At 38.4% G+C, this 144179-nt stretch overlaps 6 protein-coding genes across 10 annotated transcripts; 2 read left to right on the forward strand and 4 right to left on the reverse strand.

Annotated features, from left to right (window-relative positions):
* The first annotated feature begins 15547 nt into the window (after window positions 1–15547).
* On the forward strand, window positions 15548–20106 carry slc35g2b (solute carrier family 35 member G2b). Of its 2 annotated transcripts, none has more exons than XM_087789913.1 (2): window positions 15548–15788; window positions 17817–20106. In XM_087789913.1, the coding sequence occupies exon 2, from the start codon at window positions 17842–17844 to the stop codon at window positions 19090–19092; it is 1251 nt and encodes a 416-aa protein (XP_087646039.1). In that variant the 5' UTR covers window positions 15548–15788; window positions 17817–17841; the 3' UTR covers window positions 19093–20106. The 2 variants fall into 2 exon arrangements, with proteins under 2 accessions (XP_087646039.1, XP_087646040.1); XM_087789914.1 differs by lacking the exon at window positions 15548–15788 and adding an exon at window positions 16252–16448.
* Window positions 20107–22483: 2377 nt separating this feature from the next.
* Window positions 22484–47987, forward strand: nck1b (NCK adaptor protein 1b). Of its 2 annotated transcripts, XM_087789915.1 has the most exons (5): window positions 22484–22625; window positions 32105–32159; window positions 32430–32670; window positions 42748–43502; window positions 44573–47987. In XM_087789915.1, the coding sequence occupies exons 3-5, from the start codon at window positions 32445–32447 to the stop codon at window positions 44771–44773; spliced, it is 1182 nt and encodes a 393-aa protein (XP_087646041.1). In that variant the 5' UTR covers window positions 22484–22625; window positions 32105–32159; window positions 32430–32444; the 3' UTR covers window positions 44774–47987. The 2 variants fall into 2 exon arrangements, with proteins under 2 accessions (XP_087646041.1, XP_087646042.1); XM_087789916.1 differs by lacking the exons at window positions 22484–22625; window positions 32105–32159; window positions 32430–32670 and adding an exon at window positions 33975–34134.
* A 992-nt stretch (window positions 47988–48979) lies between these two features.
* Window positions 48980–53268, reverse strand: bdh1 (3-hydroxybutyrate dehydrogenase 1). Its single transcript, XM_087788269.1, has 5 exons — window positions 52983–53268; window positions 52148–52258; window positions 51621–51762; window positions 51405–51557; window positions 48980–50039 (listed from the first exon to the last, which is right to left on the reverse strand). Exons 1-5 carry the CDS (start codon window positions 53193–53195, stop codon window positions 49585–49587), a joined length of 1074 nt encoding a protein of 357 aa, XP_087644395.1. The 5' UTR covers window positions 53196–53268; the 3' UTR covers window positions 48980–49584.
* A 1065-nt stretch (window positions 53269–54333) lies between these two features.
* On the reverse strand, window positions 54334–64326 carry gyg1b (glycogenin 1b). 2 transcript variants are annotated; one of them, XM_087789933.1, is made up of 8 exons: window positions 64191–64326; window positions 62134–62269; window positions 61888–62062; window positions 61650–61812; window positions 57329–57455; window positions 56056–56272; window positions 55524–55568; window positions 54334–54922 (listed from the first exon to the last, which is right to left on the reverse strand). In XM_087789933.1, exons 1-8 carry the CDS (start codon window positions 64195–64197, stop codon window positions 54758–54760), a joined length of 1035 nt encoding a protein of 344 aa, XP_087646059.1. In that variant the 5' UTR covers window positions 64198–64326; the 3' UTR covers window positions 54334–54757. The 2 variants fall into 2 exon arrangements, with proteins under 2 accessions (XP_087646059.1, XP_087646060.1); XM_087789934.1 differs by lacking the exon at window positions 55524–55568.
* Window positions 64327–66359: 2033 nt separating this feature from the next.
* Window positions 66360–71484, reverse strand: cpb1 (carboxypeptidase B1 (tissue)). The gene is made up of 11 exons (XM_087789930.1): window positions 71361–71484; window positions 71108–71183; window positions 70471–70595; window positions 70309–70402; window positions 70128–70229; window positions 69910–70014; window positions 69741–69851; window positions 69564–69654; window positions 68531–68733; window positions 67174–67258; window positions 66360–66728 (listed from the first exon to the last, which is right to left on the reverse strand). The coding sequence occupies exons 1-11, from the start codon at window positions 71423–71425 to the stop codon at window positions 66541–66543; spliced, it is 1245 nt and encodes a 414-aa protein (XP_087646056.1). The 5' UTR covers window positions 71426–71484; the 3' UTR covers window positions 66360–66540.
* Window positions 71485–72110: 626 nt separating this feature from the next.
* On the reverse strand, window positions 72111–84495 carry agtr1b (angiotensin II receptor, type 1b). 2 transcript variants are annotated; one of them, XM_087789919.1, is made up of 3 exons: window positions 84356–84495; window positions 81429–81669; window positions 72111–74548 (listed from the first exon to the last, which is right to left on the reverse strand). In XM_087789919.1, exon 3 carries the CDS (start codon window positions 74481–74483, stop codon window positions 73395–73397), a length of 1089 nt encoding a protein of 362 aa, XP_087646045.1. In that variant the 5' UTR covers window positions 74484–74548; window positions 81429–81669; window positions 84356–84495; the 3' UTR covers window positions 72111–73394. The 2 variants fall into 2 exon arrangements, with proteins under 2 accessions (XP_087646045.1, XP_087646046.1); XM_087789920.1 differs by lacking the exon at window positions 81429–81669 and having other exon boundaries at window positions 84356–84493.
* Between the last annotated feature and the right edge of the window lie 59684 nt (window positions 84496–144179).

Genomic DNA, 144179 nt, shown 5'->3' on the forward strand with positions numbered 1-144179 from the left:
CCACATGTTAAGTAAGATAAGGGGGAGGTGTGTGACGCAGGGATACGCTTGTATTATAAATCTCCACCTTTATTAGGAATATCGATTGAAGAACTCAGACAATAGTGCGACCATCAATATATACCTCTAACATCGCAGTGTCAGCTGTGTTTAATAGGAATTAGTGATAATTGTCCCTATCATTGATTTTCTTCTATAGTAGGTCTCAGGCGACACAGCCTTTTATCTCCATCTGCTACTCAGACCTTTACCTCCCCTTGTTGATTCAATAATAAAATGGCCGTGGTCTCTTTGGTTAGACACATCCACGGAGATGAGGATAAACCAGACCTGCACCTGGCTCCTATGTCTACATCCCCTCATGAACTCAGAGAAAACCAGCTTAAGGGCAGGGAATGAATGACGGAACAGGGAATCTATCCACTTTTTCTGACCTTTTTCTTTAGGTGCAGTTGCGTTCCTCACATCACTGCTTATTAGGAGAATGTTGGAAAATATCCATATGGTGATACGTATCGTGATATTCTTTTTCAGGATAATTTATCACATAGACAATAAAGTATCCTGTAAAAAAAACAGGGTTTTTTTTAATCATTTTTGGCTTCGAGATTGTATTTTATGTGTTACCATAGTTTTTAATGGTTTGAAGTTCAAAAATGCGTGTGTAAAATGAAATAATATAATATTTTACAATTAACATGAAAATATTCACGCCATGTTTGTTAATTTTCTTATTGCAATTAAACTTCCTCCAGCTAGATGGCAGCTAAATGCACATTGAAATCCTGTGAGATCCCAGCAATTGCTGAGGACAAGATGATACAGTCGACTCCAGGAGCTTATAAAGCTTATGTTTGGACATATTTTGGTTTCACTTGGGCATTGCTACAAATATATCTTTGTTCCTACAGTATAGATAACAATATTGTGATCTATCGTATTGCCAGATTCTCAGCCCTACTCTTTTTTTCTTTTTAACGTGATTCTCCAGAACAAAAATATTGTTTAGTTAATGAACCTGACTCGAAAAATGTGTGAACCGATTTCCAATTAGCTGCAGTTGTTTGTTTCCCATTAAAGGTTCGCTGATAACTGCCTTAATTGCTCGCCGTGAGCTTTTACCTTTGGGAAAGTGAGAGACTTTACAACGAATCGGGACTCGCTTGCAGGAATCAACAAATGAAATATTGGTATGCTGTAAAATGTTATTTGCTTATGGCTCCTTGGGTGATTCAGCCTCTGGTCTGTACTTTCTGTCTCGTGCAAATGTATTTTCTCACACAACACAGAAGCTTGTAAAATGCATGAGCTGCAGAACTAATAAATGATTACGGTGTTACTGGTCGGTGTTTCAGGGATGTGTGTGGCTGATGTTGTTCTTGTCTTTGTTTCATGTCCCCGCTGTGGGATCAATGAAGTCTAATCCCATCTAATCTAATCTAAACATCTGCTTTGCACCTTATTGTCTTTGTATTAAGTGTTACTGTCTGAAAAGTGTTTTCATTTGAAATAAACACTATATTTTATCTGAAGTTACATTCGTCTGTGAGCTAACTACCAATTTTCTTTTATATACATTTGTATCATTCATTTAAAAAATAGAGCATGTGTGGCTCTTTGTGGTAGGCCTTTTTTTACTTCTTTTTTTATTTATTATTTGTGAGTATTTACTACTTTTTAAGCTTTTAATGTGGCCCCTGAGGAAATGTAATTGCAGATCTTTATGAACCATCTTATTTAAGAGAAACCAGCCCAGAGCCCCTGCTGATTCAGCAAGTATTTTTCATGCACTTAACGATCCTTTTTTGCTGAATCATGCAATTTTATTATTGCTATCTGAAGGTCGGTAAGTGAGAATAACGAGCAATAACCAGTTTAATAACTACAATAAACTGGTGCAGAAACCCCTGCGTTAGAAAACACATTTTGCATTTCAAAAAGATATAACTCTACCGACTTCGTTTTCATTCTCAACTTGTTTGTATTCAGATATCACTCATCACGTCCTTCTATTGTGTGATTTCATGAACACGAACATGTGTTTAGAAAGGTCGTCATCACTCCTTACATCCAGCTACATCTGTAGCAGCTGTAGGGGAGGTAACAGGATAGACCAGGATTCAATAACGTTGCGCTCTGTTGTCTGTCTGCATGACTCATGCGTCATTTTGTCCTGATTTTCCATCAATCTCCCTCTTATATCTCCCTTTTATCCCCACACGTCAGCTCGGATATGTTCTGATCACATTAGGGCTGTTTTCACAAGCCGAGGCTGCAGACGTAAGAATGAGCTGAAAGTGGGACAAATGCAATCTTCAGAGGGATTTGTTTGTTAGTGAAGGCATCGTGACCTCATTACACACTCACAGCTCACCCCAGTGTGTGTGGCTACATCGCAGAAATACTTTTTCACATTTCGGGTTCCTCCGTGGTCTGACAGCTGCCAAGTTACATAAATAGGCCGGACCCGCAGAGAGAGGAGGAAACAGGGTGATAAGAGTAAGTGAGGATCTGTCTCAATAGCAGCAGGTGACTCTGATGACAGAGGTGTCACATCTACAACAGATCTGTGTCTCTGCCTGAAGCTACACATCTGTGTGTGTCGGCCTCACAACATCCTGTCCTCGGAGGACATGACAGACATGAAGCCTCTCAGGATACTCCCTGTTATAACTGATGGTTACACTTCTAACTAATCTGTCAGTTGAACAGTCGACCACATCTAACTTCACAGTAGAAACTATGGTGTGTGTACATCAGAATCAGCAATTATGAAACATGAAACAAACGTAATCTAGAACATAAATACAAGTACAATTGAGCTATTTACATAACTTATGTTCTTACATGTCAAACCCTATCGTCACCTCAGTTGCTGAAACCTCTACGACTGTGACTTCTACTGCTAGTACAATAAACATCTACCATTTCTACTATGATCTCGACAGCAGCAGCACCACTACACTACTGCAGTCGCTACATCCACTGCTACGGCTCCTACTTAAAGTAGTTGTTGTAGTAGCAGAGGAAGTAGAAGTACTACTAGTAGTAGGAGTATACTCTTAAAACTGCTGCGTTATTTCCATGTTGATTTTGGTGGGAGAAGATATGTAGACTAGTATTATGATTTAAGGACAATTAAGATGATGAGTTAAAACTAAACATTAGAGATTAGACGCAAGAGATTCACAGACACATTTCTGCTTCTCACTGAATGACTGGAGGCAGAAGACGTTGCACTGGATTAGTAACTCAGTAGTTCTAAGCCGACTCTCGCTTAGACAGTAATTAATGGTCATTACAGTCATTAAAGTCATAACACGACAACATGTATTTTCGTTTACGGTTTACGCCGTTTGATAAGTTATTATTCATTAAAAAAGTCACAACATAAACCACTTAAAGCCTGCTGGTCATGTTAATGCAACTGTCAAAACCTGAAACATTGCAATCACAGATTTTAAGAGCACAAGTTTTCCTGAACTTTCGTGATAATAAATGGGATCACTTTGGAGCAGCCGTCACTTCTGGGAGTTGATGACGTATGTTAAAAGGCATGTTTTGTTTTTGATCTGGTCTATCCAAAAGTATGACCACAGGTTTGTGATTTATTCAGTCTCTTTCCATTATTACTATTTTTTCCTTTTTTTCATTGAAAATGTAAATGTAAAATCAATACATTGTTTTAAGATTTGTCACTTGCATTAACATGACCTTTAAAATAATGTTTGAAACGGAACACTATACTTACAGGACATTGACATCAACATGGGTCGTTTTAACCAAGCTCAGCTGTGGACTTAACTAATAGATATCTGCGAAAAAAATATGTTTAAAGTCACAACTACTTTACTTGCAGCGAGATAGAGATAAAATACAGAACCTTCTCATAGAATATCAAACATGACTCTGAAGCAAGAACTGTTTCGGTCGAAATTTATTCTCAATCCTAAATTATTGAGTATCCGAGAGTTGAAAACCCTGAAAAACACAGTCTGGATAAATTACAACTCGTCTTCAATGAATAAAACAAAGGTTAGTGTTTTTACTTATGGCTTATCAGAGTACACCAGGTATGTGTTATTTGAGACATTCTCACACATTCAATTCCCAACACAAGATATGATTAATGTGTTCATTTGTGGTGTTTGAAAAAAACTGACAACACAGTCGTCCACCATCAATTAATGTCTATGACTCATAAACCAAGTTGAAAAGGTCCTAAGAGATGAACCTACTGTATATGATCTACAATATAATAGACGATTCTTTAACGTCACTATTGCTAAGACAATTCTCCACAGGAAACAGATGGAGTCAATGAAACAAACCAGCAGGAGCTACAGAACATTTCCTTAACTGCAGAATTTCACTGGAAAATGAGCTCAGCAAGCCTTTAACAATAAGTACGAGCAAGAAAACTCATTTTTATTTGAAACCATTTCAAATCATTTAGTACGGCAGCAGTGAAGGTCCATAAGACAAGATGATTTTTCTCCTAACTGCAATAATCTGACGTGACCGAGCGTCAATATGAGTCAACAAGAGTTTCTGATCAAAGCTGTTGAACACGATTATCATCAGTCTGACACTCCAGTCGTACAACCTTATGCTACTCGATGATTCTTTCCTGATCGGATTCAAGCACGTCTATTATAAAATGATTTATAGGAACAGAAGGCTCTGATTCAGGGCGTCTCTCTTCCTCGTCTTCAGTCGTATTTTAATCCTTTAATTACTCAGAAAGCCACAGATAAGCTCAGGAGTCGAGGGAGAGTCTGACTTATGACTCGAACCCACACAGGCACACAAAAGGGATGTTAACAATTTAAAGCACTTAATCTGTTCAATGTGATTTAAACATGATTGTTTGTTGAGGAAACGCGATATGATCATGTTTTGAAGATAACAAAGACTTTCACTGAGGGTGAATTGTTTCAGTTTTCACACAAGCTTTCTGTGGATATTTCATATTTAACTACACTTTTTTGCCATTTTGAATGTAATGCATAGGTTAACTCCCTGTCTCTCCTCCCCCTCTCCTTCTCTCTCCATCCCCCTGTCTCTCTTCAGCTTCTCAGCCGATCCAATCTGAGTCTGGTTCTGCTCAAGGTTTCTGCCTCTCATTTTTCTTCACTGAGACATGTTTTTCTCTCCCCTCATATAGTCTTATGTAAACTGTCTACGGATGCAATTATTATGATTTGACACTTTAGGTCAAACTGAATTGAATCAAATTGAACGAGACAATCTCATGAAACTGAAACTGATTTGTGGTGTCGTCGCTCAAGAGAAGGTGTGACACGGTCGCTTCAGTCCACATATACAGTAGTTGTTTTGCTCCTGTGCATTCTCTGCCTGTTTCATGTTTCCTTCGTGTGTTCTCTGTGTGTCGTCTCGCTCCATCTGTTCACACAAAGGAGTATCCATGGTTTTTTTTAGAGAGCCAATCCTGCGTCCGTCCATCTGGCTACACGCCAACGAAGATAATGGCCTCAGAGGGAGAGACCCCGTCAACCTGACCTACAGTATGTTCTCTGGATCGATGAGGTTCTCATCTGGCGCTGAAAACAATCAGGAGGAGCGGAATATGGCTTATCAGGAAGTGACAGTGATTTAGATTTTAATCACATTAATGCCTTTAAAGTCCTTCCTTCTGAGCCAATACATTTTTTACACTTCATATTTTAACTATGTTTTTCATCTTCAATTCAATTTTCTCAGCTCTCGACACGAAATGTTGCATTGATCAATATTAAGTATGGTGATGGTGAAATTGTGCGAGTGCCTCGCCATCTCGGTGCTGCATTATCTCTGTTATTTGCCACCTGGAATCAGTTTCTTGTCAAAAATCTTTCCTCCAACACAAAATCTCTTAGCAACACTATTCATGTCATGGCAACTGAAACAAAGGGGGTATTCAAATGTGTGTGTTGAGGAGGATTGAGCCCATTACCGGAGATAAGCACATCAGTAGGTTCATTTTAATAGTATATTTGTGTCTTGAATTGCAATGTTATGAAGGTGCATTGAGGTCTTAGTGACTGTGATAGATGCGAAGGTTTTTTATCGTAACTTCACATTTTGAAAGAAAACAAGGCAATACAATTTAGAAAGAAATAACTAAATGTAATTATTTTAAATCAAATATGAACCAAGTAATCGCTTGTCTTAACATTCATAACTATAACATTAGATATAAATGAAGTGATAAATAAATAATATTACAAAAAATCTGATGATTATTATTACTTTTTTAAGGAAAATATCAATTTATTTAAGTGTGTTAGTTCCTTTAGTGTAATATTAATAATAATGTCTACACATTAATGAGTTTATCAATAACAGCGCTCGCCCTGAAAATGAGTTTACAACTCCCGATCCATTAAACATTCGATTCTGGGCCACAGAGACATATTGATATTTCTGTTGGATTTGTTAATGTTACTGGTTGTTTTTTGTTTTTTTAAAGAAAAAAAGGGGGAACCCTGGTTTTCTTTCATTTCATCCACGAGCCTCTCTGCTGAACTGAAATCATAAAACAACCTGTCATTTAATTCCACATCCCCTCATCTGACGGAGCAGCTTCATCCAGTAAGACGTCACATAAAGATGAGTGGAAACATTTTAATCGAACATTTGCTCGGCGTCTCCCCCGCACCTCTCCGATGATATATCACGTACACTGTGACCTTTGTGGATGTTTTAATCTACTGGTGGATGACGTTGCTGTAATTACTGATCTCTGCTGAGCCACCGTTGAACTTAATGTTCATTCAACAATTTACAACATCTCTACGAGAGTAAAAAAGATACACAATAAGAATTTAAAGTTATTACTTTAAATTGCCGTGGATCTGCTTTAAATTCTCCTCCAATCTGTTTTGTTAGGCTGCAAGGACCGCACGGCTCCGTGCATGTATAAAAGACTATTAGTGTTCCATTTTCCACTCCATTAAATTTGAAGGAAGGAAAATGTTAATGACGCCACACTGAGTTATTATTGTCACACTTCAGACGGCTGTTATTGTGTTGATGTTTAAGTGAATTATTTTGTTTTCGTTCTCAACTCTTCTCCATGATTCCATGAAGAAAGGATGTAATGCTGAGTCAAACAAACGATTAACGATAATGAAAAAATAAAATAAATATTGATGCAAATGTTGAGCCGACTGACTTTTTTGTCCAACTGGGAAGAAAGCTTGGGGTGGACCCAGAACACATTTATAATCATCTTTACACCAACCCATCCCTAAACTAAGTGATTTCCTTTTATTGTCAATATTTAAATCATTCTATTGTTATTTTACCTCAAAAATTATTTGCACTAACTGCCCTTCCAGATTAGTCGGCAAAAAAGCCAAATTCTCATCAGTCATTGACGTACATTTTGTCCAAACATTACCCCAAACTTCAACTTCAATCTCACTGTAATTCATAGATTTTGACACAAAATCGATTGTCACTCATTATCATAAATCTTTTCTACGCTCCAGAGCATGAAGACGTCAGTTGTTTTCCTGTCACGTAAGATTATTCTGCCAGAACATTTTCAAGCTCCAGCTTACATTCATTTGCTGTCACTTGTCATCCCATCCTTGTCGACTCACATCCTCCGCTGCACTGACACATGTTAGGAAGTTGACTTGCTTCTCAGGATCTCTAGCCTGTCCGTCCTCTTTGGTTTTTCTACCATTTCTTTAAGGTTTACTGCTCTACTGTTTGATCAAAAGGGTCCCTAAGTTGGAACTATTAGCATATTAGTATGAATAAGTATCATATAATAAGTATAAAATTAAATTACTAAATATTAATTAAATTACTAATATAATTAGTATGAAATTATCTCATATCATCCACAAAGTGAACTCTAATGGAAAACATATTTAGAAGTGGATTTAAATAAAACTTTATTATGTAATGTAACTGTGTTACATCATTTTCAGATCAGCAAGTGCCGCGTGGCAGCTGTATGCCTCAATCACTCCTGTGAATGTACGAACTTGTTGTTGTTCCCGAAAAGATCATAATCTTTTAGAAAATATAAAGCAAGTTCCATATTGTCATCTGCGAGAGAAAAGCCTTGATGAAAGATAAACTTGTGTTTTTACAAATGTGCTGCTCTTATACAGTTCAACTGTGTTAATTCATTGTTGGGGTCCTTGTGTTATCGACCCAAGATTTAAAAGGCTAAGACACGTAAGACAAACAGAGGAGTTCCAGAAAATCTGGGAAAAGCCTGCACAAATAAGAATGTCTTAAGATGTTTCTTGAAGGAGAGAGAGGAAGATCGTTCCAAAGCTTAGGACCAACAGCCTGGAAGGATTTCTCTCCTCTGGTCCTGAACCGTGTTCAGGAACCATCAGTAGATTCTGATCCACAGACCTCAGAGCCCGAGCTGGGGTGTAAGGCTGTATCAGATCAGTGATGTAAGGAGGAGCCTGACCTTGAATAGCTCTGAAAGAGAGCCAGTGAAGAGTTTTAAGGATTGAAGAAATGTGAGTTCTTCTACTTGAGCGGGTTTTGTATCAACTGCAGGCGAGACAGCTCCTTCTTGTTTAGACAAAAATAAACTGTGCATCAGTTTAGTTTATATGACTGTTGCAATAGTCCAGACAAGAAGACACAAACACATGGATTACAAGCTCCAGATCATGTTGTGACATCATTTTCCTAAATTTAGAGATTTTTCTCAGTTGAAGGAAACAGTTTCTGGTCAGTTTTCTGCAGTGTTGAACAAGAGACATGTCTTTATCAAATACAACACCCAGGTCTCTCAGGCTCTGTTTGACAGACTGACCTAAGTCACCCAAGTACTGACTCAACGCTGGAGCTTTAGCATCAGGTGCAATAACCAGAGTTTCATTTTGGTCCACATTTTCTGGGGCTCTGAATTATTTTACCCAAATACCAATAAGATTTGTTTTCAGGCCTGCGGGTCACCTTGACGCAGAGATGATACATGGGTAAAAGAACAGCAGTTGTGCATTTTGCTTCAGCCCCAGAAGGAACATGTTTTTCAGGCCTCAACAGAAAAATATCCACACGGCTCTGATAAAGTTTAAAACCACGAGATTAGGGGTCAATTTTGTTTGTTTGTAGCGGAGTATAGACAAAGACTGAAAAGGTGGAACAGTCCCTGCAGAATTCCGATAATCGACAGCGGGTGGTTCCCCCATCTCACAATGGTTGTGACCCAAATAATTTAAAACAAAAAAGGTATACTGAAATAAGATTGTGCTTTCGACTAAAGAAGTCATTTGTCTCTGACACTTTCGCGACATCGTGGTCTCTGGATCAATGAAAGAACTTTTTTAAGTACACAATATCATTCTTTACTGAGTGTTGTAACACCCATACATGTATCCTTCTTTCAGTTAATCGTGGACTTACTGGAATAACTTAATACTTATGGAGGGTATTATTTCCAGTTTGTTTTATGGTCAGATCACTTATTTTTTTCAGTTTCTTTTATTATCAGCATGTAAACCAACTGATAAATCTAGGACTCCACCTTCCAGCTCATGTCATATCTCACCCCTGGCTCTGATATTTCTGCTGATGCGGCACTAATCCACATCATGCTCCATCACACCCCCACTGCTGAACAGCCAAGACTCTCAAACTGCTTCAATATCACTCACACATTAAGCTTGTTGTCCACCTTTGTGCTGTCGCCTCGTCCGTTCGGTGTCACATTACCTCTGTCATGTGTGTAAAAGTGTGTTCATGTGTGTAAGCATTTGTTCTTAAGCGTATCATAGCTGGGGTGCGACAGTGATTAATTTCTCTATATAAAGCAGTTACGAGGATGCTTTATGTTCAGAGGTGAACTGACCGCTTCAGATCATCCTTCCTGTAAATACATTGATCCTCGTGTAAATATAGACTTTCTAAGCTGATCACCAGCGAACATCCCAGTTTCAAGCCTTTTGTTTATTCTCCATAAACTCACGTTTTACAACAATAAACTAACAGTATGATGTTCTCTACAGATCTGTTTTTAAATGAGAGTAAAGTCCATTAACTCACAGTTTTACTGCTTGAATGCTCATATTCCTCAGACACCTCAAATTAATCTCACTTTCACTCCCAAATGTTTCTGTGATTCACCGTTCCCTGAAAACTGATGAGCTTCGCTGACACCTTCTCAGACCTCACACAAACGCTGAGATCCGGTTGAAAAATAGAGTTCACAGCTGCGACTGCTTCCTCTTTGAATTGGGGCTTCACTGATCTGGAGCTGATAACATCACACTTGTGGGAAGAATGTAGCGTTTACTCGCAGCTGTGAAAGCTGCAGTCAATCAAGTACTGACGTCCAGAACAAACCGTCTATTACCACGCAGACACCTCCAAGTGTGGAGCTGCACGACTTATCAGCGCAAACACAGGATAAGAATACAAATAGCTCATGAATAAAATGAACCTCAGAGACAACGCAAGTATTACACATCCTTGGGTATATACACCTCATAATCAAATACAGTACAGGACTCTAAAAATATTTCTAAAACCGTTTAAGTACGTTCGTTACATTTCCAGGTTTATAAATTGAACAATTTCTGTACAAAGACATACTTTAATTAGAATTCAAACTATGTTGTTATTTATGGAATTCCAGGAGTGCCATAATTCGGGAAAAAATGTAAAGATAATTTAGATAAAAAAAAGAAAAAAAAAGCGGTTATGTTTATTTTATTCTATTTCCATTTATATTTCTACATGTATTTCAATTGATCCTTATTAATTCCCACCTTTTCATAACCACATTTTTATTAATGTTACCTCCAGAAAAGTAATAATTTTTCCTCTGTGTAAATTCTTATTTTGTTCTGCCATTGCCTGTATTTTTTTTGCCAGGTACTCCAGTTTACTCCTACATTGGAATTGCATAGAAGTTAAATAATGATGGTTTCTGAGTCAGTGGTTTTCTGTCCGTGCAGACGAGGCCTTCTAAAGACAATTTTATATTAACTGGTATAAATATCCTTAAAAGAAATACAAGTCGATTTTCATTCTGTTTTATCTACAATCAGCCCTACTTGCGTTTAACGAATAGTCTTTGAATATTGACCAACTTCAAATAACTGTTCTGTATTCAATTTGGATCGCTGTTTGTCGCTGCTCTTTTTATGTGCTAACTCGGGAATTGAATAATGCTGACGGAGGCTTTTTGAGATGAAAGGGTGGTGAATTTGCAAAAACAACAAAGCACTGGCAAACTTTTACAATAAATACACTTGTATTTCACCTTATAATGAAGGATAACACATTTGTTCAAAAGTGGATTCACTATCTAAACATGAACTAAGCTTGAAAGTAAAAAAAATAATGCTTGTTTGAGCGCTAATGAGCAACTAACGATGTTTATCTTCTACCGGTGTTGTTGTTGACATGAAAAAAGACCCACTTATCAGGATTAGTTGGCTTCTTTTTCCTAGAACCTTGTGGTACATGCTAATTCCTGCCCTTACATACATTAAATGATCCCTTTTCTTACAGACAATGATCATTATATTGTCCTTTTATCTTCAGCCTGAGGCAGAAAAAGACATTTACCGCCACATCATGTGACTCAATCAATGACAACAGACGTGTCATTTGACCTTTCGAGTCAATTTTGAAATTCAATGACAAACTAGTTACTTTGAGAATTATTAGTAGGTTTCTAGTGGAGTTTCTTTTTTTTATGAATTTCAAGAAGTCAGGACCACATGGAAAAGGTTCTTATCAAAGTTGTCTAAATGAAAGACTATGCTTTATTAAACATTGAACTAAAATAGAAATAATAATTACCGTACCTCTCAGACCAGTACCTCTTCTCGGATGTTGAATATTAGTCATTACAAAGATAGATGATAAATATTAGCATTGATCAAACATTGTATCCTCTTAATCTCTTTTCACTTGTGTGTTTCTTGTCTGTCAACATTTATTTTATTTACTAATTTTATTCATTTAATCATGTTTTGTTTATAGTAATATTATAATTAACATTTTATATTTAAAAAAAAAGAAAAGATATGAAATTAAATGATCATATGATTCCCATCATTTATTTCATCCTTTTCTTCATCAGTTCATTTACGGTCCCTCACAAATATTCAAATATATACAAATATATGTATTTTGGGACCCTATAATAGATTTTAATTGGCCCAGAGTAGCTAGCAGCAAGAAGGTTAGCTTCATGCTTGGAGCGACCTGCTTCCTTATGTGTGGAGTTTGTATGTTCTCCTCCGTGCTACCCTGCTTTACTCTGGGCACTGCTGTCCTCGCGTAAAATCATTGTGGATTAATAGTCTATATATGTTTCTTAACCATTTCACATTATTTCCTCATTACATCTATATTTAAGTTACACAACTATGTCAGCACTTCAGGGTTGTCTCTGCTCTTGTGTGAAACAAAGCAATGATTTATTCTGTCATTCCTTTGTTTCCTCAGCACATTGCATATCGAACCCCTTTTGATGATGCACAATGCTGCCAAGACAAAAAAAAACAACCTTAATTCTCTCATGAATAAAACAAAACGTTGGCAGCGTAATCAATTTTATTTATAATAGTTTTGTTTTTTTATTCTAACAAACCTTAAAGAAATGAATCTACAACCTTTTATTGATCAGGTCTCTGAGTAACTAGGCAAGATTCAAGGAGTTGAGATGGTCTTTCACCTGCAAACAGATACTTGAAGTGATAGTTCACCCAAAATGTAAACGTTATTTTCTACTCACCTTCAAGTCGACTGAGGGTTGGGATTATTTTCATATTAATCTGTTCCTTTTTAGAGTTATAGCCAAAATTGTGTATTTATTTGAATGTAGCGGAACTCAGTTGTCGTCGTCTTCTTTTGCTTTCAAAGTGACAAACTTGAAAACATTTAACAAGTCAATGTTTTCTTTTTCGCTCATGTAGAGGCTTCAATAGAAGATAGCGTTACAGACGAGCACCATGGAGGTATTTGGATGTTGTTGAGTCTTTTTGGAAGAAGATAAAGAGGAAGACAACTGAGCTTCAGTCACTACTTTAAAATAAACATACATTTTTGCCTATTACTCTAAAAATGAACAGAATACTCAGAGTTAGTCGACATGAGGGTGAGTAGAAAAAGAGTGAAATTTACATTTTGGGTGAACGATCCCTTTAAGGGCTACAGTCTGTGGAAAGACAGAACTGTTACCCAAGTCTATGAAAGGTGACTAGCTGATGTTATCGATCAGACCAGGTTTTTATTTTTCTTCCAGGTTTGCTTCAGTGAGGTTGACACAGATACAAGAATCATGCACCTTAAAAGAAATCCACTAAATTTAAATTTCTATTTCACTCTAATAACGGTCAATTGCCTCTATTGAAAATCAGGACTCAGTGCTGGTGAAGGTTGAATGATAATTGTTCACTCGACTTGGTCTCATGAGCGTGATCGTCCATGTCTAATCGGTGATTAACATGATGGTGAGCTCTTGATTTGGACCATTTGTTGATGCTCGCATGATTTAGTCGAATCAGACAGGGTTAGTTTCAAGTTCCCATGTTTACCTTGTAAGATTATTTGCAGAGAGTGACTCTGTTTAGAAGCCTGTCCAAAAAATATCAATCAAAGGTGTGTGTATGTGTGCGGTGTGACTCTCCCAGCAGCCTCGGATCACATGCTTGCCTGACGTCCTCAGACTGGCACACACGGGTGCATCGCACAGATAAGGAAGCTACATTCACTGACATTATTAGCCTTATCCATGACTTTTAGAACCAGAAAATTTTATAGCCAATGTTGTAAACCCAACATAGGATTGTGGTGTGTTGTGTCAGTACAGAATAAAAGAATGAAATAAGATACACACATAATAAGAAATACATAAACAGAACCAAGCACCAATGTGGTGCCCAATATTTTTCAAGATTATAATTTTTTTTATTTAAGAATTAGCTTTTAAACTCCCAAATTGCATTGAACATTAAACTACAAAAAAAATGTATCCTTATTTGACCTCTTTGATTGTTTGTTGAATGAGTTTTTTGACTTCGACTACTTTACTATTCTTTGTTTTTTCAGTGACTTTCATTTTCCCTACACTTTTGAATGTACCATTTCCATTTATCTGCTTTTTAAAGTGTCAAACTTGCGATGCATGGGAAGTTTTCTCATCATTTGAGCATAGTTTTTTTTTTTACTTTCTAACTGAGTGAGAGCAACATGTCAGAAAGTTCAATACTTCAAAAAAAGGATTTATGGATCCAGATGATAATTTGGATTTTAATGATATGTCTTTGGTAGGCTTATTGTCAACATTTTCATAAAATGTAATTCTAATTTCTTTTTTTGATATTTTGCCATCAGAGAACACCAAAAGCTTGTGTTTTCTCCATTTTTGTAGCATGGATGCCGGCAATGTAAGGTGACACTAAAAACAAATCTACAATGATGTTTTTCTGTGTTAACCTAAATAAACCTTGCTTTTTTTAAATGCACCTCCACCATCTGTCTCTTGTATGAGGGTCACAGCTTCTGTTGCGAGCACTCAACTGTCCAAGGATCTATGAACAAGCAAATAATCTCATACAGATCTATACCCAGGAAGGAGGGAATAAAAGACACATCTTGTCAAAACCTCGCCAGTCCGTCCGCTTTTTTAGAAAATAAACGACTTAAACCAGCAGTCAAACTCAATCTAGTCATTTTAAATCGATTTGGTCAGTATTCCAGAACGTCACGTTTTTTTTAATGATTTTTGTCCATCCTTTTCATCCAGTGAATCACAGAAGCGCTGTTCTTTGTTCCGGCCATAAATAGCTCAATATAATTGTAGAAGTTATTGGTCATGATGTCATGAATCTCTGTCACTGCTTCTGTGTGCGATCAATACCAGCAGTCATGTCTCCGGGCGGCTCGTCGCACCACGATCCATAAATATTACAAAGTCAACTTAGTTCCCGCTGTTTGGCCAGAGGGCACCAACTCTGGAATCTAAATTTAGACTCTTCTCCTTCTTGAAGTGACTAAAAATGCACACCTTTCATCATCTTCCAGCAGGAGTATCAGGCTTCGGTTTCATTCACTTTCATCCAACAAAAAGGAGTCATAAAAATGCTGGATAATTTCTTTTTATACGGTTAGTTCCTGCCACAAAGAATGTCAATATCAATCGTGCGCTCTGAGCTCCTGCCAGTAGTGGTGTTGCAAGTGGGTCAATAAATCAGTAAGTCGTAAACTGCTTTTATGTTTTACCATAAAGACCAATGAGTGTTTATTCTTGCAAATAAATACAAGGATGTCAAGAAAACACAATGAAGATCATAATGTGGATATTTATATTTATTAGTTTTCTATTTAACCATTTCATTTTCACAAACATTATATTGTATTTAAAGATTTAAATGGTTACAAATGAGGTCGTAATGGATGATGATGGGGATGATGTCAGGTCGACGCACATCTATTCAGACTTCTGAGGGATGACGAGCGAGCGTATAGGTGGGGACGAGGGAGGAGGGTGAGGAGGAGGGAGGAGGGAGGGAGGAGTGGACCACTGCCTTGCATCTCTCTCCGGCTTTCCCCCGCTTCTGCCCCTTCATCCTCATCGAGCTCAGCAGCCGCTCCAGCTTCCTCGCCATCACCTTCCTCACCATCACTCTCACCAGTGGAGACCCTGCAGCCGTCGAGCGTTTCCCCGTCGCTGCAGGGGTGAGCATGGAGACATGGCAGTTGCTGAGAATCTTCCCAAATCTTCATTTATGACACTCATCTTGGATGTTGCGTCTATAAGGACTATTCAATAAAATTAAAAGGTAAGATTTTTTTTTCCTCCAAAAAAAAAATCACTGCTTTGCATTTGGAGATAATTATTTAAGATAATTTAAAACCTATTTGGATAAATACCTCAGGTGACAATGATATACTATATTTACTCTTTTTGCGCAAAATTCACTTTTTATTCTGAAAAATAAGCTGTATACCAATTCGTTAAAACACAGCAATATATTTCCTGGTTTAGCCATGTCACATTAGTAACGATCTGCATTTAAATTAAAAATGAAAAATTAACAAACTGCATGTTTAATGAGAGGAAAAGCGAATGTGAGGACTCCACCGCCTCCTCGTGGTTGACTGGTGCGATGCAGTGTAGATCAATAATACATAAACCCGAATCTTCTGAAAGAACCGGGGTGACCTAACACACACTACTTTTTTTAAATTTTATTATTAGATTATCTTATCTTTATTTTTATAAACCAACTATTCCATCTTACGCTTACAATTTATAGTTTCTTCATTTTCACATTTTCAAAGTGTCCCACATTCATGCATATTCCCCTCTGTGGTTTCCTGTTATGTAATTTCATCCCCATCAGACTGAATCAGCCTCAGAGTGTTTTCTTCTCGGCATGTATGAGCTTGCATGGGGTTGCCTATATATAGCAGCACACTGGGACACTTGGCATAAAAAGGTAAATGATGCTGGGTCTGCTTTATCACAGTGCATGCATGCATGAACATCTGCACGTTGTTATCTTTGTGGGCGGGGCTTGAATGCTCAGATGATGAAACGTTAAAACTGCAAACTGGATTCTTCATCAGCTGATGTTGCACTTCGAGTCAGAGTAGAACTGTCCTGGCCCTAATCCAGGTCAGTTATTTTAAATATGGAAAGAATCCCAAATTTAATATTTGTATTTTATTTTTTTATAAAACTGATGGTGTAGACCAAAATTAAGGTTCATTTATTTATTAAATAAATACAGAAGCACAATAATAATTTACCTATTCTGCGTTAGAATTTTAAAACATAAGATACACTTAGGTTGTTTACGTTTACTTGACAAACCTAAACAACAAACCGGGGCAATCTGCAGCTGGAACATGCAGCCATTTTACATTACTTACATGTCAAAGTTAAACTGTGAAGCTAAACATGAAAAATGCTAGTAGTTCTCTTGTAAATAATTAGCACCATTCCATACCAATTAAATTCTACATACATTTTGTTGACGTCTTCAAGCTGTATTTTCACTTTTGCTTTTCCCCCCCTTTCTTGTGTCTATGTTTACCTCGAGCCAGTCTTCAATGAAATAACTTTTTTTTTTAAGCCTAATACTCATTCTAAAACTGACCTTTTGTTAGGATGGTTTTTAACTTGTAATAAATAATATAACATAATAAAAAGCTTCCCTCTTTTACCAAGGTGTTAAAAATGTGGTCTATATAAAGAATTTTGTAATATAATGTATAAAAAGTGAAACAAAACATAAGCAAATAATGTGTTTAATACTGGCATTGCAGAATTAAAACTGTTGGTGTCTTTTCTCTATTGAATCATTTTAAGATGTTATCTTCCACATCGTATTAATAATGATTTTTCTACGTTCCTTCTTTCTTTTAACTTGACAGCCCTAAGAACGTTCACATTATGACCTGACCCTTTGATGATTTGATTGCCCACTCGTGCACAACAAAACCTTTTCTGGTGAAGCAAACCCAACAAAGAGACAAGATTTAAATACCACTGAGTCAAATAAGCATCTGCCAGCAAGCATATGGCACTTATTACTATAATTATTTTTTCTAAACGTGTCTAGACCTCCTTAGCTAAAACGGGATTCTTTGTCAGCATTGGTCAGTCACTATCAAATAGACAGCTCTTTCTCATGTCTGTAGATAGGAAGGGTTGGATGTTGTGGTCCAACCCTATGGATGAGGCAATAAAGAATGCTAACACCCTGTTGCACTTTCAACAAAATGAATCTCAGTCACTACTATTATTAGAGCCATTTTACCACCTTCCCTTTTAACCTGTCATTTCTCTGTTCATTTTACAGATCATTCTTTTTGACTCCTTGAAAAATGGATGTTGCCTCGTCCTCCCTGCAGTACGGATCCAAAAAGCGAGTCAAGATACATCCAAACACAGTAACTGTTAAGTACGCCACTCATTTCCCCCAGCCGGGTGACGAGGGCTACGATGACGCTCCTTCTTTCGAGGATTTTGGTGCCTTTGCAGAGGCTAACACGGGGAAGAGACTTGTCTCGGAAGGCAAAGGCGGAAGGACTTTTTTCGGAACTATGGAGACTCAGCCGAAGCAGCCGAGTGTGCCCAAAGACAAGGGAGTTGGGGGTCAGTTGGCGAGCTTTGGGGAGGCGAATGTACTGGCCTCGAGGGTGACATGGATGGCCTTGTTTGGGGCAGCAGCAGCTCATGGTTGCGTGGCACTAATAACAAGATTAGCAGCCGACCGCTCTAAAGTGCCCTCCCTCGAGCTCCTCTTTATTCGTTCAGTAATTCAAGTGCTCTCCATCTTGGTGGTATTCTACTACCATGAGGCGCCCTTTGGTCCTAAGGGCTACAGGCTGCGTCTCTTCTTCTATGGCGTCTGCAACGTCATTTCCATCACCTGCGCCTACACTTCCTTTGCCATAGTACCCCCGAGCAACGGCACCCTCATGTGGCGAGCATCTACGACTGTTTTCAGTGCGATCCTGGCTTTCCTGCTGCTGGACGAGAGGCTCGGGTATACAGATGTGGTCACGGTGGTGGGAAGCGTGTTCGGCCTGTGTCTGGTGATGGTTCCGAACGTGGCCGACGAGGAGAAGTCCAGGCTCAGCTTTTGGAAAGAAGCCTTTGGCTACACAATGACAGTAATGGCCGGTTTGACCGCCGCCCTTTCTATGATCATCTACCGAGCCATCAAGGAGCGTGTCAGCATGTGGACAGCACTCTTTACTTTCGGCTGGACAGGCACAGTTTGGGGAGCGTCCACCATGTTTATCATGCAGGAGCCAATCATTCCTTTGGATGGGGAAACCTGGGGTTATTTAATCGGGATCTGCATCTGCTCTACTGTAGCGTTCCTCGGAGTTTACTACGCTCTTAACAAGTTCCACCCAGCCTTAGTAAGTACCGTGCAGCACCTGGAGATCGTGGTGGCCATGATCCTCCAGCTCATCGTCCTGAGAATGATCCCCTCCGTCTATGACGTCATCGGTGGCCTGGTCATCATGGTCAGCGTCTTCACTCTGACTGGGGTCAAGCTGTATAGGGTGAGCCGGGCCATTCGACAAGATTACCAAGAAATACTAGACTCACCAATCAAATGAGCATCTGCCAGTCAATCTGTTCATAGGCGCCCTTACTGTTGGGTCGTCCATGACCCGAGCAACCACAGAGAATGCCACACAAGCACACGTCCAGGTCATGTTAAAAAAACAACATTTGAGACTCACACGGTGATGAGACAAGGGTAAACTCAGCGGGGAACTTCCAGCCTCTATAAATCATGCAATGGTAAGATTCGAAGCATCTAGATTATTTTAGAGTTTGTAAATCTCTACCATCAGTTACTCCAGATTTTAAAATGGCAATGATATAGATCAACATTTAGACTTTTTATCTGTACACTATAAGAAGTGTAGGTCTAATCTGATCTTGCTTCCAACTCAGTCTTGATTCTTTGTCACATTAATGGTCTTGACTACAACTACTGACATGTCAGCAACATAGCATTTAACACCAGTGAAATTGGTGGACCCCGAGTTCACCTGGAGGAAATACATTGAATCATGTAATGAGTGAAAGAGTTAACATGAAATTGACCACTGCAGGAGCATGATCTTTTTGGCTATATAGGAAGTCCCATGAGTTTACCTCTGCTTCGAGTGCACCACGAGGCATCGGTAAAGAACCCACTGGCAGAATCATACATCGGCGCCTATGTGTCTGTTTACATTGTGGCTTGGTTGTGCAATTTGAACAAATGTCTGGATCTTTAACGGATGGATTTTGTATTGTTGTGTTGTTGCGATGAGTGCCAGTTGTGTAACTAAAGTCTTGATATTTGTGAGTGGATCAAAAAAAAAATGTAAATGAAATGGCTGCACGGCCACTTCCGCTTCAATGTTCGAGTGTATCAAACACCAAAATGTCACACAAAAAAAATAATCATATGAAAACTTGTGAACTGTTTTTTTGCTCTGACTCTGGTCTTGTGAGTGGCAGTGTGTTTATTTATTTATTTTTGAAGCGACGAGGTGTGTCTGGTGCGCACTGTCACATTTGTCACATGTGTAAATGTCAGCAAAGAACTAATTTGAAAACATACACAATACAAATAAATAAAATAAAATACCTGTTTTTGTATCTTTTCGCAAGCTCACATTTCATCTCATGCTCTCTCAGCAGTGATCTAAAGAAAAGATCAATCACAGTCCAAAAAGTACATCCCAGTGAATAAAACTGACCTTGTGATTCATTTTTTTTAGGGTTGTTGTTTTAGAAATGACCATCACTTTTCGTTTGCCTGCTCAAAGAGATCAATTCCCACATTCATATTTTTCAGCAGCACTTATTTTCTCAGAGCACATGTTTAATGCTGACATGTCACGATTCCTCTGTCCATGTTCTTTTTAAACAAATACATATTATACAGCTATTTTTGTTTACAGGCCAGCCATCCTTGATATGCTTAACTGAATAATATCTCTATATCTATTCTGTTTATACAGCAACATATGCATGAGCAACACCCCACAGCATTGCCATGTTCCATTCGATTAAAGTCTCCAACAGTGAGAGGCCATCTTCTTGTGCTGCTCTAGATGATTCCCTCGAGTACATTGCCTGCTCCGTGTCAGGAAAAGCTGCTGAGAAGCCCATTTTCTAGGATTTCCCAGAGGCAAATAAACAGCGTCAGAGTGAAAGCACATTATGGTAATGCAGCATGGATGCAAGCGGACAGACATGTTCAATGGAATACCTTATTCCCCATCCGACCAGCAGGTGGCGATAAAGGCAATTCTGGGACAGAACCACGAGCTTTAGCTCAATGGTATAATCTAAAAAAATCTATTTATTCAATAAAATCTATATTTTTAATAACAAATAATAATATATAACGTTCCTTTTTTTAAATAATTCAAAAGTTATTTTCGCATTATTTCTACAGGTAGAAGCCACATCATTTATACTTGGCAGTAACATTTCCTCAGTAATTACATTTTAATATTTTATTAAGACTGCACTCGTTTGGGAAAATAATGTTTTTTTCGTTTTGTTTATTTATTAAATTAATCTAGTCACGCCCACTTCCCAGGAAATCCATGATTTATTCATTAATTTCTCAACTAACCTCTTTAGTCCGGTGTTTACAATGGGAAGCCAATGAATCATCCTTCTAAATGTATCACATTTCATGAAATATAACATTTTATTTAATGAAGAAATTAGGATGATCTATATATCTTGGCTGTACCTAATGGTGGCAGGGGAAAGAGAACACATGCTGCTTTGGCCAATCTGCTTGAGCAGGAAACACATTGCATCCTGCAGCAGACTGCTCGACCAACCAAATGACTCCCTTCACCACTGACATGTTTATGAAAGTATCTTCAATTCCCATAGGGAGCACAAATGGAATTTCATCTTGTGCTACTCTACATCTATTAGTGGCTATTTCAGCTGACTGGGCCTTTTACATTAATTACATTAGATAAACGGCCACTATGACATCATACTTTATATCATTTTCATAATTGTAAATTGAGTTTCAAGAGCATGAATTGTTATATAACATAATAAAGGATACGCAAAAAAACAGGAAAAAAAAAAACATTTTAGATTTCTTTTTAACATTTAATTTCAAACTATTTAAAACTGTGGGAGTCAACAATTAGGTGAATTCAAATTCCATTCTTTCTGGATACATATTTTGAATGAATATCATATAATACGTTTTTTACGAATATTAAATTAATTAATTATTTTCACTAGAAAATGCAAAAATGCCCTTGAGAAGAATGAAAAATAACTTTATAAATAACTAAAAAAAATGAGCTCTTTACACTACAGAAATATAAAAAAATAAAAAATGTTTGTAAATCTTAGATGAACAACGACTGGCCTAGCCTGCCTACAACCCCAAGTAGCTGGGATAGGCCCAAGCGCCACCAGACCATGACCCTGGAACTGGAATATGTGGTAGAAAATTAAAATGAATAATGGATGGAAAAATATTAATTATATTTGTTGCATTTGTGAGGAAGCTAACACAGTTAGTTTGGTAAAGTCAAAATGGATGCATTAAATAAACCGGTAAACAAAAAAAAAGATCTAATAAACTGAATTAAAACATTACTACTGTATACCAATGGGCATCCACGTCAGATAAGTTGCTATTAATCACGAGTAACATAAAACAATAGATCGAATGTAAAAAACATTCGGCAAAAAAACATATTATTATTCTATGTTATTACTCATTGTTTCCATTTTAGTGATTAGGGTGTTCCTTCGGCCAAAAAATGTCTAAAAAAAACACATGATGCATGCAAAACATCAGCAGCTGCAGTGCGGTGACGAGCATATCCAACAGCCAACCGTCAGCCTGTCTATATCTAGACAACCAATCAGAAGAGCGAAGGCGGGCCCTCTGGCCGCGCCGCTGAGCAATGACATGCTTTGATACAGAGATGGTATTCCAGCGGGGCACTGAGGCTCGCAGCTAGGCTAGCTCTTTGCTGTGGAAAAATAACTGTGGTCTGGACACGACTGTCTCCATCAAGCCACCGTTTCGGGGCGACATTATTTATTAAACGTACCATTAAGGAAACCCCGAGATTTGGTCCACAACACGCAGGTAAGACAGTCTTACGTCTGGGTATAAATCTGAGCCTCCGCTAACTAGCTGTTAGCTCTAGCAGGGACCATTAACACACTCAACCAGTTGTCGCCAACATGGCCAACACTCTGCTCCCGCAACTGCTGCCTCCGTGTCCCGAACCTTTTGGATCGGTCTGTGCGGGGTTCTCTTAGGAACCCCTGGGCTTGTTTCCTACACGTAGGTTAGTAGTCCAGGCTGTCAGGCATTCGTTGAAGATGCTTCAGTGTCTGCACTGCACCACGTTACTGATGCTTTTGTCTCACCTTGTAAATGTTCACTTAAAAAAGCGGATTTAGATGGTGGTTCCTGTGGTTGAATGGATGTGGATTAGGTTCGGGACGGAAAGTCCACTTGCATGTGGGGGAGCAGAGATTGGGGGTAAACCTGGTGATAGTAACGATCAACTCCCAATGGGATTATCAAAGAAACATAGTCTAGTTACAGTTAAATGTGAGTTAAATGCCAAAGATAAGTTGGTTTATCTTAAGTTTGATGTATTACAGTGTTATCCGACTGGTCTTGTAAATACAATTCCAGGGATACAAGTTTTCAGTTTCAGTTTGGATAAATATTAAGAAAGTTTTGGATTATTAAAACTGGTGAAATGCACTCATTTCTGGTCAACCTCCTTAATATTAGTTATACATAACTTGCTCATTTAAAATCAATGAATTGAATGAATGTTAAATCAGAAAAAAAATGCATAGAAAAGGCAAATAATAGCCCAGATGGAACAATCACTCCTTAAATTGTTTAAACATACAGTAATGGAAACATACTGCACACTTGTAATGTATATTTAACTAATGAAGTTAGCGTTGGAAGTGACAGATAATTTCAGTAAACATGGCTGGTCGGACTCGGCCAGGCGATCGGCATATCCATAAAATTAGTGTACAAATCTATGTCAAAGATATTTGGCAGACTCAGAGATATATTTATATTTGAAAATATGATGGGAATTTCAATGAATGTTTTACTCGCCTTATGTTTTGCGAGGGAGTTTTGTTGAGTGGAAACTTGGGAAATATTCTTTAGATTTCACGATCAAACGTGAAACGTGACCACTACCGATATCCCGGAAGACACAAATACACGTACTGTATATCTACATTGTTGTAAAAAGAAAATATATTTTAATATTTCATTTTAATTAATGGTATTTGGTGTAAGCAAATTGGGTCATTCGGGGCTCCTAAATTACCCTTTGAGCTACTGCTAGGATGCCGTAAATGTATTTGATCACCACTTATTGTATCCCATTTTTGAAATCTGTCACCAAGCTCTTTTTTTTAATGGTAAATGATACGTGGCTCTTACTTGTACACTTTAAACTAAGTAAAGCTAATGCAACCATTTTCAAACACAGTCACACACTGATGGGAGTAGGCTGCGACGCAGCATATCAGTTTAACCATCAGTAGAAATCAGTGTAAAGTGAAAATCAGGGACACAATGTCGTCTGGAAGATTTGATTGGACCCACAACTTTTCACGCCACAACCCAACCACCTTAATGGCGCCACCTTAACCCATGAAAATGCTTTAGTAATTGAAATGTTGAAATTTAAAAGAAGCCATTTCCTTGGATTCCTGACTGTTGTTGAATAACTTCCGACTCCTCAGGAGTCAAGTCCACTATTCAAATGACCGCCAGATGACCAGTTACAAATTCCCTTTCTGCTCGCTAAAGTTTTTCTTTGCCAACATGTTATTGACTTGGAGGGAGCTGGCCCCGGCGGTCCAAGGGCCACTTTAGCCTGTGCACACTGAGTGCAGTGGGTGTGAGGAGATGTCGGAGCTACAGTTCAAACATTACTCACCACCACAGTCGTCAAGAAGGGATGAATAACCACTTCATACGTGATTAAATTTAGGATGTGTATCGGTTTGAAGAGATTATAAGTGGCATGACACTGTATAAAGAATACACTCAAATTCAATAAAAACACTCAAATTTCAAATTCCGCAAATATTTAGATCAAGTTACAATTTTGTTTGTTTTAAGAAACAACATAGTTGTTGATTATCATGCTTTAAAAGAAAAATATAATATGCTAATCAAATTGAAGAACTTTGTGCCTGCTTTGAGAATGTAGTAAAGATGCTTTTCGGATAAACTTAAACCCCCTATCTTTACCTCTTTATTGTTTCTACTTGACACAAACAAAACTAAGCAAAATACCAAGCTTTAAGTAGCATATTGAAAGATAAGAACATGTTGATGCTGCTGGATTATTTGAGAAAATCTTTTTGGGAATCATATTTTTAATTATATAGTATAGTAATTATATTATTTTACAGTCGGCACAACATGAATCCATTACCATTCAAAGTTATTATCAAAAAGTGCTATAACATTTCCATGGGTAAAACAAGAACGACATAATGGCTGCCTTGGTTCAATATTTTATTGGTTATTACGTGTGTTAGCTTTTTCGTTATTTTATTCTGTACTGACGCCACAAAACAATCCTATTATGTGTTTACAACACTGGCAATACAAGATTTGGATAATCTATGTTCAAGAAGAAGAAATGATAACACAATGTTTGGACACTTAATTGTATGTTAATGCCTCCCTGACACAGTGGTTGTGTTTGCACCTTTACAACCAATCTCTTGGACAATTATCTTGTATTTTTGGTTAACCACTTTGAATTATATGTTTTTAACCATTTCTATTGTGATTTGCCTTTTGATTTATATAAAACTTTTGAAAATAGAACATGTTTTAACCTGTACATTTGCTGCAATAACTTTGATTTGAAACCCAGTTCACTTATACAAGTATATCTGTAACGTTTACAATAATGACAAAAGTTTGTCAATATTAGTCTCTAACACTTGTTACCTAATTTTTTTTTTAATAAAAAGGGTGTAAATCTATGGATTTATCCACTGCCAGACCAAATTCACAAAGTGCAAAAATCCATCCTACTCTCTGATCATGGGTTTGAAGGAAGTAGCATCCATTTCAAATGCTGCATTCCTATAGCTGTTTTCAGCATAACTAACTAAAATAATCCAGAGACGGATTCTTACGGCCCAAGCAAATTTGGTTTAAATGTTTTTTTTTTGGGTTATCTTAGTTTCATGACTAAATGAACATCCCTACAAAAACAATTGGAAGGACTATACCCCTCGATTTGGACATGACATAATATACAGAAATAGAAACTTTTGAGTTTCTAAATCACTCTTTTAGACTTACAAATTAAATCTTGATAATTTTGGCACATTTAATGTTAATGAATTCTATTCAAATTCCCCAAAGTTATTTCCCAGAGGAATCAATAAAGTTCTGTCTAATCTTAAACCCTAGCAGCAATGGCCTCTTTCTTACTATTTGCTCCAGCTTTACCCCCCGACATTTCCTAGCAACGTCCCCGGGAGCAAAATCTGTCCCTACAGCCTGAAGTTAAACACCATCTGGTAATTAAAACAAAAAGATTACCTAAAAAAAAAGAAAAGTGGCTAAACGTGTGAATTTCCCTGTATTGGTTATAACCTAAATAATTGTGATGCAACATTCGTTCCCCTTTTCAGTTGTGTATTTCTTCAGTCTATTTTCCTCTTTTTTTACCTGCTTTGGTTTACCAATTTCACAATATTTTATTTTACCTAACTGTAATAATTGTAATAGCTGTTACTTCCATAAAACACGACAGCTTTTGTGGTTGAAACTGGGCTTTTTTCTTCCTTAAATAAGACTCTTGGTCCATTAACTCATTTTGGGGTTTTCTATGGGCTAGTCCATAGAACAAAATAAGGATGTGAGAATATGAAATCAAAACTAAATGTGCTGAAAACTAGAATTCATTGTGGCATGTCAAGTCTAATAAATTAGATGTTTATTTATCTATTATTACTATGGTTTAGTGAATAAATATAATGAATAATTGCTCCAAATCAAGGCATACATGTGAAATCCCATAAAACTGAAAGTAAAACCATTCTAATCAAAAATCGTATTATTTAAGTTAATGACAAATAAACCCATTTCTATTTCATCTATGTTTACATATTTACACGTTAACTAGTCCAACATTAGATTTCTGATGTATTTGATAGTTAATGTTTCATTTTTAATCGTGTAGCTTTATATGAATGGAGTTCTAGCAAGTACATTTTTCTAAGTGAACACATTTGATCTCTGACTTTTCCATAGGACGTGGAATTCATCCTTCCCTCAACATACGGTTGCACACAAGTTTCAACTCGCGTGTCTGCCCGACTGCTGTCCCAAGTGGCTTATTTAGTCCTATTGTGACTGTACCCTAGGGCTCATATTAGTCAGGATGTTGCAGGCGAAGAGGAAGTCGGTGTATTCCTTTCACCCCTGACACTGGATGATTATCTTGTGGTTTACAAATGATCTGCTGTTTTGACGGCTACAAAAGCCTTGTTTCAACTATTTTGGACCCTATCCATTTTTTTTGATGTACTTTATTACTTCTTTTTAAGGATCTGTGCAAAGCGTAAAAAAGGATAAACGTTCACTGTCTACTATTACAAATGATCTAAATCCTGTTGCTTTGTAAAGTTGGATTAGTCATGGGGAAATCCCCTCCAGACTTCAGAGGGATGTGTTAACCTGATTTAAGATAAATTAAGTTGCTGCCTTCATCGAAGCAATCATTCATGTCATCACGACCCCAACACAGTCACTTTCACTCTTATGAGTTGATGTTTAAAAGATATCTCAACATTATCGTCCTTCATTGTTACCTCGAACACTTGTTTGCTTGTGTTGGTTGGATTGAAGTTGTTTATGTTGTTATTAGGGATAGACAAATGTTGATGGTGTTCTGTAGTTTTACCTGATTTTGGAAGGTTCTGAACCAAAGGTTTCATTATTCGCTTGTTCAGTTTATGCCGTCTTTGCAAAATATAATGATAGGGTCAACTTTTACACGAAGCAAAAGCATTTTTAGATTATATTTTAAGTATCGCTTTTGCTCAGTTTTTTCTGTTCAAGCAAGCTCAGTCTTCTGCATTATTTAGCTGTCTTGGGTATTTTAGAAATCTATTATAGAGATAGTGATACTATTCATGATGCAACAGGTGGGAAACATGCAGAATGTCCTCTCTCGGTAATTTTACAAAAGAAAGATTAGCTTGGCGAGCAAATCGTTTTATTTTTCAGAACTTTTAATCTCCAAAAAATATATTCTGTGTCAGGAAGCCGGTGTTCTTTTTTTTTCAGTGGTATGGTGATGAATCCATCTACTGCACACGCATAAACTCTCACACACACACACAGCTGGCCAAAGCTCTATGTTGATGATGACACCACTAGTGGTGAATAAAGATGACCGAGCAGGCAATACGAGTTCGTAAAAGGGTATGATATCCAGATCATTTTCTCACAGAAAGCATAGAGCATGATGCTTGCCTGAAGGAATTTTTCAAATTCGTGCTTGTTGATCCATGTTATGAGAGTAAATCTCTGGAAATTCTCAAAGGCCATTAGCCTGGTTCTATTTTAGGTTGTTGTAAACGGCCGGCAGTGATCCTGAGGGGTGAATAACCAACTGCCTTCACACATTTATGGTTGCAATGTGTTTCGACTTTGATTTGCACCAAACGATATACAGTCTGGGGTAGTGTCAACAAAAATGAGACAAATCCAAATAAATTCCCAGCCAAGACGTGTTAGGTTCCATATAAATAAAACGAATATTGTTGAAAGAAATCATGCAAGTACAAAAAACACATGTTGTAGACGTGGAAAGAAAAAATAATGTTTATTATTATTGCACTTTAATGTGTACAGTGACAGTTTTAGAATAATTGCATAATACGGTTATGTTTTGTTTTTTCCAGTAACGTAGTTTTTTAATAAGAAAATCCAATATCGCAGAAATCGGCAAAATAAATCAATATTGTATGTCAAATGAACTGCATATGATATTCACTGCGGTATAAACCATTGTACTGCAGCTATGCTAAAGTCAACCAAGTCGGTGGTGAATATCAATGATGTGAACTGTTATTTGAACTCATCTGAACCAAACTGTTGGTCCTGCTCTGTCAGATTGCATCACTTTCCCATCATCGGGTCACCCTGGGGTCCAAACTTCCTGTCTCACAGCTGGTCTGCCAATGCTCCCATGACCTTACTGCTGTATAGTTTTGAGTGGATCTAGTACAGCTGTGGTGAGTTGTGATGTGTTGTGTGTTAGCTTCTGCAACTCATGTAAACAAGAGTCAAAAATGGCTCCCGTTGTCAACATCCTTTTTTGACCTGCTTTTCTGTTAATTTTGAGGTTTTGGTGGAGTAGGAGGAAGTATTGCAGTGCCACAGCTGCTGAGTGAGCACTGAGTATACAAGGTACATTCCAGAAGACAGCAGAGCCCTATGATTTTAGCTGGCTGTCACAGGGATTAGGTTACTGTCTGACTCCGTGAGCTCATAGTGTAGCTGCGTGAATGCCTCGGCAATCCTGGTAAGCACAAGTTGCCCTTTTACTTCCACAGCAAATAGGATGTGGGGTCTGTTGCTGGTTTTGACAGCTTACCTGGCCTAAGCAGTATCATGTTGTTATGATGCCAGTTAAGCTCAACATTTAAAATGTTTTTCAGCAACCTTGACATAGGCAGGATCACACTGGACCACTAGGTGTCCTTTGTACAGTATTGTTACTGTTTAATAGTGACTAGGAAAGTGTGGAAAGGAACTTGTCTCAATTACAAAACTGCGCTGTGTAGTTGTGGGTTTTTATCTATTACAATGCTACTGACACCCTTTTATAGATTGTGGTTAGAGCCCTAACTGCAGATATGTTTGCACTCAAGTGAACATGAGAGTTTTGTTGATAAGTTAGTGTTCTCTTCTAGGCCACTACTTCAAGGTTGAACATGACATAGTTTTGAAGCTCATTATGCAGGGATGCCTCACTATCATAGTTTCCTACAGGGACCATAAGAGCCATCACAGGGCTGTTCTAAAACATTTTCTATTAACCGTCTTCAACTGTCGAAACAATTGACTGTCTTGTAAAGAAACAATGTCACCAATGCCAGTCATATCAGATTGTCAAAGGTACCCTGTAAAAAATGAATTGATAACCGAGGATTAAAGCTCCGATTTTTTTATTTTTTTTTATACATAAATAAATAAATATCAATCACTTAATGTGTTAATCTGTTAAATTGGCCTTTGGTGAAGGGTGAACCCGGGACACCTCTATGTGGAGTTGTGTATGCTCGCCAGTGCCTGAGAAGAAAAGTTCCCTCCAGGACTCTATAAACATACATGGAGGTAAATTGGTGCCTCTTAACTGTCTGTAGGTAGGACGGTACATTAGTGGTTGTCTGTTTATATATAGCATTACCATTGCTTGTTAGGTTGGCATACAGAGTACAACACTACACTAAGCTGTGATATCTGGATATGCTCGTAAATTTTCTCTCCAGGATCCTTTTGGAAAATAATCTCAGTATTTTTTTAATTCACATAGAGCTGCAGCCGTCGGATACTTTATTGTTGAGTATTCTATAGAAAAGTTTGTTGATTAATCAGAGGATATTTTTCCCATAGGACAAAATACATTTCACTTAATGAATGACCATCCAGATACAAAATAATCAAAAAGGAAAATACTCTTTAACTAAACTATGTTTATTATTATGTTGAAGCATTTTGATTCTTGAAAAAAGATTGAGGTGTTATAGGGATTTAAAGTATGAAGCAGAAAACTAGTCAATACATGACAAACAATTCAAATAAAATGAGGAAGAAGTTTTTTTGTCCTATCAAATAATAAGATCACATTATTTTGTCCTCTTATAAAACCTGTAATCTCTTAAACCTAAAAGTGAGATTTGTATATTAAGTAATTACTTACCTACTTACGATACATTGAAAAAGCCTGAAAAAGCATTCCAATAAGAGCCAGAAGATTTATGTTGAAAAGGCGTGTGTATATATATTGGCTAACTCAATATTCATAATACTCTCAGTGAAATATTTCCACCACATCTAGCCACTTGGTCATTATTAAATTATTTTGTAGGTTCAATACACAATGAAGCATTTTATTTGTGGCTTCAAGTGATGTTGAGAAGAAGAAAATACATATTTACCTTGTTCCAATTTAGTTTAATTATAAAATATGTAACTTAAAATGTTCATCATTTGCACAAACCTGCAACTCTACGTATGCAAATATTAACGGTAGGTAGAAATGTGTTTGTCACTTTTGTAAAAACAATTGTGGGACCACTTTGCGTTCATGTGTTTGGAGTTTTACTGTGACCAGCACTCCTGGCTCAGTTTGCAGCAATGAGATTACTTTACAGCATCTGTTGCCCAACTTTTTAGATCCTCTCTCATATCTGCACTGTCATTAATGTGCACTTAGTGCTTCGCAACCCTAGACGTAGAAGTGCATGCGTGGGGGTGGACGGGCTGCTAAGGATGGGATCTTGGGACGTGATAATGCACTGTGTGTTGCGTTGATTGGGAAAAGAGGTAATGGGTGTATATACAAAGAAATGTATACCGATGATGGTTATACTACTTGAAAAAAGCATTTCCTAGATTTGTTTTCTAGTCATTGTCAATCTATTCCAAATCCTGCCACCAGATGTCCTCTATTTGCATGAAGAGACCTTTTGCAATTTATTGATTCTGCTCCTCATGGTGATTAGTTTGAGAATTGGTTTTTGTCCCTCTGCTGTTTTTGTTTGCTTAAGATCAGGTTTTGGTTCTAGTGAAGGGCAGTTGAGGCCGAAACCTAGACCCCCCCCCCCCTCAAGTGATTTCGATCAATGAGGTCAGTGTCTGGTCTGTTCACTTGGTCAAGGAGGTGAAAGGTAAAACTCCCATGACATCAGACCATACATCGACTTTGGTCACACTTCACTCGTCGAGTGTGAATCCAAACATCTGCTCCATTGAAACCAGCATGCCCATTAGCTGCATCTGTCATAAGACCACTTTTTCAATGTGCTTATTGTTGGGAGTTTTCATAGTGAGACCACACAGCTGCCTTTACAAAACTGAACTTGTGATGAGTGTTTCGGTTATCTATCTTAAAATTAGATAAGGTTCCCGTCTGTGCTGACTTCATTTAATTTAGACCAAATCTGTTTAAAAAAAAAAGTTTGTAATATATTTAGTGTGGCTTAAACTCATGATAATGTTCCACTTAGAGTTGTAGTAATATAGGACATGTGGGATAAGGTTTCAATTTTGCATGCACTTTTCTCGTAATAAAACAATAATCCAAAGTAAGAGGCCTCTAGTCCTTTGAAGACTCCATGGACGTAAGTAATGAGTATTTATAGAGCGCTTTTCTAGACCAGGGTCACAAAGCGCTTAAACAATCAAAACAATACCCAATAAAATAAAACCTAAGATGAAAACAAACATGTCTCAGGTTTACAATTTAACACAATTTATATTTAAGTTATTTATAAATGACATGTATCCTTTTCTGATTCCAGACCATCAGAGGTGATTGTTGGGGTTCTTGACGTTTCCAGCTTTGATGCAGTACAGGTACATTTTCTTCTAAAGTTTTTTAACCTGATTGTGTCACCAGCAGTGAGCACATGATGCAAATGAAGGCAGCGGAAGAGACAAAATTAGAACTGTGTCAGATATGATGCATGTTGGTTACAAAAAATATTATCGTAATGTGTGTTTGATCCTGAAACAACTCATTGATTTAGAATCATTCCTGTTAACACGTGTTTATAGAAAATGTATGCAAACATGTTTTTGTTGATGCATTAAAAACTTTCATTGCTCTTTATTTTTCTCTTTCAGTTCAACCTTTTCAAGATGACGGAAGAGGTGATTGTCATTGCCAAGTTTGACTACATGGCCCAGCAGGATCAGGAGCTGGACATCAAGAAAAACGAACGCCTCTGGCTCCTTGATGACTCAAAGTCTTGGTGGAGGGTTCGAAATGCCACCAACAAAACGGGCTTTGTGCCATCGAACTATGTGGAGCGGAAAAACAGTGCAAGGAAAGCATCTATTGTCAAGAACCTCAAAGACACACTTGGTAAGAAATGTATATTCTAACATACATACATTCATCCAATTGATATCCAATCATTAGGCGTTTTTACACTTTTTAAAATCCCATTCTTCAGCTCAATTCTGTAGGTAATAAGATATGAACTTCAATATTAAAGTCATGCAGTTGTAATCTCACCTGACACATTTTGAAGTCATGTCTCTTTGAACATATCTTTGTTTGTTGGTTAATGTTTAAATCTCAAATCTTTTCCAACGGGTCCCTTCCATGAAAAAGTTGTGGACTTGGTGGCTTCACAGTCTGGAGAGGATCTGAGGTTTTTCTGAGGTCTGTTAACCAGAAGCATGTCTCCACTTTAACTTCAACACAAAGTGCAAATTATCTTTTGGATGGCCACGCCTTCCTGCTGGCTCCATATGGTCCTTTATATCTTCTAGAAATCCTGGTTACATTTTCAAACGTTATGATGTCAATGTTTTTTCTATTCAAAAAGTGGCCGAATGAGTACGGTGGAGGATTACTTTTCATTTATATTATGCGTTTGTAAAAAAACACATTCAAAGATATTAAATGACTAAAAGAAATCCTATAGCTGTGCACGCCCAAGTGTTGGTGCGAGTTATTTTCACGCTTTGTGCAACATCCACTCATGAAGTATTCTTTGGGGGGGAAGTCTCCCTAATGCCTCGCCCACATTTCAGTCATTTGGGAACCCAATAAAAACACTAATAAAAAACACAAGCTGAAACGTATTAAGGCATCGTTACTTACTAAGAGGTCATGGCGAGCCTGTAAGTACTCCACCTTTTGTGAACTTTATTACGGTCCATTAATGAACTTGAGGCGTAATGACGTTGTGCATTTGTGGATGTGGAGGGGACGGCAGCTGATGACCACACTCTTAGAATGCAATGTGGGAGCAGAGACCCCTGAAGCACGCCAGTTGCTGGGCGTGGAGTTGTGTCATCTTCTGAAGGAATGGTGATCGTAAGGATTCATCTGTCCTGGGATATTGTTAAGTTTTCTGTTTATATAAAAACTGCCTGTGACCCTGTACACCAGTTGAACATAGCAGCCTATACACGTCAATAAACTATAGTCGGAAAGAATATAGATTTTAGATTAAACAAAAAAAAAATGCTGAAGTTGCTTTTTCAGATTCTTTACATCTCGTTTCTTTGAGCTTCTCTGTCCTTCATTCTCTTTCTAAGCCTCCCCCTCCCATTGCCTCCTTCTTTCCCTCTCCATGGGGCCTCTGTACTTCCAGAACTAGAGGCCTCACTCTTCCCCTCTCCTATTGGCTGATCCAGGCCACATGGTTGAAGGAGTGGGCTGCCCTCCTCTGCTATCTGCCCAGTTCTCTGAGTGAGTTCACATGGAATAACTCGACAGCCGCGGTGGGACGAGGACAGGGGCTGGGAAGAATACACTTAGAGAGAGTCGGCAAGCCCAAAATGGACATGGCTAATCTATTCAAACATTTCTTCCGTAAGTTTTCAATTTATTTTACATTTTTGGCTGGAAATCCTGAGGCTGGAGCGGTTCTTTCATTCTCTTGCTTCAGTTGTGGCATTGTCTGTTTTCCGGGGAGGCTGTTGAAGCCACATTGAGATCAGTCCGGGCTTGAGTTCTGCGCTCACATGTAGTCGAGAGGCTGTCGCGACAGCTTTTGAGGCAGCGTCTGCAAGCTTTTGGGTGGATGTGCCTTTGAAAAGCCTTCTGCTGAGCTGAAGCCTGTAATTGCCTCAGCAATCCTTCTTCTCTTTCTTTTAAACACACACACTTACTCTTCCCGCCCCATTTCAGAGTCGGTGGACGGAAGCTTAAATATTGTTGATCATTTTCCTCTATCCAACTTTATTCCACTGACTAGCTCTCTGGTGTGTGTGTGTGTGTGTAGATAATCCACCTTTAGTCATATGTTTTCAGGAAATTGATTGAGTTCAAGGCCTTGTTATGTAAATGTTTCAAACTGAAGTCTGCTTTCTTATGAACCTCCCTCGGGGCGAGCGAGCTCTGTCTGGGAGGTTCCCCCCACACCTCCCGGCAATCATGCGCTACAGTTGAAGGGATGTGGGGTGCTCGTGTAAAACACTGTATTCATTGTGTAAAGAGGACGAAAGGGTCCGTGTCAACTGATGGACGCCGGCTCCCATCTCCAGTACCTCTCAGGGTTATCAGAAGAATGTCTTTGTCCGGGCTGCTCCGTGGACTTCCCTGTCACACTGACACTCTTTTCACAAAGGCCTGGACGTTGCACCCTTTTTGTCATCTTCACCTCGTATCTGTGAGGTTGTATAATTATGCAGTTAGAACCGTAAAAGCATAGATAAGCTAACAAACCCTGCCGCCTGTAAAAAGAGAGCTGTTAGTCTCTTCTTTCTACTCCCTCTGTTTTCCTCTTCTCAGCGTCCCCAGTGAGCGGAAACTCTAATTTGAGCCACATTTCTCCCTTTGCATTGGAATAGAACAGGAAATAGGAAGTTGAATCATTGTGCAAGTTCTGTCTGTAGGATTTGCTCTCAGTCTCATAATGCCTTTGTTCCCATTGTTCCCCTCCAACTAAAAATCCAATAAGTTTCACTTAGAAGTTGACAAACACATTTCAGTGAATAGTTTTCTTTTCTGCTACAAGTTGTTGTTAAGTAGCCATTGCTCAACCATACAAGCCTCCATCAGGCCTCCAGGAAGTGAGACCAGGTCAGCGTTAAAGAGTAACCATTGTCAGCATGTTATTAGACTAAACCAGCTGAAACCTGTGATCTTGTTCACACAGTGTGTGCTTCAAATAGCAATTATAGTGCCCATGTTTTTAAGTTGGCCGTTTATTTACTCTTTATGTTGATAATGGCATAAAATCACCATTTTAAATTTAGTTTCTGACCATTTTTTTCACACAGTAGGACTCTGGCATTGTTGGAAACGCACTGTGTTATTGTTATAACATTTTCTTTTTACACACAGAAGTCTGTCTTTTTGACAAAGTCTTCTCTTGCTCTGCTTGTTTGCAACTGACAAGACTCCAGAGTAAAACTGTAACAAAAGTGCTACAGCTCTGCTCTGGCAGATGGTGCCATGAATATATACATGATGATCTAGATTTAGTTGGCTGAATGCTCAAAAATGAGATGACAATAATTCACCATGGTTTGTATCTCAAATGGATCCAGAAGAGGTCATTGATACATGTTTTTTTATTAAGCTCTTTAGCTGGTTGACGGCTTTAACATTGGTCGCGTTCCTGGATGTTTTTAGAGGATTTTTGGGTGTTTATTTTTAATCAAATCTTCAGGCGGTCACATCACTTGGGACTAAGTTTATCCTTTACAGTAAAAGCAGCCGAATGGAGCTCTTCTGTCAGACTTGTCAGCTGCCTGCTTTGATGTCCCAAAATGGTGAAGTTGAAAGAGCTTTGCTTTGTTTCCTGTGCAGCAATCATTCCGTCGTCTCGGCAGTATGATTGAAGCTGTCGCTCTACGAGGGCAGGCCACACATCCCCACAGAAGAATATGCCAAGTCACGTTCGTCATTATAGTCGGCGTCTAATCGAGACCCACAATCTGTGCACATATAATCCTGAGAATCTTTGGAATGTCAACTAAGAAATTCTCATTAATACGCCAGTGATCAACCTCAATAATCCGTCATCTTCCTCTGCTGTAAGTGCAAGAATGATGATTTGATTTGGTCAGTACTGCACTGCATGCTCCTGCAGCCCGGTGATGCTGCGTCAGACAAGCTGACGCGGGGTGTTGTTGTCCACAGAGGAAGAACGCAGGAATGGAGGGAAGCCGAAGGGTCGAGAGGGCTGAGGCAGACAATGCCCAGAGTTACAAAACAAAAGCAGTTCCCGGTCTGTCTCTGCGAGCAGAACAATCTTGCCCCCCTCCTGCGAGCGCACCTCGTCTATAAACAGAAAGTGAAGTTTTGTACGTCTCAAAGGTATCAGGTCTTTGTAATTGTCCACAATGATTTAGTGAGCTTTGACGCAACACCGTTTCCTTCCTCTGCATCCTACCTGCAGGAAATGCACAGGAAAAAGCATCTGACTCTGAAAGAGAGAAGTTTCCACAGCTCACTACTTCCTCATTCCTGATTGGTCAATCTATTCCTGTTTGTTAAAGGATTTTAGGATGCTAAGCACATCTATACATGCTCATGCTAACTTCACTTTGTTAGTATATGATAAGGTTCAAAGGAAGGATTGTCTTTGGCAAATGACAGTATAATAATGATTATAATGTTAAAAGCTCGTTCTGTCTTTGAGTTGATGACAGATGTCTTGCAGTGTCTTACATCTGTTCACGCTTTTTCTGCAAGAGGACCAGTGATGTCATACCCAGAGTTATCTCATCCAGGAATTTAAAATAGAAAGCACCAAAATAGATTGTAAAAAAAAAAAAAAAAAACGGACAAGAAAGATTATTTCATGTGGCAGTTTATTTTTGTTGATTCTTCATTTGACTATCCTGTATAAAAAGGCATTTATAATGTGTAAAGATAAAATTTATATCAAAGATTGCAGACTAAATGGGCATGGCTGGTACACAGACTCTGAAGGTATTATTGGGAAAAAAGTTACTCATTTTTTTCTCATTTCTATTTTCTTCCTGGGAAATGATTGCACTTGCGAAGACGTATAGATTTGTATATGTATATAACATATAATGTCATTTTGCATCACACTATTCTGGTTTTATTGTTTATTCAGTGGCTACGCAAGTGTTGAAGATTCTGTTGGTCACTGGTTATGAGTATATTATTTAAATAACTAGGGTATTTTCCTCAAGTTGTACATTTACCTGTGCTGGTCTTGCTATGAAGACAATGGTTGTTGTTTAAAGCTTCACTCCACTACCCTCTAGCTTTCTTTTTCTGGTGTGAAAGTTCAGTGAGATAAGAGAGGCTGATAAAATGTCAAAGAAAGCGAGGGCTACTCTTCTTCACAGCTTATCAGGTGAACTGTGTGTTTATCCTGTATCAAAATGAAAGATGAGCCTCTGTTGAATAACAAACATTCATCCACGTATCTACAAGAACATGAAACCTTCTATCAGTGGAGCAAGATAAACACTTATTGAGGCTTAAACTGTAACTAAACTTTATGACGAGTCTCGGCTCAAACGATGCCGTCAGATCAGTGGGAGAGAAAAACGTAGCACAGCATCCACGCCTGACTTCCATTGTCCCCTTAAGAGCAAACACGACCCTCATATCAGTGAACGGTGACTTCAGACTCGAGAGGCGTTCTGCATTCCTGCAACTTCAAACTGGAGCAGTAAACGGTCAAGATCGCAGGCCGATGATGCCAACAGAAACACATCATCTGCAAAAGCAGTGACTCATTGCCGTTCACTCCTCCCTGTGACTGCACCTAAAGTCCTGTTCCATCTTGTTCCTTCAAATCTTTCATCTTTTTTCTCACCATTTTCCAGAGCTAAATATACTATCTCTTTTGGAAGATGATCTTCAGATGTTATTTTGAACGTATTTTTATTATATAACATTTATTAATCAGTGAGTGAGTGTCTCCACTTTCATATAAAGGTCTTATTTATTCAAGGATGACCCTTAACCTATGTTTGCACCCAACGAGGTCACTTTTAAGTGCACTGAAGACACATCCTGAGGCGTCCACCTGCACCAACATGTCCACTTTTGTCTCCGTACACCTCCCTGCTTCTACTTGAACAAGTCATTCTGGCCCGTTGGTTGTGTCGCCTGCATTTCAACATGTATCTATCCCAATGCATATTTAAAACCGCTTTGCTGGTCGAAAAAAATCTAATTTAGTTTGCTGCATCACTTGTTTGAGATGCAGGAGAGATCAAAATGCAGAGTTCAGCAGAAAAGTTCAACTGGTAGAAGCTGATGATTCATGGGTTTTGAGGAAAAGTTCATTTCTGTGGAACAGATAAAAAGCAGAAGTTTTCACAGCAGGGGAGAAGATTACAACAGAAACATTTTTCTCAAGTTTGGTAAATTGGTAATTGGTTAATGCGAGATCAAATAAGCCAGAAATGATACTTAACTATTGCCTCATCGGTCTAATAATAAGCAAACGTTTATTTACTGGTTACTTTTCGTCACTTCTCTTTTGAAAAATCCTCTTTTTGGTAGTAACACAATCATCTTTTAAATCCTTGACAGTAATGATGTTGACAGAAAGAAAAACAAATTCAAACAAGGGTGAAATTAGAAGCAGGTTCCCGCTCTGACCGATGTGTCGATACAGTAAAAAGTGACGCATCTTGGATAACAGGAGACGCAGCAACACCTTACTTTACACTCGGTCATCATCTCTTAACAGCCAGTCTGCGATCTGTAGTTACAGTGGTGCGACTAATGACAGGTTTGACCGGGAAGCAATTTGACCTTACCATGAAATTTGTCTCGTCTCAAGTCGTGACACCTTTTCGGGACAATCAATCAGGGTGGTAGCAGATAGAAGTGGGTGTGCGGTGGCGCATTAGTCACGTTCCATTACCAGGGCAACATGCACTGTCCACCCTGCTGACTCCAACCTGCCGTCACATATCATTTCATCAACCTGACTGTGGATTATGCAAGGGACGGTTTTGAAAATGTAATCAGTTTTGTATGGGCCGGCCGTCAGACAGTCTAGTTTCACACACGTTCATTATGTGTTTCTGCTTATGTGGGTTCAACTCCTGGTATAAACAACATCTCAAAATGGTTACAAATGCTAGTGATAGGGTCTCATCTCCAGTTGAAAAGTAAAAAATAAAAAAACATTTTAACATCTTACACAGATTACTTTTGATTCCTTTCACAGTTCACAGATCAAAAACACACCTTCAGGGTAATTGCTAGTATTGCCCAGAGTCCACATTCTCTTACATCGATTCAGTGTCTTGTTTAGATCATCTTTTTACTTAAATAGCGCTTTTCTTTTTGTTGATCTGATAATAATACTGGCCTATCCCACACATACATAAGTTAGAATAGATGGAGGTGTCAACTTTTACCCTTTTTTATGTGTCGACATTCAGAAAAACTTCAAATCCCATTGGATTCAAGCCGTTCTAGTATTAATTTGATTATTTTCATTTATAGTTCAGCCCTAGTCTACAAGAAAAAATGTTTTTTCTGATAGTGATTATTTTCCTAAATAATGTTACAACAATTCAATATGCAATTATTTTTTCAATTTCCCCTTTTTTTATGCATTTTTTCTCTAATACGATAAATAATTCACTTTATAGTAAAATGTATTGTATCTTTGGGATTGTTAAGATAAAGTTATTAAGCCATTATTAAGATAAGGGCAAATTAAACATACATTTAAATAAAGGAAGAAGGTTAATTTAGTTACTTTAAATACAGTTGCAAACAGACGAGTACTATAAAAACACCTACAAAAACGTGTGATGTAAACATTTATATTTATTAGTCAATAATAAATCACACAAACTTCTGTGCAGAGTAAAGAAAAGTGCAAACACTGGTCACTCATTCTGCCTTTTTCTTACTGCACATTTTTGCACAGTTTCTCTTGTTACTCCATTATATTTAAGTGCATCTCCTGTCATACACATTCATAAATTGTAATATACACAATTTGAATTGTTTGGTTGTACAAGGTCACAAACTTTTGAATAGCACACACATGCAAACACGCCAGCAGCACATTTTCATCATCATATTACATGATTGTTCATGTGTTGTCAAATCTAACTAACGTGTTGAATCGAGTTGCAGTCGTACAAAGAGTTTGGTTATGAGCCGTGATACTACATGTTGTTGAGACACTGGTAGCATTTTATCCACACAGTTGTCGTATATCGTTCTTCTTTAGCTTCTGTAGACGTCAGTGATCAACGGGTTAAAGCATTTTTACGTCTCTCTCGATTGTTCTTTCCAGCCGTGCTCGGAGCTGCTTGTAAAATCACAACCTTTGTGATATTATAATCACTTTTTTTATTATATTGCAAATGTAATTAATATTTCAGCCCAATCGTAGACACATTTAAAATGGGTAAATTAACACTATTATAACAAACAAATCATTTTTACTGTATTTAACGTTTGAAGGCCTCATTCCTACTCACTGAAAGTAAAATCTGTTGTAAAAAAAAAATCGATCTTTAAGAAATACATACAATGGAAAACTGAACAAATAATAATTAAAAAAACAACTTATAAAGTCAATCAATCAATTATATACTTGTTTTTTCATTTTTAACTGTGATTCAAATACCATTTAACTTTTGATCTTAAAAAAAAATGTATCCAAGAAAATCACATATATGACCAGTAACTTGTTGGAACCATTGTTGGAGTTCCGTTCTGTATGCTCTTTGTTCCGTGCAAGAACACCCGGCTTCCAAGTGGAAATACTTGTCCAGCACCACAATGACCACAGGCTGCCTCGCTCGCCCCTTAAACCTCCATCTGTCATTGAAAAAAGGGTTGCTAATCCTGTTTCTTGGATGGTCAAAGGTGAAGAACAGTTCAGAAATTACATCTTTTATCGGCATTTGTGCAGCTGGCTAATTGTCAGTCGCACCCCTTAACCTGCACTGGAAAAGTGGCACTTTGCTGAAACACTTTAGTAAATGAGCAGATTTAAACGCAAGCGACTCGTGGAGGTACGAAGGCAGGTTCAGTCATCATGCGATAAGATCATTTGGCTTTATTTTCTGCTAACTTTACAGCCATTTAGCTTCATATGATATCCATTCTTGTTCTCAGTGAATTGAAAAAAAGGTCTTTTTCTGCAGGCCTCGACCATTTTTTTTTTGTTTCCTGAGCACCCAGGTCTAATCCTCAAGAATGCATTTGGATTTGAGCGTGTATGCAGAGGCTGGGGGTGAGAGGGTGGTGACGACTGTAATGTGGAGGGGGAGATTCACTCCCTCTGAAGGGACACAGTACCACGGGCTAGTAATCCAAACTTAACCTTCCGAAGGCAACTTGATTTGAAACTTAATCAGGCTAAGTAACAGTGAAGGTAATTATCAGAGAAGCACAGGTGGTGCATGTCCCTTTAAATCACTCCGATTACTGGAACGTGTGAGCACTTTAAATCAATGACTTCTATTCCACAGATTACACTGTAGTTTCTGGTCACCATGATGAAAAGTTAAGTTAGCAAAATCAATAGCTATTTGTTTTCTTGTCATGTTCATTGTTGCTGAGGACTGTTTAAAGGCCTGCTGGTGATTTTGGTTGAATATTTTTGATTGTGTACTACTCCAGCTGAATTAATTTTTCGTTTCAAAACTTGAAACTTACCGCAATTTAAATAAGAAAAATGAAAATGACTTAAGATTGACGAGGTGGAGATAGTTGACAACTATAAGTACCTCAGTGTGTGGCTGGACAGTAAACTGGTCCTGCAACACAGACCATGTATATAAGAAGGTTCAGAGTAGACTGTACTTTCTGAGGAGGCTTCGATCATTTAACATCTGCGAGAAGCTCCTCTGCATGTTCTACCAGTCTGTGGTGGCCAGTGTCATGTTCTATGCTGTGGTGTGTTGGGGTGGAAATGTGTCCAAGAGGAGTGTCAACAGGTTGGACAGGTTGGTCAGAAAGGCTCTGTGGTTGGAATGAAGGTGGACTCACTGGTGACAGTTGCTGAGAGGAGATCCCTCGACAAACTACTGTCCATCATGGACGATGACAGTCATCCTCTCAACACTGTCATCAGTGAGCAGAGAAGAAGATGGAGTGAACGAATGCTCCTCCTATGATGCAACACTTATAGACTCAAGGACTCATTAATTCCTCGGGCTATTAAATTGTACAATTCTGAGTTCGGGGGCAGGAGTGGAGTGAATGTATCTTAACATTCTATTCTATGTTAATCTTTGTATCCTTTTTCTTTGATCTATGTTCTTTATCTTAAGACTTAGATTGTATCATCTTGTTCTTTATTTCTCTTGTTCCCTTATTTTTATTTTTATGAATTATTGCTGTATTGCTGTGTCTAATTGGCAAAAAACAATTTCCAGAAGGAGACCTCCTGAGAGATCCATAAAGTTCTACCTACCTAACCTAAGATTGTATTGATGTACTCCTTGTTTTCCTCATTTTCGTTTGATTTCAACACGTCAACATGTCTCCGTCTTTCAGGAATCGGGAAGGTGAAGAGTCGGAAGGGCGGCTTGAGAGACACGGCGTCAAACTCGGACACGGACATGTACGCGGACAATGGCGAGCGCCTCTACGACCTGAACGTCCCGGCGCTGGTCAAGTTCAGCTACGCGGCGGAGCGCGAGGACGAGCTGTCGCTGGTGAAAGGAACCCGCGTGATCGTGATGGAGAAGTGCAGCGACGGCTGGTGGCGCGGCAGCTACAGCGGGCGCTCCGGCTGGTTCCCGTCCAACTACGTGACGGAGGACCTGGACGGGACGGCAGGGGCCGGCGGAATCGGCGGGTTCGGAGACACGCCGGGATCTTTGACGGAGAAGCTGGCGGCGGTGGTGAACAGCACTACGAATGGGAACCGGGTGCTGCACACGGTCCAGGCGCTCTACCCTTTCAGCTCCGTCAACGACGAGGAGCTGAACTTTGAGCGGGGGGAGGTCATGGAGGTGGTGGAGAAGCCGGAGAACGACCCCGAGTGGTGGAAGTGCCGTAAAGCGGATGGACAAATTGGCCTGGTGCCTAAGAACTACGTCAGTGTGCTGGACTCGACCTCCAACAACCCCACAGCCGGGCCCGCCGGGCCACCCACGCCCGACTGCGACTACATCTCGCCGTCGGTCACCGGTCGCTTCGCGGGGAAGGAGTGGTACTACGGCAAGGTGACGCGCCACCAGGCGGAGGTGGCGCTGAACCAGAGAGGCACGGAGGGAGACTTCCTCATACGAGATAGCGAGTCATCGGTGAGTGAACTTGACATCACTAACCCGCTCTCACATTGTGTGAGGTTTCAATGTTTCATAGCTCAGAGCGGACGATCTTTTCTCAGCCATCTCGAGTCATAACCATTACAGTACCTTGTGGTTTAGATACTCACTTCCTGTTTCTATGCACAACGAACTGTGGACTGTTCTGTGATGACTCATTTTTAATTGTAAGATAATCAAATCAATATGAAAGGGACAGCTTTCCAGCTACTAGGTTCAACATCTTAACATCTTTTTTATAGATGCATTTATAATTGGGTGCATAAGATTAGTGGAAATATATTTTAGAGGCGTTCTTTATCCTGTACACTTACTTTCTGACGATATGTCTCTCAAACAAATACAGATTTCAGTTGTGAATAGGCTTGTCTTTTGTCATCCAGTAGTCTTTAATCTCTTGGATTTAGATGCCGTCGCCACAACTGAAAAGGTTTTGTTACTTTCAGAACATCTTCTTGTAGCCAGTCTTTAAAATCTGTTTAATTGGCGGGAAATGCCTTCTCTGTCAACAAATCACATTCCTTATGTAATCGTCCGCTGAAGAGAGGAAATCGTGTGGTGTGATGAAGGCGTGGGGCACTGTGTGGGAATAATTTAATTATTATTTATTTTAATTAGTCAACATTTCATAGCGTCAAATGCTAACTTAAATGGTAGAATCAGATAGTTTACCAGAGCAGTGCATTATGTCCGACGCAATTAAGCTTTGAGGTAGAAACCTGTGGAATCCTGAACTAACGATGAATAAGAGATATTCTTGGAATACTTCTTTGCATCTTTAAATAGGCTGAAAACGTTAACGGCAACATAAGGCGTCAACACTAGCTATGGACATGTCTGGCTGCCCTCACAAAACTGGCCCTGTGGTGTCAAACCAAATTCTTCATGGTCACGATCCGTCCACAAAAAAGTGCAGGAGAATTCTAAATCAACTATTCTGGCTCTTTTTTTTGGGATGTAAGAGCTCGAGCTTCTGAGTCATCCTCCAACTACCATTGTAAAAAAAATTCGAGCACTTTGACCAACTCCATTTTCTGTGTTCACAGCCTAACGACTTCTCCATCTCGCTGAAGGCCCAGAGCAAGAACAAGCATTTCAAAGTTCAGCTTAAGGAGAACCTTTACTGCATCGGACAACGCAAGTTTAACTCCATGGAGGAGCTAGTGGAACACTACAAAAAGGCTCCCATCTTCACCAGCGAGCAGGGAGACAAACTGTACCTGGTCAAGGCTCTGGCCGCCTCCTGATCCCGCTCTTAACACTCACCAGATTGCATCCATATATAAATATATATAAATATCTATAAATACAGCAGAACGTACAGTCGAGTTCAAAGCCTGAGGACTTCACCTGGACTCAAATGCCCAAATGTGTGAGCATTCCAAGAGGAGCGACGGAAACAAAGGACTCCTGAGACTGTGGACCTCTTGGTCACTTATTTAAAACCATTCACGCCATTTATTTCCACCTTTTTCTGTTAGCATTTAGATTTTTTTTTTCTGTCCTTCATGATATCTAATCTTTTTACATTTCTTCTTTTTTTAATGTGACCTTTTTTTCTAATCTAATGTGTGGCTTTTTTCACATGTTGGCAAGAATGTTTTTACATTTTCAACTCGATGTTTTCAACAGACACGCTAATCTGTGACCTCTGCTAATCCTGAATAAACATTTGAGTGACCAAAACATATTTATTGATTCTATCAGGCGGCCGAGATGTCGCCCGGTGCTTGTGAGGATTCTTCCAACTCTTTTAGCTTGTCGGCCATATTGCTGTATCAACCTGACCTGGGAATGTTCGGGCAGTGCTTGAACGTCCATGGACTGAGAGCGCGAATGAACGCGTCAATGCTGTCCGCGTGGAGCGGAATACTTGGATCGATCTTAATCCTCGGAGGTCGTGTGACGGGTCAAAGGAGTATCTGGATACTTGAGTGTAAACGGCGCCTGACGGTCGAATCGTGTTGGCTGTTTTTTTGGAAGAAAGAACATGAAAGCTGCTGTAATAGAAGCAGGACTCGAGTCAATGCCTCTGCCATGTTTGTGACCCCGGTGGGACAAAAGTCATTTCAGTAAATATCAAGCAAAATTAAAATCGTGCAGTAGAACAAGTGTTCAATCCTGTTTGCTAAGTGTTTAAAATGCTATAGTTGGTTCACAGTACTAATTGAAATGAGGCAATATCTGGAATATACCTCCAATTCATGACCACAAGGAATATTGTATTGCCAGGATGAATCCATTTGAAGACGAATGTTATATCATACGTTTCTTAAATGAGCCTTAAAGAATCTAAAGCAGGTCATTTTCTATTTAGAAATAATTTAAATTAATTTAAAGTAGTGCCAATTGATATTGCAGAAATAGAATTTCTGCTACTTAGTGGCAACAGCAGGTATGTTTTGATGCTCATTTGTTACCTGAAGTAAACAAAACATTTTCCTAAAGTACATGCATGAATATTTAGTTGTGTTAGCAGGTCACGCATCTAAAGCTATTACCACACATTGACATGATTTCTTCATATAGACATTACGGAAAAGCTAAAGTGACTTCACAGACATGGCAGAGGCTCATGTGTCCATCTTGGGTTTCAGAAAAGCCTAGTTGATCCACTTGCAGAAGAAGAGTCGTTGGTGTATTCTTGCTTATCTTTTGAGGTCATTTGACCAGTAAAAAATGGCTGAAGCGTGACAGCTGATGCGTTGCCTAAGAGAGAGTATCTCTCCGGAAGGAGGCGAAGGCGAGGAAAGGAGGAGGTCAACATTTTGTTCTCTGCAGCGTTTGAAAGGGAAGTGTGGGCTCGCTTTGATGATGTCACGTCTCCTGGTTCGATGAAGGGTCATGACTGTCTTTTTGCCTCTCATTACGAAATTGCACTCTGGACCTGTTGCTGTGTAGAATTTGCATGTCCATTTTGTGCTTTCGCTTTCACTCTGGTTTCCTCCCATTTCCCAAAAAAAAGAGCACGAAGATTGGTCAAAGACTTTGAATGTGAGTTTAGGAGAGGGATTATTGAAACGGACCGAAACACATAGAGGTGTTGCTTTAGGACCTGAACTACATGCGTCTGTACAACCTTGGATGCAGCAGACGAAGAAGGCGTTGACAATGTGCTGGACGAGCTGGAGAAGTTTCTCCGTGTATCATTAGAATCCTCTCCTAGTCGTGTGCTTATCGATGGATTAATGCATGGAAAGTAAGGTTTGGGTCGGCGACTCGTGGCAGCGCCTGGAGTGGCGTTGGCAGGCCGCCACTCTCGCCGAGGGAGATGATGATGATGATGATGATGAGGATGATTACTACAATCGCTCGTGATGAGTTCTCCAGCTGTGGCCAGTTGAAGCAGATCATGAGAGGGAGGTAAAGAGAAGGACTTCTTCGGAGGGTAAATGGAAAAACAGGCCCTAAAAACAAAAGGATGAAGGGAGGGGACTTGGGAGGATGTGATGGTCTTGAATATCACTTCCAGTCATTTTTGGGCGGTGAAATGGATGGACGCCAACTCTGATACTGCAGCTGGAGGGATTCAACGGCTTCCACGAGGAACTTGGCTTTCAGTTTAACCTTCAAAAAAAACTGGGGTGGATCACAAGTTGCACTTTTAGCTGACCACACATGCTGAACAAAATCTGATTGTATTCTGTGGGTTTTGAAATTGACCAACTTTGTGAGTGACCCGTCTGTTTTTTTTTTCCTCCTGAACTTCCAGTTAAAGTGATAAAAAGGCCAACGCATCATGCCCCAGTTGAGAGGATTTTGGGAGATTATAATGTGCCTTCACAGCTTTCAGTCAACCAAAGGTTTAGTCCGCTTTTTTTTTTTTTTATCCTGATCTTCCCACCGTTTTGGTAAAGCTTTGCATGTCGGTGGAGTGTGATTAGTGAGCGAAGAAGTGTCCTCATTCTCGGCTGAACCGTCTATTTTTGTCATGTGTGAAGCCCAGAGTTGATAATGTGTGCTTTGTATCAAGTGACCTTACATAGTGCTATGTAAGAACCAGTGAACGGTCGTGTAAGAGATAAAAAAAATCCTACATCTGTAATTTATGACAGCATATTAACTTTAGCAGTTTGGCCGTTTAAATATGTAAAAAGTTTGACCACTGAGTACAGGACTATACAGTGAAATCTGCGTGTATTATCAAGAAATATTTTAGTTTTAAAGGTCAAAAGAATAGACTAGAATATTTCTTGATGATACGTAGAATGAAACAACGTGTTCTTTTTGGTGCTTTTGTGCTGCTTAATTCCATTTCTCTGGTGTCTTGCCAACTTTCTGTTTCCTGTTCGAGAAGTCAGCGGCTCCATGTTATGGAATGATAAAGGCAGTGCTGTGAAATTTTAAATGTCATGCTCTTAATACTGTTTCTATGGAGGGTGGGAGGCTTGTCGTCAGCAGGTGTAATATTTTAGAAGAGTTTATTAGAGTGTTGAAAAGTCATAATAAACACCATGAAATTGAACCTGTGAGTTGTTTTTTCATGACTTCTTGGAAGAGGAAACGACACCATCAGTTGCACCATCACAGTTGTCGAATGAGATTTTTTTTTTTTTTTTTTTAGAATCCCTTATTAGACCCGCGAGGGGAAATTCGGTAGTGCTTTTGACAGCCATCCACACATACTGATGGGAGTAGGCTGCACACCTGTGCCAAGTCTACCATCAGGAGCAATCAGGGTAAAGTGTCTTGCTCAGGGACACAACGACACAAGCTTGTCTGGAGCTGGGATTGAACCTGCAACCTTTTGGACTGCAGGCAACCACTCTACCATCTGAGCTATGACGCCTTCAAACAAATCAATACATTCAAATAAACTAACCTAAAAAGAGGCACAAAGAAGGGAAATTCAGAGAAAAGGGTCAAGTTAGCAGCAGAAAAACAGTTATTTTATCTACTTCCTTTGTCAGTAAATGTTTTCTTTGATGAGATGAGATTGAAATATTGTAAAAACAGCAACTTTACTTGCTGAATATGGAATCTGATGTATTCCAACATGTAAACACAAAAGTTAGTAATTTCTTTTTTTTTAAAGGATTTCAATAACGACTGAATTGGTACATTTCAACTTTATCGCATAATCAATTGGTGTTTTTAAATGTACAACAAAGCATCCTGCCCACAAGAGCTCACTTTATTTAAAGAAAAAAAAGGAATTAAATATTAATGTAGTTGACTCAAAAAACAATTTTATTCTCGCAAGAAAATAGGCTTAGTTTCATAAATACAAATTAAAAACCATCTAATAAAAAATTCATTGAGTTTTGTATGCAAAACCTTCGTTTTCAGGTAAATTCAGGTACCATTTTTGTGAATTATAAAACGGAAAGGTTGCACATGTGAAGGAGAGAACCTCTTCCTACTGATCACCGTTTGTGGGCTGATGATACAGAAGCGCCCCCTGGTGGCCACTTACACTAGACACAGTTATCGCACAGAGACATTTGATTTCATCACGTTTTATTTGAAAGACTCTGACGCTGATAATAACAAGTTAAAAATATAGCAGTGCTCTGTTGATTTACATGAGTTCTGTACAACAAAGTGAGTTTGTGCTCAACGAATGGAGAGGATAGATGGGAAAACTCTCGTCCTTCAAACATCTTCTTAGGTCAAATACCAGTAAAAAAAACGGTATCAAAGTCACACATGTGACACGTGTTCAACTGCCAGGAAGCTCAACATGAGGTTTAATCTTGTGGAAATTCTAAACCGTGAAGAGACACTGTTACACCTGACGCTCACCTGGAAGTGTGTGTGAAGAGGGTGTGTGACCACTGAGGCATCAAATGACCTTATTTCACACAGACGTGCATCTTTAGGTAGAACTGTTGCATGAAAGATCTCATAGTCTCCGTCACTTTCAGGTGTCAATCATCTTTGCATTCTGCTTAAACATGTTGAGTCTCAGGAGGTGTTTGACTTCCTGTGATGGGAAAACTGTATCGTTGTTCTTATCAGCTACAGCGTGAGAGAAAACAATCATTAAGGTAAAGGTTGATTTCAAGTGTTAAGGACAACAAAGTGTAAATGTACACTTCAATTTCAGCAGTTTTTTCTACGAGTAGAAGAAGTCGCTGACGGCAGCGGGGAGGTGAGAGGTCACCTGCAGGCGGAGCCAGCAGTGCGGCTCACAGGGGGTGTACCTGGTGTAGGGGTGTCTGGAGACCAGCGCGTCGCTGACGTCGTCCAGAACGGATGCCACGCCGCTCTGTCTGCTGCCGCCGCCCTGAGAACGCATCGCAGCCATCTGCTGCTCCAGGTGCGCCGTCCCATAGTCCTCCTTCACGCCGGCGGGGGCGTCGCTCCACAGTCTGCTGGTCGTGCTGGTCAAGGTGTCCCGGCTCACGGTGAAGTATCCCGGCTCCACCAGGGACACTCGAACCCCCCAGAGCTTCATCTCGTGGCGAAGGCAGTCGGAGAACGCTTGGACGCCATATTTAGAGACGCAGTAAGACGACCGCATGGCGTTTCCCATCCTGCCGTACACGCTGGCGAGGTTCACCACCCGACCTGCAGTCGTCATAGAAACAAGATTCAACAACTTTCTTTCCAGGAACTCATGAGCTTTATATAAACCACAACTACATGAATGTTTTAAATGATTGAATAGTTAGAATTCCACATTTATCAGGTTGAAATGTTGAGTTCTACAATTAATATGTTGTATTTATTTTCTAAGCATTGAATTTTTTTATTTTTTATAATTACACTCAATAACAGACATCTTACTGTAATGCTTATTGTATGGGTGCACTGCAGATTAATAGTGTTGTTAATATCAGTATTTTATGTCTAAGTCATCAATTCCCTTAGCAAAAACAAGTATATTCAGGAAATGAGAGGTATACTTATTTAATACTAAAATTTGACTTCGTCACATGATCTTCTATGTGAATTAAACAATATTGAATTTACAAAATGTATGTTGTTATTATTGGAATTAGAGTATATACTGTATATTTATATATAAAAAAGAAAATATTTGAATTTCTCAATTCAAATAAATCAAAAACATATCATAAGTAAGTAATTTTTATTTGTATAGCGCTTTTCCAGACCAGGGTCACAAAGCGCTTAAACAATCAAAACAATATTCAATAAAGTATATACTTTAAAGGTCAAGATAACACTGATAACACAACAGGAGTTCCAGAAAATCAAGGAAAAGCCTGAACAAATAGAAACGATAGAAAAGATGTTTCTTGAATTATCAACCTTTCAATATAAAACGATTGTATTTAATTATTTAAAAGGAAATAATTCAATGTTTATAAAAAAAATACATTCATATACTTAACTTAACAACATAAGAAATCATAAAAAATGTCAACATTTGAAATATTAAATTCAACCATTCAATATTCTGATGCCGCTGTTAAACTTATATAGTTGATTATTTAAGAAGAAATTGAAGTTCACAGTTTTACATTTAAACAAATTAAAACAGAAAGCTGTTTAGGAGCTGAATGACTTAATGAACTACATTCTTGTTTTCCATCAACATTATAGATATACAGGTCACGCACTTGTTGTGTTTCTGTGTTTAGAATAACATGAATATGAGGATAAGTGAGAGGCTGCTTTAGCGTCTACGGCAAACATTCCTTGCATAAATCCATGTGATAAGTATTTGGTGAACTACTTACTGGAAACAATGAATGCAATGCTGATAATCCTTCAGCAGCTTAACTAATAGTAGCCATTTATTTCAGTTTTAAACCATTTATTGACCTATTTGAACATCGTTATGATTCAGTTATGCACTAGTTTATGTCTCAGAGTGACTATGGTGCAGTCCTAGAAGGATCTCTACATGGTGACTCCTGCACTAGCAGCACAACTCTTGGTAGAACCCAGATCAGCTGAGATACAAACCTTTTGCCCTGCGGATGAGGGGCAAAACAGCGTTGGTGACCCTGATGGTCCCCCAAAGGTTGACCTCTGACACTTGCTTGTAGGAGTCCATGGAGGTGAACTCCACCTCTCCGAATGTTGACAGGGAGGCGTTATTTACGACCGCCCACAGCCCTGTAGATGTCAGCAAGAACATTCAATGTTTTCTTTTTATTAAGTGATCACTGTGTCGCTCACCTCTCTCGGAGTCGTCCAGGTTGTCCCGGATATATTCCACCGCCCGGTCTACCTGCTGCTGGCTGCAGACATCCAGCTGCACAACCTTCATCCGATCTGAACACAAGTCCTCCAGCTTCTTAGCCCCTTCACCTTCCTGGTCCTGCATCACATTTATACATGCTTTCATTTAAGGCAGTGGAGCTTTTCGTCAGGGGCCACATTATGTACAGTGACTGCTGCTAGGGGCCATCACGCAAGAATAAAGGAGAGAAAATATTATTCGAAAACAAAAATAAAATGAAATACATATGAATAAAATCTAATATGAAAGCACTATTCCCCCCCAAAAAATGTTATAATCGCCTAAAGGACATTAGAAAAACAGAGGAAAAATAAACGTTAAACTTGTAAACATATTTTTCAATACAAATTAAAATAGTTGATTTCTACATGATCTTGCCCTAAATAAGGGCCACATAAAGACAGTCAATGCAGGGTTTATTGATGACATTTCCAGTGTAATGAAAGCAAATGTGTTTGTGCACCTTTGACAGGCATCCCGCGAAGACTTTGAATCCAACTTTGTGCATGTGTTTGGCCAGTTCGTGACCATATCCCCGGTCACAACCTGTGATCAACACAGCTTTGCCTCTGACCTGCAGGTGAATAGAAATACTGTAAGTATTTGTAGTGTACTAAAAGTATACCAATTTGAGATTTCTTCAGACTAAATTGGACCATACTAAGTTTACAGGAATACACTTTCAAGTATACTCATCTCTATACGACCAGAGACCTTGGTATACACTCAGAGCCTATGGTTAAGTTTACAGAAGAGTACTCAGGCATAGATACACCTCTACTATGTATCATGGATGCAAACAGGCAAGCTTGTGTTTCCTGGGCTCTGACACAGCACGTCATCTATAAATTATGTCATTTGTACGAACAATATTTTTTTGACTAAACGGTGATGGGTGACAGAAAACAAACTTTGGTATTATTGTTAAATACACACATTTAAGTAACGCCTATAATACTTTGCACAATTGAATTCTGGATCACCAGCAAACAGCTTCCCAAATCAAAAAGTAGAATACTGTACCTGAAGTCCATTTCATCAAGTAGACTTCTTTACTTATACAGGTATAAGTATACATCAGTGTACTAAGTATAGAATTTGAAAATTAAACTTCAAGTATACAACTTACATTTAAGTATAAAATAAGTACACTCTTATAACACCTTTAAATACTTCTTTTTGCTAAGGAAATGAATAACTCAGACATCAAATACTGATACTAACACTTCTTTCCAGTAACATCTGCAGTGCGCCTTTACAACAAGCATTACACTAGGATAACGGTCGACGTCCATCACCTGCACTTGTCCTCTTGGAAGCCGCGGCGTCGAGACGTACAACACAAACACTAAATACAGGACAACTATACACTCCGTCACACTTGTTTCCGGCAACCCCAGCACCCTCATCCCAGCGTTCAGGAGAGCGGGGAGCCCGAACCCCAACACCGCTGTCATGAACACGGAAGACGACACCAGGAGTGCGACTCGGAACCGAGACGGCGGAGCCATCTTGATGGAGTGTTTACTTTCCAGGGGAGAAGCGGGCGGACGTTCACGACACGCCCCCACTTCTACAGCATCACCCCCAGAATTAAAGGTACGGAAACTCTTTTTATTTACAAGTCTTAACAGCACATGTTGGTTTAATGTTTAATGGTTTTGTGAAAACACAACTGGATCTGTTTTAGCTGAGCTGAGCTAAACTTCAGTTTCCATTTAGGATTATTAGATGAAAGTCAAAACAAGAACCGTACACTCGAAATTTAAATCAAAATCTATATATTTACACCTTTCATTCAAAGTATCCTTTTCCTAAATAATTTGAAACGAAGCGGATGTGCAAAGAGGATAAACATTTCACACCTATAGTGACGCTCGTGGAAACAGGAAGTAGAAAAAATAAAGGTCCGGATGTATTTTTTTGGTAGAAACTAATTATGCGTATTTCAAATAATAAAGAATCTGTTTTTAAAACTTTGATTTCATCTGTGATCCTTAAACCACATCTGGAAGCATCCAACTGAAAGCAAAGTATTTGATAAGACGTAATGATTTTAGGCATAAATCTTCCACTTCCATTTATTAATGTATTTACTACATTTGATCAGTGAGATTTGCATCTTAATACCTTGGTAGACAAAAAAATTAAAAATAGTCACTCATTTAAATAAGCTATTGACATACACAAATGTTGTTTAAATGTAGCAGTAACACAAGAAACAATACTCTAAAATAATATTTACAATTTTCCTGAACAGTTGTGATTGTAAAGCAAAACCAACGGAAGTGTAAATATTAGATTGATTTAAATATGTATTTAATATGTATCCAGAATTTACTCAGCTTTAAAAAAGTATATATCATATTACCCTTAATCTTTATATACAATACACTTTTTAGATGAATGGATTTCCCTTTGGAAAATAATCCATTGGAAATTAAGATTCTTACAATTTAGTTGTTCGGTTTTTAATCTGTAGGTATACTATAACCTGTTGGGGATAATCTTTTGTATTCCATATTATGATTTCCAGATACAAGTCTGACTACTTGTGTGAAAATTGAAACAAATATATTCTTAAAAATAATTAGAAAAAGGACAGCCATGTATTTAGACATCTCCAACAGAAAGTGTGAAATGATTCAGTTAATATGCCAAATCGTGTCTTTATTATTCAGATGTAAAATTCTGGGATACAGCAAAGTGTGATAAATCCACCCAACAACCCAACAACACAAGCCAGGAAAGATGAGGGAGGACAGTGTTGGTAAAGGCACGGCTATGACTGACCAAATTAAATGGCCTGTAAAAGCTTGTTCATTAGGTTCTGCTTCCTCAAACACAAAAATACATACATATCCAAGAATAAAAAACTCTTAGAACATATTATTTTTTTCAACTACTTGTCAACAGTGTTTCCGGAGTAAACTGAAGGTCGTGCGGGTGTGGCTCCACTCATCTCTACGTGAGAAGGAAAGAAAAGGTATGTGACCAAATGTCACCATGAACACTGTTGGGGTCAGTCCATTGAACTCAAAGTGCCTTCTTTAAACGCCACGCCATCTCTTATTCATTTGAGGAAATTATCGAGCTTCTGCTGGATGTTGTCGAACGAGTCTCTTCCCATGTAGTCGGCCTGACCCTGTTCCCACTTCTGCTTCCGTTCCACAGAGGACAACGCGTCTTCTGTTGAGGCTTCAGCCTGAGGTCGTGCTTGTGTAGAGATGTTTTCCTTCTGAGTGAAATGAGAACAAGAAAATAGTGTACAGGCGTCAAACAGTTATGCATGTTTAATACATGGTTTACACGTGGAATTAGACGGATCCATTGTAAAATAACTTTACTCCATATCCAGTTAGTTTTTGTTTTTCTTACTCAAAACATGCAAGAATTATTTTCAGCTCTGGCTTCTCTGTTAAGATTTACTGTCATGAATGTTCTACATTTATCAATGAGTTCTGAGTTCATTTACAGTTATTATTATTAAGTAGTTCCTATTTTTCTTCCACTGCAGCAACAAGAAAACACTTGCGTTGATTGAGTAACGTGCCATGCACACAAATGAACACTAGGGTGCGACATTGTTACGTTTCTCGTTTGGTTTTGGAAGTTGAAACGCTGAGAACAGACTTGGATCATTAGAAAGTTGTTATTGCTCTGCAGTCACGACCATAGGATTTTTCTTCAATTAAAGACAGGAATCAGACTTAAAAGGGTGAGTTGAACTGAAATAAATTTGTCACTAACATTTCAACTTCTCAAAAAGCATGAAGTGATTCAGCAAATGCAAGATGCAGTGGATGAAATCATGATAACAAAAACACTCCTTCTCATACCTGTGTACCTGTACCTGTGTCTGTTACCATGTCACTGTACTGGAACTTTTAACACAATCAAATAAGTAGACATTAGAACAATAGCAGACATATATATAGTACAGTCACCACCACGATTAAGGACCGGAGTTAAATTCTTGTTTTATGAATAGTGGATTAATGTATGGTTGATGAACTTTCATGGTTGATGGTCTTTGCATCTGACATACAAAAATGGAGCCCCTTACTCGGCTGCAAAATATCATATTACAAGCCGCCATTGAGAGAGGGGCATACGTTTAAGACCCCTGCTCTCGAGGAATGCTAAGAACATTTAAAGCAACTATGTTGATAAATGGCTGTAAGATTAGGAAGGGTGATAGTAAGATTAGAAGTTTTACAACACAACCCGAAAACTGACAATACTTCATGGCTGTGCCATTGATGTACGCCCGTTTATCCTAAATAGAAACTGGTTGGTGAGAGTAAGAACTGCTCACTATTTAAGTCACTTTACTATAAGATTGAGTTTATAGACATGTAGAATATTCACCTCAACACAGCCGGATTGGAAGGGCTGGTCTCCGTACTGCTCCTGCAGCTTTGGCACTATGTTGCTGGAGTACAGTTTCCACCATTCCACCAAGAATTTGAGATGTGCAGTTGATTCTGGCGCACCCCGAGATATTTGCTTGGTTTTTGGGTCGTAGGTGTAGTTCCATGGTTTTGTCTGTCCAAGGAAGTGGACGATCTTTGCGTCATGGCCGTATCTGAAAGGATAGGTGAGGGTAGGGTCAGACTATCCTTTTGTGTTTCCACTGGATTGTATGCCATAGACAGCAGATTGTTTTCTAGTTTCTCCTGTTCTGTGACTGCATGGTAGACCTTGAACCAGGTACATTTCTTGGACCATGTGAAAGTAAAATCCTGTACAAAATCAAAGGGAAACTGACTATTTAAAATCTGCACAGTCTTACTTAAACTCTGGAACTTATTTGACCAATTTAACCATATTTTCACCCCACATTACAACATCTTCTAGATGTTTATTGGAGACTCCAATTGGTCAAAAGCGAACTTTGGTTATACTAGCACTTTGCCCTGCTGGTGTCCAATAAAGATGGAATAGACTACAGTCCCATTAGGTAAAAGGAATGAGTAATAAAAAATAAAGATATAAATTTGAATTTTACTGCAAATACATGGCCTTATTTAAAAACAAGAACATTTAAAGTAAAAGTCGCTTTTTCAAACTTTGAATTTACCTTCAAGTTTGTTGATTAATCAATTAAGTCTCAGTGTTGTTGCTGAAAATGACTAACATTTACAATTTAAGTGGGGCTAGAACTCACTTTCCCTTACACATATGTTTCATTGTCACCAACGGAATGTCACAATAGATCAGCACGACTGAATATTTTTAGAATCATTCTGGTGGTAATGATTTTGGTTCCAATATTATTGGGGACATCCAGGAAATGACAGATTTCACTTGTTCATTTTGAGTAAATGCTTGTCCTGGAGATTTGTTTTTGTGCAATGACGGTAGGGCAGAGGGGGAATCCACCTTCACAATCGCTCTTTGGAAAACATGAATGCTCTTCTAAATACATGCTTCTATTTTGGGATGTGCAATCAGCTGTTGGGGCAGCTCAGGCTAGAAATCCTACCCAGACCTGTTGCCTGCTGGCTAATGCTCCTCAAGAGCCGCAAGAATCTTGCCGCTGGCCTCGCTGCGTAACCTGGTGTCATGTCAGCGCGTGACTGCACATTCATGCGTGTATCTGGTTACACCCCGACGCTGTGCGTCACACTGGTAGACTCACTTCAAGAACGCTGGCATGTAGGTGTAGATGGCCACACTGCTGAGGTTGTAGGTGAAGGGCAGACGTCTGGATATGTCCGATGTCGCCCAGTTACTAAAGAAACCATTCAGGACTCCCTGGTCTCCACCTATTAGAGGGCAAAGTTATTTAAAGAGGAGGTACGCTACATATCAGACATCGGCGCTAATTTATGCATGATAGCTCACTAGAGGGAGCAAGTGAACACATTTATCAACACCTTAGAATGGCAGTGTTGAAGTAGAAACAGTCACTATATCACTTCATTTATAATAAAAGACGTTTTTGTATCCCCTTATTTCAACAGTCGGAGGCTGTTGAATACACATGTCTGACACATGCAAGACTGCTGACAAGTGACAGCATAGGATCAGTTTTCTGGAGGTCCAGAGGTGAAGCAATGGTGCGAAAATAACATTTGTATATTGTGTGTTTATAGCCTACGCAAGTCTTTCTCTTTATATCATGACAGAAGCAACAGCAGAAAGAAAAATCTCTATGTGACTGTTGTATTGTTTTCATACATTTAGCAAATTATGAGTAAATAAGTCAACTCAGACAAGGGAAAAGAAGTAGGATAAAAACAAGAAATGTATCCATCTCCAGTTAGAAGGTCATATACTATCATCTATATTGTCATTAAATTAAAGTTGGGTTTTACTCAGAACACCAAAAAAAAAAAGAAGCAAAGCTAAAAAAGATATTAAAAAACAAACAAAACAACACAAGATTTGATAAATTTGTGTAGACATATTTTGTTTGTATATATGACTTATGTGCATTGCGTGACTCACTCAAGGACTTCAATATGTAACCAGTGGAATTTGTAGCTAGGACTTTTCCTACATGCAGGTAGGTTTGATTCAAACCAGTTCTTCTCCAAATAGTTAGATGTCTTTACGATATGTCTAAGATGTTAGCTAGTCTCTTTGTCATCATCCAGGAATACCTCGATAGTAGGTCACCAGAGGGGCAAACCCCCTTGTCAGGACCGTCTCTGTTTTCACGCCCCTCATGATCACCGACTTGGTATTTGTTATCAGGGAACATGTTAACAACTGACACTGGCTCACGTTAAATCAACAATAACAACTGTGATTTACATGTCAATCAACAATACATTCAAACGTGTTTCAGACAGATTGGATTAAACAATATAACCTGGACAGTTTACTTTGATGGGATGACGCAAAGTTTATCTTACTTTCCTAATCTGACTTGACTGCAGGCTGTAGTGGACTCTATAAAAGGAGTGTTTTGGCCACATCGTTTCTATACTTCCTAAGTAAGAGCACTGCGACTTGAACACAGCAGAAATGCCAAAAGGTCAAAGCAACTTCAACTCGCGGCCCAGTGCACATGAAAAAAGCGTGTGTGCTATAAATAATTCCGATGGCCAGCAGGAATAGAAACTCCATAGTCTCTTTCGAAATATTACTTCATAGTTGAAACAGGAACCCAAGTTGCTTTAAATTCGACTGCGGTGCATGTATCCGAACTGGAAAGCCTTTGTCATGGCCCTGTTGGCACAAGCAAAGCATTTCCCGACAATTTTCAGCAGCCACGTCGGTTCTTAAAAGAGTTGGCATCCATGAGAAAAACTAATTGGTGTTTGTGCCGATGGGGTTTCTTTTCTTGTGTCGCACAACAGTGTCTGTACTGTTAGGAAGGTTCAGCGCTGCTGACAAGGACAAGGCATGCTACTGCTAGAGCTTGTCGTTTATTTCAAATTTGTTTTCAGTTGTCCATGACTATTATAATACCTTGTCAAACACATTTTTAGACTCCCTGCTAATGGCTGTTTTGTGGAGAAGACGGAAAATAATGGTTCATTTAGAAATTATTGAACTCAAGGTCCACTAGTAGTTTTTGTGGCAAATTGTTGTTTCAATTTTTAGGACTTTATGACAAATGGGGATTGTATTTGCTTCTTGGAAACAGACAAACATTTCATTACTAGTTTCATGAAGCTCCTGAGAAAGACCCTCAATCGTTATTGATCATCATTGCAGCATTGAACCACATTTCAGAGAATATTCTGAATAATTTAAGTGCATTTAATAAGGATACTAAAGAAATAGTTACTAGAGCTGTATTATTTGTAAAACTCTTTAGAAGTGGAAATAATAATACAATTAAATTACTGCTCAAAATCCAAAATCTTACTCACAGCAGTTTTGTGCAAATGGAACTTGGGATGAGTGGTGATGAGCACTAGGCATTAAATCATTTCTCTTAATTTAGCTGATGGTTCTTGTCAAAAAATGAATTCTGACAGTTGTCCAATAAGGCTGTCGGATGTGTTTCAACCTGACTTCGGCACAACACAAATGATGGACACAACTCTAATGACTAAGAAACTCTAAGAAATTCCACAAAGTAACTCGGACAAGACACACCTGTGAAAGTCTGCAAAGAAGTAATTAGAAAAAAGGCGACTACTTTTAAGAAACTAGGCTATTATCCATTGACCCATTAGTCTTTTAAAACATAATTTGATTATCCAAACAAACCCAGTGGCTCTTATAGAAACAGCTTACGACACTTTCATTCGTGCAGGCTTTTCCTTAATTTTCTGAGACTCTGTTATCTTGACCTTTTAAGTATTTATTTTATTGTTTTTTTTTTATTTATTGTTTAAGCGCTTTGTGACCCTGGTCTTATAAAGTACTCTATAAATACTAAGTACTTAATTTCATTTTGCTAATGTGGCCATTGGGACTGTTTAAGAGTTGGAGCAAGTTCTCATTTGTAGTAAAAGTTGTGCAGAACCTTTGAGGAACCCATCAAATCCAACTCATTACTTGTACCCCGAATAAGATATCTATAAGTTATCTCCGAAATGGTACTAATCTCACAGATAAGAGAGACTGAAAGACTGTTGTGACATCAATTCACATACAGTACGCCCAAGGAAGATCACTTTTAGAATTTCAACTAGACTCAAATGGATCCCCCGCCCCACCCTAGTTTCCCCGCTGAATTACAGACAAGGGTTAGACAGTCTGTGAGAAGAGTCTTGTTCGAAGGCAGCACAGTCCATAAAGACCTTAGTAAGAACGAAAGATAGACAAGCTCCATTTGGCATGTTACCAACAAGTCAATGTTTGTACAGCCAGAAATATTGGAGACCGCGCTGACCTCAACCTTTACTTGGGTTGTGGTGAACTGCTCACCCCATAATGTGTTATGTGTTCTCCTCTTAAACTTCTTATATCCATTTGAATCTAGTGACTAATAATAGAAGGATATCGATGGAAAGTTGTTTCATAAAATTATGATTTCTATTCTTCTTGTACTTTACTTGGATGTTGAAAAAGCTATAGTAGTAGTTATGAGTATAAACTTGTTTAAACATTAATTAAGTCAAGTAGGAATCAGTCGACTTCTGGTGAACAGACAAGAATATCTACTTCTTACCATCAAGTGTAGTTTAATTAAACATCTACCATAAAAGCAGTCGCAGCAAAATAAATAAAAAGAATACAACTTTTAACAGCATACAATAGAAATCTGTTTTTAAGATTCTTATGGCTAAAATATCCTGATTTAACAAATGCAAATCTTTTTGTTTTACAACTGCAAAACCAATGCAAGATAAATTGATTTAAAATGTTAAAATTTTTTGCTGTAAACTAGGATGAGTTACCCCAGGGATTCAAGAGTAAATTAAAAAATAATGTGTCTCAAGGCCTTATTTAAAACCATGCTGTGTGTTTAACATTTTCAATCACGTCCTCCTCAAACCTTTCCCCTTTTACAAAGTCATGAAACATAACAGCAGTTAAAACAAGCTAAATCAGTGCTAACTTACCACACAGTTTATTGATTTAATTACCAATATATTCCTCAAAGGTTGAACACAAGTGAAAAATAAGTAATACTAGAACAGCATTGACATGTGATGCCACCTAACGGACTTGAAAAAACAGTTTTGATAATTCATTATCTTCATTTAAACTTGTTGAGAGATGTTTTATGTGGCCTGCTGGATGATTGGAGATTAAAGTATGATAAGTGTTCATGGTGACTTGTGACCTACGAAAATGCCAGGTATTATGGTAAGATAAGGAATGGAGATGATCAATGTCAACAATTATACAGAGACTTCAAATGACAGTAAAAATGAGGTTGAAGGGAAGGAATTTGATGGAATTAGAAACTGTTTACTGAAGGTTTGGTAAACATAAAACGTTTTCAGTCCCTGACCAAGAGTGCTTAAAATATTTTGGGCGTTTGAGTGATTGAGTTTGAAAGTGCTTTCTATAAAAGCAGCAGTGAAGTAGTTTCTCTCTGAACTCACCATCAAAGCTGCCTTGTTCTGTACTGAACTGCAGCAATTTTTCATAGGTCTCCTCTGAGGGATGGAAAACAAACACACCGGAGTTGAAGCAGTCGGGCCAGCCAGGATCTGGAGCTGCTGATAGTTCTTCTCTGTCAAAGAGCTCATCTACATTTGACACCACCTTGGAAAGAAATCAGGCTTTACTTCAGTGCATATTAAAGTCTGAACTCCGATCAAACCACTTTTTTTGGCTCACCAATGTGTCCGCGTCCAAGAAAACACACTTGGAATAATGCGTCAGCGTCCAGCAGTGCAGTTTGGTGAAGGTGACCCCCAATTCTGGTCTCTTCATCATAGCCAGGTGAGCAGTGTCGCCACTGTCCAGCACGTCCACCAGCTTCACCTCATCGTAGATCTGCTGCAGCACTAACCTGTGGAATCACACGCACATCTTGACCCACACGCAATAAACACACAGAAAGCTAGAGCCTCGTGTTCTTACCGGAACTTCTCCGACACGTGTGGACCAATGAGAACCACCAATTTCCTGGTCGTGTGGTGGCTTCTCAAGGATTCACCCAATACCAGGGCCCCCTTCGCATAACTGTCATTGGTGGCGAGCGTGACAAAAGCCTCATCTGGCCAGCAATGAAACAAAACCACATGTCATCGGAGTCGTGAGCTGTCAGACATAAGGTGCGACGGTAGATCATAGATGTCATCGCGATTAACCATCCACCGATTTAGGAGTTTATTATGGTCTGTTGGACACATGGCTCGCTCTCAGCTGTCAAGACACACCTGTCGATTTTAAGGATTGAGATTTTTCGCATTATTATCGTCACGATATGCAACCGCAAGTCTCACGTTTGACAAAACTGGTTCGTTCACCTCCGACTAAAGAACCCAAACAACCTGCCTGGTCAGGAATGCTCACCAGTTGCTCATCTCCATCGGGAGATTAAGGAGATTGATGTTGGTCTTGGTTGAGATAATGCTTCCTACAGGGTGGTGAAAGGTGCACACACGGTTCTCCAGAACAGCCTTTGCACCCTTTGCCCCCATTCCTTCTGGGAAGAGGCTGTGGAGCATCCAGAGCTGTGGTCCTGCTCTCTAGACAAATACTGTATTGCTTGTATAGTTAATCGCATTGTTTATGAATATTCTACCTTCACTTTTACTATCATTATAATTATTTCCAATGTTTGTTTGTTTTCATCTTCACTTTTAAGTCTTCACTGAGCCTTGGACACAGATCCATTCCCAGAGAATGGAAGGGCAATAACAAAATATCTCTGGCGAGCCTTAAAAATACGACATTCTTTCGTTTCCTGGGTTTGACCTGCGACTTCCTTCTGGTGCAAAAAACATTTCTGATGAATCTCAACCTGCTACTTTTGATGCAGAGGAGCAGTTGTGACACACCAAGCTTTTTCTTCACCATATGAGAGGACTCTCCGCACTAACCAATGTGTTGACCTCATGCTCCATCCTTCCCTCACTTATGAACAAAACTAAAAGTGCAATGTTTCTTATGAGCCAAGTTAAGTAGGTTGGCCAAGTGTTTGTCACACTGATGTTGTTTGCCATGTTTCCAAAGCTGCTCTCGTCATGTTTGTCAGCGCACTGTGGTGGCAAAGTTTGGCAGTTTATTTATTTTATTTTACCAGCCTATTTAAGGAACTGTGAATAAACAAGTGAGTTCTGTTCCACATACACTTTACAGCAGGTAGGAAAGTGTGTCACCAGCCAACAAACAACAACTTGCCTGTGAAAAGTCAGTAAAACGATAAATAAACAATAGAAACATTTATTCTACTACCGGAAAGTGTTGGCAGAACACAGTTTATGTTCAGATTTTGCCACATACCTTCCAGACTTTTGAAAAAAAAACAATCCAGCAGGCCAGGAAAAGTTTTAAGCATTTTAGTGACACCCCCATTTTCTATTGGTGTTTTGCTGCTGGAGGTTTTGTTCATGTAACATGAGAGTAAAGTGGACACATGTTTACATGCTCATGTTAAAGTTCAAATACACATATGTAAAGAACACATGCAGTTTTGGTGAAGATGTTCCAAATAAATGGCAGAAACTACAATTGAATGACAAAATATGTAATAATATGTTTTGTTTCATCATGAACAAACCATGCAAATGCAATTTATACTTTAAGTTGATCATGGTTAATCCAACTGAACAAATATGGTTTTGCTTTTAAGAAATAGAACAGTCAGCATAAGTGAATCCAAATGAGTTAGTGTGATAGCTTTTACTTTTTTCAACGCTGATAAATACATCTTAAATAAATAAAACGAGCGTGAACATCACTCCTGTCCTGTTGGTTTCAGGCCAGAACAGTCGTATTTAAATCCCACTCGAACCCCCCGGTTGTGTAACATCAAACTCCACTCTCAGTCCTCTATACCACGACAGGAATCCTCGTGGGTTCTCGTGGATTAAAATCACGCTGAACTTCACCGACACTTAGCATGTATGTAGCTGCTTTGCGGCTGCGCAGTAGCGACGACCCGTCGAAGGGTAAAAAGAGACGTTTCTTACCCGCCATGACGACGATGATGATGATGATGATGATGAAGAAGAAGGTGACGGTGGTTCAGGAAGAAGTCGAGCCGACGAGCCGTGACTCGGTGGACGAGTGTGGCGGAGAAGGGCTGGCTAAATATACAGACGTGGATTTATAGAAGCGTGACAGCAGGGCGAGGTCACGTGACCGTTCACACACCCACCTGCCCCGCACTAGTTCACAGAGTTCACGCACTTTTCAGACCCTCCACTCATCCAAAGTCTACTGATATTTACTCAGACTGTATATAATGTGCATCTAGAGGAAGAATACATTGATTGAATTAATCGGAGGTGACCTTCCGGTCCGTCACTTCTAGTCATTAAAGTCCTGTCAATCATAGATGATGAAGATGGACAGATAGATACAGCTTTATTGATGCTCGAAACAAGTGACGACCATGATGACGTCCTGTTAACATGGTGGTCGTTGTTTCCCTCTGGTGGTAGAACGTGAAACTGATCAAACAATCCGCATGAGGTGGATTTTGGATTTGAACTTTTTTTTCTCCCAAATACAATCAAAATTGTTGATTTATGGTTGTCTTTATTTGACGGCTGTACACCAGTATTTATGTTCCAACTCATATATTCATCTTTCTGAAAGGTGATTAAAAAAAACTTTAAAACGGAGACTATAAATATACATAGTACAAATGCGTTTTAGCAGATATATGGCAATTAATTATGTACAAAAGAAACAAAAGCATTGCAAATATTAACAATGCCAATAAGATATGTAAACAGCTTTCATAAAACCGAAAACACAGACATAAATATACACTTTTTCTAAATATGATCTAAATATTCACTCAAAATATTTCGAGGGGTAAGAAATATTCACTGAAAGGACAAAGTAAAAAACGGAAAAGGTCCTAAACAAATAACTTCGGTGTATTGTGTAGGACGTTTTTATTTGTTCAGGCTTTTCCTTGATTTTCTGGAACTCCTGTTGAGTTATCAATTTTATCTTTATCTTTAAAGTATATACTTTAATGAGTATTATTTAGATTGTTTAAGCGCTTTGTGACCCTGGTCTGGAAAAGCGCTATACAAATAAAAATTACTTACTTACTTACAAACATTCTTTTAAGCTTTCTCTCCCAGAATTCTTTTTAAGTGTTCTACACAGATCATCATGGGGGTCACAAGAATATAGTCAAAGGGCTTGTTTACCTCAGCCTGACCCCTGTGAGACATCACATGAAAAGTCTTGAAAATAGCTGAAGGATTTATCAATGATTTTTTTTTTAAATGTTGCACTTCACTTTGAGTAATGTTTTCACTTTGTTTACTGGACTTCGGCAGATACTTGGCAGTGTGTTAATGTCACCACGGAGAGTTCTGTGCTCTTCATGTCATTCCCAGCCTTGGCTGCTGGATCACTGCCATCCAGCAAGAAGCATTTCCAGGGTTCAAGTAGGAAGCTCCAGTCAACTTATTTCACATTTTTGTTTTTACTCCTGTAGTCATCATCAGAATATGAATCAGTTTTTCATGTGTTAATAATTATTAACCACTATATCTCCTTTTAAAATTATATTTAGTTTATATTTTGACATTTTTGTATATCAGATTTGCTAAAATAGAATATAATATACAACATCACTGAATTTATTTCAATTGCTTATTTTTTCATTCACTTGTGTTAATATAATTTTTTAGAAAGATGCTCTGGTCTTATTTGACAAGCTTAGTGACAAACTCACACCTAAAAAGTGAGCACAGTCCAGTGTACAGTTTGGTACACACACATTTTATTTATATTTTTTCAATCTTAAATATCCTCGATTGCACGTACTGTCGGTTATTTTGGTAGCCTTAAGATAAATGCACATGATCAGATGATCTCCTTGGCAGAGGAAACAATCCGACACATCAGAGAATGTTTGTGTTTAAAGTTAAAGAGGATGTAAAGTTGCTTGAATAAACTCTGCATTTCAAACTGAATATAAATATATAACTGAATTCAATTTAATTGCTGGATCTTTTGCCCAAAAATGCAGTTTTTACATCATTGCCGATTCCCGTGGTGATGATCTGTAAAGCATCATTTTTCAACACATGATATATGGTTGTTCTATAGTGCAAATGACAAAGCTGCACTAGACATCATCTCTGCACATACAACATTGATTCGCCACCTAGAGATGGATCATTGATTTTATTGTTTGCACTCATCTTGACATTCTGTCAAGCACAGCAAGGAAACATGGCGGGAGGTGGCCGTAACCATGGTTACTGGCAGGAGATGGCTGAGAGGTTGGCAGGGCCGGGGGCTGGTACGGAGGAACTCGGTTGGTGGGGGTCCTGGCAGTTGGGCTCTCTAATAGAGGTTGTTCTGCACGTACTTGGCGATGTACTTGACGGCCAGCATGGTCTCCTCGCATGTGGGCTTGATCTGAGACGCGGGCAGCAGGAAGCCGTAACGGCCAGTGTCACGCAGCTCAAAGGTGTAGGAATACTTCACTCCCAGGTCGTAGGCCCAGTCATCCGAGCCCCCGGCAGCAGGGTCTGACGGCACGTAACAAGAGAGGGAATAATTCAGAGAGGAAGGAGGGTGATGACCAGCATTCTGAATATATTTTCAAAGAGTGCTCGAGGTGCAGAAAACCCTTTGATTGCTAGAGATTTCATGTCTCTGGCATCATTAGCCTTTGTAGCTTTGAATCTCTTAACAAGGGTGACTGTCAGTTCAACAGCTCCTCTTCTCATTTGGGTGTTTCTGTTCATCTGAAGATCTTCATTAAAACGTTTATTTTAGTTAACGTTAATTTTTTTTTCTCTCAATGTATGTATCCATCTGTATTTTAAAGCCCAAACTTTCTATTTGTGAAGCTACATAAACAAGTTTCTTTAAGCTTTCTTTGTGAACATTCTTCTTTTTGTAATTCCCTGTTAGCGTTCAAAGATTGTATCAACTTCTGTGCAAAACTGAATTTATCTTTATGGTTCTTACAGATGGTGGTTGCTCCAGGTCCACTGGTGTAGCGGGTTCCGTACAGACTACGCAGAGCAGCAGAGGCTCCCTCAGCGACCTTCATCTACAATACAAAGAATAAATAACAGAGGTGAACAAGGTGAACAGAAAAACACATTTGATTTGTTTGTACTTTATGTGGTATTTAGATCCAAAAAAGCAAAACATGGAAAGCTATTTACCACAAATAAATACAAAAGTAATAAATTAATCATTTGAAACAATGAATAGAGCAAGTGAAAAAAAAATGCTACAAAAACAACATTACAAATTGCTAAATCTACTTCTTTAACTCCTTCATGTAACAGTGATCTTATGACCAAATATTTTGCAACTAAAAATGTAAATATTTAACAAAAAAGTGACTTCTGAATTCCATATTATTAGGGACATGCACGCACAGGTGCACTAGTTTGTGTTGCTTATGCCAACTGATCTTTTGTATTTATTTGAAAATATAAACATCGATCTACCGCTATTTTGTTATTTGCTCTCTTGCTGACACAGCAGTTGAGTATGTTGAGTCAAATCAAACACGTGAGTGCTGGTTTGCTGCCATAATACACCACCTGATCATGTTATTAACACCACTCTGTTGATATCAGAATCTGAGTGAAAACACGTTCATTCTAAAAGGAAATATAAAAAGACAGAGAGAAGTGCCCCTGTAGACAAGTTATGACAAGACAGCCCGAGTTCTTTTGTTCTGCTCAAAGTGTCAGAAGACAGATTTAATTGTAAGTGAGGAGTCAGAAATGCGTGATCCGCCTCAGCGCGAGTGTGAAAGATGGAGCTCGGGTGTGAGTGTTAACCGCAGCACCCTCGGACGCCCTGGTGAGAAGTCAAAGAGCCATGAGAATGAGGCAGACGGGTGGGGAGTAAATGATTCTGCAGCAGTTAAGTGTGGCCTTTAGATAACAGTCATTTTGGGACGAGGCTGACTTCTCACTTAGGAACTTGAGAGCACATACGTTTTTTGTCATATTTCACGTCGTCATTATTTTCTCATATACTTCTAAAATGATCCGCAATCTCGTGTTTGATCTTCAAATGATCAAAGTCGTCTCTGATGTAGAATCCCATTACCTCGCAATGTTGTGACAGATGCAGATTGATGCCACTACTCAGAGGCACCAGCACCCGGGTTAAAAGTTGAGACTTCAAATCCATCTTTCTCTACACGGATCTGCCGCTACTGGAATTACACGCGTCTTTATGAATAAAAAAAACAAAAAAACATCCCTAAATGTTCACTCTTCCTATCACACTTTGACAGGCTCTTCCCTGACATGTTCCTGCGCCAGAGTAGCTGCATCGGTCCAGGAAGTCTACTGACCAGTTCGCTGTGGTGCTCGGCCAGCTGGTAGGTGTAGGAGTAAGGGAAGAGCAGCAGTTGGGAGTAGGAATGGATGGTGAGGTAGGCCTTGATGGTGGACTTGTTCTTGCGGATGAAATCGGCCACGTTCTTGACCTCGATCTCGGACTCGGGGGAGTATCCACAGAAGGTGTCGCTGCAGGGGTTGCTGGAGGCGCCCATGCCTGGAAAAAGGAAGATGAAGTCTCTTATGGAAAGTGAAGTGAGAGAGAAACATGGTTGGAGATGTGTTCTTTCAGTGGACATAATGTGACATAATAATGATAACGTTGTTAAAAGGCCTTTTAAAATCTTCAGAAATCATTTTTATATATTTCTAAAATATCCTCATATCAAGTGTAATCTTTGAGAAATGACTACCTTGCTAAATCTTCAAAGGAACTAAATAAACCTTATCTTTTGCATTAAAAATAACCATTTAAAACTTGTCAATAGATCGCATTTATTTTTTAAACTTAGTTTTCATCAGATAGTTCTGAGAGAATTTTTATGTTCTCCCTGTGCTTGCTACTCTGGGAATTCTGGTTCCTCCTAGGGCTACAGTCGCCTGGGACCCTGATAATTAAAAAAAACATAGAAACTTAAAGAAAAAATAAATAAATCTTAATTAAAATCTTTAAATAGTACTGTAAAGCTTTTCCGTTACACATGTCTATCCTCTAATAAAGACCTGGGCCTTATGTGACCTGTGTTTACATATATATATATTTTTTTATACATTTTCTGAATCCATGACTATTTTAATTCAAATATCTTTGGTGTAGGACTTTCTCTCATGTCCACCATAATACCCCTCCTACAAATACTTTACCAACATATTAACCAAATAAAAAAATCTCTAAAAACATTTAATTTGAAGGATATCACATTTTGAATCATCAATATATAGCTTATTAAAAAGATGTCACCAGTTTGAATGTAGGCTGCTGTTCCTCTGCACTCCTGCCTCTCCTGTCGTGCCACATTAAGATATAATCCATATGGTAACACTTACTGCACCAGCCGGCGTTCCAGTTCCTGTTGGGATCAGCTCCAATGCAGCTGGATCCAGATCTCCTGGAACGAGTTTTCCTCCACATCCTGTTCTGTAGTCCCCGAGTGGACAAGACAAACATGTCAAAGAAAACAAACGCAAGATTAACAGCCAGGGGAACGTCGGTGAGTTACTCACGCTCTTGTGGGTGTAGTCGTAGCCGTCGATGTTGAAGACGGGCAGAACGTAGACGTCCATCTGGTCGAGCAGGCTGGTCATGTCGGCGTTGGAGCCGTAGGTGGCCAGAGCCTGGACAAGTTTGTAGGTTGATGAGTGAAGAGCAGATCTAGATGATGGAGGTCCTCACCTCCTTGACGAACCACTGGCAGAAGGCAGGAGAGATCCATTCTCTGGCGTGGATACCACAGTCCATGAAGATGGCAGGCTTGGTAGAGCTAGACTTCTTTCCAAGCTTTGGTGCACAGATAGTATTTGTTTTAGTAAAAAAAACGTCATGCACTTTTCTCAGGTTATTGTCTTCTAATATTTACATGTAGTCTGTTCATTGTTTAAGACATGCCTCACCTTCAGAAGAGTCATGGTGCGACCCTCGTAGGTGTTTCCGATTGTCTGCTTGCTGATCAGATTGGGGTTGGAGGTGGCGATAGAGTTGATCCAGGACTGGACCTGAAGTGCAAGGGAGTGTTAATAAAAAGAGAAAAGAAAAAAGAGAAAGATGGATCATTGGCATGATTTGGACTCTTACTTTGTCCATGCTGTTGTAGTTGGTGTAGCTGTGAGACCTGGGTGTAGGCCCGGACTCCTGGTCAATAGAGTTCTGAAGATCCTCAATCAGGACCCTGGTCATGAGCATCACACACTCCTGAGTCATCTTCATCATCATCTCTGAGACACACTCTCGACTCACTCATGCTCCATGTCACTCTGCTGCAGGATGGTGTTGACAATGTCCAGGTACATGCCAGAGACATGGATGTCCACATCAATGTCGATAGTCACCATCTCAACACTCTCGGGCCTCCAGAAGTCAACCTGCAGGGGGCGCCACAGACCCACGTTTGAGCATCGAACACACGGACTGGTTCAGACGGTTTACATTTTAACATCTAGTCTAGATCTTAAAGATTACACTTGATAGATATAGAGTCCTTTTTTAATTGACTGATTTACTTAGATTAGATTTATGCTACTACTACTGATTTGTCTTCACCGATCAAGGACGAATAAAAAAAGCACTTCTAATTTGCTGCCAAGTAATGATTTGAAATTGCTCAGCTGGACAAATATCTTTCACAGAAATGTATTAATACAAAATTACGATGATTACGTTTACAAAATAAAGATAATACTTAACACATGCAAAAATATTTTAACTAAAATAATTAAAAATGTAAAATAAAGATTGTTGATTCAAAGTAAAATTGTAACTTTTTTGAATCAATTTTATTATCTGAAAGGTAAATGAAATTGTGTTAAAGGTCAATAATATGTGCAATAAAACATAAATAATCCAGTCACAAGTTTCTGGATTAATAAATTTATACCTCGATGCTTTTAGCCAGCTCCTTGATGATGGTCACATGTTCATCGAGCACAGGCTTGAGACGGAAGACTTTCTCGCTTAAAAAGGTGAAAATTGAAATTGTTTAATGACTTTTTGGTTGTTTTACCCCATTTCTGGCATGTGCGTCAAGGCGAAACAGCAGTTATGCGATTAAGAATGAGTACATCATCAAAATGTCCTTTAGTTAGACATCATTATGTGTGTTAAAAGTATTGATCAAAACCAAACTTTACCCCTCAAAGCGAGTGACGTCAGCCAAGGCAACAGCCACCAATCCCAAAAGCAGAAGAACCTTCATGTTGGCAGTGAAATCGCTCTCAACTTAGCACCACACTTATAACCCCTGATCCACCACCATTGTCCAATCACAGTCTGTCAGAGTCGTATCAAAATCAGCCCCCCCAATCCCCCCCAAAAAAGGAAAAAAAAGGTCACATCAGGTGTTTTCACGTGATGAAGTACATGTCAATAATTGATACCTCAGCAAACACATGTGAATCTTGGCCTTGGCGTTTTAGTCATGTGTGGAAAATGAGATAAGTAAATGATTTCCATACAAATTGAATACATTCTGAAATCAATCTGAAATAGAATTCTCTCTCCATCTCTTGACAACGCAGATATTAGGATACTTTTTTTTTTACATGTGGAAAGCCCTGTTGTTACAGCCGTCCATTCCATTTAATCAGAACCAAGTTGCTCTGAAATATTTTTTTAACTAGCCTCAATGAATTGTTTTTCTTTTTGCTTAATTAAAGATAATCCTCAGATGAAAAGCATAAACTACACAGACAAGGTCTAAAATGCTTGTGATGCTGATCAGTAAATAGCTTTCAAAGTTTGACTACAATTAAAAATAGAAAAAGCTATGACCTTGAGATACACCTGAGAATTGGAGAACTAGTGGCAGCTGACAAAAAAGATATAAAAACCAGAAGGTAAAAGAAGCAAGAATGATAACAATAAAAATCCCAGACTTTGTATTTTCAAACATTTAATTCATAATATGGTATATTCACAATCTGAACACTGAAACGTAAAAAATAAAATAAAAACAAAAAATATACATCATCATGTTTAAATACAGGTGTCACCGAAAATAGAGAGTCTCCAATGGAGTGTTGCACGACTTAACATAGCTTTCCTTCCAAATTCATTTCACAAACATATTTTGGTGTCACAGGACTTGACAATATCATACAGCGTGAGATAATGTTTATGGCCAAAACAAATGCACACCGCTTTGTTTCCAGTTGTTTCAATGCTATAAGCAAGGGAGGCCTGATATATGTATTTCTCACTGGCTTTGTCGTCTTTGCTGTGCATTTGTTCACTGTTCCAAATGATGAAAGAGCTGCTGAGCACATAAAATGGTCAACACTGGACGATATATTGCTGCGTTATGTCCTAAAGGCACATTTGCAACGAAATCCTGCAGCGCATGCACACTGTACATCAATTACAGGACAGGCCAAGATTATTTAGGTTCCTCACGATGTTTGAGAGACACACACATTTACAATCTTGGCCGATAAAAATTGGTTGCTATAAATGCGGCACACAAGCATGCAAGGTACAAGGTGTAACAGTACACACAAATTTACCTTTACATAGACAATAAGGCTTGGTCATATGTTTGACTCACAACCACTTTTCTGTTGCATCCATAGTTATGTGGATTGTATTGACTTTGTCATCATCAACGTGTTTACTCTCACTAGCACAATGGTTTGAATCTAAATATGTGTAGTACTAATGCTTACATCAGAAATCGCCCTTAAAAAACATAGACAGAGATTGGCTTCTTAGAACAAATTGATAACTCAAGTAGGGTTAATAGTTGAGGGATAAATGGTATAGATGGTCCACCAGTTCTTGCCATATTATTAAGTTTTAAAATAGCATACTTAACCTGTCCTTCAACAACACTTGTGTAGATCAGTGGTCACCAACATTTTTTTTACCAAGGGCACTGAGTGATCCGAAGGTCTATCTCCAAGTATGATACTCTTTTCTTAAGGATTAAAGGTAGCTTTCCAAAATAAATCTGATAGGAAACATAAACTCATGCTTTATAAGACGGTAAATTCAAAACCATTCATCCTCGGATCTGGTCAGTGGGTACTATGTTGGTGACGCCTGGTGTAGAGGTATACAACAGTATATGGCATGAGAAATACATCTGCATGATTCAGTGCTTGTTAGTTCAGTTGGGGTTTTTAAATAACTATCTCCCTCTTTGGACCCTTAACCATGCGTCAATATTTTCACTTGACTTCAGAAGAGTTTTTGATTTTGGTCGTCAGACTGAAAGCCTCTGAGGCATGGAACGAAAGGGCGCTCATCTTGGAGCTGATGCTTGGGTGAGGCCCCGGGGCGCCGCTCGGTGAGCAGCGCAACAAGCGCAGGAGGTTTCTGCGGAAGTTGCGTCCTACGAAGCCGTATATGATTGGGTTGACGCAGCTGTTGAAGTAGGCGATGCAGATGGTGAAGGGCATGGCCGTGTCGATGATCTCCAGGATGGCACAGTTCACAACCAGTGTCAGCTGTGTCAAAAGCTGCATGAAGTGGAACACCTGATGGGGCACCCAGCACAGGAAGAAGGCCAGAACGGCTGCCGCAAGCATTCGCAACACCTCGTCGTCTCTTGACCGGGAGCTTTTCTGGATATGTCTTGCCCCCACAAGTGCCCGACCAATCAGGCAGTAACAGGTGATGATTATGATGAACGGAACCAAGAAACCCAGAAGGCTTTTCATCAAACTCAGAGCCAGAAGGAGCTCCTTCAACCTGGCACCTTGATTGGTTGGGTGCAGGATGCCACAGACGGTTTTGTTTGAGTTCTCGATGTTGTGGACGTCCCGGGTGAGTGCCGTTGGCACACTTAGGACAAATGCAAAAAGCCAAATGACCACACAGGTAATGCGTGCGTACGCAACCGTGCGGAATCGCCGGGACTGCATTGGGTGAACAATTGCCAGGTAGCGGTCAATGCTGAGCGCCGTGAGGAAGAAAATGCTGGTGTAGAGGTTAAATATGATCAACCCTGCGCTTGCCTTGCACAAGAATCCACCAAATGGCCAATAATAACCTGTGGCTGTGAAAGTGGCCCACATGGGCAGCGTTATAAGGAAGGTAAGGTCAGACACGGCCAGGTTGAGGACAAAGATGTTAGCCACAGTCTTAAGCTTCATGTAACAGTAGATAACTGCAACCACCATACTGTTTCCAACAATGCCGATGATGAAATTACAGCCGTAGACGATCGGCACCAGGGTGAAGATGAATTCATGGTTCCCGGACATTCCGCAGGCCAGTTTGATTCCATCCCCTGCCACTGTCGTTCCATTCTGCATCTTGCCTTTCAACTGTCGGATCCTGGTTCCTTCTGGACCCTGACAGCAGGATGCCTTAGTGAGACCTGTAAAGGAAACAAACACAGGAAAAACAAATGTCAGTCTTTGAGAAGCGCTGTCATTAGATCGGCATGGTCCATAAACGCTAATCCACACAAGGGGCCATGAAAGTGTTCGCCCTACACCAGCTCATTAAAGACCTACATTAAAGCCATCCTAATGCTCTCTGTTATTTCAGTAAAATAAGATCCTCTTGAAAAACAGATGTTCGATGTTATTCAATATTCCAAAAATGCTCTTCTCAAATCATTATCCGGCGTTTTGCATTCTGCACTCTTCTATAAACGAAGCCCTGGTTAATGGAAACAGTAAAACAGTACAGTGCTGATGTCGGGTCCATCTGGGTGGACTGTAAGTACCCGGAAGGAGAACATTTATGCCAGAGCTGTTACGACCTGCGTGAATGAACATTGCAGTAAAAAGTGCAATGTTTGGTAATGATGCCATTAAACACTGAGGTAGGAGAGAGAGCGGGTTGAAGCTCCAGTCACTGTAGAAGACATGTCACGTTCGGAGCCCGTGGTGTGCAGATACATCGTACTCAGCATGAGAACTTCTAATCAGCACACACCTAAACAAACAGGACAGCAGGGATCCCTCGGAAACTTTGCTCTGTGAGAAAATCAAACCTGCGTGCTGCGGAAAAATTGCTCCAGGCAACTTTCCTTTGTTTATTTGTATGCGAGATGTGAAATGGAATTAAAAAAAGGACTAATTCTCCCTCTCCATTAAATTGTCTGTTTCGTGGCTTTGAAGCCATCAATGTGTGCGATCGCTGAAAGCCGAAATAACTCATCTCCACAGTTCATGGCAATATAGATGGCAATTTGGCTTTTATAGTAGAAACGCTGAAACTTTTAAGCAATTACATGTAGAACTAGCAAATACTGTTGTTATCAAGTTGAGTGATGTTTCAATCTTTAATGGAGAACGTGACTGGTCGATGAGGGGAAGCTGTTCTCTAGCAGCAACACTAGATGGCGCTGTAAAATGCAACTTGTGTATGCAAACACATCAGTAGCCTTTAATGAACAAAGTTTAAAAACGTTCCTTAAAGTCCCTGATTAAAGGTCTGTGTTGTTCATTTTCAATGGGTTCTTCTTACAAAGTATATCTATTTAAGATGACACTGATGATGACATATATTTTATTTACGTTATTACCAATTTGGTTAACAATAGTAATGTATTTTCTTTTTGCATGTGAACATTTGATTACTATTTTATTCCGTGTATTTCTACAGATGGAAATCATTTACTTGCTGAATTTCTCTTTATTACCTGGCTGGCATAAAGTATGTTTAAAGGGCAAATGATATGTTGATTTAAGTGTCTCTTAAATGGATTTTGTACCTCTATTATACTCATCGGTCTGTGTCTGTTTGTACAAAACTATAGTTTTATTGAAATATTTACTCAACAAAATGTGCTTAAGCCCCGCCCACTGAAAAAGCTTTGTTTACCATAACACCAACTCTGCTGGGATTTGTTAAGCATCAGGTTTGTCACTGCATATCATCAATACCGGAAGTCTCCACCTCCAAGGGACTTGTTTTACAAACAAAGCGGGCAGGATTACAGCTGGCTGGATGAGGAGTGAAACTCGTTATTACATCTTTGTAAGATTTCTCTAAGGAGATCAATAAAGTATAGTGATTGATTGATTGATAATGGAACCGGTCCTTGTAACCTCTTCGCTAACATTTCAGATGGGGAGAACTTTATAAAGTTATAACTTCAATAACAAAACATGATCATGATGAGAGATTAACTGCATCTTTGAGAAGACTTCAACATTTGAAACATGTGAGTGAGTCAGGAGAGTTGGGTTTTCACATTAGTTGCCCTTCAAGCCAGAGAAGTACCATGAGGTTTATGGTTAGTGAGGCACTAACTACTGTAGAGTATCATTTTCAAATGAATTCATATAAACCAAAATTATTCAAATGACGAGTGGTTATTTTATCAACACACCAAAGAATATGTCAAAAGGGTAGGTCAGTACGTGAAGATAATACATTTAGTTGGATTTTGCTATTCTACAATTCATGGAACACAACGCTGGTTTTATTAAACATTCTGAGCTTCTCTATTAGTAACAGTAGGACAGTATAATTGAAGTAAGTAAGTAAGTAAGTAATATTTATTTATATAGCGCTTTTCGAGACCAGGGTCACAAAGCGCTTAAACAATCAAAACAATACTCAAAAAAGTACATACTTTAAAGATCAAGATAATACTGAGAACAACACAGGAGTTCGAGAAATTCAAGGAAAAGCCTGAACAAATAGAAACGTCTTAAGATGTTTCTTAAAGGAGTCAGTAGACTCCATCAAGCGCAAAGAGAGAGGAAGATCGTTCCAAAGCTTAGGAGCAACAGCCTGAAAAGATTTCTCTCCTCTGGTCCTGAGCCGTGTGCGAGGAACCATAAGTAGATTCTGATCCACAGACCTCAGAGCCCGAGCTGGGGTGTAAGGCTGGATCAGATCAGTGATGTAAGGAGGAGCCTGACCATGAATAGATCTGAAAGTAAGAACCAGAATTTTAAAGTTGATCCTGAAAGAAACTGGAAGCCAGTGAAGAGTTTTAAGGACCGGAGAGATGTGAGTTCTTCTACTTGAGCGGGTCAGAATTCTCGCTGCAGAGTTCTGAATCAACTGCAGGCGAGACACATCCTTCTTGTTAAGACATGAAAACAAACTGTTGCAATAGTCCAGACAAGATGTTCCGACAACATTTTCCTAAGTTTAGAGATTTTTCTCAGTTGAAGGAAACAGTTTCTGGTCAGTTTTCTGCAATGTCGAACAAGAGACATGTCTTTATCAAATACAACACCCAGGTTTCTCAGGCTCAGTTTGACAGACTGACCTAAGTCACACAAGTACTGACTCAACCCTGGAATCTTATCATCAGGAGCAATCACCAGTGTTTCAGTTTTGTCCACATTTAGCTGTAGAGTGTTTTCACTCAGCCATTGTTTGATTTCTAGCAAACAATTGACTAAGCTGTTCAGCCTCTGGGGCTCAGTTGGATCAAAAGAGCAGTAGAGCTGGATGTCATCAGCAAAAATGTGATAAGAAACATCTGGAAATCTCTGAATGATTTTACCGAGGGGAATCAAGTACAGCAAAAACAATAAAGGACCCAGAACAGAACCTTGAGGGACTCCACACAACAGATCTGCCGATTCAGACCTCATTCTGAAAGAAGCACCGTCTCTTACTTATGGTGCCAACAGCATTGCATGGAATACCCATGATTCAGCACGATTCTTGGTCTAAGTAATGGACTCCAAGGTAACTGCAGTATAGAGTCGAAACAAAAATAGAGCTTTAAAATTAGATCTTTATTAAAATATTCAGTGTTTTTCAAAAGCTTTTAATTCTGATTCTTTATGAGCAAATCAGCAGCATCCTCACATGTTGCCTGGACACATTCCGTTGAGGTGAAAGTCACATGCGTCGTCAGACCAGGAAGTAACAGAAAATGATCTGATTGACAGCTATATATTGCTTTTTTTTTTTACTTGTCATGACGACAGGTGAGGTCTGCCCGAACTGCACTTCCCTGAAGCCTAGACCGTATTTAATCGTAAAGCAAAGGCTCTCTTTTTCCACAAAGAATTAGAGCAAACATTCGTGGTCTAAGGCAACAAACCCTATCGACTGCAGCTGTAGGAAATATTTGAGCGAGGAAGCCATGTGGTTGCCAATCTCAACAGTTGATTAAATATCTTGGAGGGTAAGCCTACCATCCCACACATCATCTCCTAGATTATGTGTACTTTTTCTCCAATAATGTTTCTTTTTACTGTAAACTTTGATGATGAGGGTTTGGATTTCAGCGATTTTATGCGGATGATAAACTGATGTATTTGATGCCCACAAATGGAAATAGTGGAGCAATTATCAAATTGCTTGGAATTTGGATCAGTACTTTTCCACGGAGTACACGTGTGTATTGTGTTAGCATGCGCCGATCATTATGACCACCTGTATATGAAAGTGTGTCCATCATAAAAGGTGCGGATACTGTTAAGTAGGTGATTTGGGGATGCAAGTGTCCAGCAGGCTTCTGTTTGGAGCGAGATGGCACATTGCTGAATGACAGCCATAAACCCCTGGGTGACCATACACAGGAAGGTAAACACCTACTTCACAAGGTCAATGAGCAAGCTGCATCCTTCTTGGCTCTGTAGACAATGGACCGCGAGGGCAGCAGAGACTGATAGAATCAAGGGGCAGGGGAAGTTAAGGGGCATTTCTTGCAGATGGCCCCAGAGGGACATTAAAACACAGCAGAAGCATTTAACTAATAACCAATTCTATGCCATGTCGGACAGAATACTTCTCTCTAAGATCATGGGAATTTCTTTAAAAGGCTAAATGTTAAGCTAGAAGCCCTGGGCAAATCTCATTGGACTTAAAACAACAACAAAAATGGGTCCATATCAACAGAGGTATTTCAGGCAGCCAGTGGTCTGTTTGACCACTCTGCTGCTCAGTTTCAAGCACCACCATCCCTCAGACAGAGACAACATAATGTTGGCTTGATGGAGTTAATGATTTATACTGAGCCGTCACCATGTTTAGTTCATCTCACCATTAACACACGGTCTCTGCTTTCATGTCTTCAACATTTGATTGCAAATCACTTCCTTGATTTTCTAGCAAGGATATTGACTTTTTAGTAGATTTTTTTTGTGAGACAAGTTTGTTGAAAGTTCTGAAAAAATGTTTGAATTAAAGAGAAGTTTTCACTGAATGTAGTCCAGACATTTACACTCAACACATTCCCCACTAATCACTGTACATACAATGTGCTCCACAAAATATATCTACGATTATTGTCCACAATTAAAACCACTGTGCAAATATGTACTGTAAACTTAAAGCAGCAACATACAAGTTTGAAAACTTTGTTTCGGTCCTCCCCCCAGTGTCAGAAGAGTGGTAATGCAATGTTGAGAACCTTACTTGCCATATTAGCGCATATGCATTTAATAACAAAATGATAGACAGGCTTGAGTCTATTTTTCGTTTCGCTAACTTCAAAAAGCCTCAGTATTTATGAAAAAACTGTCTCTGACCCACTGCTGTTAAGTGGTTTGGTGTGACGACACCCAGAGGCTCTCCAGTCTTCGGGCATAGTCGGGTAGTAAAGAGCATTGTTCAGTTAATAGCTTAAGATTGTTCAAAATTCAACCAATAATAACATAAAATACAGTACCTTTTTCAAGTTTAAATTGAGTTAAAAACTTAATTCATGTTTCTTGACAATGTTTTTCTTTTGAAACCTCAGCAGTTATTTCCTTCTTGAGTATAAGTGTACCTTTATTCAACTGACCAATAAGTATAGATTCTTCACTGTACCTCTAATACATGGATAAGCTCCAGTTGCCAGAATCAAAGGAAATCCTTACCAGCTAATTTATTTTAATTTACTCATTCTGCTTCTTTTTTTTTTACTTTGACTCAAACAAAACTATTCAGTTTAGGTAATGACTAATGTCTAACTGAAGTTAGTGTGAGTCTCTATAAATCAGATCAAAAGATACTTTCTGATCATGATTATTAATTAATGACAGATAGATAAAGAGAAGACTACAAGTTTGACCAGGGTCACACAATATCTTCCAATTATAATACATTTAAGGACTGATTTAGGGAACAAACCACATTTTCTAAGAGAACATTTGAAAACTAATCCTTCATTTACCTGACAATTCACTATAAGGTCAACTAAAACATTATGTGAATAAATATGTTTAATTATTAAACATTTCTATACAAATTCTCCTTCTTTCCTGAAACATGATTGAATGTAGTAGACGCAGTAATACAAGCTCTTATGTGTGTGTTGAAGTTGGATTAATTTGTGTTGATACCGACTAAGTCACACAAACTTCTTTGCTTCCATGAGTGGCCATGAACTGGAAGAAGATCTGACCTCTGAGCACAGGTAATTGAAACATGAGCGTAAGAGACCGTGTCTGCTTTTTTTCTGTTTACAAAACTGCACTTCCCCGTCATTCGTTCACTTCAGCGACAGAAACTCAGCCTGGAAAGTGTCCTTTCGATCTCCAGGCCTTTGAATCATGAGTAGGTTGACCAAAGAGCATTTAGTTTCAATAAATAAAGCTTTAGACATGACAAAAAACAAGATCCAAAACCGCAAGCAATACTTAGTATTATACAAATACAATTAAGTTGAATTAAGTCTGATATTTTGCTATAAATATCATGTCTTTCACTCGTTGATATGTTTTGAAGTTGCTTTTTGTTCTGGTGATGAATCATTAGACAATTCTTTAAGTTTAAAGACAATATTATTCTATTAATTAATCAATACAACAAAGTTATAGTGGGGAGGAAATAACTGATGAAATGAATACAAATGTTCTTGCTTAAAAATGATTAAAATGATTATAATTGTATTTCACTTAGACCTTTGTTAAGACACAACTGCTGCCTTCGTTCCTCGAGAGACAGCGATAGACAGTGAAGCAAACTCCTTCACAACTCCTGTGAGTTCACAATTCTGGGTTGACCTTTGCTTTCTGACGTGTTTGCCGCACTCTCTGCCTCTTTATTTTCAGCTGTAAGTTGACAGATACAGCACAACCAAAAACTAATGCTTGCATTGATTTTGTCATTTAAATTGTACATACATTAGCGACTCAAACAGTTAACTCCCATTTACTGTTAATACAAATATTCTTTAGCATTAGTGTGTGGCTGGTTACAGTGTGTGTCAATGTACAACAAAAGCAAAAAGCATGAGGTGTAAAAACCTGTGAAAAAGTCTGTTAGAGCATGTCATGGTTTCAAGTCAACTTTGTAATAGGAGTTATTGAGCTACCCCGAGTGGTAATGTGAGATCTTACCTGTGGCGTTGAAGCTGGAGGCGACTGATGCTTTCAGGACCAGTAGAGATTGAAACGACCACAAAGTGCCAGTTGCTGCTTCTGATTTAACTTGTAGAGCGAGACGAGCAGGAACACTCTATGACACCCCCCTACTCTCTCTCTCTCCCTCTTCCGCTCGCCCTCTCACACATGGCCAAGATGAATGAATTTTATTGGTGTTAGAGCCCGTCAGCCACGTATTGTCCTGGACCATCTCTCTCTGGAGACACACAAACAATCTTACACAATAGCACCTCTCCTCCCCTTTTTCCTCCCCTCATCATTTTCCTTTCATTTTAAGTCTTTAACCTTTAATGTAAGACTTTAAACTTAATTCACAACCTTTAACTAAACTACCTATTTTCTGTCATCTAACACAAATCCACACGAAACATGTCATTCATTTAACAGGATTTTATTTTTAGAAATTGTAAAAATTGCTTTATGGTCAATAGAAAAGTATAAACAATAAATCATGATATATCAGGTGAGAGGGACAGGGGAAGAGAGAGAGGGTGTATCAGAGCGAGCTGTGAGAAGTATAATTGACAAAAAATAAAACTTGTTTTCTGTGTTTGTTCCCTAAATACGCCTTTGTAAAATTATTTTGTAAATAGAATTGCAAGTTACACATTTAAAATATTTCATTAATGTACATTTTTATAAATGCCTTTTCTTTAGATTGTGTTTTTGTAGTTTTGGAAAAACATATTACACATGTTATTGTAGTTTTACTTTACTTTGAATGTCTAATAGAGTATAATTTTGTTCATATTTTGAATCAGGAAAATCAATTGGTTTATATGGCAATTATATTAAGATGTACTTACTTGTCTGGATATTATGCTCATATCACTACCTTGATTTTCTGGAACTCCTGTTGTGTTCTCAGTTTTATCTTGACCTTTAAAGTATATACTTTATTGAATATTGTTTTGATTGTTTAACACTTTGTGACCCTGGTCTGGAAAAGCGCTATATAAATAAAAATTACTTACTAACTTAAGCAGTTATTGTGTAACCCTACCCACATATTATCTAATTTACCGTCAAAGTCAATATTTATATTTGTGCTATAAAGGCAGCAAGGAAACTAAATTAACTAAATTAACTTGAAAGAGTTTTGAGTGTTACATCTTGAACCTACTAAAGATAACTAGATAATACTACTACTACTAATATTACTAAAACACAATATATGTTTCTGTATAGCCTTTCTAAATAGCCTTTGAAATTTAATTAAAATGCAAAATGGATGAATAAGTGGCTCAGAATTATGATTTACTATTTTCCTCTATTTGAACTATCTCCTGACTGGATTGATTTGATTATCAACATTTTAAGTCCTTCTTAAGCGAAGACACGTGTATGTCGTCATAGAGTCGGGGCTCTCTTTTCTTCGACCACGACTCTTCATCAGCTAATACTCGTCTCTCATCCTCGTCCTCTGGTCAGCACGATAGGAATGACCAGACTGTGATTGTGATTAGAGCTGTCATCACACTGTATTAATAGCTTGTCCTTGACTCAGATCTGGGTGTATTGGTGTACTCTGCGTGGGGCTCAATGCTGGCTTTCCTTTCAATTGTATAGCTTCCTGAGGGTACTCCCTCTCTTCCCGTCCGATTCAGTTTTCAATCATCTGTCAATTGTTTTCTTGACTGATTGTTTGTACGTCATTGAAGAGCTTTTTCTTGGAAATTATGAAATGTTGACCCTGTAGGATACAGAACTCCCACTTCTGGAGTAGCTGTTTGTAAACAGACCTGTTGCTGTGGCTTTGAAGAAACAAAAATATCCAGTACTTTTCATCACCCTGAAGGTTGTGTTAGAGCCACCATGGATGGATGGATGGATGGATTGATGGATGAATGGATGATTTTCCATGTATAAAAAAGGTAGAGATTCAACTTTCCCATGTCGTGTGTTATATTACATGGGAATTGTTATGTGTGTGGAAATACAGAAAAACAGCTTTTAAAATGATGAACTCATGTCTGTTCCCTGTTGTATTGCAGTCACGCATTTAATCCCCATGTAATGGCAGTCGTATATCTATATCAAACTGGGACATGGAGTGGTTTAAGATTGTGCAAATCTGTCTTTAAAACTGAGGACTCGGGGGACCTGTTTAAGATGAAGAAAGCTTCTCCATTAGTATTTTTTATGAGGGATTCCAGCGGCCACACATTTTTGAAATATTATTTTTATGTTCGCAGAAATATCTGTTTCAACATCTGGAATGCGGTTTATTGTGTATTTAGCATGAAAAATAGTGAAGAAGAGAGTGAAACACAAACAAGACATTGAATATTATTATCTTTTTGTTTTTTATAATTTTAAAATGTTATAGCCCAGAGTATTGTTGCACAACAATTTATCTACATTTTTTGAAGTTTGTGTCAACATTATTGGTCCAATTACATTGAACTCAATGGAGATTCAGGTGGGAGTATTGTTCCGGAACTTTCTTGCACAACACAGTAGAAAACGTAAGAGAAAGTCAGCCAAGCTTGTGCTGATCGGTAGTTTTGCCATATGTTTGTATAGAGACTATAATGTGCTGCCACTTGAAATGGTCACCTTACTGTCTTTTACTCTGTTTTAAATGTCACACACGATTTTAACATTTACAATACATGGAACGTTCCCCACCTCACTGGCTTCATGTATGTCCGAGAAAAATGTGTTAATAGGCTCAGCTTGACCTAGTGTTTGGTGATCCGACTGTCAGACTTATTGACACAATGCTCCCAATTCTCACCGTTGTAATTGGTCTGAAAGGGGTTTCTATTTATAACCTCCTCAAACATTCATCACATGCAGCCTGTTGCTAAAGATATTTATCCTTATTCTCATCTTTCAGGAAGCCTTGACAGTTGTTAAGAAGTAGGTCTCATACTCACCTCTGCGCCGCGGTCCCAAGCCTCTATTGCAACTGTCAACCAGATGGATAGTGACAGATGAGGCGGCGTTGCTGTCATCTCGTAAATCCCCCCAGTTTCAGTGTCCGTCGTGCTGAAAGTGAAGAGAGCCATCGCCCGCGTTTAGGCCAAATGAGGAAAGAAAGGAAAAACAAACACTCAGGTCTAAGTGGAGGTCCTGTTTGGTGGCTTTTCTGCACTCATGGGTGACCATGTCATTTGAGTGATCACTTTTACCAGTCTCACTTTGGCTGAGAGATTCCTCACTGGCCAGACTAGGTCAAATGGCAACAAGTACAAAGACTGAGAATGCATTCACTAGATACTGAGGATACTCTGGTATCATAACATGATTGATAAACAGTTTATAAAGGAATTCAATATAATTATTTATATATAACTTGGACGTTTTATTAAATAACATGCTTTATTTTATTTTTAATTATTAAAAAAATGCTCATATTTTACTGCCATTCAAACTTGCCACTAGAAGTCCACTTATCCACGACGAATGAAGTCATCTGAGAATGGTAACATGATCAATTTACACACCAAACAATGATCGAGAGCAAAAGCAAATTCTAACATGTTTTCTAACTTGTTTGACCTTAAGGAAGACTTCTTATGGAGGATCTGAGCTTGAATTGCAGCAACAGAAACATTTACACCTCTGCCTTATCATCGTCAGGCCTGATTATGTCTTAAATTACTGTGACTGATAAGACAGCTCCATTAGGAGATCGCTATCTTGTTTTGTATCCTGTGCTGGTGGCGGCAAGCGTGAGGTATCAAATTGTCTAAAGCAATAATCCATAGCAGACTCCTGATAGCACTCGCGAAGTGAGTGGCAAATGATGTATCAAGGCTTAGTGTCTCGAACTTGGACAAAACAAATGGGCCCAGTGGAGGCAGGCATAGTATTACAGCACTGCTTCACACTCAAACAGAAAACAGATGTGAGAAGTTAAATAATGAGAGTCGAGAAGATCTTGGGGGGTGATGAAATCTACTTTTTTTTTTACATTGGAGGTTGAATTGCTCTCTGGTTGTGATTGTTTGTACACGCATTCATCATTCGCTGAAGAAGGACTCCATATTTCTTCCTGAAAGAACAAATGAGGTTGACTTGAGGAATGTGTGATGTGCAGTGTTCAGGAATTTCACAGAACATCGGTGTATGTTATATGAGAAACTCAGTGTGTGTGATCAATGACAAATGAGACAGGAAACGACTTTAGTGTGAGGATGAGCTGGTGGAGAATAGGATCATATAAGACTATGGAAATAGAATTAAAAAATACATTTTTAAACGCACAAATGTGGTTGTAGAGGCTCAATACTATCAAAAATCACTGGCACCTGTTGAGTCAGATGGGGCCAGGATGAGGACAAGATGTTTTCTGGATCGCTCACATCCCAGAGGTGTGATAGTGACTAATGTTCACAGCGATCAGATCGGATCAAAAAGATTAGGAGGTCTGCTTCACTTGAATGAATTATTGACTGAGGTAATCAAGCACAGATCACAGCGGACCGTCGACGATAACAACTGCTTAACAATGAATAAAAAGACAAACACCTGCCGAAGACACACAATACTGTGAGAACTGATGCTTACCGTAACCTGCCAATGGATCACTTACTGACAAGAAGGTCATCCAATTTCAAGGGAAAAGCAAAAACAAACTGATCAGGCCAAGAGTGTTGGACTACCTCTGTGGAAGTGATGCAATGGACAATAAAATCTGTTCTCCATTTCATGCTAATCATACACGGAACATTTCGAGACATTGACGTTTCTGGAGTCTTCTATTGGGTCAACAATGTTGCTCAAATGGATTTTGGTCTAGAGTTTATTTTTAAATAAATAGCTCTTGTGTTTGTGTATGTGAAAATGGTGAAGTCAATGTAGTGGAACTATTGTTGGCCAAATCTTGAGCTAATAATGCTGTTTATAGAGAATGAGCTTAACCACTCTACTGTCCAAAGCCCCTTAGTTATGCACATTTTTATGTCAACACTGCATTTATGAGTAAACCTAAGTATTTGATATCAATTGTAATGATCACAGTTTATGACTAGGGATGGGTAAGGATACTTAGTACCATAACAGCACCAGACTGGCAACCAGACTGGAAAACAATATGGATTTTGGTGCTTTATTTCAGAGTGTCATCTCGATTTGGTGTCATTTAAAAATATCATCATGTTTACTTCTATTATTGTTTATTATTTTTGGGAACGAAAGAACAAGTCAAGATCCTCTTCCTGGATAATAACCTTATTAATCCTATCTTTAGATCAAGATCCACCCAGTTAGAGGTTGTGCTGCAATATCTTTAGATTCATTAAGAATGTTTTTTCATGGCGTTCATGTAAGACTCTTACTTTGCTGTGGACCTTGATGCTATCGTAGATCTCCACCATGTATTGTAAGAATGTGCTTTGCTGTTGCAATTGAGAATTTCTGACTCACCCAAGAAAAAAATAATTTTAACAATAGTAAAACAGTAAGAACAATAATTAATTTCCTGCTGACCATTTCCAGCTAAGTTCACACATATACAGTATCTAGATGTAAAGTAATAAACGGTTGTAGTTCAATTGAATGTTTTTTCTTTTTTGTTCCAAATTAACTTATTATATATCGATTTTACATCAGATGTTTTTTGCCAATTTAAGTGGTGGTTCAGAAAAAAGTAATTTTATTTTCACCTGATATGTAATTAAGTAAGTAATGAGTATTTATAGAGCCGATTCAAGACCAGGGACACAAAGCGCTTAAACAATCAAAAAATACCCAATAAAATAAATACTTAAAAGGTCAATACAACACAGAGACAATATGTATTGTCGTGAAAACTGCAGGTCATACAGTATATCCATAAAATGAAAACTTATATTTACAAAAATTATCTGTTTCACTGTAAGTAAATAATAATTATATAACACTATGGATACTGTTGTACTAATACATTAACTACCAACAACTATAATTATTGAGGCTTATTTCTTGTTGTTACTTAATCTTTTATATTTTTGCTTCTGTTTTTGTTCTCGATTGTTCGTTTTGTCTTTTTTTTTCTAGCTCCAAAATGTCACTGGTGCTCCATCAGCCCAGAGTAATTCACCTTTGACAGAGCATCCATGGACATGTCAGCTCTGAATTCCCTTCTGAGTGAAGTTTATTATTACTGCTCCTCACCCCCTGTAGAGCTGAACTTACTGAAAGGTTGACGGAAGTGACAAGGTCAGAATTGTTCACAGCAAAAAGATCATGTCCGTCTGAACAATATCTGCGTTCAGTTCATGATCACGTTTCTTGAAGAATCAGTCGGTAAAAAAACGACTGTGATTGTGACAACTAAATAATTTGCTTGTTTTATCTCAAGATATTTAATCAGGCTCACACACAGTTTAAAAAAAAATCCGAATAATTTTCCCTTTTTAAGCCTCAGCCTCTGACGGATACAAATACTGCCTGCTTTATGTTCCTAACTCCATGTAATTTTAGATCCTCTTTTGCAGAGTTGTCTTATGCAACACATTCCGAACCGACACACTGAATCAATCGGACGAAAAAGGGCTTTCATGTTGTACCTTTAAATAATAAACATCTGGTTTGTTTAAACGTTTGAAATTATTATTTGTGACATTCATTCAAACTGAATTAATCTTTATTTTCGCCTTTACACTAGTTCTTCTGTAAAGTTGTCCAAATATGAGCATTTTGAGGGAAGTATATTTTTGCATTAGGTAAGCAGGTACTCTGGTTTCCTCATGTAGTATATAAACATTAATGTGAGTTCATTTGGGATTCTAAAAGTACATTTCAAGACTTTTCAAAACATTACCTCAGTAAGAGAACCTTTTGTTGGGAAACTGTTTTTTTAGCCATTAAATTAGCTGAAGTGGGACAAAGAAAAAAGACAAAGGAAGTGAAAAAATGAGATCATTGCATTAGAAAACAATGAGCTTTACATGAGGCCAGTGACCTCACTGATTGGGTACGAGCAAACAGTTCTGGAAATAGTCTTTGTTGGTATTTATACTTTATAGTCACACTTCCTTTTGTCACCACAATGACTTTCTTTCTAACTTATTTTTGTAATTCTTCCTGTGACGTGGATCTGACACAGTGTGTGCTCAGGAAGAGGACATGCAGTTGCTTAAAAAAACAACAGTGCTGATCTGAATTATTTTTCACTGCCTTGTTCAGTGAAACCAAGGGAAAATAATGTGCTAATTGTTCTTTGTCGCACGTATCAAGTGGATGGATGTGTGGCTGATAGTAGTGTTGGGTCTTTTGAGAACCTTTTCTGTAATTAGTGTTATCTTAGTCTCGAATAATGATGGTTTTAATCTTAATCTGTCTTTCCCAGTCTTCTGCCATCATAGTGTTCTCAAATGAATCCAATTCAATTTTAATTCAATTGTCAAATAATAACAGAGTAAACCCAAGACACATTACTGTTTAAATACCACTATATAACAGAAAAGAATACAGGACAATCCCAATGAGCAACAGGGGCCAGGTACATTTGAACAGGCAGAAACCTTGACCAGAATCAGACTCAATGTAAACAGCCTTATTCTGTGACAGCCTGAGAGAGTGAAAAGAGTTAGAGGGACAAAAAAAAGAAGTAGAGGGGGAAGGAGAGAAGAGAGAACGGTGTAGAGCAGGGGAAACAGGATTTAGACAGGTCAACTGAGAGGATTCTGAAACAGGTAGCACTTTAATGGCAAGTTGAAGGACATCCTTGATCTAGCTTCAGAGTTCAGTTCTGAGGAGAGGAAATTAAGTTTTCAATTTATAACCTCTATGCTAGTACAAGATATAAGGTATGGTAGAAACAGTGAGTCTATGTACATACTGACAGGGGCCAATTGATTCTAGCATGGAATTGAATGTAGTGGCAAGTGATCATTGACCATATCCACATGGATGATAAAGTCACCAACAATTATCATTATATCTGATTGAAGCACCAGGAAAGTCAAGAAATCAGGTAACTGGGTTAAAAAGTCTGGAGAACAGTAAGTAAGTAAGTAAGTAAGTAATTTATATTTGTATAGCGCTTTTCCAAAACAGGGTCACAAAGCGCTTAAACAATCAAAACAATACTCAAATAATAAAATAATAAAATAAATACCAAAAAGGTCAAGATAACACCGAGAACAACACAGGAGTCTCAGAAAATCAAGGAAAAGCCTGAACAAATAAAAATGTCTTAAGATGTCAGTAGACTCCATCAAACGTTATATGAGTTAATAAGTGCAGATTTTGAGGACGGTGATCGGGTATTCAACAACCCACACTTAATTCTTCCATCATGCACAATTCTAGTAGAATTATAGATTATAATGACATTTCCTTTTACAGCTCTTTGTTTTTTAGGTGGATGTGCTACTCTGCTTTTCAATACAACGCATGGTCATACAATTTTGACATTTGGGTAATTGGTTGATCCAGACCAACAAGGTAGCCTGGAGACACTAAAGAAGTAGCCCCTGGGTTGTTAAGGAATATTTTTCATACAATGACCATCTCATTATTTTTGTTTTTCATTTTATTGTCCATGGAATAATGACATATGTGTATTATAGGAATCTTATTTATCATCCATAATTATATATCACGTTTTTTCAGAAGAATGTAACAAACTGATGGTAGCCCTTAGGGTCACACGGTTAGGCAGCTTGTTTAGGCAGGAAGTCAATTGATAAAAAGCAAAGGGTTTTCAGAATAAAACACTGCAGAGTATTATCATATTTTACTCTGAAACCTCAGCACTATAAACAGCAACTATTGGATTACAAATGATGTTCTTTGACAGGTCACAGTAGACATGATCCCGGATGCAAAAGGTTACGCAATTTATATATAAATTAATTTAGTAACGATAGCTAGTCATAGTTTAGCGAAAATGATAAAACTGAGTTCAGTAAACTTGAGTATTAAGCTTTTGCTACTGAAGCTCTGGCTACATAACACAGATGCTTTTTAGTGGAATCAGTGATATAATGATGATAAGTGACCATGTCAGAACAGTTAGGGAAGTTATTTGGCAGGGTCATTGCCAATTTTTAAAAAACTGCATCGACCTTTTATAGGGTTTTTAGGTCATAACTATTAGTTCATTCACATCTTTTCGTCAAATATTTGTAATTGGTGTAAAAATAACAGAATATGATGTTCTCCATTTGTCATCCACTGAGAGAATTTCAGCAAAAATGTCCCACATGTTTAATGACTATAACATAGAATTCCAATTAGATTTCTAAAAGTTGTTTTTGGTTTTAACTTAAAATAATTATTGGTGTTTGTCCTGTATTCATTATCCACAAAAGCCAATGAAAGCAATAAAAACAGATGAATGTAAATTAAGTGACGTGAACAAGAATCATTTGTAAAGAGAACCCTTTGATACCATGGAAAGAGATTGGCTTCTTTAGAAAACGCAATAATTCCTGTCACATACAGATAGCTGTAGCTGTTGCTGTGTCACCCTGGAGGACGACTGTGTGGATGCAATCTGTGGAGTCAAGGTTCCGAAAATATTTACGACGCCTCTTACTTCAAACAAACTTGTGAGTATTCTATATACTGAACCCATATACTATGGCTTTCACCCGAGCAACATGCCTGTTGTTCTGACGTCACTGTCGCTGTTCTTTTACAGTTCCTAATTGGCAATGCAAGCCGTAAACAAACTGGTTTCTCGGGTTGACCTTTCCTTCTGTTTTGAAACTCCAGTTTAAACGTCACGGAAATCATTGACCCGGAGCCCGACTCCGAAGATGCGAAACCGCGCAGCTTCCTAAGCGCTGTAGATTGGAGCTGTCGAACAGATATGTCTGGGACAACAAATCTTTTACACAAACAGGAAGAACCCTGGAGATTGGGGAAAAAGAGGTGGGAAGGTCCAGTAATGGGCCTCTAAGAGTGACATTGTTTAGGACCGAGATCCCCAAGGTTGCTTTTTAGACTCTCTGTGCACAGAGTGATGAGAACATAGTGAGCAGGATACTAAGAGAGGCCGACCAGTTGATTTTTACTGTATCCTCTCATGAATATTTGAAGAACTTTATTAGATCCTGAAATGATAAAAAACACATTTATACTTTCCTCCCAGCAGTGTGAGGTTTATCAGGTTGATATTTGGATTCAACAAAACGGTGGGCTGTCATGGAGGCACATTATGCCGCCTTCCCTAAGGTACTTTTGGGAGCTGGAGCTGCATTACAGAGAAATGGTGGAGGAGGTAATGCTGCCTTCTAGACAGGATGTGTGGAGGCTCCATCCCAGAGTTGTTTGTGTCATCAGATGGATTCTTCATATTGTTTTTGAAAGCCTGAATGGTTAACAGATGATTCTGTTTGAATGGTCACTTAAACTTGCCTTCATTAACTGTAGTAAATGTGGGGGTGTTTTAAGAAAAAAGGTTCTTAACTTCTTATTATTTTCTTCCTCTCCAACTTTCTTTTGACATTGGCATTGTCCAATTTTAAGAACACTAAGTTGACAATATGTTGCAAAGTAAAGTGATCCCTTTGAAAAAACTTTCACATTAAGTCATTAATATTTGTTTTATTTTTCAAGCCACTCTATTTTATTTTTTGATATTCTTAATTTAGTTCGTATTCTCATAGAAACTGATTTACTACAATTTGAGGATCTTCTTCACTTCTTAACCTTGCTTGGATGACCTGTCTGGAGAGTCTGTCATGTGACCACCAAACTGTTTTACAGCTGTGGGTCCGTGACAGTGTTTTCATACTGAGAGATTTGTTTTTTTTTATCTTAACAGGACTTTGAAGCAGGAAACGCGACCAACATGAAACTTTATCTTGTTTTGTAAACAAACAAACATGGTATTTGTGATGACTCAGTATGAAGGAGTTAAGACATTGCAGTTACGCTGTTCTGACACAAGTGGGAGCCAGAAACAATATTTTGGAACTTACAGCTCATTTAAGAGACCATTTAATTGAACAGTTACTGGTGTAGATTTGAGCACTAGCTGTAGTATTTATTGAAATATAATCCTAATATAAAACATTCACAGAACTTAATTTTCTTTTTTTTTACTGAAAAATATAAAGAAATCTGTAAAACCATTTCAGTCTTTCATGAAAACCTTTAATATGAGGGTTGTCTTGTAGGTCGCCTGACAGTCTTAAATTAACCTTATAAATATATTAAAAGAGAAATAAGTACTCAACCCTTGTGTTATCTTAGGGTCAAAGTGACCCGAATGCCACCAAAACAAATGTGTTTGGGCTATACCCTGTGTTGTCTCTGGGTCACCTTGACCCTGAGATAAGGGTTAAAAGGAAAGGGAATATAAGATATGAACTTAAAGGAAAACGTCGATGAATAGAGCACCTAACCGCCACATGCAATTTAAAGTATGTCTGTGTAAGGTTGTGCGTGCCTGTGCGTCGGATCGTAAAATAAAAACATGTTGAGTTAAATGTTAGAGACGTGCACTCTTAAAAACTCGTCCAGGTGCTCCTCGTCCGACCATTTAGGGTCATGAGGATATGAAGTTGTGTGTTTATGGAGATTTAACTGTGTGCTTGGGGCGCTGGTCAGTGTGTCCACCAATGCGTTAGGGGTTTGGAACCTGTTCCCGCCCCCTGCCTGGGTTTCCTTAAGTAAACAGCGTGTGAACAACATTGAGTTTTCTTTCTCAGCCGTGACTCTTGTGCGAGGGCTGGGAAACACTGACCAAAAACAAACATTTTCAATTATACGTCACAACAAGGAGACCCGATGACAACAAATCCATATGTTCTATTAGTATTTAAATCAGTTCAAGAGGGTCCATAGTTCACCTGAACTTAACCCGGCTCTCCCTCAGGGAGTCGTGTCCTCAGCTGAGTCAATATCTCCCGGGCCTGCGGACCATATAAACACCCCCGTCCTCCGGGAAGTGGGTGACTCGCACCATGCTGGCAATGTTTTGTCATGTCCTTGTCTCGATGACTAAAAGCATTACCCTAAATCCACCGCCGTTAGTATTCTTATATATGTAGCTGGTGTGTGATAAATGACGTCTGATGCTCAAATTTGTTTGAACACAGTGAGATTAAAATTGTATAATAACAATTTTGTTTGTTACATTTGAGATTAAGGTTAAAGGAACACACCTTCGAACTTTCTGGCTTCCAGAAATACATATGCGATGGTCGAGGTCGTTCATCTTGACCCATCGAAAACAAGGGATACCACAACCACATTTGTTTTCGGGCCTCTGGGTCAACGTGCCCCTGAGATAACACTACAGTTAACTAGGAAAGCCACCTTACTTATGGCTGCCTTGTATTCTTATTCATTTACATCAGCTCTAACGTCACCTGCTACACATCTCAATTATTCAGTGTAATAAAAAAGATTTTGTTAGTCCCATTTGAACATAAAAGTGTGACCGTTTTAAGGCCACGCACACCTTCACAGTAGACAAGGGGTGGGCGATTAAATGAGCCACATTACATACTGAGATGGTTCTTAAGGACATTTAGACAAAAAAAAGAAGGGCTAAAGAAGGAAAGGCCCTAATTTGGTCCTGAATTTAAAAAAGACAGGTGGAAAAAAGAAGATGGATTGTGCATATTGTAAATCGCCAACACATCTCAGTTCTTATATAACTACATTTAAAAAAGTATATAAATGTAAGTAGATCTTAATATAAAATAAACTTTTACTCATTTGGAATCTGTCCTAAATGTCACAGTAACACTATTTAATGCAGTGAACATTATTTATTTTCCTCTCACACAGAAATCTTTTTTTTTTTGCTTTCAATTAAATGTTAAAAATCCACAAGCTCTACTTGACTCTGAGCCATGAAATCAAACCTGCATATTTTAGAGGATCATTATTTTCCCATGTTAGGAAATTGTCGTCGAAGTTTTGTTTTTTCTCGTATGTATTTCTATCGTGTTTTCTCAATCACAAAGTCTGTGGAAAGCTTTTCCTGTAGACTTTTTGTTTCTCACATATTCATCCCCTGGGTGTTGTGTGTTCACTGTGGCGACATGGAGGCAATAAACTGTGGTATGAAAATACATAAAATACTGTAACTTTCATAAATGTAGTGCCATTGGCTGGAATATTACAAAAACATTATTGTATTCATCAACTGGTTCCTGCTCTCAGGCTCTTGTGTAGAATCAGGTCAAGAATCTGGTTCTGGGATCATTTTACATAGCGAGAGGGAATTCTTGATTAAATTATATCATTATTTGATGGGAATTACTTGGTACAAATGTAAGTTATGATCAATTATAGATGTGTTCTGTTTGCTTTGTTTATGTTATTTTTTAGCTTCCATATAAACATTATTATTCATGTTGACACTCATTGATATACATTTTAAACCATAATTCTTGATGTTAAACTTATCCAATCAAACAAATTAATTGTTTTTTCAGACCCAATTTTCTGATTAATATAAAATCAAAAGGATGTTAAGTCCCAGCTTTGATATTAGCTAAAGAAATGTGTCTGTGTCTTTGGTATGTTTTTCCATGTTCTTCCAAATCTATGTTGTTTCCGTAAAACATCACTCATGGTATTAATGGGGGTCATGACATCAATACACAATGTAGGGCAGGGGTCCCCAACCTTTATTTGCACCAGAGACCGGTTAGTGTAGGCAGTACTTCACGGACTGACCCTCAGATAAAAAACAAACAAAAATAAAACAGCATGACCAACAGTAAAAACAAACAACAAGTTTGAAAAATAAATCTGACCGTGACGCTGAATCAGCACGAGCCCTGGACTGGTTTCCCTAGAAACAAGATAGTCCACATTCACCCATTTTCACTAGTTTACATGCTTGTTGTTTGAGTAAACTTGACTGAAACATGCACTTTGACGTGTCAAGATCCACGTGCTTCTTTCGAGAAATACAGTAAAAACAACTTTTCAGACAGTAATAATCAGTACAAGACCGATCGGGATTAGGTTTTTGGTCTTCTCGTCTTGAAAAGGTTTCAAACCAGTCCGGGGCCACTCAAAGGTACTTGCAGTGCAAGAATCTAAGACTTGATTTGTTGCTGGATGTGATCAATGGCGTTGTGGATGCATCACATGAACTTAAAAGTAAAGAAGATAGGACTGAGGGAGGGGACGTCAATATTGACAGTAAGTAAGTAAGTAAGTAATATTTATTTATATAGCGCTTTTCGACAGTAATATTGACCTTAGAAGTGTGCCAAGTAGGTTAATGAGTGCCCACTTACGCAACGCTCAAATAAAATCAAGAGGAATTAATGGAAACTGGAAAACAGAACAGAGAAGAAAGTTCTGTAACAGGATGATTTATTGACCGCAACTCAAGCTTTTATTACCATATAAGAAACTGATTTTGATCGTTACTTTCTGTGCCAGGACTTTTACATTTTTGCCAAAAACAAATCAGTGTCAGAGGTTTGAGACATTTTTCCCAAATGATGTGGACCCACTTGTATTTTAATGCTCTTTCTTTGAAACAGTCAAATTACTCTCAAAGTGCTCTTTTCCACGGGAACACATCCACTTTCCCTTGCACAATAACGCAACACTGTGAGAATAAAATATATAATTTGACTGAAATAACTCAGCAGATGAACCCTACAGTGATATTTTTGAGAAAGCCGTTGATATTAATGCTCATTTTAAGCAAAAATAAACGCTTGATTTTAAATTTCATAGTGCTTTTTTTTATTGATTGGGACCATAATTGGTAGCGAGATGCATTTACTTCCCCCTGATAGTCACAGAAGCACTAGGAGGCCTCTGGGGTGCTCGTTCAGTGTGTTTCTGAGGTCAGTTACCCCCCGCTGGTCCAGCTGCAGAGGCTTGGAGTAGGAGTAGCGCTGGAGGAAATAACACAGCAGCAGGGTATCTCATGCCAATCAACATACAACAAAGTGAGAAACATTAGCCAAAAATACTGATGCTTGTAGAGTTCCCAACGCTGTGTCTGTGACGTTTTTACCCTCGAGAGCACAGAGTGGTTAACGTTGTCTGGACTCACTCTGGCTGGGATTAGCTGTCTCTGGAGGGACTTATGGAATATGAAGTTGGTTTGTTTCCATTTGTGGTTTGAGGTTTGGTTTCATATTTTCGAGATAAAGGAAAACATGTCCAAGATGCATATTACTTGACTGACCTTTCCAAACAAGACTCAGAACCTGAGAGTTTCATCATTGCATTTGACATCTAAAATAGTTTTGCTTGTTTTATTGGATGATTTTTAAAGGATTAAATATGATTGGTTAAATCGCTACATTTCTGGATGTTGGAGGTCATTTTTCACAATCATGATTAAGAATTATTTTGGATCCAAGTTTTACTTTGACCTTAAATAAACTTTTTGTTGATTGAATCAATTGATTTGCTTTATGAAAAATTACCAACTGAATGTCCTTGGATTCTTGATTATGCATAGAAGGTGTTTTGTTTTTTTCGCCGAGGCCTGAGTCACATATTGGAGGTGATTTACAAAGAGTGCAAATCAAAACACTATGTTGGAGACATTAGATGATTTGCATACAAGGATATAATCCTAATTTAATATACATCTCAAGCGACAGCACTTCACTTTGAGTCAGCAACATCTATCTATTGATAGTTGAGGGCTGATGCGTATATGTGTTTGTATGAATGTGTGTGTGTATGTTCTACACTAGTGTTTAAAGGTCATTTGAGGGAGAGTTCAGATACAAGAAAAAAAAGAGGAAAAAAAATAAAAACACAGGAAGCTTCTGTAAAACTTTAGGATGAGGAACACATATTAACTATTATTAAGCGACTTATTTATATCCGTATTTACAGGACATTAACCATTTAATATCCATCATAAAGTACTAGCTCACTACCCTTAATAACATGATATTAATGAGTTCACACTGACCAACACCTTAATTACTGGTTGAAAACAGGAAAAAATACTAAAAATAAAACTAGCTTCTGTATATTTACCCCTTATTAGGTGTAAGTACAATGAGATCAATAATTTACTTTTATTATTAAAGTATAGACCAATATTAATAGCACCTATAACCTAATTACTCAACATTAAGTATATGTTATTGTGTAAAACAATTGTGTATGAAAAAGTATGAATATGCTAGCACTTTAGAAAAGGGAACATATACTTACAATTACAAATACTTGTTTTTGAGTTATTAAGACGCTATTTATATCTATTACTTACTTACTTACTTACTAGTAATTTTCCTTTTTTTTAACTTTAAAAGTACTTTTAATAGTGACTTAATTCTCTCATGGTTCATACACTGAATAAGGGGTAAATAGAATGAAGCTTGTATCCACCAAAGTTAAGTAAGTAAGTTAAGGGTAGAATATAGTCAGAATAAACAAGATGTGAGTTTGTACTTTGAGATGGTTAATGAGTGGTTAATTTCCTATTAATACAGTTTAAAATAAGTAGCATATTAATAGTTTATGTGTTCCCCATTCTAAAGTAACAAAGCTTTCAGTCAGTGTATATTCACACACATTTTGCCTGTGCATTTAGACATACACCATAATGTACTTCCTCAATCAAAATCTTTGCTAAGACTAGAGGGCTGAACGTTTTTAAAATATAAAAAGTATTGACTAACTTAGCAATTAAAGTAAAAAAAGAAAAAGAAGTAAAATAAATAAAATCAGCCACAGTTGCTTTGTCTCAAAGTATAAAATAACCTTTGATGCCCACTTTATTTATTCTCTTTTATCTGGCAAGTTGCTACATAAGATGAGTTCATAACCATCTCTTATCCGAACACATTATTTTCCAGAGTTTCACTCTGAGCTCCCACTCTTCTGTTGCCATGAGTTGAGAGGAGGCATCGCGCCGCCAGGCAACTCCTAATGAAAACCCTTCCGGGGTGCTCTGTAAATATTTTCCTCCTCTCCCTCTGCATGCTGATGGACTAATTCCACCCACTTTCCTAATTAATCATCCAAAACCGACTAGACGGGAGGAGCTGGATAAGTGGACACACAGCTGTTGTTGGCAACAGTCAACATTGATGAAACTCTATTTTTACCTCCTAACACCTTTTAAATCAACACTGAAAAAAGAATCCCCTTTAATCCATCACTTATTTGTGGCTTTTCTTTTACATCTCTGTAATTCCAATGTTATATATCTGATATTGTCTCTGTACTGTGCTAGAATATTATCTTAGAATGAGTGAGAGCCAAGAGATTCAAGTGGCTGCTGCTCCATTTCAACAGGTGTCGTGGTTTGCTTGACCCTTTGTGTGTTTTTTTCTTTTTCGATGTTGGACAAAGAACAGAGGAATTGCATCTTTGGCTCGGGAAAAGCCGGAAGTTTCTGGGGGAGGGAGGTCTTGACCACATCGACCCATCATTGCTCATAACAATAGAACATACGCCTGCATTATTCTCATGACATTCATCACGTTTCAGATCAATGTATAACTATATACAAACAGTTGAGATTCAACAAACTTTCAAACTCAATTTATTCTAAGGACTGAGACATGTTTTTCTTGGCAGCGACTTGTGTCATGTTTAAGGTCAACAGAGTCTGCTTGTGCAAGCAAAGTAGGATGTCTCATGAGTAACATATTTGTGTTCTTGTGTGCTGTGTATGGTATTGTTTAGCACAGTGAAGAATTGCATACGAATACAAGGTTCAAAACATCTTAAACTGCTCAAGCATTGTTTTGTGGCACAGTAAAAAACATCTGTTAGTACAGTCTTTTCTATCCAATATTGTCTTTTAAGTCAGTAATTAATCCACATTTCCTTGTATATCCTTTATATTCATCATTGCATTAGATGGGCCGAGTTATTGTGAAATCATTTGGCAGAAAATATTGCAGCACAGGATCGTTAATCTGTTTTCCAAGAGCCCTTCATGAGATGAGAAATGAATCATTGCAAAGAGTTTTTTTGTAACCATCAATTAGCTTTATAAAGTATTATGACAGGTGTGACAGTGAAAAAGTGAATCTGGACTTTCTCACTCAATCTCTTGAAACGTTTTTGCTTCCCCTGATTATGTGAAATGTATTCTCGACGACATTAATGATGATGGAGGGAGCAGAGATTCCTCTTTTACTGCAGCGTAAACCAAACCACAAACAAATAATTCTCTTCATGCTAAAGAAAACATACCATCTTTGAGTCTCTCATGGAAACTCTTTCCTAGTCCAAGAGAATTAGCACTGCCTTATGTCTTGTTGAACTAAATCATCCATATTTGCTGTGAACAATATATAGATCAGTTTTGGATTAAGCATTTAGCATGATGTGAGATTATATTTGATTAATCACAAGAAGTTTCATAGTTTGTTTTTACACACAAAACACATAAATGTAATTAATTTGTTCATTCAGATCACCAGATCATTCATTCATTATTGTTAACTGAGAAGAGCAGGTTGTGAAGCAAAATATAAGCCATGACTTCACCCTTCAGCTCTTCTCTAAAAAGAAAATCCATAATGCTTATTTTTTTATTGATGAATTCCCCCAGTTGTCTAACTTTAAAATCTGGGCTTTGAAAGGCTAAAGCTGCAACTTTTCACTGAAATTTTGATTTAGCCTAAATGGATCTACATGGTGTATTTCTGCTATTTTTCATTAGAAATTAATTAAAATATATATATATTTTTTATTGTTTCTGTTTCAAAACTAGCTAAAGTAGCAGCTGCCCAAAGATTTACAGATATACAAAACTGTGAAATATAGTTAAAATCAAAAATGCTAAGGCTACGTAAGGTAGTTTTAATTATGAACTTGTCCCTTTAACATTTTTCGGCCAATCATAACATATTCCGTAAAAGTTGATAAAAGATGCAAAGTTTTTTATTTCTGTAAAGACTATAACTTAATATTTGAGCTCCAATGCTCTAGTTATTAAACTATTATATTAAATTTGATATACTTTATTGAATATTCTTTTGATTGTTTAAGCGCTTTGTGACCCTGGTCTGGAAAAGCGCTATACAAATAAAAATTACTTACTTACTTACTTACTAGTTATTTAGTTAAAACCTACTTGGAATTAAATGATGCGTGTTAGTGCAAGACTCTTTTCTGTCTTTTCAGTCCAGAAAGAACAGTTCATGGTGGTCATTTTGAGCCCAATAAGAGCTCTGTAGGATCGATGAGAGGATAACTAAGCTGACTCAAGTGCCCTTTTAAGATAAAGATAGGGTTATAAGGGTATGACGAGATGGGTTCAGAAGTACATCAACATATCAAATATAGTATTGGCTTCCTCATCCACCGTTTTCCACTCATACAGTCAACTTCAACAGCACCGAAGATGGACCCCTGAGGCACCCCTGTGTGATGATGGCTCTTCTTCACTGGTCGCCTGAAGCTACAATAAGAAGGTTGCTTCATTTTGTTTAACCAAGCATAATTGTTTTACGTCGTCCTCATCTCTTTCAATCCCGTGTCCTTTATTGGAAAACTGTTGCTCTTGATGAGCAGGTACAGGAAGATACTTGAATGGATACATGCTAATCCGGCATCACAGGTAAGAGATCTTCCAAACACAGTCCATCAAGTCTGATCTGATCAGCTGTGATGGGCTTGGGTTGAGACTGATATTGGTCACAGAGCGAGCAGAGTCCAAATCAGGTTAGTTCTTACACTGAATGTGCGGGAGGCTGTGATAGTGGCCCCGGCACCATTTCCCCTGGCTGCATTACCCACTTCTAACAGAGTTACGGCACACTTCTCATTTTTCATTGAATTAAAAGGCCTATATAGATTTGAACATGAGACACCGCGGCACATCCATCCCCAAGTGGATCTGCTGGTTTCTGTCCCGTGCATCCACACACGTACACACAAATACTTTTTTTTTATTCACTCTTATCCTCCTGTATTTTCCCCAAATCACCACAGCATCATTGCAGACTCATTACCCTTTCGCCTTAGTGTCATAACTCAGTTAAAAAATGGGTCAACATGGCTAACGAAGATTGTTCACCCAGGCTTTATTATAGCACTAGGATGGTGGACATTTTAATGATTTTAATTGATGTTTTATTTAGGAACAGGGCTAAAATCAGTTCAGATCAATAGACATTAAAAACACTGCAAGAATTGAAAAATTAATTTAAATTTCCTTGAATAATCCATAACTAGTGATTTGAAATGAGAGTAATAAGTAATACAGTTTTCAAGTAACTTCCACAGCAATAAATCAATTACTTGACTGATTCGTTCATTTCATGTCAAGGTCAGTTCTTGAGGTGTTGGTGGGGAGCAGGGTGGGACCTCCTTGACTTGTTTGTTCTACACATACCACATGCGTTTGATTGAAACTATCTGGAGAATTTTGTAGGCGGCCCCTCATTGTTTGCGTACTCAAACCAATTCCCGAAGCAGTGTTGTAGCCTGTGCCCACAGGGAATATCTTATCCCTCTAAAGTCGACGTATTTCATCTAAGAGTTCCCAGCAGAGCATAACTCACTGCTTCTGATGAACTGCTTTCACTTACAGTCATTTCTTTTCCTTTTGTAAAATGAAATGAATAATTTCATGACATCGCCTTTTCGCATTGTTTTGTGGTGGAGCGTCACCACCTACTGTACAATTGTTGGTCCGTCTACCTGTGGGCATGAACCAGTTCTCAATAAACTACTGTAGGGACTAGTGTTGCACAAGAACAGACGTCACTCTTACAAATCACAGTCATCGCTGTTCCACTGTCTCAAGTGGATAAATTCCATTTATATTTTTGCTAGCAATGAAATAGCTCAGTCTAATATCAGGTTTTACAGTTGATAGTTGACTGTGTATGACTAGAAAATCACGGTGATTATGGTGATTATGAACAACACCAAAACGGAATCATTTACTTGTTGATACTTAATATATTCAGTAAATATTTGATGTTGGATTTGTTTATCCATTCTTGAGTTATTATGCGAACAAAGGAGAGGTAGTGGTTAGAAGTACATGTTCATCAATAGATAGATAGATTAAAGTATATATTTTAATTGTGTATTGTTCTAAAAAGGCGCTTTAGAAATAACCTTTACTTCTTTAATTACTTACAATTTAATTGGAACATAAAATATAGGTGATAATAAATGTCCACAACAGGATGACACCCAAAAAGAGCGTCTTTCTCAAACTAAACTAACTCAAACATTTTCACCAGAGACTAATGTCGACTTCTAAACCTCAAACGAAATCCACTCCCACTGTCCATTTCCACTTTTTCCGTACATCTGTTTCATGTTACAGAGATCATAAGCTGATCACCCCGGGGCAAGAACGTTCTCTGAAAACTCCTATTATCTGTAGACAGTTGAGAAGCATCTTCCGATATGTTTCCTGCTCAGAATACCTGTTGGTGACCTGCAGGATCTTTGGAGACACATGCTAACAATTCTGAAGAGGTCACGCTCTTGTACCGTACATCTGACAGAAATGTTTCAGTGAAAGTAGTGCTAAATCTGGTACAAATGACATTGTAGAGGATTAAATATATATGAAATAAAGTAGGCTTTGGTTGCTGTGTAAAATAAACATATGGTTGAAATGATTATTATCCACCTGGACGGAACAATATTGAATTCTAATTTCAAGCAATTCACTGTTGAGGTCAACCTTTGTCCAACTTTATTTTGAGATAAATAACTGCATTTTGAGACACTCTTTAAATAACAACAGTAAAATAAAAAAAGTAATCTTTATAAAAAGGACATAAATGTGTGGAACAAATAAAAGAGAACAGTATTAAGTGTAACTTTTTTAATATTGAAAAAGATTATTGATTAAAGCAATTACAACGGCTGTGCCATCAAATGAGCTGAATTAAGATTTAGTCAGTGGCAGATATTAAACAACATCTTCTTTGTATATTGTTTATCTCCATTGTTACTTTATATACAAGTATATCAGGTAATAATAACACAGTTGTGTCCGTAATTTAAAACAAAATTGGTCAACTCTGCACCTTATTAAGAAAACAAAATGCTTGAAGATTTATTTTGCAACAATTCCTACTCATTCTTTGTTTACGTTTCTAAATTAATTTACTTTTTTCGATCATCTTTTTGTCAAAACAAACAAAAAAACATGCTAATTTTAGTAGCAACTCTCTAATATCGTCTCATATTTTCTACATAACTTTTTAATGCAGGTTCATTTCTAATTTTATTGAAATATTTGATCAATCTGATTCAGTCCAGGGTGACACCTGCGTAAGGTTTCACTCCTTTTTGCTCACTAACCTGCAAGTTTCTTCAAATATGGATTTGTTTCGGAAGTCTCGACAGCTTACTTGACTATAAACCAGTTTAACACCATGTTGTAAAACCACTGCGTCTATTTGATGTGTACCATAGTGTGCCGTGGCAACAGATCCAATAAACAATCAAGACCATCACACCGACGTCATACAGGAGCTTTTGTTCTGGGATGTTGTACGGGGCTGCTGTGTGTGACATACATCTGAGCTGCACCTCCATTAGTGCACTCATCCTCTGACTCACCGGCATGTAAGGCCAGCACATTATGACCAAGTGTAAGCGGACGGTGCTGATGTCACTCGCAACACTGCGTCACGACGGAGACGGTGTTTACCCAGAAAGCAGCAGCTTTTCTGTGCAGACGTTGGGAAATGTGAGATCGTGAGCTCCAGACACAGGCTGAGGCACTCCTGTGATAACGCCTGTACTTTTCCATAAAGCACTGAATCAACACTTTAACAGACAACATACATGTTTTATTCAGTTTTTCATTTTATAGTAATGCATGAAATCCTAGTTACCATGTGTGTTTACATGGTTAATGACAGTGACAGTGTCTAGTGTTCTTTATGGTTTAATACTTAAAAATACTACTACTAATACTACTAATATTTTATTTGTCATTTACCCCAAATTAACAATCCAACAATATATAAATAAGTTTATTTCGATGTTCAATTCTTCAGTGTCATTCTGGGTTGCAGCTGACATTTAAAAAATGTTTATGTTCAGTACAAACAACCATAAAAAAAACAGTGGAAAAAAGACCAAACCAGTCTGAACTTAGCTGCAGTTCCTCTGTATTCCCTCCATGTAAAGGTTGTTTTAAAGTTCAATTAAATGAATATCAAAGTAAAGAGAGACTTGTTGCAGCTGCGAACATTATTTGTGAGAATTATTCTTTGGAATTAATGTTTTCCCTTTTTTTTACATCATCATGTTTGATGCACAATATGTAATCTAGCAAGTTAAATAGATCTAAAAAAGGCGTTCCTGTAAATAACAACTGCATTGTTACTCTATGTTTCTGTGTAGATATAGATTATTTGCCACTTTAAACAGCCAAACATTTAAAATTAATCAGTGCCATCTTGTGGTTTTGGAACTCCACTACACACAGACTTTTTCTTCCACCACAAAGATGACAATTTAACACAGGTCGTCTTTTATTGTTTGTTTCTTATATTTCTATCCTCATTTAAAATGTGTCAACTCTAGTTTGAGGCAGTTTTCTGTTAGAATGATGTCCGTGTGAAGTGTGTGAATAGAAAAAACTACCTTGAAGACTCATGAGTTTGTAGTAGTAACTGTTTTTAAATTATGTTATGCAGAAGTGAAAGCATATAAACATCGAGTTTCTTTTTTATATGCATTAGGTACTTAATGTTGTTAAACATTTTGACGATATCACTGTTAAATTAATTTTTATAACCTATCCATGTGTTTTTATTTTTGTCACTTTATTTCGATTTATCACCACAGAGGTTTTTTGCTCCGTCCGTGTTAGCCAACTTGTTTTTCACTTTCAGAAATAAAAAAAAAAAATAAGGACATGAATACATTTCAGTAAAATGTTCAGGAAGTGTTTGTAATTATACAAGGAACAGGTGAGTAAAGTTAAGATGTTCTCTGGATGATCTCCTGAATCCAAAGATTATGTGAAAATTGTTCGCTCTTCATGGATCAGATGGAGCTAAAGGAGTTTGACAAACTGAACTTCAGTTTCAATTGACTCCCTTAGCCAATCAGAACCCAGACTACACGGTGACGTAGGTGGAGATGGAATATTCAACATGGAGGATAAACTCAAACGTATTTTAGTGCTCTCTGACTCAAAACGTCTTCTCTAAAAAGAGGAAGGAGGGAGTGAGACAGTGTGTTCCTGGTTAGTTTTGACATTCATTTAATCCAGGTACATTAGCTTTTATGCCAGCTTTCAATGCTAACTATTGTGAGATGTAGTTTCTGTTTCTGTTTTGTTCAGACAAAAACTGAAGTGTCTCAGGGAAGGAGAAGACGAGACAGAGACCTTGTCCAAAGCAGATTGAGTTAAACCGCGTCACACGTTTCATCAGCAATATTTCAAATGCTAAAAAAGCTATCAAATGATGTAGCTAAAAACACAATATGGCTGCAAATGAGAAGCTTGGTGGAGGCTTTGTAATAGATGGAGAAGTATATTTGTCAGTTTTCTTCTTGCTAGTGATACCCAAACAATAGGCAGTGCTGTACTTTAACTACAAGTGATCAATGATCTTGATAATACTAGTCAATAAGTGCTCATACATCAGGCCGTACTTTCAGTGCCTCAGTTATTTATTTCATTTCTTCACGACTTCTTCACGAAACCCCGCCCGAGATGAGTACAAAACCAGGGTTTCCATCCTTTATTCCTATTTCTTGGCACCAAGAAGAACAAATGAAACAGTTGAAACGACTGTGACACCGAAATGACCCCATTTTTACTTTGCTCAGCGTTAAAATAGTCGCTAAATCACCCAAAGTACACACAGTGATAACTATTCAGTTTGACCACGCCACTGGAGTGCAGTTGATGGGTTCTCACATGCAATTTGTGGCTGAATGTTTGCAAGTCCCATGGTGAGAAGTTAGCGGTGTTAAGTCTCTGCCCTTGGGCAAAGCAAGCAAATACACCGCAGTATATGACTCGGTTTGCATCCCTAATGTCACAGTAAAACGTCAGGCCCGGCGGTAACATGCAACGCTTTACTTGTTTATTTATTTTCGTCTTTTTTTTCTGCTCTTTTCTAATCTCCTGTTCCCCGAATTAATTACTCAATTAGCATAGTAAATGAGCGAAACAATTATGATGCATGGAAAACTTCCAGCATGCACCATCACCCCCAGTCTGGAGAAAACTTAGTGAAGTGAAAAGAAGGGGGGAAAAAGATAAACAAACATGGGAGGAAAAAGCAGACTCGGGGGGGATTGGAAAGTTTGTAGTGAAATTAAACATTTTAACAAACAGTCCTGCCAAATGAAAAGTGATGCCCACCCTCAGTGTGAGATGTAATAAACATAGCGGCGCAAATATTTATTAGCCATGTTTAAAAGGGGCTATGAATTAAATCTCCGTGCTTTCCTGAGAAGGTTGCGTGGAGCGCGTGAAGAATTAAATGCTCTGCTCATTACTTTCTCTCACTTACACACACACTTTTTTTTTTCCCTGCACCTGATAAATGAAAGCAAAAATTACTGAGCAAAACAACCCCAGGTTGAACATTAACATATCATGTGAAGACATGAAGAGACAATCCGATTTTCTTCATTGAATTACAGCTTCGGGTATGTCATAAACTCAGTTGAACTGATCATTATAACCAGCAAATTAATGAACACGGTGTGAGGCAAGTGACTTTTGGGTAAAGTTGAGCTTGAGTTCTGCCAAAGCAATTTCAATGATTTTTTTACAGCACAGATATACTTTCGAGCATTTTTACTCTTAGCCAAAATAAGTGAATTAGGAGCACATTAAGATTTAATAATATCTTAACTTAATAATAATAATAATAAATCTATAAAAGACACCAAATTCTTGTCTGTCACATCAGATTTTCTCTATTTCTCTTTCCAGAACCCCACAATTCAAATTACAAATAAACCTTTTAGCAACAAATGATTGTATTAAAACTTGAAAATGGAAAGGTTTGTGGAACATATGTTGTATACATTTTTTTTTATGACATTTGTAACACATTTGTTTTGTCTTATTTATTGCAATGACCATCTCCACTGCCCAGTCTGACCTAACCTTCTTTTACTGTATGTGCACCTGTTCCTAATAAATTAATTGCAAACTGAATTGAATTCAGTTGTTGTTTCAGTGCAATGACAGTGTGAATGTTATGTTATGCTTAGCATCATACTTGAGACAATTAAACTTACTTACTTATTTTGGACAGTAGACAACATGGTTCTAAGCCAAGGAGCGTCCCTACTTGACCAGATACAAAAATCCCATTTAAGGGCAATGTGTTGATTTAAGTTTTTCTTAAATAGATCTTGGACCTCTTTTGTAGTCATCAGTATGTGTCTTTTTGCACAAAACTCTCTTTTAATAAAGATATTTTCATTAGAAAATGCGCATAAGCCCCGCCTACTGAAAAACGCTTGGTTTTCCTCAAGTCCCATAGCCACGCCTACTCTGCTGTGATTGTTCAAACGTCGAGGTTTTTCAGTGCTGCGTCATAAATCAAGGAGGTCTGCGCCTCCTATAGACGCATGTACAGAAAAAAGCAGTGCTTTCATCGCTGCTGTAGGAGGAGCAGAGGCCATTATTACGTAATAATGTGCTCTGTTCTCGTAATCTCTCATTCTGCGAGACTTCACGAAGGAAAGAACTTTATCAAGAAATAACTTGAAAACGGAGCACCTTACTGCACCTTGGAGAGGAAGACTTGAACATTTGAAGTGAGGGTGTCACAAGAGTTGGGTTTTCACATTAGATGCCCTAGATTAAAAACCCATTTTTCAAGGGAGTCCTGGCCAAGAGGCGTCAAAGTTACATATTGAACAGAAATACATTTACTTGACTTACCATAATTAAAATGACAGGATGACAAGTAATAGTAAGCTGTAAGTACAACGAGTTAAACAGTTACAAATAACTGAGTCAGTCTCAAATTCTCTTAGTTTTGATTTAAAGACTATAAAGTATAAACTCAGTCAGCCCAGTCAACACATCAAGTCTAGACACATGTGCAGCATGTTCTAGGTACAAGAATATGAATTGAAAAAGGATTTTTTTTCCCAGACCTGTGTGGACGAAAACACAATGGATTATGTTCATAATTTCCCAAAATAATGCTTGAATTCTCAACATCCTGTTACATATAAACAGATTTTGATCCTTCCACTCCTAGCTAAACCCCTAGTATGAGATGCTTGGCGTGTGTTTGGCTCTTAACCTGGATTTTAACTCTCAACAAAGAAGCCAAAAAAAGCAGAGAGATGTCTTTTACACTATATTGAAAACTGCTGTAGTCTGCGACACATTTAGTTGTGTAAGCTATGTGTGCCAGTAGAAAAGTCATCGGGACCAGTTTAACAGTTTCTGCAATGCCTTTCTTTGCATCAAAGCAACAATATGTAACATTTTGACATTGTTACTAATTTAACTAACATTTTCTTTAGTTTTGAAGAATCATGTCTCATGCAGTGGAACTCTAGATGTTATTTTAATGACTCTTCACTATGTAACTTTGTCTTTAAGTGTCATATGGCTACCGAACTGTTTTACAGCAGTGGTTCAGAGTTTTTAAATAAGGTACTGAGTGAGTCTACTAGAGAATAAAGCAAGAAACTGCTAGAACAAGAGCCTTTATAGATTTGTTAACAAATGTAAACTTAATAAATTGGCGACAGTGACATCGAAGTTATACTATCCTCCATGAGGTGGAGCCAGAAACACTATATATAACAACTATGTACATGTCCTTAAAGTTCTTAGGTGCATGAATATGTAGAATCAATAGTGGTACAGTTAAATGACGGGGAAATAGTCCTTAAAATGATCCAAACAACGGCGTTCAATCTTGGCTGAACTTCTAATTCTGCTCCAGATGCCCAAATGATCAGACTCTCAGATGGTTTGGAGGGAACTGTCTATTACTCTTTGTGTGGTCTTCTGTCAGGTGTGGCATGATGGTATCCCACATTTCCAATTGGAAAGCCCCCAAATGGCACAAGTCCTTGTGAATATCACATAGCTCATTACGCTCCACTCAGTTTAGGTTCAACGTGTAATTAGTTTAATGAGTGTTGTCCACGGAGAGTACGAGGGGGGGCACATGTCTGAAGCTCGTGTATTTGCATGACAATTCGAGAGACGAGCAGATTGCACATCATAGTCGAACAGTAGGCAACTCTCAGACGTTTAATAACGGATCAAAAAGTCCGAGGCTGTGAGTCCACTCATGTGGTGAATAGCAAGTCTTTTTTTTTATCTAATTGCATTTTGTTATTTGGGAAACATCTTTTTTAATTTATCCAAGGTTGTTTTTATTCATACAAATATATATTTAATTGTCTTTGTCCGGGTCAATGCAATCTGCTGTGCTTGACATGGAATGAAAGCTGGCTCGTGAAAAGAAAAATATTCTAATCAAAGCTTCCCACTGGTGGCCTGGCAGCCACATCAAAGATCTGGACCACAAATCTGCGTTAGATTTTTGTTATTAACAGGCCTTTTTTGTAACAAAGGACAGAACAATCAAATGACTTTTCATGATCTGGGTTTTAATACTGTAAGTTTTTATCACATTAAGCATGCGTTATGAAAAACAAATACATTACCTGGATAAATGGTTAAAAAAGCCTAAATAATGTTTGACATCAGCTAAAAAAGGAAAATAAAGGACTTGATTAGATACAGGTCCAAAGGAAAACACACCAAGCTGCAAGAAGAAATGAACAGTCATAAACACTCTTTTGAATCACCCTTTTTAAACTTGAAGTTAAAATAATTTATAGTTGAACAGCAGTTGGTCATAAAGCAAAATTTAGGTTTAGAGAGAGTCTTGAGTTGTGTGACCAGGACAAATATACATACAGTATATATATAAAAAATCTAAATCATGAAGAGCTCCACACTTCACCTTGATCATTAAATATTTTGATGGTCTGTTATTGTTACATTTTAAAATGCAGATTCGTTGCAATCTAATGTCGCTCTGGTTCAACCTGTAGTCAGCCGACCACAAGGGGGCCACCACATGCTTCACAGTTCATTAAACTGCCTAAAATAATGACCAAGTATAAAGCAAGATGAACAATTACAGCATATTTATTCATTTGGTTATTATATTGTAATACATTTTATTTTTGTTATTTTTGTCATTTAATATAATTAAAAATCTTGCCTGTATCGCCTTTAAAAATTAGTTTTGTTTAGATGCAACACAAATATAAATGTGTTCCCTAAGATCATGTATAGTCTTGGTTAACAATATCAATCAAAATGAATTGTGATTTAATCCTGCAGCCCTGATCAAAAACCAACAGGTTTATAAGATGCTGTTAACATTGGTCGCAATGTTTCTACCTCTGAGCAGAAGTATAAGATCCCAAACATTCCAAAACGCTATGAAAAGTGGTTTATATTCCTGATCTAAACACAAGAGCCGATTACACATGACTTAAGCAGTGTTGTAGCTAAAAAGAGGCAGGCTGTTACGCCGCAATTCAAAACTCATCTATCTCCCTAAACTGTTTTCCACTTGAGGTTTAATTTTTCCTTTCTTCCTTTTTTTTTTTTTTTACGGTGAAGAAATGTGTAACGTCACCCGTCTTCGCTTGTCAAGACTCTCACAGCTGGACTCCGCTTGTGAGTTGATTAAAATAGTGAGAGTCCACAGCTAATTAAAAAGCTCTTCCCTTTTTAATGCGAGAGTGTTAAATAAAGGAGCGGGAGATGGGATATAAACATCCTCCTGACAGATCATTCATTTACAGAAACTCCAGGCTCCCTGTTGCTTCTGACTGTGTGAAGGGAGTGTTGATTTGGAGTGAAAAATCCAGGGTCAAAGGTCACCGCGACATCTTCAAAAGTGACACTATACCTGATAAATATCTGTACTGCACACAGATTTATTCATCGCGGGGAAAAATACTTTCTTCTCCAACAGATCATGCAGCTTCAATCTTGAGAATATTCTCACATTGTTGTCGGCCGCCTCTTTTTCCATCACTGTGTGGTGTTAGGCTGCAATGGTCAGGGATTAAAGCAAATTAATAAGAATTAAAATGTTGTTTATTTTCCCCTTAAGAAGTAAAAACAAAACCTTTTTTAAAAAAAAAAAGGTTTCTTGCTGTCGAATTATTCTTTTATTGAACAAAATGGCTCTTATTTACGATTGAATCACATTTTATTGGCAGCAATTTCTCTACAAACACTATTATGTTTTAGTAAAGCTGCCTCCTTGTTTGTACCTCCCCACCCTGCTCGTAGGGCAGGTAAAGTCGTCAAAATGACTCCGCTGTTTATTTTACAAGTGCCTCCTGCTGCTGCTGCTGCTGCTGCTGCTGCTCCTGAGAGCTCCCTCTGGAGGCGGAGACGATGGGCTTGATTTGTGGCGGCGAGTGTTTTTCAGTTTAGAGTTACAGTATTCCTGGACTCTGGTGCAGCGAGTATCCGATGATCAAGTCGTGTGGGCCGGCGAGTTCTCCAGGCGATCTCCATGGAAATAGGATAACAAATGGACGTAACCTGGTTGAGGGTCTCCTGAGCTTCATCCGGAGCTGACATTCGATACGACACGTGTGAATGTGAGCTATATTTACTGCTGAGCAACACATTTATTTAAAAAAAATAAACAAACAGACAAAATAACAGAATATGACACGAGGTCCGGTTGAACTTTGTCATTCACTGGAGAGTGGCTTGAGAGCAGTGATCTCTTCCCTGTTCCTGAGAAAGAAACACAAGCCATTGTTGCTCAATCGGTACACAACATGAAAGTAATACCCTTCCTCGTGTTGAAACGGAGACGAAGCAGATGCTTCTGGCATGTTTTCTCTGCTCGTCGTGGTGCTCTTGCAAGAGTGAAGAGCAGCAGGATACATGCCACGTTGCACTTGCTGCGTCGTGTTGAATGGCTGAATTACTACCGCCGGTCCAAAAAGTAAACAATACACATTCAAACAAAAAAAAAAAAGAATGCTTAAACTAAACATAACCGGTAGTTAATGATGATGACGAGGGTAAAGAAATGTTTCCAAGTTATAAATCTTACGCAGACACATTTATGCAACAAGGAAAATATTGTTATGAGCGTAAGAAAAAGCAGACAATTCCACTCCAGCGTGTCGTTGCATAAATAAAGACGGCCTCGCAAAAACACTGCTCCTTTAGAGCTTTGTGTGGCCATTGAGTTTTATGACTCTAATTCTTTCGCGTATAATGCCAACATAAATATGGCACCTCACAGCGGGGGGCTCCTGCGGGGGCAGTTAAGACCACTGCTTGGCAGCAACAGGTTCGGATACACAACTTTTACGGCAGGCCCGAAGAATTTTTCCCATCAATGCCTTTTTGGCATGTTTGGGTGTGAGCATCGGCCCCCTGCTGTGGATCCTTTTAAAAATCTGGATATAACTGATGGGAGATGATTTAAGGCTTAAACACAGGGGATAGTTTCCACTCTGCCTGCGCATAGAGATTTCCACAATTTTATCAGCGGCAGTAGAACACGTGTCACTGATTTACAGATGTGTGAAGTACTTTGGTTTGTTTCCAAACTTTGAAAAGGATTATTCTGCACCAGACGTGTCGAGTAAACCATTACTGCAGGACAACAGGAGGTGAGAGAATCAACATCTTCACAAATAGAAATCAAGACACAAGTTTTGTCTTATGTAACACTACAAATGTTCTAATTATATTGTGTCTATATTTATTAATATTTTTATTTTTGTTTTCAATGGGGATTTGAAACAAAAGGGACCTAATTTGTCTTACTATGTAATAAAGAATAATAAAAAAAACAAAAAACAAATAAAATCAAAACAAATAAATAAAGATGCTTGTTTATGTGGACATTTTATAGGATATTTCCAATATCAGTACCTTACCAGTACATTTGCTTAACCATTGTGTTATCCCAGGGTCAAGGTGACCCACTGGCCTGAAAACAAATGTGTTTTTGGCATCCTTTGTGTTGTCTCTGGGTCAAAATGAACGACCTCCAGCACGTCATAAGTATTTATACCTTGACCCAACAGTTGAGACAACAGGGATAAAGACCAAATGAATAAAAACTTAAATAAAAGTTATTTTATTATTATTAATAAAATTAAATAACTTTGATTTGTGTTTCCATGGTAATACACTTTGCCTTTGTTGGTTCTGCCAGTATTATATTGGGGATTAATTGATTGTTTATGCGGGTTTTTTGATGAAGAGTGAGAACGCTGGGAATTACTGTCACAGCAATGTTTTACAAATAAATGTTAAATGTTGGTAGTTTAGACAAAAACATTTCATCAGGGAAAATTAAACCAAAACATAAAGAAAATAGTTTTTTCAAATTTGCATTGATTTACACAACATTTGACTGATGCGTTGTTACTTCCTAACTTTGACATTTTTGCAAATTTCTACTGTGCAAGTTTGCAAACAAAAATGTCACGGTCACACTTGTTTTCTCATTTACAAATATATAAATGATCTCATACAGAAGGCTGATGTGTGACTAGAAATGCGACAATAGGTTGTGAATCTGCTTTATAAACCCAACCCTTGTGTTTTCTCAGGGTCAAGGTGACCCAGGGTCGAAAAAAAAAAAGTGTTTGTAGTATCCCTTGTGTTGCTTGCGGTTGCTCCAGAGACAACACAACAGGGTATAACAATAATATTTGTTTTCGAACCACAGAGTCACCTTGACCCTGAGATAACACAAGTGTTAAGATCATTCTTGTTGGCTCTGCTTTTCCAAGAAGCCAAAGATTAACAACAGAAAAACTAAAGATGAAAAAAACCCGACATCATCATAACCCTTTGGCAACAACACTGTGGTGGGTGATTCAGAAACATGTGCTGCCATTCGATCATGCCGAGGGCCAGGGTTCGGAGCCTTAAACACCCCGCCAAGGCTTGATAAATCTGGCCTGGAAAAGCTCATTTGCAGAGAGTTAAGCATCTGCAACAATATTTATCTTCTTCCCTGTCCAAGGGTAATGGGTTAGGCAGGATAGATGAGGGCGGCGTCCTCGTGCCTTCAGGTGAAGCCGTCTCGCCGAGGAGCCGCACACCCAACACTTCTGACAAAGCAAAAGGAAACACATCCACTCCCTCAATAAACATATCGCCACGCTCGAACGATCCTCCATTAGCATAATTACTCGACATGATCTTCGACTCTTCATACGCCAGCGCGTGAACGTGTGTTTGGAGAGACACGCGGGCGAAAAGGCAGGCGGGGGGGGTTGTTTTGTTATTGTTCCACAGCAATTAAAAGCGTCTAATTTCAGGAAGAACAAACAATCTTTGGTGGTAGGGGGAAAGCTTGGGGGCGCAGGAACTTCAGAAAAACAAAGTCCTTGGTGGCACCAAGTCTTGTCTGATGATGTCGGCTAATTACGCAGCCAGGCACTTCCTCGGAACAACACGAAAAGTAATCGGCGAGAATGTGAGCCTCGAGCTTATCAAAAACCACAAGCTGGCACGCTCGGCTAAATGTGGTCTTTCTGTGTCTTTTGAAGAAGGAAGAAAAATACATCTAAAAGTTGATTTCTTGTCAAGGTCTCTTGTTATTAACCTTTTGATTTAGGATAATAAGCAGTTGGCTCTCTTGTGTTATTAATGGCTCTCATTAGGTTGATGCAATCTCCCAGCCTGTTGCTCTTCAAACTTTGTCTTTGTTGACTCGTCGGTGGAGAACTCAGTGCCAACACTAGGGGGAGCAGCAGCGTTGTGGAAGTATTGTCTGGACTTTTTTTTTCTTTTTTTTGAAGCCAAACTCTGGAGCTTCTGCAAACTTTTCTGGAATCAATTATTGACCAACTCTGATCTTAAGGCATTTTGTGTTTTCTTATTTCATTATTTTATCCTGTACTACACAAAGAAAATCCTATGTTGTGTTTACAACACTGGCAGTAAAGGTTTCTCATTCTCATTTTGTTAATGCAGAAGTTTTGATGGGTTTTTCTAGCGCCCCCAAGTGTCAAAAAGGTGTATCTGCAGTTTTATATACTGTGTTTCGACTTGGACAGACACTGTGTGTACTTTTGTTTACAAAACAAGATGAAGGCTCTTGGTAAGTGCAAAACGACAAGCACTGTCTCCGACCCACTGCTGTAAAGTATCTTGGTCAGTCATGACCCTCCGGTCTGGTCTTTCAGACAAAGTTATGTAGTGAACAAAATGGTGAAAACAACAGCGTGGGAGTTCTACTACATGATTCGTGATTGTTCAAACGGAAGCCATCATTACAGAAAACATGAGGAATAATAACAGTGATGTCAATGTGTAGGAATATAGGACCACCTATTCTAGGGGGTTAATTATTTGTTAGAGTATCTAAATAAAAATCCAGATTGTATGTTTTGGGAATTTGTATTCTACACATACCAACATGTTGCTCTCCGAGAAGGTCTGGTTTGAAAGGTTTTAGGGGCTATAATTATATGCATGACCCTTTTTTTCTATTAAGAATCCAGAGAGGTTTATTTGGTTGTTGTTTATTTCATGAACAGTCTTAATAAATGTTAGATTTTATTAAGGAGATCTCCTTTGGGAAATTAGGTCTTTCCACTGTCACACTTTACCATCACTAACTCACCCCAAAACAGTTATGTGGCCCTCAAAGGAAAAAGTTTGGGGACCCCTGCTTTAAAGTATATGTTCTATATGAATACAAATGATTTATTAACAATAATTTATATGTATATTTTTTTCTTTTTGAAATGATAAATATTTCCCCATCATTTTTTGTCTATGATTAGAAGGTTACGACTGTAGAGATGGTTTGATCTCCCAGTATTTAATCCTCACTAAAGCTTGTTTTTTTTTTCCTTTTCCTCCGCGTGTCTAAAACATGATTCATCGTGTAATTTTAGACATTCAACTGTTAAATAAAAGCTGACTCAATAAAACGTAATGGCTGACATAGTTCAACAAATAACTGTAAACACGATGACCAAACAAGAGTAAACAAGAAGGAGTGGAAAGGAAAATGTTGCGAACACGGTTCTCAGAGATTGTACGCCAGGACACGACGGGGTAGTAAGATGTGTGAAATGCTCTCCCTTCCCAGCCTCGCTCAGCGAGAGGCACAGATGTAAAAATACGGCACAGTGTTACAGCACACTAACTTTATTGAAAGATATTGATGTGAATAGCCGCAGTGATGGCTTTAGTTACAACTTTTGAAAGGAGAAGTTGCGGCATGCAAACATCTGTTTTGGAGTTGCATCTCATTTCTATTGATACATAATTTATTGGCGGCGCTGAGATAGCTAAACATGGAGAGTGGAGACAATATGTGTACATTTGAAACTGCTGTGCCTGGAAATTCAAGATGTAATGCTCACTCACGATAAAAAAAACACGTGTCGTACATCACTTAATGCTTTGGGGTGACAAGCTGCAATTAAGTGTGGAGTGTGGAGACATTGATTTTCATATCTCATTAAATACATTTATTTATTTAGGCAGATTGGCGGATTTTGTTTTCACTACTCTTGCTCTGTGGCGTAATGCTGACAGATGGATCGTTTAGATAAACTGGATGTTCTTTGTCAACCTTTTTTATTTGCGAACGCATACATGGGAATTAATCTGTACGTTCTGCAGCCATATGTTGAGCCGTTTGTGCTCGTAAAGACAATTAAGGATTCATAATTCTTGAAAGTGACGTTTCTATTGCTAATGCAAGAGTCCTCGGCTGCTTAACTTGGGGTGCTGTGTATGATCACGTTTAAAATAACATTTCTTTTTACTTTTAAGTTTGACTTTCACTGTCAGTAAAGTAAATGCTTGAAGTGTGAGCAGTGGAAAACAAAATACTTTCCAAAAACTGGAAGAAAAGTTGAACATTTGGGGAATTATTTTTTACTCTTGCCATAAAAGAAAAATCTTAATTTTAACTCTCATATTAAAGCCCTTTTCTTCATTGATATAGATTATTTTTTAACCACTTGAATATTTTTTAGGGTCACTAAATAATCACCAGAATGACAAAACAAAAGAACATTTAGTCAATTTATTTTTCACTTCCATATGACTAACATGTTGATGATGTTGTCCATTCTGAGGGATAGCAACTTGATGAGCTACAAGAAGAAAAAACTTTACAGTTCAATTTGAAGGGAAAACCTCTTTAATTTATTTGATTTGATTATCAAGAAAAACTCTTTCCAATATGTGTGGGATCCATAAAAAATGAGCAGTGAACTTATCTAAGCTATAAAAAATGAAATCAAAATGAATAAAGGTAACACATTTTTTGGCTCCAAAAGATTTTTTCCAGCACTGTTGGATGTTTTACTTTGTAGTTAAAATGGTGAATTGGTTGCCCTTCATGGGCAAAAATAAACAAAAAACTATTATTTCCCCATAAGTGTCTGTTAGAAATAAATATATATACATAGATATACATTAAAAACCCATCTGTAGCATTTATCACACATGATGAATGGATGACACAATGAAATAGTCAATGTTTCTACACATGGGTGAAAAAATAGATATAACTTTTAAACAATTGCTTGTCATGTGGTTGTTGTGTTACTTCCAGACACTCAACCCTAACAAAGACCCACACTGATGTGTCGCAGACACCAGAGAAGTGTCGTGCCAACAGCAAGCAGAGAACATAATTTTTTAAATATGTGTTTATTCAGAATATGCTATTGAACATAATTCATTATAATAATCCCTTTTAAAAATAGAGCAACCATTAAAAAAAGCTTATTGAAAACAGGGGAAAGAAACACTCGTCTGCTCCAAACCCGTCTCGATTGGGCATGTTTGCGTTGGCTCCAGCTCGGTGTCCAGATCATCATCCACCAACATCAAAGACGTCCACCTCCAGCTGGGATGTTTATCTGCTTCCAAGTCTTGAAGCCACCCGGCCAAGAGGAACAATAGTGTTTTCTCACCATCTGTGTCCCATGCTCACTAGCTGTAGCGCTCTAACGGTCAGTATCCCAGAGTTCATAGCCAGTGTGGCCATTAAACATCCTCTGCACCGAGCCGGCTCACGTCTGCCGCGTCGTGAGAGGAAACTTCGCCATAACGGCTCCGAGCGTGGAGAAAAGAAAACTTTCTGTTGTTTGGCTTCAACTAGGTTTCCAGATGTGGCGGGGGTCAGGGGTTAAAGATAAAAGTATCAGGATGTGGTGTACCTCGACAAGGAACCCGTTTGCAGTGTGTGCATTCCTTCGGCCAGCAGTGTTTCTTCTTTCCTCTGGTCTCAGTGAGTGGCCTCATTTCGTGGCGCTGAGTTATGACACCACACGGTTTCTGCTCGCTACTTCGGCAATGTTTACCAACTGCAGCGAAATGTTAGCCCTTTTAAAAACAAGCGGGAAGGTGGCGGTGGCCTCCTGCAGCAACTACAGCATTCTCAGCACGGAGCGTCGTTGATTAAACGAGAGAATGTTGACTTGATCTTGTGATAAAATACAATTATTGTTTTACTTTGATCCCGACAATAAAATGTCCATCTTGTACGTTCGGTTTTCCAAGAAGAATGTGGGGTTACACTGAAGCCATGACACAAAAAGTAAAAATAAATACTGTAGATATTATATAACATTAATTAAGAAAATGTTAAAAAAAAAAGTAATTTAAGTATCAGTTTAAGTACATTATGAAGCTTATAATTATAAGTACAAATAACAATAATTAATAAACATATAGTACAGACAACTTGTAATTAAGAATCATTTTATAAAGGAGTATACAATTGATCAATCAATATGATCAATCACTGATGACCTGAAGGAAGGGAACGGTTAAGGAAATGTCTTTGTCACTTCGGTCTCAGGGGAAGCGGCTTCTGTATCCGAGGTCAGAGCCACTGATGTCAGACCCTCCAGTGAGATCACTGACTCAGGTTACGTTGAGCTAAGAGAGATTTAAAACCTTGGTGCTGTGTCATCTGTGGTGTGAGGCGCGAGAAAATGCCGAGCCGAGTTACGGTGTGAACCCACAAAGTTTTTGATGCCACCGATATAATGAGTTAGTATTTCATGGACACAGATGCTTTGAGAACTCTTTGAGACGACAAATGAACTTAAATCCAATTGAAAAATCACGATTCATTAATGGCTTTTTTGTCATTTTAGACCGGACAAGGTCAATCTTTTCTGCCAACATGTCATCATGTCGACATTAAAGTAACTCTCCAATCAAACCATATTCAAGATTAGAAAATATGTTGCAATATGAAAGCTTTACAACGTATTTCAATGAAAACGATTGTACTATGACTCAAGGTCTTAATAGTGTTAGATTAATTTCCACCAAAATTGTTACTGAATATCTGAATAGTGAAGTGTGGTCAGCATATGAGTTTGAAAAGTGACCAGGTTTGGGGGTGTCAGTAGTGTCAATGCTAAATGTTATTCAATGTTTCCCTGCTTTAAGAATGGGGTAGTAACTGAGCCTTGTGGGCCACCCTGGTTAGATTCGTAGAATCTGATTTAAAGGGACATTTTTTCATCAATTTTGAAAGTAAAACCAATAGGATTGTCACGTCCTTCTAGAACTGGATGGTGAGTGAATTTGTTTTTCCGGCAAAAGGCCTTCCTACCCCCTGCCTGGAGCCACGTGGCAATAGAGACATCACCAGTTATGAATACGCATCCATTGCGTAAAGTCTCTGCGAAATTGGGCTAATTTCAGCAAAAAAAGAGAAAAGACGATAATACGATTATTTGGAGTGTGTCAGAGGCTTAATAAGTGTGAAAATTGGCCTGTCATAGAAAACCTGACGGTGGTGGTAAATTGCGTGATTACAGTCGCAAAGCCTCGGCCTCCCATATTGTTTCGTTGCACGCCGTAATCTGCGAAATGAAAACGTACCGGACAACTTCATTTGAAACGACGCAAAAGTGGGGTAATGTGACAGAGACAACTTTATTATGTTAATTATGAGATTTAGAGGATGTGCAAAGATTACACGTCCCTTGAGATGGCTCCTTTTATTATTGGGGTTTCCTAAGAAAGAATTGTTTGATGACTTTGAGCCTCTGGTTAAAGCAAAGACTTTTGAGTAAGTGTTTTTTGATCCGTATGATATCCAGATGGAGTAAAAGTATATTTATTTGTGTTTTATCGTATATGTCTTCTCTGGGGGGGGTTGAAGATCCATGGTAGCGACCACAGACAACAGCTCTGGTTAAAGACTGGTTTGTTGTGGCATGAATGCTGAGCTCAGCTCGCGGAGCCACTAGATGGAGATATATCCCACAAAAGAGTTCTGGGAGCCTGGCAGACGAGAAACCGAGAGCAGAGGACACACCAGCCTCGTATGCGTTCAAACTTCAGAAGGTGCGCGTGCACACTTTTTTGGCAGTGAGGCCACGGGACAATTTTACAGCAGAGGTCTGGACTGACTCGCTACCTCAGGAGCATGTGTGATCCATAAACAGTATCAGGGGAGCAGCCACAGTTATTAACATGAACATGATATCATCTCCAGAGCCACCTCACAGTCTCACTTTTCCCTGCTTTGTGTGGGTCTGGATTTTTTATGAAGTCACGTGCAAGTGTTCCAAACACCGTCCAAGCATAAAACCAAGCACACATTAATGATTTTTAAACTCATTTACTTTTCAAAACCAACAGTAAAAAAACCCCATAATGGCGCATCCCACACGTGACACGTCAACACACATTGACTCAATTCATCTGACTTAGTATAAGTAAAAAAAAACGAAAAGTCAATAAATAAATAATAATAAACAAGATAAATGTGTTAGCATTCAATCTTTAATCTTAAAATGTATAATTTAAGAAAAGCTATTCTCATAAAATAAAAATATATACTTCAAAAAAATAAAAAATAAAAACTTCAATAATTTACACCTAAAACAGATCAGAGATACAAACAATCGTTCTTGCACGATATAAAAACAAATAAATAAATAAATAAGAATGCATTTTACCAAGGGGATCTTTAAAGTATAGAGGGACTTAAATGCATCGCAAAATGGTCCGCCTTCCTGTGGGACGATGGTTCACAATGAGGTTGGAGTGTAAATGAGGGAAAATTATATGGTTAGATAAGGAGGAAAGTGACAAGCTATTTTTTTAATATACCCTCACTGCTCTGAATGCAAGACAAGTATTTGGAATTAATGGCCGATTAAAGTGCATGGAAACGTTATCTGAGCTGCTCAGCAATACTGATTTAAACACTATATGAATTTATTCATGTATATTTTTGCATTGTTTTTCGAAAAGACGTTTAAACAACAAAATATTTAACATGTAGCATCAGTGACAGACAGACAACTGACTCAATAATATTTTGATGAAAACTCATGGTAAATAATGCATTGTTCACATAACTCCATGTTTATTCATGATGTGTTTTTGAGTTCTTCTGCTGTGTGTTTTAGGCTGTGGAAAAGTGAATTAACAGCGTTTTTTTGTGTGTAGCTGGTGAGTCAAAACGCCTGCTATAGATACACTGAGATGAATTAGCCATTGTTGGTGGACGATCTTATTAAGGCGCCAAATCTCTTTACAGAGAGAAATATTAAAAGCCTAATATGTCATCTGTTGTGGCTGTCATCTATCATGGTAGCAGCGGTGTGTCCTGTGGGCCTGTAAAGACTTCCCTCAAATTACTTTTAATTAAATCACCGGCATTTGTTCCTATTTATGAGCCTGTCCTTCACTTTGACTCCAAACTTGAGCCGCTACATATCTCCATGTCTCCAACGTTTTCAGCTTCTATCTGAAGCAGACGGCCGAGCTGATTAAGAAGTCGCCTTTTCAACACTAATTTATTCCACTCCATCATTTTTTTTTTTGTTACGTGTCCCTTGTTTCATTTAAAGTTTGGTCGACTCTGATGGAAAGTCACGCTCATTCAGATCTCCCTCGGAAATGTGGTTTAGTCTGACAATGTCTGATGTGTCTGATTAGTCATTCCGGCCGGCCTCTGCTTTTATGCTTACATTAACTAACACAAAGAGCCCCCCTACAGGTTAAAGTTTAAATGTGGATTAGCAGATAAAGCAACTCCTGATTAGGTTACTGCAGGGCCTAAAGGAGGGGAAAATGAATTTTCCTCGCAAATTATTTCACAAACATCTTCCCCCCTCTGCTGTCTTTCTTTTTCTTCTTCTGGCTTCCTCCTCTCGCACTTACTCCCAGCATGGATATCTATTTTGGTGCAAAATCTTTGAACAATTATGCAAATTCGTGTAAGGCAAAGCACAATACAGTATGGAAATGGCTTGGAGAGAAAATGGACTCATTAAGGACAGATGGCTTGGGTGAGAAAAGCCATTTGTTATAGATGCAGGAAGACGTTTTAGACAGTGACGGGACCTGAGACGCGTCAGATATGTTTTTTCACACCAAACGCTATTTGTTGTGGCGGCGTGGGTTTTGATTATTTCGCTCGTGCGGATGATTATAGATGAGCTGCAGAAGGAAATGTTACATATACAGAAGACATACATTCTTTTGCTGTAAATGTTTGAACATTTGTACCTGGCTTGAACAATACTAGCGAACATCCTCTTCATATCAACAACAGCTTATTGGTGTGGTTTTTGGGGAGGAGGGGGGTGAATGAATATGTGAGTAAGAACAATTATTTGAAATATTAGTCATAATCTTTAGATAGCCACCATTACACTTTACATTTCAAGTTCAATTTTAACTTAGCATTGCACAAGTTGAGATGTTTTTTTTCCATCCATCACCCTTATCACCGTCAATTCCTCTTTATAGAGGAAATAAAAAAGAAGTCTCTTATCCTAATTTGAAAAAACAAAAACATAACCCACATACCAACAGGGTTTTACTCTTACATCAGTGGTTGGCAGTTACATTTCCTTTGGGGCCACAGTATATAGAATAAGACATACAAGGGGATGTCAAGCAAAAAGGAAGAGTCAAAGGTATTTTATTAATGGGGTTCTTTCCATTTATTGTGAGGGGTAAGAACACACGTGAAGTGCTGAAAAAAAAGTTCTTCATTGAAAAAAGTTATTGTCAAACTTGTTTTTTTCACTCTCACTTCCATTTGACCCCCCGGGCATCACTTTGCCAACATCAGTCTTAAAGGAACCACCACTTTATATTAGCTGTTGAAAACAGTTGCCCTACTCTGAGTCTCAGCAGGTTGACGCTCTTTAACTTACGTACATCCCTATGACTTTTTGTCTTTTGTCCAACATCGTTTTATAGAGGTCCATTTTAAGATGATAGATTTAAGTATCTGATCAAATTCAGCTGTCACTCTTTTTTCTCGACCTGACTCTTTGGATCATTTCACCATGCAGGCGTGAGTGAGCTGTTACTAGAGGAATAGAATGTAAAGTAGATTTTCGATTAAAAAATGTATGTTTGTGCTAACAAGTTGTTTCATCAGGTTTCTCTCAACTCCGCTCGTACATCATTTCATGGCTCATATGACGCTTTATAAACATTTCTTTACGCTTTATCAGAGTGTGTTTAATGCAGACGTCTGATAAGATGACAAAGGGTAGAGAAATTACATGCATGATTGATATTACATACATTTCACTGTCCACATCAATGGACCTGCATATAGAGCAGAACCTAAACGCCTGCCAGAGATTATAGCTTTTATAGGCTGAATGCAGCTCTGATATGTGGACCCATGGAAGGCACATAAAATGAACAGTGGGGTTTTCCTGTCCTCAATTAGAAAAGTCGTCTTTCCTCTTATGTCTGGTACGATAAGATTATCGAGGAGGCTGTTTTTCACCCGGTGGAAGGAAATCATTGGTGAGATTAAGCAATATGTGGCAGAAAGTAAACATGCTAGGTTTGATGCTGGAGTCATGATGGCAACCTGCAGTGGTGTCGCCTCAAAAAGGGGGGGTCTGGGGACGCGGGCTCCTCGTCGCCCCGGCTTTAGACCTCAGTGGGCTTCTACGGCTCAGCTCCCCCGGCTTTTGATATCACTGAGGTTATTGTTGACGATCCTCCGCTGTCGGCCTCAATATTCATCTGGGATGCAGACGGGAAAAGGCAGAGACCGTCGTTTATTTCTACACTAATTTTCCTTTGTGATGGATGGCTTTCTTATTGAGCCGTTTGAAAAATTTTCCTGGAGAAATTACCAGCTTCCACATCAGACAATCAAACACTTATCTGCACAATGGAGGCGTCTGCAGAGGCAGAAAATAATGCAGAAGGATTTTTTAATATGCGGATGGAGCTAAATCAACTTGTAAAAGAGTGAATTAATATGCAGATAATTTACGAGCTAACTGGCTGAATCATTGCTCTTCACATGAACATTATGAACAAATATTACACACTCCTTATTAATTATTAAATGCGTTCAACCCAGTGTCCCCCAAAACTATAACCTTTGTAAGTTCATTCTGATGGACAAAACCAACAAATCATCTTATGGCAAATGTACATTTTCAAATCAACCATTCATATTCAACTGTGCTTTAAAGATACATTGAACTGATAGAAACCGTTAAACAATAGCTAGAATGGAGAAAGAACTACATTGTAAACTTACCAGGAATGTTATTGACCAATACTGCAATGGTTAAAACTTATAATCTGTAATTCTCCGCACATTATATTCAATATGTCAAAGTCCTAATCAGCAACTTTTTAATGTCGCAAGTTGATTTACTACGTATGTTTTCCTTTTTAATTTTTTCAAATAGTTGCACATATATTGTTCTATATATGCTTAAACATTATACTAACATTATAGTCACAGACCAAAACATTTTGAAACGTCTATTTCTTTTCTGTTATAACACTTTTGTTATTGCCTTTTATATAAAGAAACAAAACACTTACATTCTTCTTTTAAACTTATTCATGAAATAGTTTTGTTACAGTAAATATTATTCTCTTCAACATCAAACTTGTTTACATTTAATATTTAATGTTTTATAGAATTTAAGTGAAAGTCTTTCAGAGTATAAAATACTACTTTATTTTTTAAATATTTATTTGAAGACGATAGAGAATGTGTTGTTGTTATTTATTTAACTAAAAAAAATATATAATTATTTATTTATTAAGTAAAAACTATTGTTCAAATGCTGTGTTAAATTTGTATTTTAAATAATTTATTTGTTTCTAATAAAACCACCACAGGTTTTTGATTAGTTTATTTTATATATGTTTTAAAGAAATTTAGAAGAAAAAAAATCATGTTCTGGAAACTGCATTAACCCCCAAATCCATTTTTCTAGCATCAAAGCCAGTCATTGTAAACAGATCCTTCAAAAAGTCACGGCCTATCAAAGGCTTTTATTTGGTATTCAGAACTTTCTCTTTCTTGTATTCAGGCAGGCTTTTGTTCGTGGCCGCACTATTGTGACAGGACACAGAGACTTCTACGGGCCAGAGTTTCTTATTAAATTATTTCTGGGTGAGATGAACGGCGGCTGAATGGAATCATTAAACTTCACCGGTTATAGGAATCCATGCGCGGCGCTGCCGTCTGCCGCCAGATGAAAAGCTGCACATTTTCATGCCCCTTCAGAAGCCTTTAACTCGCCATGAAAAGATATGACATCCATCCTGGCAAAAAACACAAGGGAGAAATGAATGATACTATTGTGGTCTCTAAACATCAATCATGCTCAATACTTATAAAACAATAGATTTTTGTTTGCGTTTCAGAGGTGACAAACAACACTTGTGACTGGCTTAACATTGTCAATCCTCATTACTCAAAACCTCAAGCAAATCAGAAGTAAACTGTGGCCTGGTTGCTAGGCAGCTGAGTTCTCTTGACATGGTGGTTAGTTTTTCTTTCATTGCTTGACAAGAGGCAAGTGAAAGGAGTTTAGAGAAAGTTGCTTAAGGCGCTCAGTGGAAGGGGATAATTGGAGTCTGTGGATTGTGTAGTGGCCCTTGTGTGGAAACTTCCAGAGCCTCAGACACAGAAAGTTGCACGTAACAAAATTTTAACTCTTGTACACAAACTTGACCCCCGAGGACGACTGCAGGGTTTTTTTCCACACTTCATTTGCGAGTGTTTGCCCCAGTGTCAACACCGCGAAGGGAGTGAGTCGTGACAATCACCTTTATAAAACCACCACAGGACGAGCCCGAGGTGCATCCACTGCTCCGCTCTCATGCAGGAAGTCATTCTCTTCTAAATGAGAAGTCATCCTCATCAGAGTGGAAGAAATATGCATCACTTCTTTTTTTAAACATCTCTTATCTCCATATGAATCATATGCTTCAATTTTGGAATATACATTTTATTGTTTTATGTTTATTTACACTGAGAAATATACTAATAAAGTAAAAATTGAAACCAAATAAAGGTCCTCTTATGTCATACTTAACTACCCTACCCATACACCTATTTAATGCCACTTTCTTTTTTTCATTACTAAATCCCAAATTTGCAATAAGACCTAAGCAAAGTGGCCCTAATAAAGTCAGAGTAAATGTAAAAAACTGGTCATGAAGACATTTTTCTGACAGCAGTTACATGTAAAGTATAATTTATTAAATCTCTTTATACTTAATCCTGTATTTCTCTTTAAACGAACCCCTCCATCATGTTAGTAATGTTGCTTTATCCCAACATTATCTGTAATGTATACTGTGAATTTATATATTTATTTAGCCAATGTTTAAGCGTTATTTGGGACATTTTATTTGACTTGACTAAATGGCATGAAGAAAACAATATTCTGAAGCAAAAATAATTTGAGAAAAGCACACTTCTATTAGTAAAACAGAGATATAAAAATGCAACGTGCGTTCATTGTACTTTCAACTTTAAAAAAACAAGGCAGTAACCTGGTTAAGTCGGTGGCCTCTTCTTGTAGCGATCTCATCCACCGCTCATCAGAGTTTACAGTTTCTTTTCCCAACAAAACAAATCAAGTGAGGTCAGTGGTCAGGAGAGCAAAGGTCACTTTTCTTAGCCTATATCTTGAGGATACAGAAGCGGGTCGTTAGGTGGACAATGGGGGTGTCTCAATGTCTTGACTGACCCGCGGATTGGCCCGGCCTGTGAGAGTGCACACCCAGTTTGAGAGGGAACCAATTAATGCTGGATTAACATTCATGGTTATTTACAGTTGCTTTTGTGCTTGTTTCTGCACTTCGACTTCCTCGAGGAGGAGCGAGGGGCGAGGAGAGCGAGGGCGCGCCGGGGATCGGGAGAATGGGGGGTTGTTTGGACGCGAGAGGAGCAGCGAGGTGGCTGGGTCCATTGTGAGGACACCACCTCTCTCATTATGCCCTCTCAATCAACACTCCTGCTCACAGGAAGCCCCTGTAAAGCCCATCTGCCATAGCTAATCTACAGGCGGCCCCGCGCCTGCGTCTGGGCCCGCTACCCTCAGCCGCATTATTCTCAGATCCAAGGCTTCGCCAGGGATCAGCCAAAGCCCATTAAAGTAAATAATAGCCAGAAATGACAGGCTTAGCGCGGATTGGGGAGGAAGTTGAAGACCAGTTTGAGCCGTGAGCTCCGATTAATAGAGAAAAGCATTTTAGGGGAGAGAAGGAGCTGGATGGAGGAAGAGCAGGGTGGGGTGGGCGTGGGGGGGGTGAAAATGACCTTAGTCTGCTGCAAAGAATTCCTCAACCTCTGGGTTGTTAGGGTTAGTTCACCATCTGAAGCATTAGCAATCCTTGAGCTACTTTTGCTTTGATGAAGCTCAGACAGGACAGGGTTGAGGGGTGGAGGGCTCTGAGGGGAAGCATCAGAAGTCAGTCTGTGTGTTGAGGGAAAGTTTCAGGCGTAAAACACACCTTATATTCAAGCCTATTGTGAATCCTTTATTAAAGATGGTTTTATAGGATAGGAACTACGCCAAATAAGTCGTTTTTTTAATTGTTTATCTGTCGGTCTGTATCTATAACAGGGGTCGCCAAGATTTTCCGTGACTGAGGGATACTTCATGGGTACCAAGCAGTACGAAGGGCTGCCACAGATATAGAAATAATATTGGTAGAAGTAAAAACAACAGTAATTTATTTATCGGAAAACATTCAATTTTTGGGGACCACACAAAGCAGGTTTTATAAGACAAGAGCTCCATCGTGCTCATTGTTATTTTGGGACATGCTCGGTGGGCACCATCAGTGGTCATTGGAGGCGCTACGGGCACAGCGTTGATGACGTTTGATCTATATCTATTTATCTAAATAAATGGATGTTTGAAACAGAATGATGACAGTTTTTGTTTTTTAAGGTTAAAAATAATGTTGCCTTTATGACTGACTTCTCTATTAGTGCAACGAAAAGTTGCCAAATGATTGAGAATAATACTTGACGTTCTTTTGGGAGGTGTTCACGACATGCAATGCTAGGTAAATATCATGTTTGAAAACAGTTCTACCGGAGCTGTGATTTTCTCATAAATACTTGCATCTACTCTTCAGCAAAAAGGTGTTTTTCCCGTCTCAATGCAACAACTGTGAGCAGTGTGTTCTTTATTGGTGTTTTGGGTAATTGTTCACGCCGCCTGGACTTGAATGCTGTCCCGTCCACAACATTGTTCCTCAAAGTTTGTTGGCACATTTGAAAGGCCGACTTTGTCATGGTCAGCTTAAGGTTAAACAATTAAAACCCCTCTAAGGATTAAGGCGGTGTCACAATTGACATGAAATGAGTGTTGAAGTTGGTTAAAGAGGATAAAAGAGGATGGATGGTTAACTGGCCAGTTGACATCTGCTGACTTTATAGCCCAACCTCAACACTTATATTGCTGTAGACCACAACCTCAACGTGGAGTGATGAAATCCAGCGCAACTCTCTATAATACTGTCAGATCACGCTGTTTTATCTCTGAATTATTGCTCAGTTACTTCTCAAACGGGCACAGTAAGTCCAGTGAAAATAGACACAAATTAAACATCCACCACCACAAGCTGTGACTTGCTGTGTGGAGGATGTTTTCATTTTCTGAAAGGATGGATAACACTGATCACTGGAGTGTTTGCGCTGTCCTTACTCGGGTGTTTATTACCACAGAAAAAGCTTATACCACTTTGTGCTTGAGCTCAGCCCGGGATTTAACGCGATTTGTCACCGGGCCGACAGTGGAGACGGGTCTAAGCGCGATTATGTGAAGCAGTTCCACCTCTGCTTAACTACTGTAAAAATTGCTTATACGCCTGTGAAGGAATTGGAATGTATTCAGGAAGCGAATGATCACGCTCGTGGACCGGGGTGCTTCTTGCGGGATTCGCTGATTGGACGGTTGCCCCAGACAGGAAGAAACAAGTTAGCGCTGCATGAAAGGTACACAGACTCCTGCAAGAATATTACCTATTGATCCGGCAGGTAACAAAGATCTTCAGAATGTTGTGGAGATAAAGCAACTCTGCTTCAGAGATGTAATGAACAATTTAGACTCTCCAAATGTCTTATTGATAAAAGATATGATACATGGAATCTGACAGGGGCTCTGGGGAAACACTTAGGAGCTCCTAAAGAAGTGTTTAATGCTATCGATTGGTATTGTTCAGTGAACAGTGTGAACCCTTTGACTGTGTTATTGACTGGATTTAGACACATGCTCTTAAACGCAGACAGGAAGCAGCGGCTTCAGCTATCAGATTGAATTCATCAAACACTACGTGCTTTGAATCTGAACAATTGAGTTGTCTCAAATCGAGAGTCTAAACAAAGTGAAGGCCGTCCCTGTTTATTCCAACTTAATAAAGCGACTTTATTTACTGGTTGTTTAAGGCCAGTTTTATTTGTACCTCTGTCAAGAAGGTTATGATTGTGCTGGTGTTAGGAAAACAATTTGACTGTTAAAAAATGGTTTTCAGTGGAATATTCAGGAAATGTTATTACAATAACATTTATAATTTTGGTGATTTTCTGGATTCAGGAATACTTTGAACTGACCTAATTGAATTTCAATTCAGGAAAAAAAGAAGATTTTTATATAAAAAAATGGCAAATATCATGTATATATTTCAGTCAAAAAAAATATCCATGTAGTTGTGCTGCATACTGTGTAGTCACGGTTCATTCAATATGCAAGTTTTAGGGTTGCTAAAGTTTGGGTTGTTTCCTTTTTGTTTTACAAACAAAAAATGAAGAACAATACTGGAGATCATGTTGAAAACAGAAAAATAAAAACGAGCAGACACTGTATCTATCTGTCGTCTTTTTCAACAACAAGTCAGGAACATTTATTTCTACAATATTTCTTTTTTTGGGGTTGAAGTCACAGGCTCTTTGAGGATGGTGTCTGCTTCTTTTACAGTCTCTTCTAAGGCCTGAATGGTCATCCTTGACTGGCTCGTCTAAATAAAGGCTGCTTTCCTCATGTTCCACAAAAGTGCTACTGTGTGGTTTCACCAAGGCTCTTTCTTCTCAGGAGACGGTGTGATTTCTATATCTGTTGCCATGGTGATGCTGTGAGGACAGGGGAAAATGGAGCTCTAACCTTTTGGCTTCAGTCACTTTTTTTTCCTCGAGATAGTTCATGAAAACAAGAATATTTCTGATTGTTTTGTGAGTTGAGAACGCTGTTAGGTGGGGATGTGAGTCGCTCTATGACTTGTATGTTGTTGTTTTTTTACCAACTGTATTTATTCATATATCAGTGCTTTTAAGGTACTATTTAATTATTACACAATTATTACCATTTCAATGTGGATTTACTACAAACAAAAGCTAGAAAAAATTATATAATTTTGATCTTTTAGCTTATGAAGATGGATCATTTAACACATATTATACATATATATATAAAGCATATCTATAGCATTGCCTCATTTTCAATTGGTTGTTACGACTTTATCATGTCATGTCATGACATATCGAAGCTTCTTGTAATGGAGCATTTCTTCTCCACGATTGAAACCTTCTTTTCTATGGCAACTGATCCAATTCCTCAGACTCCTGACCTTAAATGCTCCCAGCAGACACCTGATAGGGAGGTGGATCAGGTTCATTACCGATACACCCTCCAACACACACAAAAAACAACATCCAATTTAGGGCGCCGGAGGGCATGATGAAGACACCGGGATTGTTAAAATGTAATCTGGAATGGCTCACATGTACTTGCGCCTAATGAAGAGGGAGAGTCAAAACTAGTCAAGTGACAGAGAACACCATTTTCTCTTCATTTGGCAACGAGCCCAGATCTCATTCAACCAAAAATTCTTCCTCAATCCAAAGTTAATCCCGGGCCAATTGAAGGATGGCGTTGCCTTTCCTCCCTTGTTGTTAATGCTGATTAGACGCCTGTTGTAATAGCCAACTAAACAAACGGAGATGGCTGTACATTAAGTGCGCTCTTGAATACAGACGTATTGATGACACTTGTTATATATAACAGTTTCTCGTGTCTCCTTCAGGAGAGGTGTGAAATCTAATAACGGAGCAGCTTTGATCACATATATTTTCCACTTCTGTTTCTGCTAAGAGGAGCTAGTGATAACATCAGAGTGGATGCAGCTGAACCTTGTCTTTTAGCCTGTGGCACCACTGACTGGAAGAAGAAGCGTTGCATGAAGTGTTATTCTTACAATTATATAGAAAGAATATGATTGTAAATGGACATGGTCATTTGGGTTTCTTGAAACTTAATAAATTGTGTTAGCGTATTTATCAGCTTTCTGAGCATTTTTTGTTTTTCTCACTGTAAATTATTTATCAAGGAGTTCCAGATTCACGACTTTCTTAGCTAGCTTCGGTGCAAGAACAGGAGGGCAGAGAAAGAATCTTTTTCAATCAGTAACGGCTGGCCCATAGAGGGCGCTGGATTTGGCTGTTTTATTTTATATCTTTTCATATAACATGACAAACAATATCAATATCTTGTTTGTTTTCAAATTCGATATAATAATTTAGGCTGCTGAACATTTGTCAATAAACCAGAAATGACAAAGGTGTGTGAAATACTTTCCAATTCGCCTTTGTTGTATTATAATGACAACAGAGACAAGTCGTGTTAGCTCCTGCTACATTTGCACCTGACTTGTGGGCCTTGTGGTAAACATGTTGCCAATTATCTTTTTCTAAAAATTAGCGCTGCTTTATAAAGCAGGCAAGTGAGGGAAAGAGTGTGAAGCACATTGATAATGATGATCTAGTCATCCGTTTTGCTGCCTACTGTCTTGTTTGATCACACCGTAGAAAATCAAACACACAAATGTCGGAATTAAACATGGTTGGTTTTGTTGATTGCATGCTTCTAAATGTTTGCCTGTTTTTTTGTATATCAAGATATATATTTTTTACTTCCGGTGTTGAGGACAAGTTTTTAATAGTTTACTTTAGTTTTTAAAGAATTTGTTTTTTTCTGTCTGGTGTACTTTATAGTATAACGAAAAAGTGTTTCCTTTTGTATCTAAACAAGGAGCATAATGATCTGTATTATTCACTATTAACTATTGTTTGTTAGGTGTTTTTATCCACATGTGATTAATATTGTATTGTCTAAGATGAATATAAGACTATTTTCTCTTTTAATGGTAGAGGCACAGAAATGTTGTGGAAAAGAGCGCCATCATATTTTCCAGCATTTCAACTTGTCTTTACACATTATGAACTTTACTATTAATCTTGCCTTTCTAGAACAGAGAACATATCACAAATGAAACTGATGAATAATTTAAAATGAAACTGAAGGCAAATAAAGCACAAAGGAAACACTTAAGTCACAGGAGGAGTGATCGCACAGTCTTAAATATCACCTGCTGAAATTTGTTTACATATTTTGTTATTTCAGCGTATTATTACCTTACTTACTTACTTAAATTACAATATTTTATTATTATTATTATTTTATAAACATTCATTATATAGAAATAATGTGTAATACTGAGTCTATTTAAATAGATAATTCACAATCATGGACATAAACCTGCTACTTGTCAACTGAATCAACTAAACTTGATATATTTTACCCTTTTTGTGTTTGTATGTCATGACTTGTGATGTAGAAAAAATTGAAAAAATGCGACCTCACACCAAGAGAGATAAACCGTATAAATCGTATTTGATAGCTCAGTTTTCTTACCTAATATATTCAAGGTAAACTGACTTGATTTAACGAGAAACTGGACAAAACAACATTCAAACTTCCAGACCAGGGTGACGTACTGTGACACAATCTTAAGGGCATCAACTGTAAACCCTTGAACCCTTAACTCACTTCATTCAGGATCATTTGGTGCACGCTTGCTAAAGTGCTAACCATACAGAGGACTACTGCCTTTGTGAAAACCCACTTTGTGTACATGGATAGATCGCCTTTGAACAAGTGCCCTTTGACCTATGCTGATGTAGAACACCCTTACAGCTCCTCACCGGGGACATGGCTGCCTGCTTAGAATCCAAAAAACAAATGTAGACTCCATGGCCACACTCTTAGCTCGAGGTAAGGTTTATCATGCAGCGTTTCTCTTGGCCCATCTTTTCACTCACTCACTTCTGAAATGATGAACCATTAAGTGTATTTTTAAGCTGACATGTTGTGGTCAAGGAGTCATTCTTTTAGTCTTAGTTCACTTCTAAAGTTACACCAAATTCAATATCACACTGTACATATTAGCCATCTTAGCCTCAAGGGGTGCGGTTGCATCCCCCAAATTATATTCACGACCAAAGACTGCTATGTCTTTATCATATATAGGTAATGGTGTCAATATACAGTTTGTTTTCAACTTTGATAGAATGATTTAGGCTGCTGAACATTTGTCAATAAACCAGAAATGACAAAGGTGTGTGAAATACATTCCAACAGAGACATGTCGTGTTAGTTCCTGCTACATTTGCACCTGTTGGTCTTGTGGTAAACATGTTGCCAATTATCTGTTTCTAAAAATGTGAGGGAAAGAGTGTGAAGCACGTTGATAATGATGATCTAGTCATCAGTTTTGCTGCCTACTGTCTTGTTTGCTTCACACGGTATTAGGTCACATAGGAAGTAACAGAAAGACAAACACACAAATGTCGGAATTCAACATGGTTGGTTTTTCTGATTGCTTGTTTCTAAATGTTTTCCTGTTTTTTTTATAAATCAATATATTGCATCTCTGGTCGATGGTGCCATGATGTAGTCTAAGGTGTTCCTGGTATTCTGAGATCAGAAACTTCCCAGTCCAATTTAAAACTATGTTCATGGTTTAAAAATGAAAAGATTAGTCACGGAATATGAACTAACCTTTACAGATAAGGAGTGATGTAACACCCTGTTGCTACCAAAGTCCATGTCCCAGTGGTTAGAGAGCACCGTTGTGTGACAGGCCTAACAACTAACAACTTCCTTCACATTTGCTGCACTTTGACAAACAGTCTTGCTCTTCAGCGCTTACACCATGTGCCTGGGAGTTAACGCTATTGCCCGTGGTATGGTCGGCTGGACAAGCACTTGACTGATGGGTCTATTAAAGCCCCCCCCCCCCTCCCCGCTGAACCACCCAGTCCTACACCGGGCCTTTCTCTGGCCTCAACGAGCTGCTGACAATGCAGTGATGGGCTAAGGGGAAGACTAAATGGTAGGTCTAAACACACCAACAACCACATTCAGTGTCACGCTAATAGAGCAACACACATAAAAACACGCGGGCGTAAAAGGACATACACGGATGCGTCTGCGCGCACCCACACAGGAACCATAGAAGGAAGTAGAAAGGACTTAGCCATGCTTCACCTTTTGCATTTGGCTAGAACAATGGCTTACACACATACTACACACAGCTGATCTGAGCCCCTCTGGACCCTGCTCTTTGGTGGCTTGTTTCTCAGACCACCATGAAAACACGGAGGCCACTGAAAGGCTGGCCACCGATAATCAGCTAGTAGGGGGGTGAAAATACAATTCATATCTGCTCTCTTCCTGGGAAAGCAACCACTGGAGCAGGAAATGACAGGGGATGTTTTAATTTTCAAACGGTGGGCACTGTTCTCCCTCAGGCTGGATGGAAGGATCTGTTCAAATGTGACGGCGACGCCTTCCCATTTGAGTGCCCAGCTCCCCACAACAGCTTAGAGCATCTTGTGAAAAATTAGATGTATTAGTTGGCATCTGCTGTTCATTAGTTTTCGCTCCCCTCATATCCACACTAGCATTCATGGCTGAGATTGAAAGGCTGTAGAGGGATCCTGGGTAAGACAGGCTTCCGTCTCTCGACACCCAGGTCCTCTCCCGGGTGACATCATAAACACCAAGTCCCTCTGGCACCTGTCATCCATGGCTGCCTGCTCGCTCCGTCCTCGGTGGGGAATACACAAGACGCAAAATAGACATGACAGACAATTACACCAACACACCACTCGTAGAGTAAGAGTATCAGGTAGACTGCAGCAGGAGTGTTTAACAGCGCGTCAGGCCAAAGAAGACAAAGATAATAGATAGAAAATAGATCTAACTCAAGGGTTTCAGAAAGGACGTCAAGGTGTGAATATTTTAGTTGCATGTTGCGTGGGTTATTTTTTTGAGTAAAAAAAGTCCTTAACAAAATTGAATTTTATTATTTATATTGCTTATTATGTGGATCTTTAACTATAGTGGACGACAGACAATTGTCTTTCTCTTGGATTTACTGTAGTGTTGTTGTCCCTTCAATCGTCTGCCTTCTTATTTCTCTTTACTCGAAAACTGACGTGATGCCTAAGCTCCCTGTTTATGGAGACATTTCAATTCGGAACAATTGTTTTTGTCAAAAGAAGGGATTTGAATGGTCTTGCCCAACCCTTCCTCGCTCTTTTCAGAGAACAACAACTCTTTATTCTTTTTTATTCTCATCGTTTTTGTCATGTTACACTTTTAGTTTTGCTCTGGCCTTTCCCAATGTTCCAGATATCACAGATTTCCCTGCACTTGTTCCCTGTTCTACATTTCTTTCCACGTATTACTTATACATTCACATGCACATTTTTATCGCTTGCAATTTTAGATTGTGACAATTTAAGGTTACAAAATACTCACATTATCAACTCACATCATGTGTCACAGTGTCTCCCTCCTTCAAAATTCAGCTCGATGGTGTGGAGAAAAATAAATCTGATTTACTACATTTACCATAAGGTTTCAAGCTAAAACCAAAGCAGGCTCTGCCTTTGACCAAAAACAACAGTGTTTTTTAAAAAACAAAAAGTGTTTTTTTCAGGCCATAATAACCTCTTCTGTTATGTTCATTTCATCAAAGGAAACATACCATAGTGAAGTAATTTTTTTTAATTTAATTTGGTTTCACTTCAGATTTGTCTTTTCAAAACCCCAAAGTACCACAGGTATAGAAGGATAAATTATTGAGTTACGCTGATGATGTTTTAATGTCAGAAAACCCATGAAGTTACCATAACTACTCATTGTTTCAATGTTTTAAACATTTATCCCTGTTAAAGAATGTATCTAGCAAGTAACTTTTTAACTGTGGTTCCTCAACCATTTTCAAATATATACATTTTATACTGTCAAATGTCATATTAACTTGGAAAAAAATGACATAAGCCTTCTGTTAGCTTAATAATGTAACCATTTATCTGAATGATATTGTAAGCATCATGAATAAATGATTCCCACCTAAACAATAACTCTGATGCATTGCAAAAGTAATTTTTTCCAAGCACGGCCTGAAGATACAGCAGTTTATAAGAGTCTGTAAATTAGGGGAACCAAAGACACCAGTGTCTCGCCCCGGCTTTGTATTGGGTTGAGCTCACTTTATCAACGTCAATAAACGTGGCGTTCCCTGGATAGTGAGACGTGCATATTAATTGAAAATAATCAGATTAAGCCAGAAGACTTTGACATTTTCAGATGGGCACTTTATCTTCAGGGCTAGAGAGATGCAAGATTGTCTAAATCAGAGAACACAGCTTAATTGCATGTTATCACCCCATGATTGCCTTGGCATTATATAAAACTGGATGGTAATTACTCTACAGATAGTGATTTAAATAGCCTCTGGCTGCTGCTCCCATAAGAGGAAGAGGAAGGAGGGCAGAGTGATGAACATCTGGGCGAAGAGGTAGCACAATTAGAAGTGTAGAAGTCGGATGATTAGCTCCCACATGTATGTGCCAGAAGAAACTTGCGGTTGACAGCGATTTTCACACTTTTGCTGTGAAAACTGAAGTAAACTTTGGAGCTCAAGATGAAAACATGGAATAAAAGTGTGAGGCTGTGCAGGCCCGACTCGGGGGAACGGGTACGCCGGCGGTCCCGCTCCCTCAGTGATCAGGGGCGCCTGAGGAAGAAACCGCTCTCATGGCTGCCGTCAAATGTTCCCAGCTTTTGTACGGCGTCTGATAAATGTAATGTAATCGGCTCTTTGTGTGAGGGGAGGTGGTTTGAGTTGACTGTGATCGCTGGTAATAACTGACTAATAGAATAAAGCAATAACACGGAGCCTCAGGCTGAGGGCGCCGCACCGAACAATTTCATACTTCAGATCCATCATCCGGAGAAATTAGCATTTGAGTCTGTTCACTCTCGCATCTGACGGCGCTCCATCATGCGACTGCAGGCCCTGGGAACATATCTGTCGACTTCAGGTCCTCTGACCGGGCGCCTCACTATATAACTCCTCGTGAATCCCCTCAGAGGAAAACACACCGACTGAATTCATTTTCATTACAACTCTTCCTCAGTAATTGACTTTTATTGCTGCAAATTGATTCTTGCCACCTATTTAAACACAACATCAAATTTTATGGGCAAGTCTATGACAGCAGGATCTGTTTTGTGATTTAACTCATTTCAAGTTTATTGATTTCGCGAAACACGGCTCTGGCATCTTCGCTATTGACAATTTCACTCAGCTTAGACACACAACTTAGATTGCCTTAGCCTTTTTTATGTAATTGATGTGCACAGATTGTGAGAAGAAAAATGTTTTTTTTAGAAGATTTTACCAATGATTTTTAATCTTTATCATAATCAAACATGTTTTTTGCGTTTCAAGGCTTCATAAGGAAAAGTTTTCCTGGAGCATTCACTTCGCCTTTATATTGGAAACTATTTATGAAATGAGCCAACATAACATTTAGTCACATGTGGAGCAATTCAATAGACACCATTCAATAAAGTCAACCCATCCATTGAAATGATTACATGGCGATTCGTCTATCACACTCAATTGCCATTCGTCAGACCTTCTCTCCTCTGCAATCTTGGGTGTTGTTTCTACAATATCGGAAAACAGTTGTAGTGTTGTATGCATGCTTAAACAAAACTCACCCTATTTTGCCTGACCCGGATTGTTGCCACGTAGATTTACTCTCACAATGTGTGCATTTTCACACGTTGAATTAGTTTCACTAGAGCGATGATTTTCCTGAATTCAACGACATTACTTACAAAATATTTTCACTGTTATTTTCCATTCATTTGACTGTAAGTAAGTAAGTAAGTAAGTAAGTAATATTTTTAGAGCGCTTTTCCAGACCAGAGTCACAAAGCGCTTAAACAATCAAAACAATCCCCAATAAAATATATGCTTAAAAGATCAAGACAACACAGAGAGGCTCAGAGAATCAAAAGCCTGCACAAATAAAATATCTTGAGATGTTTCTTGAAGGAGTCACTAGACTCCTAAAATTTCTCTCCTCCGGTCCTGTGGAGGAACCATCAGTAGATTCTGATCCACAGACCTCAGAGCCCGAGCTGGGGTGTAAGGCTGGATCAGATCACTGATGGAAGGAAGAACCTGACCATGATAGCCCTGAAAGTAAGAACCAAAATATTAAAACTGATCCTGAAAGAAACTGGCAGCCAATGCACAGGTCTGAATAAGCACCACATTATTAACACTATACACATCACCTTAAAAGTAATATTTCTATGATGCAGACATTCAGATATAACTGATAATATGATGATGCTACAGTGTTTAAATTATGCAGAGTCATGTCTGGACAGTAGATGAGTAAATTCTCTGTGTCTTTATTATTGACTGAACATGCATGACATCTTCAATGGAGACTGTGAAGGTTTATGATAAGAATATAAAGTAGGCTCATCTATAACCATTATTGGGTAGCTCCATTTGAAACTCGCCAAAAAACTGGGAGCTTGAAAAAAAAAAGCTTATAATCAACTGAAACAAATGGACTTGTTACCGTCATGACAAAAAATGTGTTGTTGTTGGCTTGTGACATTTGGTGAGTACAATCATTTTGAAAATAATGCTTAACTCATAGAAGTTGTTTTGAACATTTAGATATAAGCAATGTCAGATCTGTTTTATAATGCATGTGAAACGAGCTCCTTGGCAAAGGTATGCGCTGTCTCAGTGTCTTTCTACTCCATGCAGGGCAGCCACTCATTCTGTCAAGTAAATGAGAGTCTTACTCAAGTTTTGGCCCCTAATTCTTTCTTTTTCTTTCTTATGGTTTCACTAGAGTCCTTACAGTGTAGGCTTCTTAAAGGCTTTTGAGGATCCTTTCAACAAAGCCAGTGAAAAGATGGTCACAGAGACTAAAGCAAATAGTTTCAAGGGTCAGCAGGTTCATTGTGTAAATGTTGTTGAGGCTCCTGAGAAAGGACAAGATAAGCTTTATTTCAACACAAATGACGCTACGGTGAGTGTACACAGTTTGGCTAACGCTAATCTACGAGCAATTAGGAAGGTTCGAAACCCCCTCCAAAAAAAACCCTTGTTTGTGACTAGAGCAACTCTTCATTAAAGGGATAATTCACCCAATATTCAAATTTCACTTATTATCTGCTGACCCTAATGTCCAAAGGTTGGGTTTATTTTCAGAGTAATCCGTTTCTTTTTAGAGTTATAGGCTTACATTTTACTTAAATGTGTTGGTTTTGTTGCCAATACAAATGTGTCTCAATGTTCTTATACATGATAATATTTGTAGAAATTTCTCCAAACTAACAAATACTTTTAACTCAATGAGACAAAAAGACCTAACAAGCATAAAAGTATTCAATGTATCTAATAATTGATACATGTTAATCCATATGTGTACAGTGGTCCCTCCTTTATCCGAGGGATACGTTCTAAAAATAACCCGCAATAGACAAAATGTTTTAAGGCTATAAAAACCCCTAACCACACACTTTTATACACTTTTCTCAGACAGGCATTAACATTTCCTCACAGTTCAATCTTATTTAAACACTCTTGAAGTTCAAACTTTCGCAGATAGATAAACTATCCAAACGGTTAAAGGTGTACAATCAGGACGGCAAACAAAATGCGCGTTCATACTGTATGCTGTAAAAAAAGCGTGGAAAATTACACACAAAAAATCTGCGAAACAGCAAGGCCGCGATAGGTGAACCTCATTATAGCGAGGGGACCACTGTATATAGAGCTCAATTGATTTAATAACTGTATCTTATAATTATATTGCACAATACTAAATATTCCTGCACATTTAGATCTCCATCACTAAGGATTTGTTACGCCTCTCACTACCCTGCCAGCGATACGATAAGATATGATACACAACACTCTCCTTTTCACGATACGATGCAATTCAAAACACTCCTTTACATGATATGATGAATTAAAGAACACTCCCCTCTTCACGATACGATGCTATAGACTGAAATCCCATGATGATACGATGCATTTCAAAACACTCCCCTTTTCACGGTATGTTTGTGCAGAGCACTCAAATTTATTGACAGCTGTAACGATGTAATTATATGAGATAAATAAGAATGTTGGAAATCGAACACTCAAATGTAAAAAAGGTCAAACTTTTTAAAACTTCAACTAAATATATATAAAACAATAAGTACAAAATAAATTGAAATATTGGAAATTAAATAACAATACTTATTTCCCCCAACGCTTAATTTCCAGCATGATGTTTTATTGATCCGAAGGGCCGATGCTCAAAGGCTGGAGCCGATTGTGAATTCACTCGCAATTTAAACCTGATGTATCCTTGAATGCAGTTTTAGCCGCGTCTGACATATTTGTATCAATGCACCGATGCAAATCTATGCATTTCCACATCCTACTGCATATTATAATGAGTTTTAAATAATTGTTTAAAAAATATAGCGTTCTTTACTCAAAGACAACTAATTTAAACAAATAAATAAAGCTATTAACTATAGATTTGATTTATTGCTGTCATTATAGAGGTTTATTTGACATAATTCTTTCAATGCAGTCCCTTGATTTTTAAAACACTAATTTAAAGATTTTTACGTAAATCCTAGCTGTGCATCTGAGATCCTCCAAGTGACAAAAGTGCCAGATGAACATTCACAGTTGAGACAGAGTAGAGTGCTCTGAGTTAAACAACTCCCCGCGGAGCGTTGAGCAAGAATCAACACATCATCCCAGTAAAAATTCAATTTTTCTGAATTGGCTTAAAGAGACGTTTTGTCTCCTCGTTTCAGGAACACTTAGCGTTGCGTCGGCCTCACCAGGCTGGCAGGCATGTGGCTAGTGGCAGAGGACTGCGGTGAATGAGTTAAATCAGCCACTCGTGAACTCTACCCCGTGTCGTCAGGGAAGGGAGAGAGGCCACAGACTCACGCGATGAGGGTAATCCAACAGTGAACCGGTATGGCAGCGCTGCCCCCCCGCTGCTCTCGGAAAGGCTCAAATAAGTCCCATGTGCACCCAAGGAGAGCAGAGGACGGGCATACATCAGAGGCGAGCTGCAGGTTTGAGGAGAGCGGATTTATCCTGGACTTTAGAAAAAATCCTTCATTTGCAGCATCCTCCAGTTGCTTTGCTGTCATCAATCCTGCCCGTGCAGAGTCATTGGAGGTTGAGCTGATGGCTCTGTGGGCTGCTCGCTGTCACAAAAGACGAGTCGATGCTCTCAGTCCACAGCCAGGGAACATCCAAAAAGCCTCTTGAATTAGCCTGGTGTGTTTTGTTTGCAGAAGTGTGACACTGTCAGTTTTATTCAGTCTTCTTATGTGGCTCAAATAGAAGTACTTGTTGTTAAACATCACTTCCCTACTCCAGTGTTCCCAGTGTTGGTTCACCCTCTGATCATGTGGGATGATTCTTACTCTGAGGGTCATGTTGATTCCTTCTAAAGCAACAATTTGACCTGGTATCAGTAGAAATAATTTGCATTGATCGATGACCATCAAGTAAACCAAAGTGTATCATGTATTTGTGCTCTTCGCATATAATAGCCTTTTTTGAGGGCCATGTGCTGGCCCGTTACAGGCATAATGCCTTCCACATCCACTTTATCACTGAATAAGAGAATGCAAAAACACACAATTTAAAGAATTCAACTTCAACCAGCTTTTTATGGTGTGAAGAGTCGATTCTTATACTTAAAATGTTTTCCCCTGTGTTTACTTGATGACGTCATTTTAAACTCAAGGAAGATATATATGCTTTATATGGTCAGCTTCTGAACGAGATAACTCATGGTAGAATTCAAGCTACTGTTTAAATTTCAATCCAGCTCATGTTCAAGTCTTTGGATGTGGCCGTCTTTCAAAACTCCTGGTCTAATGTCTGTCTTTCTATAGGTCAACTTGTGTGAAAACCCAACTCTCCTGACTCTCTCACATGTTTCAAATGTTGAAGTCTTTCTCTCCACGATGCAGTAAGTCCCTCATCATGACCATGTCTTGAACTTACTTTATAAAGATATCCTCCATCTGAAATCTCAGTGAACAAGAGCAGAGTTTCGAGAGCAGAGTCCATTATGATGTTATAATGGCTTCACTCCTCCAGCCAACAGTAAACCCGCTTTGTTTATACAACAAGTCCCTTGCTTGACATTTTAAGATTTATATATATGTGAAGTATTTTTTTAATGATATTGGGGCTGCTATGTTTGTCACTGTGTTGTGTTGGCCTTTTTAAGTTTTTAAATTGCATGTATTTTTTAACTTTGTATTGTTTTGTTGTTTAAGCGAATGGTGCTTTACAAATAAAGATGACTTACTTACTCACTTACCTATTAGAGCAGACTGGAAGTGGTGATGGTAAACAAGATTTAATCTCCAGAATAACAAAATGTTTTCAGTGGGCGGCGCTTAAGCACATTTTCTGAGGTAAATATTTCAATGAAAAGAGAGTTTTGTCAAAACAGACACATACTGATGATACAATAGAGGTCCAACATCTATTGAGGAGACACATTAGTTTTAAATTAAAAACTCACAAACCACTTTTTAGAGGTACTTAACTTGTCCCACTTCTTCCCACCAACTGCATATTTGTTTTTTTTGTTTTTTTGCTTTTAACTTATGTCTACCAATTGTTTTTTTCCAAGTATAAGATTTAATGAAAATAATTGTAAATAACAAAAGAGTCTCCTTTGATTTGATGATGCAGTTTAATGTTGATTGAAGCATGTTTAGAATGTTTATACTGTTATCTAGGAATTATTTTTCCAAAATGTTCACCGGGGTCGGAATGATTTGTCATGAAAAAAATGGAAGCAGATTGTTCAAAAGAAAAACAGACCGTAGTCAACTTCCTCTCCTCTGTCCATATTTTGATATTTATTATTCTTACATTTGCTTAACCAGTGCAGTGACTGTTTATCTGCATGGAACGTATTTATTTATGGCTCAACCTGATTTGTTTAAGATAGACACATGCAGCTTAAAAGACCAAATTATTAACACAAAATGATATCTTTTCCTCCTCTCTAATGAATGACAAGTTCCTGTCAGACCTGGAGCCGTCCTGCTGTCCCACATTAAACCTTGGAGCATTTAGCCGAGCGTCTGCAGCGTGACGGGCTGATTGCTTTGACCAGCAGTCACCACCTGCTTTGCTTGTTCACGCTGTCATTGGTGCCCTTTTTTGGTGTGTGCCGAGTCTTTAAGAGTTTAGCTATGCCTTTGATGTGTTCTTTGATTTTTAGAATATGCACGGGATCAATATGGAGCACAAACTTCAAAGCCCGGCTGGCTCTCACCTGCTGCTGGTCACCGTTTCTGAAGAGGGTCTGGACACATATA

This window comes from Callionymus lyra, chromosome 4, assembly GCF_982586985.1.
Source record: "Callionymus lyra chromosome 4, fCalLyr1.hap1.1, whole genome shotgun sequence".
Taxonomy (NCBI): domain Eukaryota; kingdom Metazoa; phylum Chordata; class Actinopteri; order Syngnathiformes; family Callionymidae; genus Callionymus; species Callionymus lyra.

Bases quoted from the DNA above. Each gene is read 5' to 3' on its own strand.
- slc35g2b (XM_087789913.1), top strand. From the start codon at position 17,842: ATGGATGTTGCCTCGTCCTCCCTGCAGTACGGATCCAAAAAGCGAGTC.
- nck1b (XM_087789915.1), top strand. From the start codon at position 32,445: ATGACGGAAGAGGTGATTGTCATTGCCAAGTTTGACTACATGGCCCAG. The intron at 32,671-42,747 runs GTAAGAAATGTA...TCCGTCTTTCAG, and splicing joins GAACCTCAAAGACACACTTG to GAATCGGGAAGGTGAAGAGT. The intron at 43,503-44,572 runs GTGAGTGAACTT...CTGTGTTCACAG, and splicing joins TACGAGATAGCGAGTCATCG to CCTAACGACTTCTCCATCTC.
- bdh1 (XM_087788269.1), bottom strand. From the start codon at position 53,195: ATGGCTCCGCCGTCTCGGTTCCGAGTCGCACTCCTGGTGTCGTCTTCC. The intron at 52,259-52,982 runs GTGATGGACGTC...ATTCACCTGCAG, and splicing joins TTCCAAGAGGACAAGTGCAG to GTCAGAGGCAAAGCTGTGTT. The intron at 51,558-51,620 runs GTGAGCGACACA...TGACATCTACAG, and splicing joins CCTGGACGACTCCGAGAGAG to GGCTGTGGGCGGTCGTAAAT.
- gyg1b (XM_087789933.1), bottom strand. The intron at 62,063-62,133 runs GTAAGAACACGA...GTGATTCCACAG, and splicing joins CACGTGTCGGAGAAGTTCCG to GTTAGTGCTGCAGCAGATCT. The intron at 61,813-61,887 runs GTGAGCCAAAAA...TTTCTTTCCAAG, and splicing joins TCTTGGACGCGGACACATTG to GTGGTGTCAAATGTAGATGA.
- cpb1 (XM_087789930.1), bottom strand. From the start codon at position 71,425: ATGAAGGTTCTTCTGCTTTTGGGATTGGTGGCTGTTGCCTTGGCTGAC. The intron at 67,259-68,530 runs GTCAGTAGACTT...TTTGTATTGTAG, and splicing joins CCGAGCACCACAGCGAACTG to ATGAAGGTCGCTGAGGGAGC. The intron at 66,729-67,173 runs GTAAGAACCATA...ACGTGCCGTCAG, and splicing joins ACCTGGAGCAACCACCATCT to ACCCTGCTGCCGGGGGCTCG.
- agtr1b (XM_087789919.1), bottom strand. From the start codon at position 74,483: ATGCAGAATGGAACGACAGTGGCAGGGGATGGAATCAAACTGGCCTGC.